The following is a 144,179-nucleotide window of genomic DNA, read 5'->3' as shown; positions in this document are numbered from 1 at the left end:
GTTGTATATAGAGATGCTAAAAATACCCTAGTATGACTGTATCATCAAAGACACTGTTTTGATGCCAATCTGTTCTGGAGCTCTCTTGTAGAAATTCATCAAAAGGATTTTTATCCAAACCATATGAATAAAGATGTTAGCTTGCAATAAAGTGAACGGCCTTAGGGTTGTACTATTTCTTCTTCTACTCTAAGGTTTCTAGGTTAAGGAATAATGAGCTTTATTTCTAAATGTTGCTTTAGGAGAGATAATTTTAGTCCCCCTAAGGGTAAGGGTTGGGGAGAGAAATGTGCAGTTTTTCTTACCAAGCTTTTGTAAGCAGCTGACTGTCGTGTATCCAAATGAACCTGGGCATTTCAACTATGTAAGCTCAAACATTTTCCTGAAATCAGAAGGAAAAAAATCCAATTCTTTCAACAAAGACTTTGTTACTATAGTGAACTATTCTTACAGCACTATCACATTTTACATAAATATCTTTTCAGAATAATGAATAAAAGAGATTAAGTTAGTAAATTAAGTTTTTGTAGTAAATTTTCAATTAAGAGCCTGGCATGAGGATTCATGATTGCAATCTCAGTATGTGGAAGATTGAAGGCAGGAAGATGCCACAATTTTGAGGCCAGCCTAGGCTACACACTGAATTCCAGGCTTGGTTGGGCTACAGAGTAATACTCTGTCTCAAAATATATATGAATAGTTAATTTTCAGTTAAGGTCTCAATACCATAACTCAAGCTGATCTCCAATGCATGACCATCCAGTACTTCAGCTTCTTGAAAGCTTTGATGACAGGTGTACACCAAGTGCTTTGTCACCCTTAGTGGAAGAATTTGATAAATAATGAACTTCATGTATCAGTTGTCTATTGCCTTGAAACTGAAGATTCCTTGCAGCTGGGAGACTAGGCAGGAGTAGTAGGAATGTAGAATTTGGGCAGGATGTGCCTGTAGAACTCTTGAACTCAAATCAGCTGTGATTTTCTGTACAAGATTGGCATAAGATTGGGCCCATTAACAGCCTGTCACAGAGGGGAAAAGAAGGGACCCATGAGGTTCCACCATTCTCTGATGATTTAGATAAGTGGTTGACAGGGGATGGAGAGATATTTTCTTCAGTGGTGTAACAACTGGAAAGGTACACCTGTAAAGACTCCCACTCATGCTGTTACAGAGAACCCTAATGCAACTAAGTCTGTCTCTCTCTCTCTCTCTCTCTCTCTCTCTCTCTCTCTCTCTCTCTCTCTCTCTCTCTCTCTCCCTCTCTCTCTCTCTCTCACACACACACACACACACACACACACACACACACACACACACACACGCATAAATACAATGCGGAAGTAGAAGAAGAGTAGTTGGAAAGAGGAAAATGATTTTCAGGAGGAGGAAGGGGACAAGAAAGACTAATGGGGTGGATATTATTAAAATAGATTATGTACATATATGGAAATGTCATAATCAAACCATTATCATGTATAACTAGTATATGCTAACAAAAACATTAAAAGAACTTAGTGTCATAAGACAAGAAACCTTTTATTGATCACCATTTTATATATCATTGATCTGGTCTGGTTGCTATAGAGACATTTCCAGTGCACTCATTCACTCATGCCTGGGCCTGCAGTCAGATGGCCCACTGACTAGAGTCTAATTGCCCCCTGTTGCCCTCATACATTTGGCAGAGAACTGGAGCGGTGAGCCAGAGGATCTTGATTGCTTCTATGTTTACTATCCAGCAAGATAGCTCAGACATCTTCTGAGTTTCGAAAGGAGGAAAGTAGAAATTGCAATACCTCTTGAATTCTCAGATTGGTATATCCTATACCAAGATTTCTACCACATTGTGTAGTCAAAGCAGATAAGACAAATTTTGATTGAAGGGGAATACACTGTAATATAAGCAGCCATGTGGTAGGTGGCTACATTAATCTTTCAGATTAGGCAGACTATCCAGTCAAACTTCTCAGTAAAAATATGTTTTAATGGACAGCTCATTCTCCATGGTTGTTGTGAGAGTGGTGCCTGACTCTGACATGAACTCTGGTGTCCCCAAATTGATCACTTCCCTATGGGGTGGGAGGAATCCTGGTGGCACACAGAGGAGGGGGTAGCAGGCTACCAAGATGAGACCTGATAGGCTACGGAAAGAGAAACTCGGACACCAACGCAACCACAAAACCCTTAACGCAACCACAAAACCCTTGACCTAAAATCTGTCCTATTTTCAAGATGTAATGGAGCAAATGGGGTACCGCACTTGTGGGAGTGGCCAACTTGAGGCCCATGTCTCACACTGCCTGAATGACTAAGAACCAGAGACTGGGTATCCTAGAGACCCAATGAATCAATGAAATGATTCTAATGATATTCTGCTATACTCATAGGCTTGTGCCTTATCCAATGACCATCAGAGAGGCTTCCTCTGGGTGCAGAGACCACAGCCAAATATTATGCAAAGAGAGAGTCTAAATTAGAGGTCTCTACTGGGACCCTCCACTTGGAGCTTGGAGAATACCACAATAAAGGGTGTGGAATGATTGTAGGAGTCAGAGGGGATGTTGGACAGCAGAACATGCCAATTAAATCTGTGGACTCACAGAAACTGAATCTGCAATCACGAGATCTGCAGGTATCTGCATCAAGTCCTCTGCATCTATCATATATGTTATTGGTATTAACTTGGTATTTTTGTAGGACTCCTAACAGTGATAGGAGATGTGTCTCTTACTTTTGTGGCTCATCTTGAGACTCTTTTCCTCTCATTGTGTTGCTTTGTCCAGCCTCAATATGAAGCCTTTCGCCTTGTCTTATTGTATCTTATTTGATGTGTTTCTTCTTGCCTCTAGGAAGCCTGCTCTTTTTCTGAGGGGAAACATGTGGAAGGTGGATCATGGGGAAAGAGAAGGTGAGGGAGAGCTAGAAGTATTGGAAGGAGGAGAAACTGTGGTCAGGATGTATATGAGAGAAGAATCTATTTTTAATTAAAAAAGAAATATAATAAAGTTTATAAAATGTAAAAAAGAGAGTGTGGATGTATGAGGAAAATAGTGCAGACATTGGTAGCCTGGCTTGTGAAGTTTGTTATATACTTTTTAAATGAATGAATGAATGAGAACTAGCCACTAGGATAATAGTTTTAACAATTGAATTGTCACTCATACCTGCTGGGAGAGAAAACAAATTATTTTTTCCAATGAACCGACACTGGGTATATCAACCGCTCAAGGCCAGATCTCATATTCAGGAGCAGTTGACCAACATATAATTGACTCCACAGTTCATTTATTCATTCATGCGCATGTGTGTGTGTGTGTGTGTGTGTGTGTGTGTGTGTGTGTGTGTTTGTGCTTTTATTTGGTTACATTTTGGTAGTTTTTTTTAGTTTATTTTTGAGCACTGTTTTGTTTTTTCTTGGTTTTATTGTTATATTGGGTTTTGATTTGCTTGGGTTTTTTTTTTTTTTTTTTGAGAAAAAACTTGAAGTTAGGTGAGTAAAGAGAAGGAGAGGATCTGGAAGGATGACTTTGGGGAGAGGAAGAATATGATCAATGTATATTTAAATTTAAAATATTTTAAATGATAAAAATAAAATAAAAATATTTTATATGTGATGTCAACATTAATGTGTAATCTTTGGGATGAACAAAAAAAGGGAAAACAGTTATTTGTCTGTGAAGTTGAGATGGTGTCAACTGTGTTAGATGGTTTTATGTCAACTTGACACTAATCTGAGAGGAGGAACCCTCAATTAAGAAAATACTTCCATACTGTGTGACTGTAGGCAACCCTGCAGGGCATTTTCTTCATTAGTGATTGATGGGGGAAGACCCAGCCCATTGTGGGTGGTACCATCCTTGGGCTGGTGGTCCAGGGTTCTGTAAGAAAGAAGGCTGAGCAGGCTGTGGGGAGAAAGACAGTAAGTATATCCTCTGCATCAGTTCCTGCCTTCAGGTTCCATCCTGTTTGGGTTCCTGTCCCAGCTTCCTTCAATGATGAACAGAGATGTGGAAGTACAATTCAAAAAACACTCTTTCCTCCCCAAGTTGCTTTCGATCATATTGTTTCATCAGACCAGTAGTATGTGTAAACAAGACACATGGATTCCAGGAACTGAACTCATGTCATTAGGTTTGCCGAGGGAAGTGTATTGTTATATTGCACAGGCTGGATTCAAACACCTGTACCTCAGTTTCCTAAATACCTGGCACTACAAATATGTGTTCATGTCTTCTCTCACAATTTGTTGTTGTTGTTCAGTTTTATTCTTTTCTTTGAAGCTAGGCCTCTCTATGTCTCACAGGTCTACTCAGTCTCACAATTCTTACTTCTCTACGTCCCATTTGTGGGTTAGTGCTGCCATGCTTGTTTCCATCTATGTGACTTAAATTAATTCACAGGTGGCACTAAAATATTACTGCAGTGATGTTTCAATTGGATCATTCTCTGATTTTGACCTTTGCTCCTCATATGCACTGAATCAGAATTTGGGGACCTAGGTATGTCTTTGTAATTTAATTTGCCTTCAAAATCATGAACATGTAACCCCTTTGGACCACAACTCAATTAAATGTAACCCAAAAGCAGCACTGGAAGCTCGATTTGGTGACAAAATGGCCAATTGAAGTTCCTTGTCTAGCATTATCTGCAGGTTTCATTTAGCTTGCCTTCATGCCTGTATATATTTTATGAAGCTTCTATTGTCTTAGCTTTCCATACTACCCCTCAAATATCCCTTAAGTTTAGGTCTTTCTCCCTGTATTCTTTCACTTGACCCCCTTTTTCCTCCCCCTCTCCACTTGATCTTCCCCCTCTTCACTCCCTGGTCTCCACTTGATCCTCCCTTTCCTGTTCCCCATATCCATCCATAACTATTTGCTTCCCTCTCCTAATGATATATCTGCCATCCCCTCAGTCACTTACTCTATGCCTAACCTCTGTGGGTCTACAGATTGTAGCTTGATAATCAGTGACAGCTAATATCCACATATAAGCAAATACATATGCTATTTTTTTCTGCGTCTGGGTTACTTTACTCAGCATGATTTTTTTTTTAAGTTCCATCCATCTACTTGAGAATGTTACAGGTTTATTCAGGCTGAGTAATGCTCCACTGTGTAAATGTGCCCCATTTTCTTTATCCATTCTTCTGTTGAGGGACATCTGGGTTGTTACCAATTTCTGGCTGTGGTGAATAGAGCAACAATGAATATGATTGAGCATGTATCTCTGTGGTAGGATGAAGAGTCCTTTGGATACATGCTGGTACAGCTGGGTCCTGAGGTATATCAATTCCCATTTTCCTGGGAAAGCACCAGATTTATTTCCAAAGTGGTTGTTCAACTTTGCACTCCCACCAGCAATGTAGGATTGTCCTTGTTCCACATCCTGGCCAGCATGTGCTGTCACTTGAGGTTTTGATCTTAGCCATTCTGACAGGTGTAAGATGAAATCATAGTCATTTTGATTTGCATTTCCTTAATGGCTAAGGATGTTGAACATTTCTTCAAGTGTTTCTTGGCCATTTGAGGCTTACTCTGTTGAGAATTCTATTTATATCTTAACCTCATTTTTCATTGGATTATTTGGTTTATTGATGTCTAGTTTCTTGAGTTCTTGTATATTTTGGATATGAATCCTGTATAAGATGTGAAGTTAGTGCAAATTTTCTCTCCTTCTGTAGGCTGCTGTTTTGTCCTATTGATATCCTTTATAGTGTAAAAGTTTCTCAACTTTATGAGGTCCTATTTATTGTTGATCTTAGTTCCTGTGCTGTCAGTGTTCTGTTCAGAAAGTCTTTTTCTTTGCCAATGCTTTCAAAGCTATTCTCCACTTTCTCTTCTAGCAGGTTCAGTGTGTCTGGTTTGATAGTGAAGTCTTATTACAGCTGAGTTCTTTGCAGGCTGATAAGTATGTGTCTATTTACGTTCTTCTTTTCTGGCTTCCTTATCAAATAGGCAGCAAGGCAAATTATATTTTATTATATGGAGAACTTTTTCTTAAAAAAAAAAAAGAAATGGGGCAGATTTATTTATAATTTGTCAGTGATTGTGATTTTTTTTTGTTGTTTTTGTTTGTTTTGTTTTGTTTTGGCACCAAGCAAGCACGTCAATATTTTTCTCTCTCTAGGCAATTCAATATCAATTCCTGATATTTCACAGAAAATTTAAGTGATATTTGAGTCAGTTGTTATTTCAAGACACACATGTCTTAAATAAGTTTTCAATGTGGGCCATAGTTAATTCCATTTTCTCTTGTCAGAAATGTTAACTTTTCTATGACACTAGTAACAAGATTAGAATCTATTGGGAGAAGATTATGGAGGAGCAATATGCTGAGATGCTAAAAACCAATTATTGTTCAGAATCATGACCTGAGTTTCCTTTATTTTTTTGATTGCAACATACATATTTCTCTACTATGAACATACTTCAAAATCGGATGATGGAAAGACATTAACTGCAAAATTTCCATAGGAGGCTAGAGACATGGCTCAGAGGTTAAGAGCACTATCTGCTCTTCCAGAGGTCCTGAGTTCAACTCCCAGCAATCATATGGTGGCTCACCACCATCTACAATGAAATTTGGTGTCCTCTTCTGTTGTGCAGATGTACATGCAAGCAGAACATTGTATACATAATAAATAAATAAATAAATAAATCTTAAGGAATATCTTTTTTAAATGTACATGGGGAAAGCCATATTAAACCCAGTCCATTTTTCAATGCAATCATTTAAATATAAACAAGATAATTTCTCAACATCTTTAGTTTACATTTGTTTCCTCCACAGTTCCTAGGAAGGAAACATTAAACATGTTTATGGTATGAAGAATTAACCTGTAAATAGGAGCAAAGAACTTAAAATATAATTATTCATCTTTATTGGGCTTAATGTTACAGCATTTGCATTTTACAGATAAAAGAAAAGGAATATCAGTGAGAAAAAATGACTTAAATGGGGAATTAGTAAGCATTACAGAAACAAAGGCTTGTAAAGTGACTGACCACTTTGTATTGTCCTTTATGCACTTTGAAGACTGGAAACCATATGGTACAGAAATGAGCCTTCACAGTTGAGATACTTGAGATATACTAGCATAAAAGCCATTAGACACATGACTGAGGCTATACAAGACAATTCAGTTTAAATAGCATGTCCAATAATTTCAGAAATTAGATGAGCTAGCCTGGACCAGAACTGCCTACATTGAATTATATAGTCAAGAGAAACAGCATGTGCCTAGTGTTCTAAGCCATTTAATTACACAGCCATCTATTTTTTAAGCTATGCTGTGAGCATGTGTGAATTTGTTCTTTCTTTCTCTGAACCCTTGATATTTCTTGTTAGATGCCATAGAAAGGCTACAGTTCCTGTTATTTTTCAAACTGATAGATGGTATTTCCTGATTCTAATAAATAAGTGCAAATGACTATGCCATATGCATGTGTCATTTATTTCACTTACATATACTTAGTAAAAAGAGAAAAGTTGCATTACCAATTTCTTAAGACGGGAAGAATAAAGCACTGTCATTTGTAGATAAATAGATACAACTGGAGAAATCATATTAGGTTAATTAAGCCAGTCTCAGAACGACAAATATTGTGCATTTTCTCTCATTTGTGATTCCTATGTTTTACATGGTTATATAAAAATTATTCCTGAATATATAAAAGGAAAGTTAAAATAAAATTGGAAGGGAGCTAAGGGAACAAATAGGAAGAAAAGGGGAAGAAAAGAGAGGATAGAAATATTATGAAGTATATGCTTAAAATATAATCCATATATATAATATATACATATACATATATATGTAGAGTTAAACAATAGTCAGCCCATAGAGTAATCATATTGCCAAAATTATGCTGCAGCCCCAGTAAGATGGCTTACTACATAAAGTTGCTTGTGGTCAGGCCTGGCAACCTGAGTTCAATTTCCCGGGACCCAAATAGTGGAAGTAGAGAATTTATTCCTGTAAGTTCTCCTCTGACTTTCATATGTTTTCAATGGTGCGTGCGCGTGCGCGCGCGCACGCACGCACACACACACACACACACACACACACACACACACACACACGTTGTAATGCAAATACCCTTAATGCACTGCATTCCCAAAATTGATAAAGAGGAACGACAGGTATATATCTCTGACTGGGTTTGAAGAAGAAGATAGAAGCTTGCACTGTGACTGAATAGACTTAACCAAATGTGACAAACTGAGAGAGACATTTTATTTCACAAGAATAAAACCATGCCTGATTCTTAGAAAAAATGAAGACAATTGCTCAAAAAGCCAATAGTGAAAGGAAAAAGAGATGACAGATGGTTGCAGCCATTTAGGAAAGAAGCCAAATATGGCTACATTGATGGAAAGCACATACCTGAATCAAAGCCTGTTGCCAAAGCTGAGTTATCAATAATGACTGAATAAATGTAGAGAATCAAAGCTAAAGAAGAAACATGTGGAATAGTGATTTGAAAAATATATGGAAGGATAAATAATGCAGATATTGTGTGACTGCTCTTTGCCAAGAAATTTTAATTGTCTAACCGCATTACTCTATTGTTTTGTTTTGTTTTTAAGACTGGATCTCATGTACCCAAGACTGGCCTGGAGTTCACTATGTAGTTAACAATGACCATAAATTTGTGACCCTCCTGCTACCACCTCCAAGAGCTAGGGTTACAAATGTGTGCGACAATATCCAGTGTATGTGGTACTGGATATCTGAACTCATGGCTAAGCAAATACTGCTAGCAAAGCTACATTTATAGCTCCTTTATTTTGTACAGTAGCCCTAAAGAAGTGTGTGTGTGTGTACATGGGGGCTCTAGACAGTTAGAAAATGTGATAAATCTCAAGGTTAAAGTCTCAGTGAAGCCAGATTTTGAATCCAAGGCTGCGTGACAACTAGTTGGGTTGTCACTCGGTGGTGGTTTCATGAGCAGTTTGGAGGAAGAGTTCATCAGAGCTTGAAAGCTGCATTACAGGCACTGGACAGCATTCAAGTGTGATGTTCTGCAGCCGAAAACCATTAACTATCCATGGCTTTGTTAGAAGGCAGATAAGCCAGTTTAATATTTAATTATGCAACTGAAGATTAGATCTAAGTGAAGGAATCCTTGTTAGTATTTCAGAGAAGTTATCCAATAATTTCATAAGCCAAGTAGGGGATACCTTTATCCCTTTTTGAGCAGAGCAAGTTATTTCTCTCTTTACTAAAAAAAAAAAAAATCATGGGTTGAAACATTTGAAGGGACTATTCAAGGTATTATAACTCATTCAAATTTACTGTAAATTCAATTAACAGGAAGCAAAACTCCAGCAAGTCTAACACAGGTAAGACATATGAGGTAAAGAAAGAAAAAAATGACAGACATATGCTGTATAAATATTTACATTTATTCCTATAAATTGTAGGTTGGCAAATGTTTTCTATACATGGTAAAAGAGTCAATACATTTTATGAGTTTAATCATAACTGTCCAATTGTGTTGCAACTATTCAACTTTGCCATTGTAGAAGGATTGTAGCCATAAAGCTCTCCAAACTGACGGACAAGACAATTTCAATAAAACTCTACTTGTAAGAGCAAAGTACCAGATTTCAATAAAACTCTACTTGTAAGAATAAAGTACAGAGCTGGAATTGACCTTCAGATAATACTCTGTAGACCTTAGACTTATCTAATTATGAAAACTAGAAGCTGTGTTTTCTTTTTGAGTTTTTAATTTGTATGTGAAAAAAATATTAGTAAGTGAACATAATTAAAATTTTAATTAATTATGTTAAACACGTGAACATGGCATAATTTTTAAATCAGGTACATCTGCAAACATTTAATATTCGTTTATGGATTGCTATTATTTGTTGTGTATTTCTTTTGAGATAGGGTCTCACTATGTAGCTCTGGCTGTACTGAAACTGTCTATGTAGGCTAGACTGGCATCAAAATCAGAGGGGATCCACTTGCCTCCACTGGGATTAAAGGCATGCTCTACCATGCCCATCACACTGTGTATTTCTTAATATTATTTATTGACTCTCATTTTCTAGCAGTGCCAGCTGTCTAAATAGTGCAACCATCAGATTTTGATTAATTTTTCTCCCATTTCACAGATTTACACCTAGTTTTCTAAAATACTCCTTCGTCCATTAGCTATATAAAGTAACTTTTCTGTAAATATTTCTTCTCAAGTACTTAAGCAATATAAAGGGTATAAGAATCCTATGAGAGAAGAATAAAAGTTAAACAATAGAACCAAATTATTCAATTCTAAGTAGACAGAAAAATCTAGTTCTTCTTTACCTAATACCAAGTGGTCATATAATTCTGAGTGGAGCAGTTCCATGAACTTTGATTAGTATATAGCTGCCAAATGTTTCTGGTATGCTCTAAGGGAATATTTGCTTTGTATATTGTCATAACAAACTTTTCAAAATAACTTTTTGGGTTTTGAGATTATAATACAATTCCATCATTTCCCTCTTCCCTTTCTTCCTTCCAACCCCTCTCTTTTAAGCTCATGACCTCTTTTCTTTAATTGTTGTTTCGTATATGTATATAATATTAAACACACAAATACAACATGTTCAGTACATATACTGTTACTTGTGTGTTCAGGGCTGACCATTTGGTATTAGATAAAGAAGAACTAGGTTTTCTTTTCTGGGTTGTTTTTGGTTTTGTTTTTGTTTGTTTGTTTGTATTGCCTGTTTAGAGTTGAATAGTTTTGTTCTTTTAAAAAATGTATTCTTCTCTCATATGTTACATTCTGACCTCAGTTTCTCCTCCCCCCTCCCTCCAGTCTCTCCCTCCTACCTCCCTTCTCTCCCAGATCCATCCTTCTCCACCTTCCCTCAGAAAAGAGCAGGCCACTCAGACTAGTTTGCTTCTTATTAAATGCCATCTGTAGTATTTTGTTGACACACACATTTAAAGGAAAGAACACCCTCAGTTTTGAGATATATCTTGACTGTCCTCTTTAGGAACATCCATAAAAATGCCATCTATGGGTGCTTGCTGTATGACTGTATCATAGACTAGTCTTGATAACTTTTAGTCAATGGAAGTGTTCTTTGTGAAGCAGAGTCATACTCTAGTAAGTATGGTTCTTTGTAATTGTGTGTGTATGTTGACTCATTGATCTAAAATGTATGCTGGATAATTATTTTGGCTGATTTAGGTTGGTGCTTGCAGCTGAAGGTATCTGTGGCTCTCCCTAAAGGGGTTAGTCTAACAACTATGAATATAGTTGTCTGCATTCTGTCCTAAAATGATAGGATGTCTAAAGTAGGAAATGAAGAGGAATTTGGCATCTTCAACTTGTATAGGAAGATAGGCAAAGTAGAAGGTTATATATGGTTGTCAGCTAGTCACACAACATAATCTGCCACAATTCAATTCACTGGCTGTTTCTACACTTGGTTGGCAATTTCCTTTTTTGCATAGAAGGCTTGTAATTTCACGATTTCTAATTTGTAAATTTTCCATATTTCTTGAGTGACCAGAGTCCTATTCAAAAGGTCCTTTCATTCCTAGCTTGTTTAACCATTTCCCCAATTTTATTTGAGCCCCTATGAAGGTATTATTCCTCCCAATCCCAAATCAGCCAGAAGAAACCTTAAGAGAGCGACAATGTGCCATTTCCTTTAAGGAGAGTTGGGTAGGTTTTTGGTTGCTTCCTTGGGCTAGACAGGGTTATTTTCAGTGGGAGTTGATTGCAAGTTATTATTGGTATTATTTAGAGAGAAAACAAGGTTGGATTTAGGGATGTCTCTCTTTTCATTCATCTTCTATCTTTAAGATTTGGAGAAAAGAAAGAAGGGGGAATATAGAAATATATAGGGAAGATATAACAAAAAGTAGATTAGTGAATCTACTCCTCAACTTAATGCCTCAATTATCACTCACAAGGTTATTTGTAATTCACTGATATAGAATTTTATATATAGATGCAAAATAAGTTTAATTTTAAATACAATGCTATACAATTCAAATGTAAGATTATTTTTCACACACATTATATATATTTCTACTCTAATATGAGGTATTGTGCCCATATAACTCAATTATAATAAAAGATTTACTTCCAGTATTTTGAAAGTGCTATTGCAGGCTGTTTAGGATAAGTAAGTTATACAAGTTAATTGTTAGTTGATTAAATCATGGTCATATCAATTACTAGTCTATTTTTATCACAAGAATATACATCTTAGGTGCAACATATAGATATAATTCTATAGAAAGTTAAGGTAAAATAATTATATAAGGTCTTCAAAAACCTCAGAGACATGCAGAATATGGCATTTAAATGTGTTTTTGCTATTTTAAAGGTTCACTGACAATGAGATAGGCTAACTCCTAGCAACACCCAGCCTACCTCAAAGAGGATGATGAACATCAAAAAACTTCCTTATGGAGATGGCTTCAAATGTGGCAAACAAGCCACTGGGCAAAATGTCCTCATTTCTACAACAGACAGAATTCTGCCTAAAAAAGGGCAAGCTTGGATGCAGGCAGAGTTGCTGGCCAAACTCTGTGAAGACAGGATAAGCAAGTCCTCAATAGTTCCTGTCTCACAAATATGTCTGTCAGATATATTGGGGCAGAAGGCTGAAGAAGATGCTCCAACATTATAGAGAGTTTTGAGTGACTGTTCAGGTAGTAAACTGTCTCTGTCATCTCATTTGGAAAGCTACTACCCTGCACTCCCTGTATACTCAGGTAATTAAGCTTATTCCTTCTCAAGTCTCTGATGGAGTTGAAGACCTGGCAGCTTAGTTTTACAATGAAGCTTAGTTACTTAGGGGCTAAGATGTTTTTAGGTCTAGAAAGATGTTTCAAGTTGATAATGATGAGATATGATAGATATTGATTTACATTCAGAATTTTAGATGCACCAAGATAGGAAAGATGTTTTCTTCAAGGCTGTCAAATACAAATAGCCAAAACACTAAGAATGTAACATTTATATAATTCCTGCTTGTGTCATGGTTCTTCTTGCTATAGGTAGTTTATTGTATATGTGTGTAATAATATAAATACATATGTAGAAAATAGAAAAAATAAAGAATAAAAATAAAAAATAAATTTTAAAAAAGAAAGAGAGAATGGGAAAAAGGGTCCTTACAAATGCTTATATTTCATTTTTTGTGTACTCTCTCCTTTTTGCCTTTACACTTTCAGAGTTTTGGGTGTATTAAGGTACTTGATCCTTTGAAGTTAATTTTTATGCAGCATAAAAGATAAGAAACCTGTTTTGTTCTTCTACACATAGACATCCAGTTTTCTCAGCACCATTTGTTAAAGCTGCTGTCTTTCCTTAAATGTATCATTTTTGCATCATTGTAAAAAACCAAGTGATATGTGTATCTGGGCCCTTTGTCCAGTTGATCTATGTGTCTGTTTTGTGCCAGTACCATGCTACTTTTATTAGTATGGCTGTAGTATGACTTGAAATCACCTTCTAATTGACTTCTAATACTACTTTTTTTGTTTAGATTGTTTGGGATATCTGGAGTCTTTTGTGCTTATTTTAAGATGTTTTTTCGTATTTATATGAAGAATGACACTGGGGTTTTGATAAGGATCCCCATGAATCTCCATTCTTTGTAATTGTGTGTGTTGACTCAATACTTGACTCGCTATTGGTAAAATGACTCCAGAACTTAATATGTTGAAGCATAGATTTGGCCCCAGTACACCAGGCTCCTAGAGAGTAAATGTGACTATCAAACAACACTTACCACCTTTCCCATCTCCAAATTCCTCACACCTTAAACAGCTAGACAAAGAACGCAGGAGGTATGACCAAGAGCAAAAAGGCTGGGAATAAATGTGGGCTGTGGAGACCAGGGCCCGGAGTCTTATAAAGTCTCCCCATTGTAGCTGTCACTGAAGTCATCAGTAATTCCACTGGGTGAAAACATTTTTTTAAAGCTTGGAAATGTTTTTATTACCTTTAATTCACATTTCTTGTTATAGATATTGATATTGTCTCATCTTGATTTAATTTTGATAAAATGTGTTTAAGTGTTAATTTCTATTATTATTATTACCATCATTATTATATACATTATAGCGCAAGATGTCCTTAAACATAACATGTAAGATGACTTTAAGCTTATGATTCTCTTATTTTAATCTTCCATGTGATAGATAGCATTACAAGTGGATGCCACAACATCTAGATTTTTGTAAATGCTGGGGTGAAACCAAAGGCTTGATGTATGCAAGGAAATCAGTACTAAATGAACTACATCCTCTTGCCATTGAGCTTAAAATTGAACAGAGTATTAATTTTTAACCTTTTATATTTATTGAGAGAAAGAGAGAGATAGAGACAGAGAAACACAGAGAACTGTGGCAGTACCGTGACAGTATATGGAGATCAGAGACAACTTGTGGAAGTCTATCCACTTCTATCATGTGAGTCCTAGAGCTAAAAACTCAGATTGTCAGGCTACATGCTAGACACCTTTAACCCTGATAAGAACTTTTAAAGTATAGGAATAATTTTTCTGAATTTAATTGGAAATTGGTGCATTTATCTCTAATTTTATTAATTCAGATCTTTTCTGTATGTATTTGGTGATTTTGATTAAGGCCTTATCAGCCTTGCCTTGCTTGTTTTTTTTTTAAATGATTTTTTTGTCTTATTAATTCTTTGGGTGTCTTTTGTTTTTGTTTTGTTATCATTTTATTTCATTTCATTAATTTCTCTGCTTATATTTTTTGTCCCCACTTAAAAATTTTAAATGTATTTGTTTACTCACTTTACATCCTGATTTGCATGCCCCTTTCTCCTAGTCCCCCATCCTACATACCCCTCCCCTCAGAATTTCCTCTTCTCCTCAGAAAAGGGGGAGATCCCCCGTGGGTATTAAAATTCCTGGCATATTGTCTCTACTGGACTAGGTGCACCCTCTTCTACTGAGGCTAGATAGAGGAATGGGATCTACAGGGAGTCATCAGAGTCAAAGAGCCTATGCTCCAATTTTTTGGGGATCCACATAGAGACCAAGTTATGCACTTACTACATATGTGCAGGAGGCCTAAGACTAGTCCAGGCATGCTCTTTCGTTGGTGGCTCAGTCTCTGTGAGCCCCCATTGGCCCAGGTTAATTGACTGTGTAGGTCTTCTTGTAGAGTCCTTGACCCCTCTGGCTCCCTCAATCATTTCTCTCATCTCTTCTATACGACTCCCCTAGTCTCATGTTTGACTGTGGGTCTCTGCATCTATTTCCATCAGCTTTTGGGTGAAGCCTCTCAGAGGAGTTATGCTATGTTCCTGTTTATAAGCATAACAGAGAAACATTAGTAGTATCAGGGATTGGTTCTCTCCCATGGGATGGGTCTCAAATAGGGCCAGTTTTTGGTAGTCCATTCCCTCAATCTCTGCTCCATCTTTGTCCCTGTATATCTTGCAGGCAGGACAAATTTGGTGTCAAAGGTTTTGTGAGTGGGTTGGTGTTTTTATCCCTTCACTGGAAGTCTTGCCTAGCTACAGGAGGTGGACACTTCAGGCTTCTAGGAGTTTCAGCTATGGTGACCCCCATAAACTTCCTGGAGCCTCCTCTATACCAGGTCTCTGGAAACTCCCAGAGATGCCCCTCACCTCCTATTTCCATTCTCTCACCTCTCCTTCTCTCTCCTGCGTTCCCTACTCCTAATCTCCATCCTTATTCCCCTCGCCATCCCCTCTCCTACATAGTTACCTTCCTCAATCTACTTCCAATTTGATTTCATTTCCCCTTCTGAGTGAGATTCAAGCATCCTCCCTTGAGCCCTCTTTGTAACTTAACTTATTTGGGTCTGTGGATTGTAGCATGGTTATCCTGTACTGTATGGCCAATATCCACTCTAAAGTGAGTAAATACCATGCATGCCTTTTTGGGTTTGGGTTACCTCACTCAGGAAGATATTTTCACCTTCCATTTGAATTAACCATTTTCTCATATATTATGTCCCAACCATACTTTCCCCTCCTAGTTCCTCCCTCCCCTCTCCTCCCTGCTACTACTACTCTTCTGTTTCACTTCATTAAAGAGCAGGCCTCCCATGGATATCAAACAAACATGACATATCACATTGCAGTAAGACTAGGCACCTGTCCTTGTATTAAGATGGGATGAAACAGCCCAGTAAGATGAAAAGGGTCCCCAAAGCAGACAAATGAGTCAGAGATAGCCTATGCTCTCATTTTAGGAGTGCCATAAGAAGATCAAGCTACACAACTGTAACATGTATGTACAGAGCCAAGGTCAGACCCATGCAGGCTCCCTGGTTGTTGGTTCAGTCTCCCTGAACCCCTATGAGCCCAAGTTAGTTGATTCTGTGGTTTGTGTGTGTTTGTGTGTGGTGTCCTTGACCTCTCCGGTTCATACAAACCTTCGTCCGACCCCTTCCACAGGATTCCCCAAGTTTGGCCCACTATTCTGGCAGAAGATCTCTTTAATTAAATCTATCTCCTGAATTGATTCAGGGTGTGTCTTTTATCTTGGTTTCCAGAACCCTAAGATGCACTGTTAGCTTGTTTATTTGACATTGCTCGGATTCTTTTATCATACTTTTTACTAATTTTATTCTTTAACACTCTCATAAGTGTGTATACTTTATGTCAATTATTCTCACTCTCTACACTTTTTAAACTGCCCTCCTGCACCATTGCTCTTTGATTTAAAAAAAAAAGACATTTGCATCTATGAACTATGCTAATAAGGCTGCTTTCACTTAATTTCCTTCTTGATTTCTTCAAAGCCCCATCCATCAGAGTGTTTGCTGTCCAGTCTCCATGAGTTTGTTTATATTCTGTACTTTCTGTTGCTAATGGTTCATAGCGTTTTTCTCCATTATTGTCAGACAAAACATAAAAAAATTAAATTTCCTGTATTTGTCAGGATTTGATTTGTGTCCTATTATATGATCCATTTTAGAATAGGTTTCATTGGCTGATGAGAAGAATGTATATTATTCAGATGTCTCTTAGGTCCATTTGGTCCATGGTGTCATTTACTTTTAATGCTTCTCTCTTTAAGTTTTGCTAGGGTGGCCATCTGCTGATGAGAGTGGGGTATTGAAGTTACCCACTGATACTAGAATTGGGGTTAATCTGTGGTTTTCCATTTTAGTAGAATTTGTTTTATGAGGTTAGGTGCACCTGTGTTCTATGTGTACAGTTTAGAATTGTAATGTGATTTTAATAGATTATTACCTTTATTCTTTGTTTGAAGTCTTTTTTCATCAAGTATTAGAAAATTAACCCCTACTTTTTCCCCAGCTTCCTTTGCTTGAAAGATATTCCTCCCCTTTTACCCTAAAGTTGCATCTGGATTTTGTGGTGAGATGTAATGAATGAACTCTGTTTTGGTTTTCTGTTTGTTTGTTTATTTTAGTCTGCTACTCTGCATCTTTTGATTTGGGGAAGTGATACCATTACAGTCAAATTACTATTGAAAGGTATAAACTCTTGTCATTTGGTTGATTTTGTAATGTTTGGTGTCTTCCTAGTTTTCATTTGCTTAATTTCTGTTCTAGTATGCCTTATTCTTTCCTATATCCTTATGAATGTGTTAGTATTTCTATTAAACCTGTGTTTTAGTGTGTGGGTAATTCATGCTACTATTTTATAACAGTTTTTGTCAAGAAAATATTTGATTAGGAAAAATATTGAATCCCCATATATACTTTACCAAACTCCCTCTAATGCTAACATCTTCCATAGTCATCATGACATTTTCAAAACATAAAGATGACTCTTGGTGCATCCATTTTGAAGCTATAGATGGCGTTTGAAATTATTATGGCACTATTTTATTAGTTCTTTTTTATTTAAGAAAATTTAGACATTTATTGATATATTTAGAGATAGCAAGTAAAGGCTTCTACTATACAAAAAGGTAACAGTCTTTGAAGAATCTTATCTTTTAATTGTTCCTCACAAAATCCCACCACATACAGTAGACAATCCACTGTTTTTCTCATAAAAAATCAAACCCACTAGCTACAGGCAATCAACAGCTGCTGAGAGATGCTGAGAGAGGAAGAATGTGTCTTCCCCAGGTATGATTCCTATGGTAAGTTATCCAATGATCATCTTTAAATACATATACATTAGATTTAAAATTTTTTATCGATTCTTGAGAATTTCATACTTTTATACAATTATATATTATTTTTATCTATACCTGATTTTCCCTCTCCAGCTTCCTCCATATTCCCCCACAATATATGCTCCTTACAACCCCTTGTGTTTAATTTTTTATAATCCATTAAGACCAGTTAGTGTTGTTCATATATGCATGGGTGTGTAGCTATCCACTGGAGTATGGGAATCCCATCAGTAGCCATAACTATCAACTGCCATCTTTGGGAGGATGAGGAGGGTTGCTGGCTCCCTCTTCTTTTCTATTCATCCCCTTCCTTTTTTAAGGAAAAGGTCTTGACATAAGCCCAAGCTTGCCTGGGTCTCATTATGTAGTCCAGGCTGACCTTTAACTCATAATATCCCTGCTTCAGTCCGTGGAGTGTTGATATTACAGGGTTGTATGACCTTGCCTGCCTGGCTAGCTTTCTTTGCTTTGCTTTACCTCTGCCCCCCCCCACACCAGTCTCACTCATGATGGCCAAATATTATAGAACTTAGATATACTCACAGTCTATCTAATTCCATTGTTTGAAATTAAAAATAAGAAAAACTGATTTAAGTTTTGTTATAAAGAAATAACACATATCATAAAACTGAAGTCTCTGAAATATTTCATAGTTTAATTTGTTCAGTTGCTACATGGATCTGTGGCTTTGTTAGATGTTCTAGCTACATGTTTAGTATTGACATCATTTTTCCTGTCATCAATAGCGAATCAGCACATATTCTATTGTTAGAGAAACCTTTGATTTCTTTTTCCCCCGTTTTTCAAGACAGGGTCACTCTGTGTAGCCTTGACTATTCTGGACTCACTTTGTATACCAGGCTAGCCTTGAACTCACAGAGATCTGCCTGCCTCTGCCTCCCAAGTGCTGGGATTAAAGGCATGCACCACCACACTCAGCTGAGAAGCCTTTGCTTTCCGTGTTGTTTTTACTATGTAATTTAATAGTTGTTTGCACATGGATATTATTTTCACATACATCTTGAATATATTTCTGTGTGTGTGTGTGTGTGTGTGTGTGTGTGTGTGTGTGTGTAAATGTAGAACCAGAGGTCAATATTTAGCACGTCCTCAGTCACTCTCCACCTTACTTTGGAGACAGGGTTTCTCAGTGGATCTGAAACTCACTGACTAGGCTATGTGGCCAGTAAGCTGCAGGGACTCACTGAGCTAAACTTGCCTGGGCTAGGATTCTGAGTGGGCACTACTGGGTTAATTTGTTGTTTAGTTTGCATGTATGTTAGTGCATCTCATGTGTGTATTTTCTAAAGAGGCCAGAAGAAGGTAGCAGATCACCTGGAACTGGAGTTATAGGTGGCTATGAACCATCATGCTCTCATTTGGCACCAGCTCAATTTCTCCATCTCCAATGAGTTGTGTAGGTGCTGTCTTTAGCAACGGGGCCTTAGCTTCAGTTTGTGGAGAGCAACCTATAGTCTTAGTGATAGCCTTTGTTGGTTGTGGGTTCCCCTGACCACTTTGTGATGGAAATTGATTTATATTCAGAATTTTAGACACACCAGGATAGGAAAGATGTTTTCTTTAAGGCTGCCAAATACAAATAGCCAAAACACTACGGATGTAACACTTATATAAGTCCCGATAGTTTCATGGTTCTTCTTGCTGTAGGTAGTTTATTGTATATGTATGTAATAATATAAATGTATAGGTAAGAACAAAAAGACATTTAATAAAAATAAAAAAATAAGCAAAAATAAACTTCACACACAAGAAAAACTATTCAGACACTGCTTCAGGTTTGGTTACAATTCCCAAACTCAGCAGCAGTACAGATGCCCTTGAGGTCAAGCTGTGGTACAGCTAGAAAATGGAATGCTGCTCAATGAGAAGAGCTGACCAATCAAGTCATGAACCCACACAGAGGAAATGTAAGTGCTTATCACTACATGAGGGAAGACACACTGAGGGGCTGGGAAAGCAAAACTCATGGAGACAGGAAGCGGGCCAGTGGATGACAGTGGATTAGACAGGAAGGGATGAACAGAGCATGTAGGGTTACTTTGGGGTATCAAAGGCATTCTTTAGTACAACAATGGTGGACACAGGCCATTGTACATCAGGACATCAGGGGTTGTGACTTCAGCAAGCAGCTGTTCTCATTTGTGAGGACTGCATGAGACTATGCATAGCCAAAAGCCTTTCAAATTCTCTCTCTCTCTCCTTCTCTCTCCCTCCCTCTTTCTCTCTCTCAATGCCCTGGTGTGTATGTTTTAATACATAACCGAAACCTCTTACGAGTTAGCTCTTGGTGTTCATGGTTAGGGATATGTTCCAGTGTTCAAGACATTTAGCTCCAAGCGGAGATGGAGTATAAAAGTCCTGATTCCAGAGTTGTCTGCTCTGCATGCCGCTTACAGTGGGGAAGAAAGACTAACAGCTGCAAAGATACCCATGTACACACCAGTGCATGATATACTCGTCCAACCAACACAGTGTATTAACAACACCTGCTGGTTAAACAGATGGCAAAGTGTACAAGAGTGGCCCCCACACCCTGTCTGTGAAGACCGGGAGCAGCGGCTCCTGAGCAGAAGGCTCTTCTGCTGAGCTCCCATGTTACTGATGCCTGGAGATGGCACTTCCTCTTTCCAGGGCTAACGCTGAGACAAATCTGTGAGATCAACACCATGAGTTCATTGCATGTCACATTTACAATGACACCAAGAGCTAGAGAATAAGTTTATTGGCATCCATTTATATAGTATTTTACACATAGACACCAACATAGAGTCCACAACATTGAATCTCTTCTCAGAATTAACTTCATGAGAGAATGAGTTTCTTTGTCCTCCCCTGTGGAAGACACTTCTGCTACTTATGCTCTCAAAATAATGTATTGGATTACACTACCTTCATAAAAAAAAAAAAAAACAATCCTTAAATCCTCTGCAGACAGTGAAGGTATACTAGCATAGAACCCCCTCCAAAATGTAATACTTCACAATAGAGGTGTAGTACAAGAGATACAGGAAACGGTGACTCCTAGGAGGCTGTGCACATACTGAGGGGAGGATACCAGAGAGCTGAGACCCAAATTAGGTGGCCCTAGCTTCAGAGTGTGGCCAGCCAGGACTGCATGGCCTCCAGGTACTCTTTATCCTCATCCTCCTCTCCCTCTTCTGAGGCAGCTATCGCTCCTGAAGGTTAAGGCTCAGGAAGGGGGTCAGTTACTTTACTGTGTGCTTTGCCCAAGGCTCCTGCTGGAATTTCAAAGAGGATTCTGTCAATCTCCATTTCTGCTGCGTCTTCCATGTCTTGATCATCCATGCTTTCAACTGCAACCTCTAACATCTCCCCTATGGTTCAAGCCTTCATCATCTCTTTGGGCAGCTCCCACATGATGGCTTGGACTTCTGCGATCTTCACATGACTCTGCAAAGCTTCCCTCACATCTGTGCTCTTCTGCAGAAAAGCAGCTACTCTTAAGACCGCCAGCTAGCTCTTCATGCCCATCCACACAGAGTCCACATGTGCTTTGGACTCATAGAACTTGCTCACAGCCTTCCTTGACCTGATCATATCCTTGGCCAGAACCACACAGGCTTCCTTTTGGCCCTTTTTGCCTGCATCATTCACAGCAGGGCTGTGAGGAAGGGAATCCAGACCCCCTGAGAAGTCCCATCTCTTAAATTTTGTTTGTAAGAGAATTGTGACCTATAAATTCTATGCTGAATACTAAAAATTCTGCACATCTATTGATACTTTGCACTTTTTAAGCCTCGGGTCTTTATTTCTTCATTATCTTAGGCCCTAATAATTGCCACTCTAGTGTCAAGGTTTTACTTTTTATTCCATTTGGTGCTGTAAATCCAACCTTGGACCTTGTGCATATTATGTAAACACTCCACATCTAAGCTACAGTGTTGACTCTTTAAGATTCTCTATATAGACGATATCACGCTCTCCATTGTCACACCAGGTAGTCTTTCCTTATTACAGCTGAATAGTATTCCATTGTGTGTGTACGTGTATCACAATATCTGTATTTGTCCATTAATGGAGAATTGATCACATATCTTTGCTACTGACAATAATGATGCAGCAGTCATGCAATTATAGATACTTAGAATTTTATACTATGAAACTAAGGATTTGTCTTTGTTATTGTAATTTAATTTTTTAGTTCTTTGCAAATTTCATATGATGTAATTTGACCTCATTCATCCCCCCTCTCAACTCCTCGCAGATCAACCTCATCCTTCCTTCCTCACCTAACTTTGTGTCCTATTTTTGTTTTTTTAATCCACCAAGTCCAATTTATATCACCAATATTCTTGTATTCGACCTTCTACTGGGGAATGGTTGTTCTACCAAGGGGTACCTTCATAAAGATGACGGACTCTTTCTCTCTCAGCAGCTGTAAATTAACAGTACTTCCTCAGCTAGGGGTAAAACCTAATGCTTACATCCCCTCTCCATGCTGAAATCTTGTCTTGCTTGAGGTTGATCGGGTCTTGTGCATGTTATCAAAACTGTTGTGAGTTCAAACGCTGTCATCCACCACCTCTGGCTCTTACAGCTTTTCTGAAAAATCCCCTTCCATAATGATTCTAATGATGTCTGAGCCTTTGAAGGAAGCAATCTGAAACAGATATCACAGTTAGGGCTGAGCACTGTATCCTCTTATTCTCTGGCCCTTGAGAAGTTGTGGCTCTCTGTGTTACTGCAAATGGAAGCTTCTCTAATGAGGGTTGAGGGATGCATCAGCCTATGGTCTAACTGTAAGTTGTTAGAAGTCACTTGAATATTGTGTCCATTAATCAGGAGACTTGTAGTTCTACATAAATTGTGTGTGTGTGTGTGTGTGTGTGTGTGTGTGTGTGTGTGTGTGTGTGTGTACCAATAATAATAAAGGAAGGGCCATGGATTTGAGAGAGATTAAGGGGGTGTGGTAAAGGGTGGAAGGAAGAGATATGGAAGGGGTTGGGGGAAGGAAAGAAAATGACTTAATTGTATTTTAATAAAAAACGAGCTCCTCTCTCTCCCTCTCCCCCTCCCTCCCTCCCTCCCCCGTCTCTCCTTAAAAGAGCTATTTTGATCTTGCAGATGATTGGTCATCATGTGATCAGCTTCTGGTGCCTTGTTTTGTACATAATTTACACTGAGTTGCTGAAAGTTTGATGCTTATTGGCATGCACCACCATCTGCACCAAGAACAATTCAACATGTATTCCAATCTTTGTACCAGGCTTTGTTTGTATTGGTCCTTCCAAAATTCCAAGCCTTTCACTCATTTTTTCTGAGTAGATAGACATTTCCTTGTCAGCACTAGATGGCACCCTAAGACTAAATTCACCTCATAGCACCAGTCCCTGTCTTGCTGTTTCAGCGCCAGAGGCTGCATCAAGTCTAGATTAGTTCCAAACCTGTAGTTGGTATGTCCTTTAACATAGTCTAGTGTATCTAAAGTGAACAGTTCATCTCCGTAAGGCCTGCACCTACGTCTAAAACAGGCACAGATGCTTCATCCAATAGTCACTGGCCTATGCTTAGACTTCATCTTGCTGGTAACATTCCCAGGCTTCTACATATTGAGTTGGTATACCCTTGTGTAGCTCCAAATGATTGTCCAAGCAATGATGGCAGTGATGCATGCTAAATAAAGAGATCATTCTATTAGAATACATATTCTGCCTGGTGTACATACAGGTCACATGAGCATATGTTTGGGCTTAGCCTGGTGCTGGGTCTCACTACAGAAGATCCATTACTGAGCTGTAAAGCAATTTCCTGAGTTCACGCTTCTGCCTTATTTGACAGAAGATTATTATACCCTATTCTACTGCCTGAGCTGGAGGATGGAGGTGATCATAGCAGACCCTTGACCATCTAAGAACCAGAGCCTCAGGCCAAAGATTCCGGTGGATGGTCTGGTGTAACATTCCTTCATAGATGGCCTGGTATTGGCTTTCCTGTATAAGGTATGGGCTTAATCCCTACCCCTTCTCAAAACATGAGGAATCTCTGTCTATTAGGAAGAGCTTGGAGTTGGTGAACGTGGTAACTGAGGAAAATCTTTGCTTTCTGCTTTCTTCATTGTGGCTTTTCTTATTATAGTATAGAAAAGCAAGTAGTACCTATTTTCTTAGTTCCTGGGGTGACACCTTGGTACATTCAGCTTCTCACGTGCGGTTTTCTGTGGGATGTCAATTGCTGTAGCAACTTACTCTGCCTTCTTAGACCTGATCCAAAGTAGTTTTACTCCTTTTTGCATATAAGTACCTTTTAGTTCATGATTGTCTTAGCTGGCATTTCCTGTGTGAAGATGAATGGCAGTGGTGAAGACAGCCATCTTTGTTCCTAATGCTAGGAAGGGTGGAAAAAAGAAAGCCCTGCACACTGTTGGTAGGAATGAAGAGTCATGATGTAAAACAACATGGCAGTTCCATAAAGAATTAAAATTATAACTACCATATTAGCATGCTATCTCACTATTAAGTATACATCTGAAGAAAATAAATTCAGTTGGGAGAGTGAGTCAGAAGGACTGAGTTTGAAGCCACTCTGGCTACCTAGCATGTGCCAAGCCAGCTCAGGTATTTGTTTCACTTATGAGGAACTCTCCAGATCTCCAGCCTGTGAAGATTCTTTTCCCCCCTCATTTATTTATTTATTTACTTTACAGCCTGAATGCCACCTCTTCTCCCTTCTGTCCCACCTTCACACCCCCATCCCTCCCTCCCCTTCTTCTCAGATAAGGGGATTCTCCCCCCCCCCCACATGGCCACCAACTCACCCTGGCACATCAAGTCACAGCAGGACTAGGTGCTTTATCTCCCACTGAGGCCAGACAAAGCAGCCCAGCTAGGGAAAAGGATACAAAGGCAGGCAACAGAGTCGGGGACAACCCTCCATCCAATTGTTAGGGGATCCCACATGAAGAACAAGCTGGGTATCTGCTACATAGGTGTAGGGGGCCTAGGTCCAGCCCATGCATGCACTTTGGTTGGTGGTTCAGTTGCTGTGAGTCTCTATGGGCCCAGGTTCATTTACACTGTAGGTTCTCTTATGGTATCCTTGATCCTTCCAGCTCCCTCAATCCTTCCTCTCACTCTTCCACATGAATCCCCTAGCTGTGCCTATTTGGCTGTGGGTTTGCCCATCTGTTTCCATCAGTTGATGACTGAAGTCTCACAGAAGAGTTATGCTAGGCTCCTGTCTGCAAGCATAGTGGAATATTATTAATAGTGTCAGGGGTTGGCTCTCTCCCATGGGGTGGGTCTCAAATTGGGCTAATCACTGGTTTATCATTCCCTCAAACTCTGCTCCATCTTTATCCCTGTACATCTCATAGGCAGGGTAAATTTTGGTCAAAGTTTTTATGGGTGTGTTAGTGTTCCCTTCCTCAACTGGAAGTCACACCTAGGGACAGGAGGAGGAAACTTAAGGCTTCATATCCCTGACTGCTAGAAATCTCAGCTAAGCTCACCACCATAGACTCCTGGGAACCTCCCAGATGTCACTGACCACCCCCACTGATTTCTGTTCTCCCAGGTTTATCCACCTCCAAAACCTAATCCCCACCTTTGTTTCCTTCCCAACCCCTCTCCCAGTTACCTTTCCCTCTCTATCTCTTAAGTCTATTTTATTTCTCCTTCTGAGTAAGACTCAAACATCCCGCATCCCATTACTTAGTTTTTTCAGGTCTGTGGATTGTAGTATGGTTATCTTGTACTTTATAGCTAATATCCACTTATAAATGAGTATATACCATGCGTGTCTTTCTGGGTCTGGGTTATCTCACTCAGGATGATCTTTTCTAGTTCCATCAATTTGCCTGTGAAGATTCTTTACTCTGGCCACGTTATACAGTGTTTGCTCAACATACAATTGAGCTGTGCTTTTCCCATTGCCACCTCACAATTTATGAAGAGACATCTTGTGTTTGGATGTATCTCTCACAAGAGACATCACCTTGAGTTCTGAATTATTTATCTTTGCAATTTGGTCTGTTATGCATCTAGAAATAATGCAACATTTACAGTTTCTGAACTAACTCTATGACATGGTATTCTTGTTATGCCGTTTTCTGACAGTAGACATTTCTCTTTGTAGTCTGAGATGTCTTTTTTAAAGAATTCTTTGTGAATTTTCCTGGACAAATGACTTTTTGTTTTATTGAATCAAGTATGCTCAGGAGCTCTATAGGTTTTGCAGTGGTTTTATTTATTTATTTATTTATAGTAATTTTTTTTTACATTTAATGCCTTACAATCAGAAAAATGTGGCTTATATAATTCTGTTTCAGAAATTGAGGTGTTCTTGATTGTTTTTGGTAAACAATGAACATTTAAAAATTGTTTTCCCTCATGTATGTATATATGTATATATAAGCAACACTATACGGACTAAATAGGGTATATACACACATATGTAAAAACAATTAATGAAAAAAAGAAGCCATGAATCTGGAGAACAAGAAGTATATGGAAGAGTTTTGAGGCAGGAAATGAAAGAGAAAATATGGAACTAAAATGTGAAAAAATTTAAAAGTCCTTTAAATTAGTTGCTATGATGTGTAAGGTTCATTACATGAAGATTTGACCAAAAATCCTCCCGTTCCTCCCTCCCTCCCTCTTTCACCCTATTCCTCTCCTCTAGGTCTAACACCAAGGGGGACCTCCTCCCCCACTATATGGTCATAGGTTACCAAGTCTCATCTTGGTAGTCTGCTTATTCTGTGAGTGCAACCAGGCCTCCCCACCAAGGGGAAGTGGTCAAATATAGGGCACCAGAGCTCATGTCAGAGTCAGTCCCTGCTCTCCATGTAACTGTGGAGAATGTCCTGTCCATTGGCTAGATCAGAGTAGGAGTTCGATGATTGCACTGGTATTGTCTTTGGTTAGTGCAATAGTTTGAGCTCTTCATCTTTTTATCCATTTCATCTGGTCCTTACACTGGTTCACTTCTTTTGTACCTGCATTGTACAAGTTATAAAAAAAAAAAAAAAAGACCATCTTTATTTTTATTTGAATGCTATATTTCCTGATCTGATTTTTCCTTTTTGAGAAATACAATATTGATTCAAGGTGTTTGGAATTAAGACCCTAGTTTTAGAAAGTTTGTTCCTTGTTCTCCCCCATATGCTAACAGTTTTCAGAAGTGCTAGGAATGCAGTTCAGTGACAGAGTGGCTAGTGTGAAGTAAGTCCTGGGTTCCATACCCATGACTGCATAAATGACAAGGGATGAACTCCTGTAATTTTCAGCCCTGGGGCATCTAACACAAGAGAATGAGGTGTTCAAGGTCATCTTTGGCTACATAGTAAGTTTGACAGTATTATGTACTACATGAGACACTCATAAAAAGTATTTAAATGCCACATATGTCACACTGGTCAGATTCTTTAATGTTTAACAAAATGAAAATACTTTTACCCTTTGAAAGGTTTCTTTTTCTTGCTTGGAAGTTATTTGATTTTTGGAAAGATTGGGAAGTTCATTGATTTGCTAAGTGCTAGGGTTTCTTTGTTTTTTGCCTTTAAATAAGCAGCAAAAGTATTTTTTTGTAATTTTATTGAGTTAAAACACACTCCCTGGAATACTCAGCTGGCCATACAAGTTTCCTCTATCTGTTCATGGTGGAAGCTTACAATGACCTGGTGCCTTATGCCCCTCAACAAGTTGGGAAACACGTTTTCCTAAGTGCCTCTCTTCTTAGTGAGTGCTGATGCCAAATGAGCCAGAAAGCAAATGCTGCAATCCATTTCTTCTTGTCCAGTTCTCAAATCATTTCATTGGCTTGCTGCTCAGGGTTGAGCTCTTCATGAGCCCTGTTTTGAACTCTCCCAGAACTGCATTGCATGGACTTCACTGATGGGCAGAGCAGGGCTTAGCTGACACTGGCAGCTACTAGCATCAATATGTCCCCATTTGCCTCCTGCCATTTCTGATCCCTTGAGGGTATTTTTCCCTATTTCCAACCCCAAGTGTTTTTATTAATTGTGATAGTGGGATTTGGGAGGAAAAAGTGAAACCATGCGCTTGAAACTACTCTTTTTGCCATGTGTGGCCGCTTAATTCATTGTCATATAGTGAACAGAGAAATATACTATTTCCTCCTCTACCTCAATACCTTGAAATATTTATTTCCTGAATCATGCACCAGACTACTGTACTTACTATTGATTTAAAAGAAAACAGAATTGGGGAACGGGATTTAGAAATGGCTCTAAATGTTAGGAAGGTTTTGGTTCTCAGAGACAAATTCTTGGTGCGCACAGGCTGGCTTTGAAATCTTTGTCCTGCCCCAGTCTCCTGAGTGATGCCATTACAGGTATGATCCTCCATGCTCAGATATATGTGCTATTGCTATCTTAGAGACATGTGTTACCACACCACGCCTGCAAACCAACATACCCAGCCATTTGCCATTTTGTTTGGTTTGATGCAGTGTCTCTCACTCTATAGACCAGGCTGGTTAAAAACTTAGGCTCCTACTGTAGATAACAAGTATGAGCCATCATGCCTATCCATCAGTTCTTTTCTTAAAATATTTTCATTAATTCTGAGAGTCTCATACAATATATTTTGGGCTTTTTTCTACTGGGTTTTTTGCTGTTCATCTTTTTATTTTTGCTTTTGTTTTTTCAGGATATATTCTGATCCTCCCATAATTGAATCCTATGTGAAAAACTAGAGTATCTAAAGTATATCCAGAAGGATAAATTTCTGATTAAAACATTTATGGGAAAAATGGGTTGCATAAACCTATCATGGAGAATATCACTCATATAAATGTTAAAATATAAAACATCTAGCATCATTTATGAATTGTATAGTTTTTTTAAAGCGAAAGGAAATTCATCTAAAAAAAAAAAAAAAAAGGAAATTAATCTAGGTAGAAAGAACCACAACCAGTGTAAAAGGCTTCCTTCACCTATCTAATGTCTTTCAGAGCCCTGTACTTGAAATCTAATTTTTAAAATTGCATTTTTTTCTGATTAAATGACAGCCTCTCCATTCAATTTGTGTTGGCTTCAGACCTATCTATAGTTCAATGGTATGTGTGGACGAACAGGGACAAAAGAGATGGGGGTGGAGGAGAAAAGATGGAGGACAGGGAGAAGAGGGAGAGGGACCAGGAGGGAGGAGAGAACAAGACACATTAGTAGTTCAGACATACATTCATGTGTGGTGCGGTTGAGGGCTAGGAAGGATAGTGAAGCTGCTTTTCAGTATTTTGATGATACTCCCCACTCTTTGTCCTAATTCCTCCCTCATCCATCTCCCCACTCCCTTCCTAACTTCCATTCTACACACACACACACACACAGAGAGAGAGAGAGAGAGAGAGAGAGAGAGAGAGAGGAGAGAGAGAGGAGAGCGAGACGAGAGAGAGAGAGAGAGAGAGAGAGAGACAGAGAGACAGAGAGAGACAGAGAGACAGAGAGAGACAGAGACAGAGACAGAGATGGGTTAGGGAGGGAGGGAGAGAGAGACACTCCAAACAAACTTTAACTTCATTTGTACTGTCCATATACACTTGGGTATGTGGCCATCCATTGGAGGATGGTCAACTTCCCAGAGACCACATACTTAAAAGTGCCTTTCAGACCCCCTAGTAGCCATCAGTAACTCCTCAGCTAGGGTCAGAGGTCTGTGAGCTCCTCCTCCCTCCATGCTGGAATGTCCACTGGCTTTGATCCTGTGCAGGCAACCACAGCTGCTGTGAGTCATGAGTGCAGCGCTCCTGTCCTCTTCAGAGCCAGTTTTTCCTGTCCAGCCAGCAGTTCTTATCAAGGGAATAGAATTACCAGGAAACTGCCTAGCAACCAGAAAGTAAATGCACCAGAAAGTAAAAAGAACAGAATGACTTACAGGAGGCAGGAAGTAGGACTGTTCCCAAATCACAATGCAAGTCTACAAAGCTAAGCAGCGTCACTACTCTTGCAGTATGTATTTGTCAATTTACCAATGTTCAAAAGGCAGGACAAGAGACACAATTGGAGAATCTGAGACATGCAAAACTTAGTTTCAATCATAGGTTGGGAATGTAGCTCAGCAATGGAATACCTTGCTTAACATGTTCAAAGTTTTGGGGTCTTAAATTCATAATTGTCCTATCTCAGCCTCCCTAAATGTGGGCAAGATCCTCCACATCCACCTTATTAGACGTACTACCATCTTTGAAACATCCCTCACAAAACATTACCTGGGCAATGACACATGAATCATCTAGTCTAGTTTTTGTGGGCAGTACAGTCGGGTAACAAACACTGGTCATTCCCCAACACATGTAAACACGACCTCCACTATCTAACCCCTAGCCTTCCATATGGAAATTAAGCTGGCTGGGATTTGATAGTGTGTGTGTGTGTGTGTGTGTGTGTGTGTGTGTGTGTGTGTGTGATGGTGTGGTGTTTGACATCAAACCTATGACTTCACACTAGTGAGCTACACTCTTAGACCCTGGGTCAGTAGTTGAAGACAAATCAGAATATGGGTGATATTGTCCTCAGAAATCTAACTACAAAAGTGAGCACCATAGAAAACCATCAGTGTGGTAAAAATCTTTCTTTAAAGTAACTATTTCAGAATAAGTCATTTAAAAGACAACCTGGGATGTGGAAAACGAGAGGAATAAAAGCATTTTCATACTCTCTTGGGAGTGTGTATCTCAATATTATAGCCCAGGTTGTCTTGAACTCATAATTCACTTATTTCAGCCTCTTCAGGGCTGAGACAACCATGTTTTACCAATGCATTACCTGTAAGAAGTTGCATAGCTGAACTAAATGAACACATTCTGGTCAATAAATGGCTTACAACAGTAAAGGAGAGGCAGAATATGCACATTCGTGTGTGTGTGTGTGTGTGTGTGTGTGTGTGTGTGTGTAAAGATTTAAGAGCTATGCATTTCAAGTGTTTTATTTATATTTTAATTTAGGAGAGCTTACTTTAAAAGTCTTATACCTGTTGAGGGAATTCAACACTGGGTTTCAATATTTAAGACACCACAAGCACAATGTGCTTAGTTTACTGTGTTTACAAATAAATAGAAAGACTGAGAATTCTTTCAAAATAATCCAAGTGCAATGTCAAAAGATGAATACAGAATGCTTACATATAATTTCGGCAGGTGGCCAATGAGTAAGTGGGGTATCATTAGAGAACTGTTTCTTTATGTTTGTAATGTTTATTTATCACACATGTAGAAATTTCTATTTATTTAAAGAAAAGATTATTTATAATCCATCTGTGGTGATTCCTCTGCAGAAAGTGGAAAAGCTCAGAAGACTCCAGGCACATGTATTAGGGCCTCTGATTTTTTTTACCTTTGAAAAACTAGCTATAAATGATACTTTAAAAGAAAAGGAAATCATTCATTCTTTTGTAAATAATGTAGAATGGAATGAAGTATTGGATTTTCTATCATTTTCCAAGCATTCTATAAAACCTATTTACCTATGCTTTGACCATGCTTTCAAGTCAGAGTTAATGGGTACGCAACACGATACTCACTTCAAATCCAACCCTATTATATGCTCTAAAAGATGGGAAATGTGCCAATTAGCTCCTGCAATACAGAACTATGAGTATTTAGAATCAGAAATAGTTCACAGAAAAGATGCAGAATGTAAAGCTTGTTTTTAGTTTATTAATTTATTTTGCAGGTATCTTTGACTTTCTGAGTATGTACTGCTTGGAGGTACGGTGCATGCATAGCCTTTTAATATGCCTTTGTACAATTTCTTCTCAAAATAATGTCCTTCACAGCATACACAGAAATCTAAGAGACATGGTATGTACAAGATTAAATTAATTTCTTGCTGCTTTAATGAAGAAACTGACCAATTCTTTACAGTAGGGAAAGAAACATGGACAATGGATGTTGGTATAAATAACTCAGAACTGTTCAGTCTCAAAGCAACTTTTCATGGCTTTAGAAACTAAAATTGACTCACCATTCTGTTATCTCTGAATGCCCAAGCCATGCACAATTCTACATTTACTAAATATTTGGGGATGCAAATAATACAGAAAAAAACTGGTGAATGTGAAACATTGTCAAAATTAATTTTCACAACAGGGAAATACTGTTATTTCTTTCAAAAAGATACAGTAGTGGTGCAACACAGGCAGTGCCCAGTTCTAAGCTTTTAAAGTAAGATTTCAATTGTCATTTCCCTTTCTCTACAAATATACAGACACATACTGCAACATGGATTCATTCAAGGTCTAACAGTGGTACATTATTAAAATAATTCAATTTGTAATCTTAAAAGGACATCTTCACATTCCAGGATACATTGTTGATATTTCTAAAAGACAGTTCTATGCCACATATTCTTTCTCTTCATACTCTTAGAAATACATAAACAATTACTTTTTTAAAAGACAATATAAAATTGAGTTGCTACAAAGAGTTGGATATGAACCCCTAAATAACTGTGACAAACCAATGACAAAATTTAAGGAAACATTGATTTCTTTTATAATTAGAAAGTACTAAAGTTGAGACCAGCTCCTTAAAAATTAAACTGCATATCACACTTCCCATTTCTTCCTGGGAAATAAACAAATCAGCAATACTTTCCTCCACCATCATTAATCTGTTCTAAAACTACATATTTGTACAAGCATTTCTTGTTTCTTTAACATCCCCTGCCTCTATCTTCTCCCAAACTAGATCAGTATCAATCCAAAACATTTTACAGTGCTTAGAAGTTTGTGGCTCCTCTATTTCCACTTTAAACTTTAACAACTCCAAAATTTCAGGGGACGATTATTTTAAACACAATTGCAAACATGCTTTCTAAAAATCCACCTTAAAAAAACAGTGAAATGTAAAATGTAGAGTCAGGTTTGTGTTACCAGATACATCAAGCTAGTATTTTAAGAAAGCAAGCCTCTTACACGAAGTAAGAGTGCATCAACTGATCCAAAGGGAATGGACACCTCAGCAGCAGGAATCACCCAAGTTCTATCCTACCATTATATGCCACTCACTTATGTACACCAATCTGATCAGGAGATCATTCTGAGAAAAAACAAAACCACCTGGAAGGTTCAGTGAGTTATTTGAGCTGGTCATTGGTAAGGAGCAGTCTATACATGGGACGTCAGTGTCAAGTTGTTTTATTTTTAGGAACTGAATAAAGCCTATGGGGGCATATGAAACTTGTGAACAACTAAAACTTAACATGTTCAGAACTTTCTTAATGTCCCTCTGATATCTCATACCTACCTTCCATACCAAGCCCATCAACTGTTGCCTCTTTTTTTTTCTGGCAGATCAAAGAAATGATTGACTAGTTATATCATCAAAGGACTGAAACCATACACCTACTGTATGGTAACAGCTTATTGACCTTGGTGTATTTTCATGCAATAGTTTTAGTATCATCTAAATGGTTTTAATAAAGCATCAGACTTTTCACAATGCTACTTTCATTTTCAACCGACAAGTACCACACTGTTGGTATTTAAGCATCTTACTTACTCTGAATACTTGTACATCTTTTAGGTAGATACATGAAGTAGTGTGTATGTTCCCCTAACTTGTTTTGTAACAGCAAGTGGAGTGTTCCATTATGAAGGAAGACATCACACAAAGGCAAGGGCACCTTAAAGAACAGTAGGACTGGAAGATTTATCCTCTTTTAACTTGACTCATTGCTATTAATATCAGAATCCATGTCTCAGGAAACCCTCAAATCTTCTAGTGTTCTCCTTGCCAAGCCTCCCTGGGATTGTGACTAAGCTTGGTCTAATCCTTAGCTGACTCTTAACCCAAAAATACACATAAAACGGACTCTTCTTATTCTTATAGTGACAAGAATGGAGGAGCAGAACTTCATGGCATCTTGAATTTCAGCACCCAGCCTGCGGAGTCCTTTGTGTGGGGTTGTAAGATTTATTCACTAGAGGTAGCTGATCCAAATGAGCTATGCTCCCCAATTATTCATGCAATTGAAGCAGGTATTAATCTGGGGAATCTACTAGACAGTTTTCTGCTGACACTATTTCTACATTACGCATATGAGGGTAACCAACAGGCATTTGAAAATAGTGCTGCACGCCGGTACCTGTAAGACAATGGTTTAGTTTTGAAAGTACTGGAGAACAAAGAAAGTAACAATCTTCATGAGTTTTTTCCTATGACTGGTCTAGGACACTGGACAAAACAGGCACTCTTACCAAAGACCAATAATGGCTCTTCTAGGCAAGGCCCTTACGGCATCTGGGTGCCACGGTTCCGTGGGGCTTTCTGGGAACTATAAAAGAAGTGAGGTTTCCTCCAAGCCAGAGGAGTACTGACCAGGTAGTGATCCTGGAGCAGGATCAGAGGCACTGGTGCCTTCCTGGTGCCCATGGAGGCTCTTGGATGTCCAGTGGCCGGATGAGAAATGGGGCGTGATGGGGCTACAGGCCTTGGGGTGGGCAGCCTAGTAAAAAGTGTGTGCAGGCAAAAATTGGATCCTAGCAGTCCTGCGGATGCCCTTGGACTGCCCTTCAATCATCATTCCTGGCCCCTTCTTGAGTGCACCTGAAAATGGACAGTACCCACAGGTCAGGTTCCCTCAAGGACTTGACTATGGTCTTCATGTGTTAAGAGTGGCAATATCTGGGCCCAGTGCAGTGCCTCTTGTACAGGGACATGATACTGGAGAGTTAAGAGTAACCTCATCTCAGTGGGGTTTCATATTAACAAACCAGATGTGATCCTAAAATTGGATCAATGAGAAGAAAGAGCCTTGGATAGTGGGAGAATCACCAAGTTAGAACCACACAGATGATGATGCTATAGAGAAGGACAAGGAAATACAAGAAAAACATCTGAAACAATTTTTTAGTCTTCATTAACAAAATGATGCCAGAAAAAGCCGATCTGTTTGAGAAAACAGTTGCTCATGACATAGATATTGTTTCTTGACCAAAAAAAATGTTCCGTAAATATGATCCAGGTGTAAATGGCTTAAAAACTAATTCAGAACAAACTGTTGCAAAGCAAAGCAAAGCAATGGTAACTGCTGAGCAAAATGGAGTGGGACGCCACCACCCCACACGAAGCCTGACAAAAGTCACTCTAAGAAGAAAATGTACAAATGTAATGAAATTAGGGATGTTAGGAATGAAGGTAAAGATATCACTCAATACCAGAATAACCAGTCTTTAACCCCACTCTCTGAACATAATAAACGTGGGGAGCCTTCTGAGGAGTCAGCCCACTCTACAGAACGAAGGAACATACTGAAAGGAAGATAAATGAATTGAGCGTAGGAAAATGTTTTTTAAGAAGCAGACCCTCATTGTACATCAGAGAATCCATATAGGGGAAAGAGACCCTATGCTTGTACTTACTATAGGAAAATTTTTGTATAAAGGCAAGCCTCACTCGACACCAGCTAATTCATACCGGAGAGAAACCTTACAAATGCAAAGAGTGCGGGAATCCTTCACTGACGTATCTGTCCTCATTGTGCATCAGAGAATCCATGGAGGGGAGAAGTCTTTATGAGTGTATCAAATGTGGGAAGACCTTTGGGAAGTCAGTCCTGGCTGAGCACTTCAGGATACATACAGTAGAGAAGACTTATAAATGCAAGGAGTGTGGGAATGCCTTTGGCAAGAAAGCTTACCTCACTGAGCGCCAAAGAACTCACAGGGGAGAGAAGCAAGTGAATGCAAGGAGTGTGGGGAAACTACTTCTGTCTGTCAGCTCTGACAGCACATCAGAGAATCCACACAGGGGAAAAACCCTATGAGTACAACGAGTGTGAGTAAACTTTCTTTTGTCAGCCAGCCCTCAACATGCATCTGAGAAGTCATACCAGAGAGAAGGACTATAAGTGTCACCGGTGTGGAAAGTTCCTGTGAACTAACTCTGCCCTCATTGCGCACCACGTGAAAGAAGTCTTTGGCATGTAGTGAATGCAGGAAGCTTTTCTACCTTAAGTCAACACTCACAGCACATCAAAGAACTCCCACAGGAGAGAAGCATGCAGTGCTCAGTAAGTGGGGCTCAATGGCCACTGGGAAGGCAAACTGTGGTGAACAGAAAAGAGTAGATGTAAAGGAGAAGCTTTATAAGGCTCACGAACACAAGCGCACAGCCCACAAATCTCATGCTGCTTTGTACACAAGAGAATCATACGGGAGAGGTCTTCCAAATGTTTTGAATGTGGGAGGACCTACTACTGGAAGCCAACCCTCAGGCACCACCAGAAGACACACACTTGAGAGATGCCCTGTAAGTGTAAGGAGTGTGGGAAAACCTGCCAGAAGGTCTGTTTTACTGAACATCAACGAACTCATACTGGGGAAAAACATCATAAATGCAAAGAATATGGGAAATCTTTCTACCATAAGTCAACCTTCACAGTGCATTGAGAGAATTCACACAGGAGAGAAACCTTATGGATGTAATGAATGTGGGAAAAGCTCCTGTTTGTTTTGGACTGACTAAACATCAGAAAATACATGGCGGGGGGAAAAGCCCTAGGAATGCAACATGTGTAAGAAGACATTCCGCCACCAACCAGACTTCCTCCTACATCAGAACACTCACAAGTAAGTTCAAGCAGGTTGACAGATAATTTACATAATGTTCAAGCCCTGAATTACACATTAAAGAATGAGACTGTGTCACACAGGAACAATTGGAAGATTTTTTTTTTCAAAGTCAGCCATCTCTAAGACCAGAGAGCTCATGTAGATAACATATATAGTTTTTTTAAAATGAATGTCATACTTTCAGTCTTAACTGTGAACACATTCAGCATTTCAGACATTACACTGGGTGTGGTTGCCTCCCCCTTCAGATCATGAAGCAAACATTAAGCTCTACTTGTTTAGCCTTCATAGTAGTTAATTCATAGCATGTATGTTGCCTGCTGGATGTGAGGAGCCAGTGCTGACTCCCAGGTCATTTCCAGTTGTTCCTATGACAACTGAGTGTTTTTCATTTATAAGTTTACAGTATTAATAGCTCAGACTACATGACCTGTTCATCTTCTGTCCCATTGTCTAGTGACAGACTCTAATCCCCTTAACTGCAAAGGTGAGGCTGACAAACCATTGTTCACTTGCCCACCTGTAGTGACTCCTACATAGAAGCAAGTGAACATTTGCTAAAGCCAAGTCACTGCATTTTTCTGATGCAGGTAGAGAGGTACAAGGTAGCTTGTAAGAGCCTTCTGGAGCTTCCAGAAAGAGCAAGAAAACCACAGTTGCAGTTACCGTAACAAAAACAAAAAACAAAACAAGTAACAAGCAGATCTGAATAGCAAAGAAGATTGGGGAAGTGTTTGAGTCAGAGCAGTGTCTTTGCTGTTAATGTTCTTAGTGGTTTGATTATCTCAGTGTTTTTTTTTAAGTCTCTATTTTCTAATAAACATGTTCAGAGGGGTATTATTTAGAATTTACCTATCAGCTTCTTAGAAAAGCTCTCTGTGGTGCCAAATAGAATCGCAAAGTGTGGATGAGTGCATCTAGCCAGAATGCCTGCAGTTGATAGGGGCTAATGTCAAGTCCTGGTAGTGGAATTTTCCACAGAGCCAGTCCTGCTCTCTGATGTGCTGTGCATGTCCTAGAACAGTGATGTGAGTTTATTTCATTGACAAAGCCAGAAAGAACCACTGGGTATCTGGCCATGGACCTTGCCTGTAACTAAGCAGGCAAACCAACTCTTTGAGTGACCAAAGTAAGTTGTATTGTCCAACTCGGTGATGAGGGTCTCATGCTGATGTGTGTGCTACCTCTGCTTATGATGTTGGGTTCTTGGTTGAGAAAGCTGCCCTTTGTTTGAGACCCATTAGAAACTCCAATATGAACAAGATGATCTGTTTATTCAGTTCTTATTTTATATCCTTCAGTAAGGCAAACATATTTGTGAATGCACATGTATTTGACATACACTAATGTGTACTGAAACATGAATATATGTGTACATCAATAGTAACCTTTTCTGAAAAATTTAATAATTACTTAAAAGATTTGCTTGCTGTTGTGGATGGAATTTTACCAATCTGTTTTTAAAACAGCTGATAGAGGCCTGACAAGGACCAGCAATCAAAGGTCCCTGATGGTAAAAGCCTGACCACCTGAGTTTGGTCCTTGGGGACCATCTGACAGGAGAGAACTAATTTTCTTACAAGTTACCCTGACTTCTACCAGTGTGATATAGTATGTTCCCACATACAAAATGAGTAAATAAATCAAATGTAAAGTGTGTTAAAGCTCACTGATAGGATTCTTAAGCATTTTTATCAAGTTTTTCAAAATGTATCCCACGTGCTTTTCTTTGTTTGCTTGGTCTTATAAAGTTCACAGCTCCTTATGAAGGAAGTTGGTGGGCGGTCTTGTGTAGGTAGTTTTGCTTTCTGAAGCTCTGTGCCCTAGCCATCTAGTTGTGCCTTCTGCTTGCCATGCAACAAATCACAACCCTGGCATTACTGAATTGTTTACCTTTATTGCTTTGACTTAGTATAGAGAAGGAAGTGCTGTATGCTGGGGGGTTTTTTTCAAGTCTGATGAGCCCCAAACAGAAAAACCAAAAGACACATCAATGTAAGCCTGAAGGTCCAGTGAGAGTGCTCAGCTGGTAAAGGTGCCTGTGCTGCAAGCTGGCACCCCAGGAGACTTGTAAAGGTGGACAGGGAGATGGGTCTCTGCAAGTTTGTGTCCTCTGACCATACATGGATTGTGGTGCACCTGTACACACATACAGTAACAGTGTAGTTTTCAAAGTTGTTTTTTAACTTTAAGACATAAAAATCAAACTAATTAAATATAAAAACAACTTTAAAAACAGCTGAGGGGAACAGCAACATGTAGGGTCTGTGAGCATCCTACAGCTGCTGGAAGAAACTGCCACACTGATTAGAAGAACAGATCTCCTAGGACCTAGGAGACAACAGACACTCCCTTCTGGCTACCAAGGCTGCCTGGGCTTCTCTGGCATGCTCTTCCTGAAGCTTGTGGCAATGTGACTTCAGTTTTTGCATCTGTTCTCACTGTGCACTCTGTCTCCATTTCCATTTTATCAGGACACACCTGAATAGGGTCCCACCTTACTCAATCATGACCTTAACTTACATCCTTAACAGCCTACTTCTATAAGGTCACATTTGGAAGTATTACAGGCTGGGAGGACTTTATCTGTTGGTACCCTAAAAGTTACCCCTATGTTTACCAGATTAAAATTACAGTAGATGCTTAAAAACAAAACAAAGCATTGACCAATAACAACATTGAACAAAGATGCACAGGACAGTTGCTGTCATTTTGCAGCCCTTTTCTCCCTAAATCAGTTGTAGGAGAGAAAGCATGTCAAGACAAGCAAGGTCTTGCACCAAGTTGCCATCCATGCTGAACAAGGGCTGACAAAATACCCAGCAAGTTGGAAGGCCACAGGCTTCACGATTATCATTTTTGAAATAATGTGGGCAAGCATTAAATTTAAGTTTCTACTTATCTACCAGGGTATCAACTTGGAGGCAGGACATGATGCTGATGACATTAGTATTACAAACTCCATTTCTCAGGTATGATTCTCAGGACTGCTGATAGTGAAAACAATGTTAGATCATATCTTGCACCATGAAGGTGACCATATTATGCTCCATCCTTTAGTAAGAACTTTGCAGGTAAGGGCCAAAGTCGACAGTTTCCGCCTCACTTTGAAAGGACTAGCTAGGCATAAAGAATATGCCCCTTTTGCTTGTGTCCTTGTCTAGGGTAAACAATTTGGAGCACGGACTTTTTCCACAGTTGTCAGCTATTGCATTAGGAGTTGTCATGGCTCATGGGGGCACTCTGACTTGAGTCATTGTTGGAGAGCAGCATCAACAATTAATTACAGGAGGCAGCAAGTGAGGCTGAGCACAAGCTCCAAGAACATGCAGAAGAGCAAAGGATCAAGAGCCTCGGTTTGCATCAGGCTGAAATAAAAATCCACAGTGACTTTCACCAGAAAAAGCATGAAATTGGGAGCCAACAAGCTGAAATCATATTGGCAACTAAGCATGAGAAGCTCCAGCAATTGGCCACCGCAATCAGCGGTGCAGCCATGGGTGGGCTTAGTCAGCCTGCAAACCCATCCACCAATTTGCCTCCCCGAATGCCCCCTACTAATTTCTCATACATCTCAGACTACCATAGTGGAAATATTATTGAAACAAATCTTGATCACATTCTAGGAAGTAGTCTTAGGTGTGAAGGGAAAAGCAGCAGTGGCACTCCATAAAAGGCATCAGATGACTCTTATCCAGATTCTTGATTCAGACAGTGAAGAGGGTGAAGGGGAAGAATACCAAAACTCAGTCCAACCCACCACAATTAGTACTTGATCTAGATTGGGAACAGAAAACTCTCTCAATATTTTACCATGTGACCATTCAGCTTCAGAATCTTTCACTTGCTCCCTACATGATCACAATCCAACCCTTTCTCACGAGAGTATCTTTAGTTCTTTAGTTCCTCAAGCTGGCCTGGATCCATGGACAGGCACCCATGTTCAGCCAGGGGCATAACCCTTAACAAATGAGGGACAACTGCTAACAATTCCAGAGTCTCTTCAGGATAATTGGGACCAACTTGTCCTGACAGAACCCCTGCCCCTGCCAACTTATCCATCACAGGCTAAAAACTGTTCAGGTCCTCGTTTACTATTCCTGTATCCCCTAGTGTCCTGGAGCTGTCTCAGAGTGAACAACAGCCTCCCAGTATGAAACAACAGAAGCATCAAGTCTTAGTTCTGAGCAACTTGAGGATGAAGAAGTAAATTATATGAATATTCTAGACCAAGAAGGGGTGCAAGCCACCTTACTCTATTATCACACCACCACTGGACAAGCCTGCAATTTCATCACCCTGTCTGGTACCCTGTTACAGTACCCTACCAGTCTATTAGGAGAAGTTCCCATTATCACCTCTGAAAGTTGCAGCACTGGTAACAAGAAAACTGTCACTATTAATGGCCAAGAACACAATGGGGTGACTTAATAATACAATGTCGTTTTGATTACTGTAATGAAAACCTGTAGTGTTGCCATGTTTGTGAAATAAAGCCTACCCACTAATCTTGACAACTTATCCTTATAACCCAATCCTGGTAAATCCCTTGTTGATTAGCAGTCACTTTCCTTACTGTGTGAGTGTTACTATTTCATGGCTATAGCCAAAGATTAGCACAGTATTAGGCTACTACCTCACTTGATGCCATCTTGACTCTTTAGCTCCTAAGGGCTATACCTCACAATAGGTAGCAATCATTCCTTTGGGTGGCACTCTTACCTCTTCCTCAAGCAGCTACATACTTAGTAAAACATTAAGAAAGGAAAAAAAGAACAGTAGGACTGCTACTGGTACTGGGGATTGGCAAGAGACCTGTGTCACAAAAGCCTTTCACCCCTTCCAAATCCCAGGTTTTGAGCCTGTCTGCTTTTCCACCATTATTATTTTCACAGTTTTGCTACAGTTGTGTGAGAGATACTTACCAGTAATTACATAATCATGCTCTTCATGAGACAAATGGATGTATTTTGGGGCATTCTCCACATATGGAGGCTATATGCAATGTGTAAGATTATGATTCTGATAGAAACCTACACTTGAGTTATGCCTTTGGTTTCAAAATGCTATTGAGTGCAGCCTTTTTTTTCTAGATCTGACAGGGATTACTGCTAAATGAGAATATAGTGACAAAGTGGCTGTGTATTCAGAAGGTAGGGACGGACCTGGTATTCCTACGGTTATGACCTCAGGTAAAATCCTTCAGGACGGGAAAAAACCTACTTTATTGCTGTCTACGTTCACCAAAATGGGGAGAAATTCCAAAATTCAATTTTGAGACAAGAAGGAAATTTAAGGCAAAGAACCTACTTAAATACACTATTATTAATTTTCTCAAGACACATCATAGCAAGTGGCCTGACTTATTTTTTTCTTCAGTGTATCCACACCTGCATTGTGTTTTTAAAGTAGTGCTTTATATTCCCTGAACTGCCAGAATTCAGTATGATCTGTCTGTTGAACTAAAAAAAAATTCAACCCCCCTGTATACAACATTCTTTTGATGGTATTTTTTCTTTTTCTTTTCATACCCAGAGCACCTTGTATATGCTAAGCTACTGCACTTACACTGAGCTGCATTCCCAGCCCAATGTTATTTCTTGAGTAGTCTCTTGCTCTTCCAATAATGCAACTTTATGATGTTAGCCACCTTCAATTTCCCTCTCATTGGCTGGTTAACAATGTGCAAATAAATAGCTCATACTGACTTTTTCAGCTAAATTAGGACTATGGTACAAAGTATTTTCTGTGTTGTAAACATCATGTATTCATCACAAACCAGAAGTGGGAGCCCTATATACTGCAAGCATTTCTTAAGAACCACAGCCGAGCTTAGGATTTCCAATGGGTTTTGGAATGGACTTGCATTTGGCATACATTCACTGTGCTACTGGCAAAGCACGGTTTTATGAGAATGTGATTTTCTAAAACCATACTTCATTACTTTTAAAGTCAATAACCTAAGAAAGCATACAATAATCTATGTGGCATAAGTGGGTCTTAGTTACCAGTGTCAATGCAGCTTGATGAACCATTGTTCAAGCAAAAGAGGTATCACTACCTCTGATTGTACTTCCTCACAAAGGGCATGATATGCCTAATTCCTGACTACTACAAATCACATTTTAAAGTATCCTGTTTGAGTAATGAATGTGTTTGAAATTACCCCTGAAAAAAGCAGCAATTACAAATAAACACATTATTTTGCAAAAAAAGAAAATAAAGCATATCCTGGGTGCTTTTCCTGTCCATCTCTTCACAGGAAGCAGCAGGAAGAGGCACAGGGAGCCTTGGTTTCCAGAGAGCTGTGACCAAGTAAGTCTGCTCTGGAATTCACAGTTTGGCTGCATAAACTGTAACACATCCTACCATAATTCAAAATTCACCTTTAGAAAGTAAGAGCCACTCAGCAGTAACTTTAACAATTGGGATTCCACAGAAGAGCCCTTAACTTCTTTGTATACATTCTTTCAGGAGCAAACCCTTTCCCAGTTTCAAGTATCCCCTTCTACCTCTCACTCTGTAATGAGTAAGAAAGGAAAAAAAGAAAGACCTCCCTATTTTTCCTTTTGTGAGCCCAGTGGCCAGAGTGCCATTCCTCCTCTTCCCTCTGTGCAATCAAGAAATGAAAAGGCTGGGTAGATGAACACAATCCCAAAGTTTCCTTTTCTTTCGGTGACTGCTCAAAGTTTCACTCTAAACCTGGTGCCAATTCTTCTGAACTCAGGTGTACCGTGGCATCTCACACTGCTCACAGCGATTCAGTGCAGGGTGGTTGAGAAAGGTACAGCTGTCACAATTCCATGGAGCTCCTTCATAATCCTCATCTCGGGGATGTGTCCGAGGACTCTGTTTACAGCCACCTAAGTGTTCTGAGGAAAGAGGGGATTCAAGAGAAAGGGAACCTGATCAAGCTCTTTTTCCAAGCACAATCCAAAATGACCAAAACTGAAATGACAACCACCACAAAGACAAAAAGGAAAAACTTCCTATCTTACCCACTGATTAAGCTAATTAGTAACCATACTACTGAAAAACCATAACTGCACTGAAACTAGATACATATTCCACTTTGTTCTAAACACACTGATTTTTGTGCTCTAAGACGAGGATGTGGAGAGAAGTCCAGAATAGATGGCTTTCTAGTTCATTACCCATAAATAGTAGATAATTAAGCTATATTCTAGCCAAATGAAAAAAATAGAGAAATATTAGACAGCATATTCAGCAAATTCTGTCTTCTCTATGACTTTCTTCTAAGTACTGTTCATAGAATAATAAATGACTTGCAAAAATGGGTATCTTCTTCCATGTCTATTAGCTTCGAGAAATATACATGTGGGTTTTATATTAATACTTCATCAATGGCAGATAAAATGTAAAACAAAGTTGTTCCCAGACTAGTGAAAAAAAAAAGGATCTACAGCTATTTATAAAGCTAAGATTCATTCTATATACAAGATTCTTTTGCTCTCAGAATTATTCCTGTTGAACAAAAAAAAAAAAGTTGGTTGGTCATTTATTACTTTTTGAAAAATGCCTATGCCTGGCAATATAAAAAACCAGCAATCTAAGGTTGTTCTTTGGGGTTTTATAAAAACTCAAAACCTATATTTCTGTTAAAGTCTTAATTCTCTCTGGCCTTAGACTCAAAAGGGATGTGATCCTAGAGTTCCTTTGGTGACTCTGCCTATTAAGAGTCACTATTAAGCCGGACTTGGTGGCACACACCTTTAATCCCAGCACTTGGGGATGTAGAGGGAAGCAGATCTCTGTGAGTTTGAGGCCAGCCTGGTCTACAAAACAAGTCCTGGACAGCCAATGCTACACAGAGAAACCCTGTCTTGAAAAAAACAAAACAACAAACAACATACACATAAAAAAAGAACAAAAAAGAGTCCCTATTGAGGAGGGTCACTAAAAGGAAGGCTACAGAGCTAATAGATTAGCCCTAGAAGTTGAACACAATGTAAGGAGGCTCTGAACACCCATTTAGAGAACACTGGAAAGACTTCCTATTAAGTGGCAATAAAATTAAGGTCTGAGGTTAATACTTAATATCCATTTAGAAAGTCCAAAAAAATGAATACTTGGTGAGGCTTCAGCAGTAACTTTGGACTAAGTTTATTTTCCACTGAAAACCTACTAGGTAACTTCCAGTTTACCAAATCTGAAAGACAGACTTGGTGGCACACACCTTTAATCCCAGCACTTGGGGATGTAGAGGGAAGCAGATCTCTGTGAGTTTGAGGCCAGCCTGGTCTACAAAACAAGTCCAGGACAGCCAAGGCTACACAGAACAACCCTGTTTTGAATGGCCCTATTGAAACAATAATAAAATAAAATTCCCAACTTTACTCTTAGGATGTTATATTCTTTTTATGTCAATTACAAATGTAGTCTTGGAAAATAGTATTCAAAATTATGTAAATAAATAAAAAGCCTCTTTGAGCCTTGCAAACTCAAGTCTGGTGACTCTCTAAACTGTTAAATATCATGCTGACTTAACTTGAAGTCATGAATCACTATGAGGTAACTGATCAAAAAAATTATTTGTGGTTCTAAGAAACTATACAACTCATTTCAAAGAGAAGCACTATTTTAGAATGCTTATTTTGATTTGCATGAACAAACTTCTTTATAGTTTACTTAAAAGTAGTTTGTAGACTACCTTGTATAAAATATTTATTAAAAAATAAGAATATTAATATATAAGTAAAAACTAAAGTGAACAATGGTGAGTATGATCAATGGACATGTATGAAACCCATTATTTTCTACAACAAACACTAAAAAGTATATAAAGAAATGAAGTAGGGGCTGAAGAGATGGCTCAGAGGTTAAGAGCACTGACTGTTCTTCCAAAGGTCATGAGTTCAATTCCTAGCAACCACATGGTGGCTCACAACCATCTATAATGAGATCTAGTGCCCTCTTGTAGTATGTAGGTGCACATGCAGGCAGAACATTGTATACATAATAAATAAATCTTTAAAAAAAGAAATGAAGTAGGTTTATACTTATATAATAATCTGTATTTTCATAAAAATGAAAAGCCTCAGAAGTACTTTACTCAGTATTGCTTGTATAGTATTTATAATACAGAAGACAAAATGTTCAAAAGCATGCAATTAAAAATAGTAATAAGAAAAGGTTTCAACAGTAAATGAAAAAGTTACTTTTCCTAACATAGTCTAATGGTAAAGGAAAATAAACAAGGTACTTCCATGTATCTTGTTTCTTCTTACAATGTTACCTTTTCATTTGCAAATTAAGGCTGATTTAACATTGATCATGTGGAATATATAAGCATTCCAACACAAAGATGTATTACTATTTTTACAGACCTGCTTTCAATTGGATGGCAGAATATAAAGCTAAAAATTCATTAGGCATTTGTGTGAGGAGGTTATAAAATCTAGAACTTAACAACTTGTTTGAAAACTATTTTGCCTTGCTTTCTATGTACTATTACTAGAGAGCTGGCCTGTCTAATAAATTATGCATGTGTGGCTACTGAACATGTGAAATGTGGCTACTACAAATCAAGATGTGCATATAAAGCATGCAGAAACTAAGAAAAATATCTTTTGAAACAATCTTTAAAAGTACCAAGGAGATACTGTTAACATTTAACACTATGCTTTGAACTGTAATTTTCAAAGGTAAATCTAAAGTGCATTTTAGTTATGATAACTTGTATATGTTGACACACTCCAGAGACACAGATACAAACCATCTGCAGCTGCTGCCTGGGATTCATGGACATCTGCCTGTACTTTGGAAGTCACACTAATTCTCCGGGCTTTTCTCTCAATTGTACAGGGGTCTGAGGAGTCTGCATAAGAAAAAGCAAAGGTAGTGAGAGGGGATGAACTCATTCTTCAGCAAGAAAAAGGATTGTTCCTGCTACCCACGCAGTTGTGGGAATTTACCTTTTCTATCACTTCATATTACCTTACATTTGGTTCTGAGGTTAAATGCTAAACACAATACTTCTTTACAAATCACACAGAACATTTGCCCCAAATAATAAGACATGATGAAAAATTATATTTAGGGTAAAAACTCAGTGACAACTAAACAGAAATGTGAAAGCAAACTGTACTTTACTGATCTTTTGATTAAACCACTCATTTAAAAAGCACTGCATGAAAATATATTACACATAAAAGATTGTCTGCCTAGGTTATGTGGGAACCTGTCTCAAAGAACCAAAAATAGAAATAAAAAGAAGATGAAGAAGGAAGAAGAAGGAGAAAGAGGAAGGAGGAGAAAGAAGGAGAAGAAAGCAGAGAAGAGGAGGAAGGAGAAAGAAAAGGAAGAGAGGAGGAAGAAAAGGAAGAGAGGAGAAGGAAGAAGGAGGAAGACAACAAAGCCAATAATGACAACAGAAATACATTCTTGTCATCCCACTATTTAGGAGGCAGAGCATGACTGGAATGCATAGAAAATACGATTTCTTGAAAAATGGAAGCAACTCAAAATAATACTATGTAGTAACAAATATGGGCTCCCAACTTATTTCATGCTACAATACTGTCCTATATGTTATAAACTTACAGGATATTCATGAGCAACTCTTGCATTAGATAAAAACAACAACTAGCACATTACATATTTTCTAATCAGTCTTGATCCTATATGTAATCTTTTAGTACAAGCCACCTTTGGAAAGCACTGCTCCAGAATTCTAAGAATGGTGGCCATGCGCTTAGCTGGAATGCTCTTGGAAGAGTAAGAGCAGAGTAAATGTTTCCTTAGGCTGCAAAGGTGGGGGAAATCCCCTTTTCTGAGAAAGGGAGGGGGAAGAGGGAGATGCGACCAACAAGAGAAGAGGGAAGGGGCTGTGATTGAGATGTGGAATCAATAAATAAAGAAAACATAAAAGAAAGATGATGATGAAGCTCTCTCTTAGATTTGGAATGCACCTTAACATCACATGCCTTCACTGAGTCACACAGGTCAATCGGTATTTGAACAGATCACCTCTCTGTGATCTAAATATGGTCAGCTAGGCCACTGCTCAGGTCCTATGACACCTAGGTCATTCATTGTTCTTGCAATGAGGGTATAGAGAGATTTGCTGAGTTACCCAAAGAATTGTATTGTTTAACTGCAGATGCCAGTCTCAAAGGTGTCTGTTACCTCTTTTCTTCGGTCCTCTAATTCTCTAGCACATTCATTATTCAATCTTATAGAGTGTTCTTAGATTTCCAACATATATCTAATTATTAGCAGTTTAATGTTTGGCTTTTAAGTGAATGGTACTGCAAGCCAATTTGCACTACTTTTAGAAGTACTTTAAGAAAAATTATGCCAGGTATGTTGGTGCACATCTGTAAACCTAGTAGCTAGCATATAGTTTATGATAAGATCATTTTAAAAGGGGAAAAGGTGCTTAACAGAAAACAAATCTGACTTCAAACTGAAAGCTGTTCATAAATATGTGAATGTTTAAAATCACTTGGCAAAAAAATAGTACCATTTTATACTCTCACCAATAATCAACAAGACATACTTTAAGCCCATCTCAACTAAATTTTTAGTAGAAATTCATTCATAAGGATAGATAGGAATTTACATGTAGAGTATAAATTCCTTGGGACACGCGTGATAGTAGGATCACATATATATCTATGTAATCAATGTAACAATTGTGTATTTGATAAACATTTAAGAAATTACTTAAAATTGGGCCCATTAGAACTATAAAGATAACCCAACTTCAGGATTAGTAAGTTCCACTTGCAATAAATTTGTCATGAAGCAGAGCATTTTACATGCAACTCTAACCTTTTTTTTTTTGTAGGAATGGGTATATAATATTTTTTTTCGAGACAGGGTTACTCTGTGTAGCCTTGGCTATCCTGGACTCTGTAGACCAGGCTGGCCTTGAACTCACAGAGATCCTCCAGCCTCTGCCTCCCTGAGTGCTGGGATTACAGGTGTGCACCACAGCTCCCATGGGTAAGGTTTTCGAATCAGGCTCTGCTAACTTCATTAAGAAAGATGAATTCCAACAATGAACTCTAAGATAAATTGAGCTTTGGATATAATGGGGTGATAGGTCCATCAATTTTAACAAATACTTTGCTGGGAATGTTGCCTAATACAGAAGGTGGGAGGGATGTCTGGGGTAAGAGTTATCTGGAAGGTCAGGGGAAAAAAATGGAAAGCAGTTTTTCCTTTTTTAAAAAAAAATTATTTACATTTATTTTATATGCAATGGTGATTTGCTTACATGTATGTCTATGTGAAAGTATCAGATCTTGGAGTTAAAGACAGTTGTGAGCTGCTATGTGGAGACTGGGATTTGAACCTGGGTCCTCTGGAAGAGCAGTCAGTGCCCTTAACTGTTGAGCTATCTCTCCAGCCCTAGTCTTTCCTTTAAAAAAAATAAAATTATATTATATTTGATATTGTTTTCTTTCCTTTTTAAATGTTTGAAAGAATCTGCTCACCAGCAAACTGTGGTTCTGAAATTGTGTTTGTGAGACTTTTTAAAGTAATTTTTCAGTTTTATTTAGTATATATACAGAGCTATTAACATTTCTTCTTTCACCTATTTATTTTAAAAAATTGGGCCTTTTATACTTGTTTTTTTTTTTTTTTAAGAAATGTGTTTATATACATTGCAGTTCACTGGTTTGAATATATTGATCACATTTCTTCATTACCATTTTAATGGATAACCCATCTTTTATTTCTATTTGTAATATCTTGCATTTTTTTCCTCTTTGTAGATCAGTTTACCTTGAAATTTCCTGATTTTGTTTTGCTTTTCCCTATTTCATTTTTTATAAAATTCTACCATCAAAAAGAAACATCAAATTTCCTTCAAAATAATTAACAATTGAGGGTCAGAAAGACTCAGTTATGATGATCTTCTTAGTACATCTGAAGCCCTGACCTCATTCCTAGCACCAAGAGAGTAGTTCATTGTCCGTGCACAGGGAAAGGTATGGCTTTGTATCCAGGTTTTAGAGATGACACAATTCAAGAAACTTCAAGATTTTACGTGTGGTGGACCACTTGGATTTTTGGTCATTTCTGATGAGTTTAGTCAATTCTTTTATGACAGCCCTTGAACCATTTAACTATAGTTCATCCACTAGGCTATTTGTAAGATATATCACCTTAGAAGGCACTGAGGCTAAATCAAATTTAAAGATGCATATTTTATGAACCTAAAAGGCTAAAATGATCAATGATATATAATCCAGAGGCTTTCAACTTGAAATTACATACAATGTTGCCACAATGCCAAATCTAGTATGTGGCAATCATCCACTAAAATTCGTTTTGAGGCATTTTTAGAAATCACTACACTATTTCAAATGTAGATTACATGAAACATTCACAGAAGTATAAAACAATAAAGAGACTAGCTCCTAAATTACAATCCATAAACGAACTAGAATTTATGCATTCTTTACTATTCACTATGTCTTCATAACCAAACTGTCTTGAATTGCTTAATACAAACGGGTTAAAATATGAACCTTAAACATTAGTCGTATATTGAGACTTATGAAACAGTATGACCTGTAAGAATAGGGTGGAAAAATGAGTGATCAATCTATCTTCAAAAACTCACTGTAAGATCTTGAAAACAATTTCAGACCTGTTTTGCTCTTGATGAAAAACATTTGTGTCCCTATCATTTAGGCTTACTCTCTGTTAACAAGCAGCAAAAGAATTCTTATGTACAAATTCTACTAAGGATTTTTCAAGATACTCATTATTCTAGAAGAATTTTCTTTCAGGAGTGTAGTTTTATTATGTTAAAGAAATTGCCATTCTATTTTAGAATAATTCTAACATTAATTTTAATGTTTGCAAAAAAAAGAATAAAGTTAGGGACTATTTCATTACTGTCACATTAATATGGATAACTTTTTAAAAATGAGGAACACGTTCTAATGAATAGTTCAAACAGAATTTTTTTCAGAAATTTATTTAACTTCTACAGAATTCATGCTATGACCCCCTACTCACCTTTTTTTGATGGCTTTGGTGGTGCAACTGGGCCAGGCTCTATGTGGTCATAAAAATTACTCATGGCTTTTGGATCAAAGTTTCCTACAAAGAAAAGAAGAAAACCACAGGTATTTAGGAGTTGTTCTTTTGTGATTTTATCTTTTAAAAAGAAAATACATTAATGAAACATATGGGAAGAGAAATTGTTTTCCAGGGTTTCAAATGTCATACTGTCCTATCCTCTTTTCTTTTTGGTTGTGAGCAAACCAAAAAAACCAGTGTGTATCTACAATGTATTACCTAAAGGAGTATTTCTAAGTGTAAAGTTAGCACCCTTGGGCTGGATCCAGTACATGGAACACAAGGAATAGCGGACCTGTTTGGTCTAATGAAAAAACAGTGTAAAAGAAGATTGTGACTCTTCTTTTCATAATTTATCATAAAACCATCTAAGGAAGAAGCAAAATGCATATGTTACATAACCCTGTGGGCTTACCAATGATATTGTGCAAATTTTAGAATAAAAAAAACCCTGGGGAACTGTTACTACAAAAATTTCCCTGAATATGCTCACCTGCTGGCTTAATACTTTATTAGTGATATAGCCCCTCCTGTGATTCCTTCAAGGTCAGACTGCATTAGATGCTGGTTCTGATTCTCACCTTCACTCCTATACTCTGCTGGTTATATCCAAATCCACTTGAACTTGGATACAGAGGATGCTGTACTGTGAGTCTCCTGTTTTTAAGTATTGACTTTTCTTCCCAATGAACAATTCTCTTACTACAAATCAAATATAAGCTGTTTTTCATCAAGTCATGTAATGATTTATTTGCATCTACTTGAAAATGTACTCCCCACCCCATTGCCAAATCATATTTGGACCACTTAAGTATTTCTAAATCTTAAGTACAAAAAGACTACATTTGGTCAAAACTACATCTCCTTCCATAAAAACACCTTAATAGGTCCTATTAACCAATGTTTCATCCACTTGAATAGGCTATTTTAAAGAGAATATTTAGAAAGTTTTATAGCTCACAAAAGCCACAGTGCTACTTGATATATTAACTGCTGCACATGTATTTCTTCGATCACTTATGTTACAGTTGATGTTCTGATATGCAGTTCAGAGAACGCTTACTGTAAACATCCTAATCAAATGTTATTGATTTTCAGTTTGCTTAAAAAAACCACATCAGTTTTAAAAAGTTGATGCAATCAGATAGTAGCAGTGGTTGATACACCCTGCACATTATGCATAGTGATTCTTTCACTGCTTAAATCTAGTAGGCTACATAAGAATATCAAGGCTTTTGAAAATAAGAAGCTGGCTTGATAGCTCAACTTTCATGTTCAAATCGTTCCATACAGTTCAATTGTTTGGCACTGTATTATACATGACTGTTAGGATACTACAGGAGCTCTCTTAGCTGCCATAATTAAGAATATTAAAGTTTGGGAGAAGGCAGATTCAAACAAAGGACTATTATGAAAAATCACACATCATCTTTATTGTAACATAAATACAGCAGTCTTTTCTGTCTTTCTTATGGAATGTTAGGGATTGAAATCGCCAGGAACTGTTTATACTATGCAAACATTCCATCACTGCCCTGTATCCTCAATACAGCAGCATTTTAATGCTTAACAAAGATATTTTATACTGTCTTAAACAAACTGTTCACGATAACCTATAGCCAAGTGTCATCAAACTTTCTGTCAAAGAGAAGATATTAACTTCGATTTTGTAGACTTTCAATACAATCTGTTACAAGTATCCAATTCTGTCCTGAAACACAAAGAAGCCATAGACACTAGGTAAACAATTGAACATGCCTATTTCACTGAAATTTTTATTTATAAAAGCAGGCACAAGGATGTTAGTTTGCTGAACCTTGATTTATAAATTTTGTGCTTTGGTTTCTTCAGAATGCAGTATGTGATATACTAAGGACACTTTCTTACAAATTCCTGTTTTCTACTTGTTTTCATTCAAATCTAATTTATGGTTTCTAGAATTTTATGCTTGGCTCTATATAAAAGCCAAAGACAGGTTTTAAAAGAGAAGAATTCTCATGAGTTCCTGTCAGTTATGAAACATTAATTTTAACTGCAGAAGTATAGCTAACTAGCATATGCAGCACATGTAATCAATGGGAGCAGCAGTATGTGGGAGAGAAAGACCTCTAATCTGATGAAATGGCTAACTGAAAGATAAGAGACCTTTGACTGTAACCTAGAGAATTTCTTTTAAAACAAAGAACTCAGACATTCTACTATAGGTTCTCTTTTGGTCATGGTATTATGGAAGACTATCACATAATATCAACTATGTGATATAAATAATACTCATCAATTTATTAAATATTCACACTGTGACTAAAAGGATAAATACAATGAATGAAACAACACAAAATGAAGAGAATAAATGATGAAACTGCCAAAATATCATTATTTTTGACACCTTGATCCACAAGTATGGGAATCTCTTTAAAGTCATTCCTATAAAGGATAAAATCTTAAACCCTTAAATCTAGGAAACCAAAATTATTGCCAATTAAGCAGTTTAAAATACCACACTATGATTTATGGTTTACCAAATAATCAAGTCTATACCTCTAGATTGAAGGAGATCAACTTCTTTCAGTGTACAGTCAACATTTATCTGGAGTTGTCTGTTCATGCTTCTCAATCTTGTCATTTCCTCAGGCTAGTAAGAAAGCACCCAAAATAGCAATTGTGGGAAAATCATTATCAAGCCCAACATTTAAGAATTGTGTTTCACGTTAATTGATCTGATTGGGTATTACCAAGAATACTTCCTTGTCTATAAGAAAGCATGACGATGTATGTTCTTGAAGTAAAAGGTATACTTTGAACATTGACGTGGTCACATAGTAACAAAAACTGCATGGTGGCCACGTACAAAAGTGAACTATGTTCTATCATAAAATATACTCTCACTATAATGATAGAGCAAATATTTTATTTATGTTTTTGTGGTAAGGTAAAGTGCAACAAACAACCTTTTAAATTAGCAATGTTGATAATTTTAGTCTTGTCTAACCTGGTACAAATTAGTGCTTACTTAGCTTCTAGTACTGGGTTCACCGGAATTCTCTCACTCCTTCTGCTAAAAGGACCTTTAAAGTAGGTAGTATTACATGGATTTACTGATGAGATAATGGCACACAGAGGTTGAATTTTCCAAATGCATAAAGGTAGTAATTGGTAGAGCCAGGACTTAGACAAAAGTTCGATATAAATTCATACAGAAATATTTATTCTTCTAGATCAAAAGAAGTATTTTAACACAGAGAAATATCAGGTACCAATGGCACCTCTGTTTCTTCTACTTTAGCCTGTCCAGCCCATTCCAACTCTTAGGGTCTTTCAGTCACTGAAACATAAACTTCAATTCCCATACAATTCTTAATTTCTTTACAATTTCTGTGTGTGGACTCTAGCGGCATGGATACTGAAGCTTTTTCTTTACAGCCCAGGCATTAGCTCATTTACAATGGTAATTTCAACTACATAAAGTACAATGCTAAACTACCTATTAAGAGAGATAGATAGATAGATAGATAGATAGAGAGATAGATAGATAGATAGATAGACACACACACACACACACACACACACACACACACACACACACACACACACACACACTGACTGACTCTGCTAAAAACACGTATTTTGCCAAAGACTAAAAAGGTTAACAGTGCATTAAAAAAGAACAGAAAGGATACTGTATGTTGCTGGGAGATTGCAATAGAATAAGTGGGGATGGCCCGAAATTAGCAGGAACAAAAAGTTCAACACAGTGATGTGAAGAGGTGTTAGAGGCAATTCTGGATATTGTTTGGACATAACCTACTTATTTAAGAGCATTTGATAACTGTTAACTTTTTTGAAAAAGATTTATTTATTACTTATACAATATTCGGCCTGCATGTGAGCCAGCAGACCAGAAGAGGGAACCAGATCTCATTATAGATGGTTGTGAGCCACCATGTGGTTGCTAGGAATTGAACTCACCACCTTTGGAAGAACAGCCTGTGCTATTAACCTCTGAGCCATCTCTCCAGCCCGATGATGACAGTTAATTTTACATAGGCTTTATGCCCACTTATCTCACACCCTCACAAAAGACTATCCTAATTTCATCTCAAATATTTTGAAGAAAAAATATCAAACTGAATTTTAACAACAAGATCTAAGCTCTCAGAATGCCAGACGAGCAACAACAAGAATCACCTGGAAACAATGAATTGCTCTTTTTCATTTCTATGAGCAAAGTGTGTAACATTAATGTGTAAAATGCTTTGCCAAGTGATATTGTAAAGTTGTAAAACACATGCTTGAACACTAACATAGATGATTTATCCTAGGAACACATAAGCAAACCCCAACTTTGTGAGTTCAGTACCTTGGTGCTTATCATTCCTATATATTTTGCAATAAAAAGAAAGAATTTTTTAGCCATAGTGGCCCCACATAGTGAGTTTTTGTAACTAAGCATGGGAATATTAATAATACATGCTATAGTCAAGAGGTTCCTACTCATTTGCTTTTAACTGAAACCAGTCTCATCAATTCAAGTATAGAAGTACTTGAATTCACTCAACTTATGGTTTACCTATAAGATTCTCTTCTCATAGATTTTGATTTAACAGGGAGATGAATAGCTGTTTCTGAGAATGGTCATTTACCAAAAGTACATAGTGTTTGCACAGAAGATTCAGATCCATCATAATTTATAATTTAGACTTACAAGTAGGCCAACAATGTTTGTAGCTGACATTTCCAAATAATAGATTCTATGTTATTTTGAAAAGGGAGTAGAAATCCCTTAAGTCAACTGTTTTGGAACTTTAAAAACTGGTCTCATATACACCAATATTGAAGATCACTGATGGGTTTTGGTGCTTTGGCCCCAATTATACATGTAGGACACAGAGCAGTGGGGTAGTACCAAAATTCAATTAGAATAGGATGGATCTGGATAAATGACTAACTTGGTGGAGGGAACAATTGTCAGCTCTCTCCATATTAAAATCTTATTTATCTTTCAAGGTAAATGTTAAAACTATCTCCTCTATGAATATTACATTCATACCTCTTTGAGAGATGACATATTATTAAACATTTCATAAAATGTGGTAAGTAGGCAGGTAAAGAAAAATGACACTACCAATACACTTTTTGCTATCATTTCAAACACATTGTTTCACTGCTACTCAAAAATTTTACAACTATACATATAGCTGGTCAGAAATGCAAATTCTAGTCTCATTAAGCAAGCATTTCTGTCCTATTTTCATGGAAAACTTGGCAAGAAATTTTGTTTGAACCTGAAAGCAGCAATTCATACACATTACCAAAAGTGTCAGTTTGATGATCACAGAAACAGCCAGCTACTTGCTGAGTATTTAATGCCACCTAAGGCACACTGTCCCTTATGTGGATAATATCATAACATACTTATAACAACTCCCTTTAATGAGAAGTCAATATTGCCAGCAAGTGCCACAGGTATTCTGATTTCCAACCCCATATGGGTATTCCTTCAAATGATACTCAATTTAAAAACTGGAAATTCTAACTAAATTATGTGTTTCTTCATTTCTTTTCTACCTCGTTATGTGGAAATAAGTTACCTTATTGCTATCTTAAAAGAAAAATGATTTTATAAAATGCTTCAGATTTGTGAATCTATTTCAAGCAAAGATTTTCAGCATTTTTGTTAACAAGCTACTTTATAAAGACTCTTGCTATTTGCTAGACATTGTATAAATTTCTTAACATACTTTATAATTCTAAAGGAAACCCCATGACATAGATATTCTGTTATATATATTTTAGAGATGAGAAATAAGGATAGACGTTACTTATCTGAGGATATGTGACTGATACAAGTAGTGGGAGTAATATGCAAATTTGTACTTGAAAACTCACTCACAGTCATAACCTTCATGTACATGGTATGTCTTACTGTTTTCCAACTCACTCTACGTGTACAGGCTAAACATAAGGCGCTGAAATGAACTGTAATTTCTATAGGTGAGGGATGGCTACACCTTGGTTGATTAAACTATTATGCTTATTTTATTTATTTTTAACTTTTAAATTATAAACCATAATCTACAGTCCAGGGGAGGTCTTCCAACAGTTCCTTTCTAAAACCAAAACCAAAACCAAAAATAAAACCAAAAAACAATGACTTATCAATAAAAACTCCAATTAATGTCACACTAGATAGTTTTCTATTTCCAATTAAAACCAAAGTTTCATTTAGCAGGAGCTATAATATACCACATGTTTCAAAACAAAACTTTGACAGAAAAATAACTACTCTACTTATACCTAAGTGATTAGAAGTTGCCCAACTACGCTTTGCTAGCTTCCCTCAATAGAGGAATCAATGAAGATTTTAAATAGAGAAAATCACAAAAGATATTTGATTTACATTAACATCACTCATTCATTCAGCTTTGTAATTTTTCCAGTGGTTTATGTAATTAAAGCTCTTCCTTCTAACATTGCCTAAACTGAGGAAAATAGTTAATAGTAGAAAAAGTCATTAGCTTATTGAATATGCCTCTTTCTCAAGCATCTTCTTCCTCAAAAAGCCTCTATTTGTTCCTTGACATAGCGGAATAAAGTTCAAGCACCTTGACACAGTGTTCAAGGTCTACACACCACTCTGCCTTTATGTACATTAACCTCTGTAAACTCAGAAATTTCAGGCCTAGGCAAGAAAACTTTAAAAGTAAGACCATCTTGACTTCAAGCCCTAATTACCCTATATTCTTTTTTAAAAATTTTTATTATTAATTTATTCTTGTTACATCTCAATGGTTATCCCATCCCTTGTGTCCTACCATTCTTCCCTCCCTCCCCTTTTCCCCTTATTCCCCTCCCCTATGACTGTTCCTGAGGGGGATTACCTCCCCCTGTATATGCTCATAGGGTATCAAGTCCTTCAAAAATAACTCTCCCTTTCCTTTCTGTCTATAATTCGGGGCAAACTCTCCAAGAAAGTAGCTGCAGCCATCCTGAGGACAAGAAGCCTTACATATATGTTCAAGAGCCAGATCACCCCAGGTTTAGAGAGGGGAAGAAAATGAACACCCTTGAAGACAAACAGGATTTAAACTTGAAGATTTGGAAGGTCATTCCAGAATGATGTAAGAAAGTGGAGATGTGCACCAAGCAGACTCATAAGACAGTTAGTGCATGATTTCTTTCATTACCTGTGAGCAAATACAGCAGTTAACAGTGAAGTCTACTTGTCACTGGCAGATTAAGTACTAAGCTGCCTAACAAAGTACCATATTCATTAAGCACACAGAATACAGATAGTGAATAGTTTGAAGATCAATTAAATCACAGAAAAGGTGACATTACATAGGAGAGAGATTTTGTAATTTTCAAAGTTATGTGACATTATTAAAACTCAACCTTATTAACAGGCTAAAAATATAGAAAACTCTTTCCCAGAGTATTCTCCTTTATGATCATTAATGGTCCACACTGAACACCTCAGTTTCTACAGTTACACACTATAAAACTACCATACATCAAGACATTCTACCACCAATACTTTCTCAAAATTAGTTTTTAGCTCACTTGAAATACTTAGAATAATATACAGCTTATGCTTGGGAGAATAATTTATGAAGCCTTTTGTCATCACTCTTGCAATAAATACTATTCTCTAATTATAACTGTCACTCTTTGAAAATAATCATGGGCCTGTGTAAATGCAAAGGTTAAGAAGCACATAGCTAATCTGACAGTAACTGCTGGGGGCAAATCTTTTGCATTCATTTTTTAAAACTTCAGCCAGGAATAGAATTTAAAGAAAAACAAATGACTTTTGTAGAGAATGTCCATATTTTCCTATCATTATATTGCAACAAATCACTTACCGTGGGGATTGCAGTGGTGCAACTGACCCTTCTGAGCCGTCTCTGCATCAGGTCATGCTCCATACTGTTAACTTCAGCCTTCAATCGCTCCAGCTCCTCTTTTTCAAGTTTCAATTGCTTTGCTAACCTCTCCATTCTTGCTCGCTGATGTAACAGCAAGGCTACAGCATTACAGATAAAATCATTGTAGAAATCAAGCAAATAACATGCACTGTTAATAAACAGAAGACTTGTCTAATCTAGGCATCAGCATTTGCTCTTATGGTATTAGTAATGCTGTGACACATCCATTTCTGCTTTAATTTAGTTCTGAATTGTGTCCAAAATGGCATCATCTGTTCATACCTCTTATTCTGTCACATTTAGTTTTCGTGAGAGCTTCTCTATCTATACTTGTGTGTGTTAAAATGCTTATGGACCAGTGAGATAGCTCAGTAGGTAAACACACTTGCACACAGGCCTGAGTTCCACCTGCAGATTCCACAAGGTGGCAGGAGAGAACTGATTCCTAAGAATGGTCCTTTGGCCTTCATATGTGTCACAGCAGGTCCACATTTGCACTCACACAGACACAGACACACTTAATAAATAAATACAAGGCTTAGCATCAGGCTTTCTGAATCTCAATTATATTCTCAAATATTGAAAGAATGCTAAACTCTCATATATTCTGGTACAATTTGAAAGAATAATGGATTTTTTAAACTTCGATTTCCCTAGACAATACAATTTTTTTCATTAATTCCATTTCCTAGACTATCACTTTTAAATAGCACTTAAGCCTTTCCAATGCGGGAGGCAGAGGCTGGCGGATCGCTGTGAGTTCGAGGCCGGCCTCGTCTACAAACTGAGTCAAGGACAGCCAAGGCTACACAGAGAAACCCTGTCTCGAAAAACAAAACAAAACAAAAAAACTTCATAAATCATATTCCAAGTTGTATGCATCTTTTCCACAATACTCATTATATTTGTCTATATTTTTCTCCAATGAATGATATACCCCAATAAAATCTTATTAGATTACATGGGTACAATGATCAGACTTGTAGTTTCGTATTTAAAATAGCCAATAGACTCTGAAACAGTAATTTTGCTCATGGTAGTGCTATTACTCAACATTTAATATATACTAAGCATTTAACTGAAACTAAATAGCCAATAGTGTTTTATTTTCAATCAATTACCATATATGACTATGAACAGTAAATTAACATCAGTCTAAAATTTACCTTGTGTATAGGCATAGTCATCCGATCCAGAACTAGAACTTCTCTGATACTTGTGGGTCCCCTTTTCTCCCCCGGAGCCTGGTATCACTGAAATGGGCTGAATAGGTTCTGGTGCTGCAGAGCGTTCTTCTTGGTCCACTAAATTTAAAAGATTTTCAGTTGTTGCTCGGCCTACAGTAATTTTAAAAACTGTGGTTGGGTTTGGTATCACCCGAGGAGATGGTGAGGGAGCACATGAAGGTCCAGTTGGCTGTGTATATGTAATATACACAGGATTAACACTAAATGGAGGTTTGGGCTGACTAGATATTCCTCTTGACGGAGAACTTGAAGGTGGCGTGGTGGCTGTATACAGTGAGTGCTGGCTTCTTGGAGATGGTTGATTACTGATGGGTGAAGGACTCCTAGTTATTGCTGTCCCAGGTCGTTGAGAAGGTTCAACTGTAATTTCTATCTTCTTCATGGAACCTTTGGGCAAGCTAGATGCTGGGTAAGGGAGATAGGCAACTGAATGACTTCCTTGTTTCTGATAACTAGGAGGTCCTTGTTGATAAAGGTGAGGTGGAGTTGTTGAAGGACTAGGCGGCATAAACACATGAGAGCTTGGGTGGCCCAGTTGGGGTGGCTGTACTTGATGCTGTGGAGAGCTAAAGGGGGAAGGACACTGAGAAGCAGGTGGTGAATGGTAAGCTGACTGAGGAATTTGCTGTTGTTTGGGAGAATACTGAGAAGGTTGATAGTTCTGTTGATGTGGATAAACAGGTAAAGGACGTTGGTTGTAATGAGGCACAGGGCCTTGTTGTGAGGACTGCCATGGAGCATTCTGAGGAGTCTGCCTTCCTGATGAACTCTGAGATGTCTGTCTAATATAAATAGAACCAGGAGATCCGTAGAGATTGCTTGGAATTTGTGGAAGAATCTGTAAAGCTCTTGGTACAGTCTGTCCAGAAGGGAGGTTTTGGGACACTGTAACAGTAATTGGATTTGTACTATACCGAGGTATGTGCATGTAGGACGGAGGTGGCGGTGGTGAAGGCCCTTGCATAGCAGTTGGATTCATTCCTGTTTGCATGGAAGATGGTTGCTGAGGTGGCTGTGAAGGAGGAGTAGCTGCACTTCTGTTCTGTTCATTCATAAAAAATGGATTATAGTTGGGAGTAGCAGCCACAACAGCTGGAGCTGAGTGTGGTTCCTGAACTAAACATATCAGCTGTTTACCTGCTGTATGCTGAGGATCAATATGTCCATCACTTGAGCTATGTACCAGTGTTCGACCACCATTGAGGTGAGCTCCATCTCCTGGGTGGTAGCTACTAGGAGAATGGATACCCAGATTAATATGCAAAAGGCGATTTCTATTCATTCTATTGTCTTCTGGACTATGGTATTCCATATACAAGTATTTGCTGCTCTCCTGGGAAAGGGCTCGGCAACAGGCTTCTAGGTTGTTGTTATTCTATGGGAGAAAATGGTACAAACAACATTGGCAAAATTAACAAAAGGTTATAAGAGTGGAAGTCAGTTACATAAATACTGTCACAAAGAAGCAGAGAAAAGTATTTTAAGCATAAAAAATTGTCATGGTCATCTGTCCTACAGAAGGAATATTAAACAATTTAAAGTATTAAGGATTTAGCCCACATTACTAGTACTACCACTACTGCTACAGAAATGTAAAGCACCTACTAATGAACATTGTGACTCAACCCCAAGTTTCCTCATTCCAAATCCAGGGCTCATTTTATACTGGATGCAGCTCAACAACTTAAAATGTTGTGCTACTCTTGGATTCACCACAATTGCTGTAACATCCATCATTAATGTTTAACCTGATAAAAATGAAAATAACCATCCTTTAGTTTACAAAAAGCACCAGAAGCACCAAAAAAAAAAAAAAAAAAAAAAAAATACTCCCAAAGATTTTAAACAATAAAATGTAACAGTCTTTACTTTTCTTTTATCCAAATTTCTCCTCATTTACTTTAACCTGTATCATTAGGAAAGACGTAAGCAAAATAAGTAAAATGAGCAACACACAAAATTCTATTCTTTGACCCAAGCCTTCATGACTTTGCCAGAGCTAATGAGAATTTAACAAGCAACCATATACAGATTGCTTTAATGAATTTAATATAACAAGTCTGTACCAGCTCAATAGTGATTTAATATAATTAGAATAGCTTTTTAACTATGCACAGATAGTAATCAAATGCTTAGCTTAAATTTTTAAAAAATATTACATCAGTTTCCATTAAAATACAGAACTCTCAAAAAAAAATACAGAACTCTCAACTATTTTATTAGAGTAAAACATTCACCACTTTTGAAATAAGTAACAAATTTCTTAATGAACAAGGCTTGTCTGTAACTCAAACATATAATGTTATTATACATAAGTGCACTTTACATAAAAACAAGAGAAAACACTTGACTTCTGCAGAGAATCAAATAAAACATTAAGTCTACCAAAGGGCATGCAATGCAGTGCTGCTATGTAGTGTTGAGACAAATTTAGAGCTCATCTACAGTCCCACTCACATTGCCTGACATAGAAAAAGAAGCCTGGGAAGTAGCGTGACTTTGTATGAGGCACTGAACTATTTAACAGTACCAACAATTCTCAGCTCTGGGTCTCAAGTAATTTCAAAGGAAAGGAGTGTGGCTAAAGGACATTACTAAGTTGAAACTTTAGGAATTCAATAAAAAACCAAACCCATAGTCAAGCAAACATTTGTAAAATGAAATCTAAGGAATTTAAAGAATTTGCTTCATAAAAAAAAAAAAAATCAGGTAATTTTATTTTCCTTATACAAAGTATTTGAAAAGTACTATAGAAAAAAGCACTAATTCAAGTTTAGGAATAATTAGACTGCAAAATTAATTTTCTTGTCCTACCTGAAAATCATGCTGAGCAAGGCTGAGAAGCTACATATTAAAACCAGATATGGAGTGACTGGAGAGATGGTTCAGCAGTTAAGAGCACTAGCTGCTCTATCTGAGGACCCAAGTTCAACTCCCAGCACTCACATCATAGCTATCACTCATCTAACTCCAGTCCCAAAGATCCAATGCTGCCTTGTGGCCTCCATAGGCACCAGGTATACACATGGTACAGACACGCATATATGTAAATATTCATAAGCATAAAATAAGGCAAATATAGAGGCAAAGACTTCAGGATGACTGCCAACTAGCATGTGCCAGTGACAGATACTGGAAAAAATATATTTAAAAATATATCAAATTTTTAGCAAATGTATGAGATTAGGGGAGAACATATGTTAGTATTTGGTATTTTTTTTTTTTTGTGAATAACCTTGAAACTTTATGCTTTACATAACAAAGCTGGGAGCCTAATAGTAGCCTTGCAAAAAGGATCTTAATTCAGGCAATAAAAAGGAAGGCTGCCAGCACATTCACAAGCATGCATTTGAGTAACTATAAAGAAAAGTTTAAACCACAAATACAGACTATGGAAATATTATTATAGAACTACTGTAAAAACAACACTAAAGAGTAGACTCAAATGTCATATTGACTTGCTAAATGTTTTAACAAAAAATGAATAAATGTGTCTTACTCTTTGTTGTTTAGTTGGATAAAATGGTCATAATTTTTTAATGAAGAACTAGAGATTGAACCTAGGACTTTACACATGTCCTATCACTAAATATATCCCTAGCCTTCTTTTTTTATTTTTGAAACAGGGTATCAATAAGTTGCCCTGGTTGTCCTCTAACTTACAATCCTTTTGCCTTATTCACCCAGATAGCTGTGATTACATGCCTGGGCCACTGGTTCAGTAACAGGTAAGAATATTTTAAAAGGCTATATCTGGAAAATTGTATGGCTCAGTGGGTAAGTACACAGGCTCTGTAAGCACAAGGACCTGAGTTGGGATCCCAGTACCCACATAAAAAGCTGTTTGTGGCTATGTATGTGCCTGTAATCCCTGTGCTAAAAGAAACAAGACAGGATTACTGAAGCATGCTGACCATCAACTCAGCTTAACATGCTGTCAGCTTAGTTCCAGATTTAAGGAGATACCTTGACTTGAAAGAATAAAGTGAAAGGTGATAGAGTAGGGCAAATGATATCCTTTTGTGGTCTCTGATCATACACCAGCATCCACAAACTTTTAAAGGCATAAATAGTCCAGAGAGGATTTAAGGCCTGTGTTTCAAAAGCAGGCTACTGGGTTTATGTATGTCACTGTATACACAAACACTTTTTGAGTGGTGGAAATTGAGACAAAGTCTTGATACATAGCCCAAGCTAGCCACAAATTTACAACACTCTTTCTGCCTCAGCCTCTTGATCACAGGCATGTACCATCCCTTAGAGCTTTAACATAGGTATTTCCTAGAGGCAGTATATGGTCAATGTCCACACCAGCATTCTGTTAATATCAACGAAAAAGCAAAAGATTTAGGACAGTGTTCACTGAGCTGAATGTCACATTATATTCCTTTATGTTATGTGGCCATGATAATGTAAATAATGAAAGGCCAAATAAGGTACAACCATGTTGGAGCTAGAAGGGGCCCTCAATAGGTAAAGAAAGTCAATACTAGAGAACAGTTTCAAATAGAAGATTCAAGTCTTGTTTGGGTTTACTGCACTGGGAGGTACCTTTTTCTCAACTACAAACATAAATGGGCCTAAAGAGCTAAGATTCAGACTGGGAATATGTTACCCAAAACAACCATCTACAGCACAATAATCTTGGGCCCAAATGCTGAGACCTAGTAATGGATCTGTAAACAGAAATCCCTGGGTTGTCTGTTTTCCACTTGCAATTAGCTTTCCCTACACATAGATTTATGTTATATCCTCAGCTTCTTGCACTGTAGTAAGGGAGTGTCAACATGCTCCCAGTGTCAACCAAATAGGGATGTGTCACAATCTAAAACACTGAGATATAATGAAGGAGATAAGAGACAGCTGAGGAAAAAGTACTATTTTTTTTTTTCTGTTGTCTCTTGAGTAAAAATACAGTCTGTCACTATGAAATAAAAGATTTCAGGGTTGAGAAGAGACAAAGGGATTATTTCTCAACACAAAGAGTAGTCATACATTTAAACTTAGTAAAAGGACTTATGAACTAAAAAACTGAAGAAAGGGAGTAACTTAACGAGTTTTAAGGTAGACCTAAAGTATAGACTACTACAGAAGTTGACAGAAGTTTGGAGTTTAAAATAGAACTCTGGGGACTAGGGGTGTAGTTCTGAGGTAAAGATGCATGAAACTGAGGGCTTGATTTCTAGGAATGAACCAAAAAAACGAACCCTAAGGATTCAGGAATTAATGGTAACCCCTTTGAAAATTCTTTATTCATTGCAAGAGGGGAATATGCATGTGGAGGTCAGAGGAACTTCTGGGATAGGTACTTTTACCAACTGTTTCTTCTTGCTGGAGGATGTTTTAAAGCTACACATGCTTATTTTTTCCCAATATCAGAGGATTTTAAGTGGGTGAGATTGCATCTCTCATGGACTATGTAACAATTTATAAAGTCATTTTCCACTGTCAAAACGATAAAGATGATAGTGCTCCATGGGTAGAACTCAGAGAAGATGAGAGTTTACAAGACAGAGCCCGCCCCTGCAACACAGAATTATCTACCCCACAATATCAAGAGCACCAAGTTTCAGAAATCCTATACAAAATGCACTCCCACAACACAATGTCAGCTCTTCAAGGAAGAATGGAAAATTCTTGTTCTAGCACCATCACTGGCAGGAATGTACCTGTAACATGCATTGAGATACCACGCTCTCTGGAATTTCAGGAAACCGCTGTCGGAGATCATGGAGAACCTGAATGTCAAGCTGTGGACTGCTTTGCGCCATGCCAGAGGAAATGTTGGTCACTTATCTCTTAGGAAATGGATATTAGCAGGCCTCCCAAAAGTAATAATCTTCCAACACCTCTGTCATTTTTTTACTAAAAGAAAAAAAGTTTTGTTAAGTCTAATTCCATATTTTTACTTTACTCAGACACCATCAATTTATTAAAATAACAAAAACTGAAATAATTATACCTAGGCCCAATGTTAGAAAATGGACAAATTCAATTTATTTCTTTTGATATAATATATCCAATGAAATTAGTGTTTAAAAAAACAAAATAGAGAGCCCAAAATCTGCAGTTTTATTTTAATGATGGAAAAAGTAAAGCAATAGATTAAAACCACACTGTATTATATTACTTATATTATTATTGCTATTGTTATTATTATTCAATAAGACTTTTTAGCCTTGTTTTTTATCATCATTATCATCATTATTATTATTCAACAAGGCTTTTTAGCCTTGAGAAATTCTACTTATGTACAGTCACTCACATTTTCCCAAAGTTTATAACATCACTCCACAAAGGCAGAGACATCATTTTGATACTTGGATAAATGAACAGAGAAAAAAGGGCCTAACAATAGTGCCACTGAGAAATTGTACAGTTTGATTTATATTCTCCCTATACTCCGAAGACAAAAGATTTAATAAGTTTGAAATTCATGTCAAGGAAACCCCCTACCTAAATGAAACAAACTTGGAAAATATATTTAAATGTATGAACTTTGCTTTCAAAATGATGCTGGAGACTCATTATTAGCCAGACCTGACTGTCTAGACTTTAACATAGTTGTGATGCCAGTGGAACAATTACTGTAGATGCAGGATGTGTGAGTAGTGTCTGGATAATCAAATGGTCCCTCAATCGTCCCTAGAACTACTCAGACTAAGCACCTAATAAATAAGACAACTACTGAAACAAATGCTTCATAAATCAAATGGAAATGGAAACGAACATTTCTTAATTTATAATTATCATCTTTTTTAAAACTAAAAAGTACATAGCATATACTGTGCAATTTTATATTTCTGCTGTGTTCAGTGACTTATGGTAAAGGAAAAAATGAAAATAAACATCTGCATAGAACATGTGAAGCTTTTTGGCAGTAAAGAACATGCAAGTTACATATGTATATATATATATATATATAGTATTGTATATGTGTAAGTACACCGACACTTTTTTTAAACACCGATGAAACACTCAGTTTCAAGCATTAGAACATTTCAGGCTTCAGATTTTCTAAGTGGGAATATTCAACCAAAACATAAACTCTGTGCAAATACTACAAATCAGAAGAGAAAATTTAGAATCCAGAAAAGTTTTTGGTCCCAAGAATTTTGGCTTAGAGAGATACAATCTGTAAATCTTTTCAGCATATATAACTGACTAGGTACAAAGCCTAGCAGAGACTAGGTGTTCAGTAGATTTTAAGTGAAATTAAGAGGAATGGAACAAATAATAAGAATGATTTTAACCAAATTTGCTTGTATTTACAGAAATGGTAACAACTTTCTTACCATTGAGGGACTGCCATATTAAAAACAATTCACAACTACTTAACTGAAATTTTAATGAAGAACTTCTGAAGCATCCAAAGGCTTAAGATTTCATAGTACCTTTGAAAAAATTGCTTTTTAAAAATTTCCCAACCCTACTTAGAAGTTCTTACAATATATATAAAGCCAGCATAGTTGTCTTATTACGAGAAAGAAGAAAAGATGAGAATTGCTTTCAAGTGCCGTAACACAGGCTCCATCCATATAGTTTAGAGTGCTCTGTCAGCACAAACTTTCCATTCAATTTATCACTATTATTAGCTCTCATTTACTAAACAACTATGCCCTCAAGGGTAACTATAATTAGCTACACTTTGCAAATGAGAAAATGAATTCAGAGATCACACTTAGAGCAAAATTATAACTCAAATCCAAAGCCTGCATTCTCCAGAGTCTGGTTTTATACTATTCCTGGTAGGTATCACTAATAATTCCAGTTTACATACTCAAAGATGATGTCCTTTCTCTCACTGGCAGGGAAGAAAAAGAGAGTGAACTCCCATTAGTTTGTCATCCAAACCAAAGGGAATTCTGTGTACGTCAGAAGGTGGAAGTCTGGGAGCAAAGGAAAGAATTCTTGTACAAACTTGTTAGCTGTTTTTACAGGCTATACAAAATACAGAACTAGAGAAGATGCCTTTTGTAATAGGATTATTCATATATTCTTTATTTCTGCTTTTACTTTTTTTTACTGTTTATATTTTATTCACTTTTTATTTTTCTAATGAAAATAGATTTTTTTATATACTGTATTCTTATCAGTTTCCCTTTCTCCAACTCCTCCTCACTTTGCCACTCACTCAAATCTATAACTCTTTATCATTCTCATTAGAAAACCAACAGGCAACTGAAAGAAAAAAAAAACGTGAAAAAAGAGCCAAAAGTATAGATATGAAACACATACAGATGGACACACACTTGTACATACAGAGATCCAATAAGAACACAAAATCAGAAACCATAATATATAAGCAAGAGACCCACCTGTAAGGTTAAAAGGTATGTGTGTGTGTGTACGTGTGTACACACACACACACACACACACACACACACACACACACACAAAGTATTATGAGGAAATTACTCTCTGTAGACCAGGCTGGCCTCAAACTCAGAGATCTATCTTCCTTTGACTCTGCTAAGATTAAAAGTGTATGTACACTGTTAGAATTCTGCTGCAGTCTGTCTACTTGTGATGTCATTGCCTACCTGCCATGGGGGTGTGGCCCTGCCCAGGGCTATATAAAAGTACAGACCTTCCTCTTGGCTCTCTCTTATTCTTCCTCTCTTTTACCCCCTTACTCCCTTTCCCTCTACCTCTTTCTCTCTTCCTCATCTCTGTCTCTCTGTCTCTTTCTCTCTCTGGGGTACCCCTGCCCCCTTTTCTTCTCTCCCCATGCTCATTTAATAAACGTCATATAATCTAATATCTGGTACCTTATTATCTTATTACCTTATCATATTATTAAACATAAAATTGGTGCTGAAACCTGGGAACACACCACCACCCAAAACAAAACAACAGCAACAACAAAGAAAAACACGCCAAGCATACCACTAAGTTGTTGGCCATCTATAGCTGCACATGCAGCCTGTACTTACATGTGGTTGTAAAAACAGTGAGACTCTGCTAGAGAAAATTAATTTTCCTTTGTGAATGGTTGTCAACTGAAGATAGCTTCTGGGTAAGGATCAGGGCTTGTGTCCTCTTTCCCTCTCAATGCTGGGATCTCACATGGTTTAGAAGTGTGCATGCTCTGTGCATGCTGCCAGTCTCCATGAGTTCATACATGTATCAGTCCTGTTTTGTCTAGAAGGCCCTGTTTCCTTGGTGTCTCTAATCCCCATTGGCTCTTACAATATTTCTGCTTCCAGGGCCTCATGGACACCGCCCCCCCAAATGCAGGCATAAAAATGCCAACATTCAACTTTTTGAAGTCAGAATACTTAGCAACTATTGACAATAACTGGCTGAAGCTGAGATATACTCCACCAATTATTTAGAAAGACCAAATCCACTCCAGTTCTACTTGCCAAAACCCACATATATAGAGCTCTGTCCTTGCTTCACCTATCTGTATGGCTTCTGGATTTGTACTACCTGAAATGTGTTACAAAGACAGAATCAGTTTAGCATGTCTAGTGGTATATTATAATACTGATGCAGCAATGTGAGGAACAGCAATTCATTACATCAAGATTGTCCCATAACAGGCGGACTATTCAGTACACTGGCCCCTTCCATTAGAAATCTCAGTGGCAGCAAATGACCATTAGAGAATATCCTGGCTGACCATCATGACTGGTGAGGCAAGCATTTTCTAGGTTTGAAGGAAAATATACTCTGTTACGAGAGGACTTTTAAGATATTTTTAAATGAATGACTCATTCCTTTTTCTTTCTTCTTCTTCTTCTTCTTTTTTTTAAGGCAGGTTTTTATGTAGCCCAGGCTAGTCTTGAACTCATGATATTGTTGTAAGCTTTGAACTAATACTCCAGCCTCCATCTTCCAAGATATTACAAGTGTGCTACTGTCTTCAGTTAAGATCCACTCATTTTTGGACTGTTGTGGCCAAGTAATAACTACTGTGCAAAAATCAAATATATATATTAGCACAATGCCTTGAAACTTTCATTCATTTTCATGCCTCAGTGGAGGTTTTAATTGAAACAGTAGTTATTAAGTCTTATCTACGTACCAAGCATTGTGCTAAGTCCTTTACCTCCCATGAAGGAGGTAATAATACTCCCCCTTTATACATGCAGAAAATTGAGGTGTAGAGGCGAGTACATAATAGTATTAAGTCACAAAGGATAAAAGTAGAAGTCTATGCTCTTAGCTATTAGTTTCCCATCCTGCTATCTGGTAAGATCCTGATGATTCCTTAACTTCATAAAGGAAAATTTAAAACAAATCTTTCTTAGAAACAGGAGTATTTGTACTAGACTGGACTTTTCCTATTAAATGGCAACAGGAAGTGTCTGATACTGGAGGAATTTTTTAAAAGGCAGATCTTTCAAGAACATAGTTCTACTTTCAGGAATTTTTGCACAAGTATGTAAAAAGAGATAGGAAAATTATCATTGTTGTTTCTCCTAAAAGGTTCCCCAAATAATTTCCAAAATAAACATCCCATGGATTTTCATTATAGTGAAAACTAAATTCAAATAGTCACAGATTTGTGGCACATAACCCAGAGTTTCAAAATAAATGAAACCAAAACAGCATTTGCACTAACATGATCAACTAAACCATGTTCCAGTTAAATATAGCCCTAGAAACAAGTAAAATCATATTCATGCTGAATTTAAATATAAAACATTCCCAAGTGATTGTGTTTGTTATCTGTAATCTATATGTTGGAATATTTACACATTTGCTTCCCTCCCCCCCTCTCTCCGTGTGTGTGTGTGTGTGTGTGTGTGTGTGTGTGTGTGTGTGTGTGTGTGTGTGTGTACACAAAATATATAAAATAGACCATAGAATTCCAGCCAGGAGAATCAAGAACAGTAGTTCTCAAGCTGAGGGTCATGACTCCTTTGGAGGTCTAATGACTCTTTCATAGGAATTGCCTAAGACCACTGGAAAACAGGTATTTTTAATTCATAACATTAGTAAAATTACAGTTATAAAATATTAATGAAAATAATTTTATGGTTGGGAATCAACACAACATGAGGAATTGTATTAAGGGGTCACAGCATTAGAAAGGTTGAGAACCACTGATCTAAAAGGAATTGACAACATCTAGCAACAAGCTAAGTTTCTAGTAGTACTCTCTAACAGAAGGAATCACAACCCTATAGAGGAATAGATGATTCTAGAACTTGGTCAGGGATTATACACAATAAGCTTGAAGCATCTTATAGTGCCAGGAAGTAAAGAAGTACTCAAAAACCATAGTCCCACGATGATAGGGTCAGGTCAAAATAACACAGCAGACAACTGAAAGAACTCTCAGTGACCACAGCTAAAAGAATTGGAATATCAAAATAAAGTAGTATTAGATTATGAACTGGAGTATAAACTAAATACCCATAAGTGTGCACTGATAAAAGGAAATGCTAAAATAATGAGGGTAGGAAGATATATCTCCCATGCCTGAGAATTCTAAATAGTTTATACAGATCACTTCTCTCCTTAAGTATTGTGTAAATACACTGCTTTCTCTCCAAAGATCAAAATATAGAACAAGATGAAGACAAAAGTTCGGTGTTACAGCAGAGAAACATGGCAAACACTTTCCCAGCCAGGTGAATCAAGGTCAATATTAGCCATGATAAGCCATACTGATAGCACACACTCTGGATATGATTTAAAAAGAACATCAAATGGTATTTTATCTTTATAGCCTTTCTCTAAAGTAATCCATAACCTCAGTCTAACCATAAGGAAAATATCTGAGGAATATTGTACAAAGTACCTGATCAATTTCCTCTTAAAACTGTCATGGTCTCAAAAAGAAAAAGGAAGAACCTTTAAAAAGTATCATAACCAAGAGGAACCCAAGGAGACTAAACATCCAAATGTTATATAGTTTCCTGTATGGAAGCTTAAAACAGAAATAAAAATACACATCTAGCTACATACTAAAAAAAGAAAAAGGAAAAGAATAAAGTGTAGACTACAGGTAATAATGATATACGTTCACTGGCTCAAACAAAGGCACCATGCTAATGTATGCTGTTAATAATAGTAGAAACTGAGTAAGGGTTTAAAGTTTACCGCCTGTATTGTCCTTGGCTGGTGCCTTAGTTTGAGTGGGACCCCTGGTCAGAACATTCTCCACAGTTGAGTGGAGAGTGGAATATGACTTTCTCACGTACTCTGGTGCCTCACATTTGACCATGTCCCCTGAAGGGGGAGATTTGGTGGCACTCAGAGGAAGGACAGCAGGTTACCAAGAAGAGACTTGATACCCTATGAGCATATAAAGGGGGAGGAAGTCCCCCTCAGGAACAGTCATAGGGGAGAGGAATAAGGGGAAAATGGGAGGGAAGAATGGGAGGATACAAGGGATGGGATAACCATTGAGATGTAACAAGAATAAATTAATAAAAAAATTTTTAAAAAATAGTAGAAACTGAGTACAGGGTATATGGACACTCTGTACTGTATTCTCAAGTCTTCTGTGAAATAAGTCTGTTCTTAAAATTTAAAGTCAATTTAAAATTAGAGGAAAAAAATACCTCAATAAGGTTTATAAGTCCTAGAACAGTTTTTTATTCACATCTCCAGCTCTGAAATGAGATTCTTTCAGTATTCCAGGAATCTGAGAAAATGTAAAGATAGTTCTCCTTTTGCTAATTTCCCAACTCAAAATGTACCATGGCATCTCTGAGACTTCTTGTGACTTAAAGGGCAGATAAGATGCTACTCTACCTTTTAGGGCATGTGGCTCTTTGCCAAGTATCACAACAAGCTGACTTGTCTTTTTAGATAAATTTTATCTATAGTAATTGAATGCTGCATTGTCTCACAGGAAAAGTTGCAGTTCAAAAGGACAAGAGAATAGTCTACTGCTAGTTTTCTTGAAGCTTTGTGGCACCTGGATGTAAATTACCATTCTGAGCTCTCATTATATCTAGATAAGAAAGGATTAAACCTGGGCCTAGGATTAATACTTAGCCTTTAATAATGAGTGACATATTTAATTTGAGAATGCTATTACATGTGACTGTGCCACAAAGAATGATTTACATAGAGAATAGTAATCTCATTCACTTATTTTGATAGTGAACACTTTCCGTAACATAAAAATTATCTTTAGTCTCAGTAAACTTAGTAATTCAAGGATGATATCATATTAGAGTAAGTATCAAATTATATTAGAGATATCACACATACAAGTTTCTAATTAATCTTCTGAGTATACCTCATTTCATAAACACAGAAATAAAATATCATATCTCATTTATAACATATTTCTAGAACTTTAGTATATATTCTCAAAACTTCTCACTTTATCTTGAATAAAAATGATCTTTATGTATAAGGTATAAGTACTGATCATCCACTTTACTGTTATTTCTACCATATGCAATAACATCTGATATAATACAAAATCCAGCCCACATCGAGAAATACAGTTTCTCCCCTTTTAAATGCCTATAAAAATTACCACCTAGGCGCTGTGGTGCACATCTGTAATCCCAGCACTTCAGGAGGTAGAGGTAGGCAAATCTCTGAGTTCAACACCACCCTGATCTACAAAATGAGTCCAAGACATCAAGAAACCCTGACACAAACAAACAAACAAACAAACATTACAGAGTGTTGGATTATTACTTTCAGAATTTCACATAATTTGTATTCTCTCCTAGGTTTTAGTAATATAAATTTTGAAGAAGACAAACTACTTGGCTATAAAGAAAATTTGCTCAACCATGTTCATAGCAGCCTTATTCATAATAGCCAGAACATGGAAACAGCCTAAGTGTCCCTCAGTAGAAGAGTGGATAAAGAAACTGTGGTACATATACACTATGGAATACAACTCAGCTATTAAAAACAAGGAATTCCCGAAATTTGTGGATAAATGGATTGAGCTAGAAATGATCATAATGAGTGTGTTAACCCAGAAGCAGAAAGACTCAAATGGTATATACTCACTTATATCTGCATACTAGCCCAAGGGGCATGTCCCACGAAAGCCTTCACTTACCAGGAAACTGGGACAGAGGGGAAGGCATCCTATTGGGACTCTAAATGAGAGATGCATGGGAGAACAGCAAAATAAAAGGATCCAGAGGGTCCTAGAAATCTACAAGTAGAACAATATGATAGGCAGATTTGGGCCCAGGGGTCCCGCTCAAACTAAGGCACCAGCCAAGGACAATACAGGAGGTAAACTTTAAACCCCTTCCCAGATCTAGCCAATGGTCAGAATATTCTCCACAGTTGAGTGGAGAGTGTGATATGACTTTCTCACGTACTCTGGTGCCTCACATTTGACCATGTCCCCTGGAGGGGGAGACCGGGTGGCACTCAGAGGAAGGACAGCAGGTAGCCAAGAAGAGACTTGATACCCTATGAGAATATATAGGGGGAGGTCATCCCCCTCAGGAACAGTCATAGGGGAGGGGAATAATGGGAAAATGGGGGGGGGAGGAATGGGAAGATACAAGGGATGGGATAAACATTGAGATGTAACAAGAATAAATTAATTAAAAAAAAGTCTATAGTAAAAAAAAAAAAGAAATGTCAAAATAAAGGATTTCAAAGTAGTTAGAAATTTAATATGCTCAGGTTAAGGTATCCTAATATCTTTGTTGGCTCAATTCCTAAATGACATTATTTCACAAGGAAGACAAGAGAACCTATTAGTAACATACTCTAGTGGCAGATAATCTTGATCTTTTATTACTTGTACTTTTCAAATGCTAGGGTCATGACTTATTTCTATATTAGACAAATTTACTGGGTAAGAAAAAGATAACAGAAAATAACAAAATTCAATTCATATTGACAAATACTAAATAAAAAACTGGTTTCTAGTATGCATATATACATTAGATATAATTAAAATGTGGTTCTTATAGTTGGAGGATTTGGTAACTGACCCAGAATGTGGTTAAGTTAGTCTAGGTTGCTTAGAAGAATATTTACTGGTATCCCTGTTTACTTCTTTTAAATAACTAGAAGCTTTCTACTTGGTTAAAAATCCTCTTTGGACCAGTGAGATGGCTCATTGTTCAAAGGTGCTTGGCTCTAAACCTGATAATCTGAGTTCAATCCCTAGGACCCACATGGTGAAATAAGAGAGCAGACTCTTCCAAGTTGTCCTGTCCTATCCACATGCATGTTGTGGCACATATGCACACACATACCCACAAATAAAAATGTGATTAAGAATGTCTGAATAGGTGCCTCATATTTGACCATGTCCCCTGGAGGGGGAGACCTGGTGGCACTCAGAGGAAGGACAGCAGGATACCAAGAAGAGACTTGATACCCTATGAGCATATACAGGGGGACGTAATCCCCCTCAGTCACAGTCATAGGGGAGGGGAGTAAGGAGAAAATGGGAGGGAGGGAGGAATGGGAGGATACAAGGGATGGGATAACCATTGAGATGTAACAAGAATAAATTGATTAAAAAAAGAAAAAAAGAGAAAAAAGAATGAATAAAAACTGAAACAGCTTGTGCTATTAAATTGTGACTATTAAATAGAGCCCACAACTGTTCCTATAGCTGTTTCACATATACATAGGGGCTCCTATCTTCTAATTCATCTATATATTCTAAATGAGCTATTATATCTAAGTTTATATATAATTACATTATATAAATTATATAAAATTGTATAAATTTTATGTATACATAAATACAAATATATATAATTATAGTAGGAAATATGTTTTAAAAAAGCAGGAAAAATTTCCAAGGTACAAAGACAAGCTATGTAGTAATCAAAACTGATACCATTACACAATCTATTGGTTCAGATCTAATATAATATGTTAGGATCTATGGCTACAATACAATTAAAGATTGACACTCTTGTTTGTTAATGATACTGGCATTATCATTTGTTCAATTTTGTTATGGAACAAGGATGTGAGAATCTAGAACATCTATATATCCATATATATCTAGTTTTGCTTGGGGTAGGTCTTCCATATTCTAATAGTTCCAACCAATATAGATCTGAGCTCTGGGCCAGATTACTATCTACCACTAAATGAATTATCCAGAGAACATATAATTTCTACAGCTAAACAGGCAGTATAACTGCCGAGGGTGTTAGGAAGACCTAAATCTAAATAAATTACATGGCATCCTTTCTTTTTTCAGCCTTGCTCAGCTTGGGTTGGTTTGGTTTTGATATGGTGTTTCATTTCCTGCACTCAAAGGATATACCCAACTCACCATTTCAAGTAGGTAGAACTATAGGCATATACCACCTAGATCAGTTCTTAAATGCATAACAGGGAATGGTTATTTATGAGGAATGGTGTAAATATGAGGCATGTTAAGAGTAATACAGATCCACTGTCCATTTGAGGAGACAGAGACAGGCGGGGATCTCTGTGAGTTTGAGATCAGCCTGGTCTACAAAGCAAGTCCAGGACAGCCAAAACTACACAAAGAAACCCTGTCTCGAAAAACAAAGACAAAATGAACAAACAAACAAAACAGACCCACTGTCAATAAAGATATATAAACGTCTTACCTTCAATTTCTCAATTGTCAAAACTTCAACTAAGACACCTTGTAAAGTTGAACACACTATAACTCACGGTGAATAACTTGAAGAAAATGCTGCCAACACTGTCCTAAAAATGCAAGAATGACCGAAGAGGTAAGGTTAAAATAGCAAAAGGCTTAAAAGGAGCATGAACAAATGATAACCATGTGCGATGAAATGAAAGGTTATAAAAATGTAAACAGTCATTTGACTACATGAAATTTTATTGAATTAAGTTTACGTTACATTTAATCACCATTGAGGAAAAAGTTCCCTTGGCTGCCTGAGATAGGTTGCTCTCATCAGTCACCTTTAGGGCCCAAGGCAAAGGGCCAAATTGCTAAGGCACAGAGCTTTGCTGAGATTCTGGCTTCAGAGAAAGGTAGCAAGAGGAGTAAGCCATCAAGGGGTCCCTGCAGCTTCCCAAGATAAAGTAGTCATTAAAATTTAATGCATTTGATTACAAAACTGTGCTGGGGCCCTTTAAAGGCCACGGGTCTTTAAAATTTAAATGACTTCATAGTGAGCTTGATTTAGTCTCCAGTAAATTAAAGGACTTGGTGCATTCCCACAGCTCAAATGAGCACTATACCCTAACTGCAAGGCAGCAGCATGAAGTAGGTACAAGGTGTTTTCCTTCTGTTTTGGCCATTCAATCTCAGTAAAACAGGATAACTCACTCAGAACTAAGAGACTAGACACTTCTGCATAACCCACAAAAATCAATAATATGCCATTTTTGGAGTGACTGTTAACTTCTTTCAGAAGGAAGAAAATTACTTTACCATAAACTTTAGTGAAACAATACAAAGCATTAAAGATGAAAGCAGTCTTCGGTTACCCAAACTAGTACTTTTAACAACTCATAACTGACAAGAGATGGCCTGTTAAACAGCATGAGTGAAAGAGAATAAGGATCTTCCACAGAGAAAAACATTAGCTAATAATGACAGAAGTGACTAAATTATATATTATGTGCTCTCAGGTATGATGTTAGTGAAATGACAGCAAGTGCCTTTACCACATCTCCAAATATATAACCTGAACCTAATTAAGCAGATAATCACCAGCCCATTTGAAATACAGAAACTAAAATAGCAAACTAACCCTCACCAGAATGTGACTCTATAAAAGAAGTGAGAGCTGATACAGATCATAAGAAAATTATGAAGAGACTTAACTGGGGAAACTTTCAGATGGACTAGGTGTTGCCTTTGCTGCTAGGGTATTACAGGTATGCTGTAATAATAATGCCATTGAAGTTATGTAAGAAAATGTGTTAAGAAGCACATTAACTTTGGAGTACAATTATGCTTATTTATACGTTAAGTTCTTGAAAAAAGAAAAAGCAATGGGGAAAAACAAATATAGTAATATGTTGCCACCTACAGCAATTAGAAGTTTGCTGAACTTTTTATTTGTGTGCATTTGGAAATACTCATTAAGTTAAAAATGAAAGGAAGTAAGAGTCACTATAGATATTAAAGAAAAAATACACTTCAAGTAATATCTGAAAGATGATCATTTTAACTGAGTGTGGTAGCTCATACTTATAATCCAAGTAATTGGGAGGCTAAGGAAGGGTCAATATCATCTTCAAGACCAGCCTGGGCCAAATAGAAAGACCTTGACTCAATGTAACAAAAAAAAATGTAAAAGGAAAACAGATCATTTTAATTACCTCATACAGAGTATAGAAAAAAAAGCTAGAAATAAAAAAAGCAAACCAGTGTATTTAAATATTTGTTAGAACTTCAGTAAGTCACTTGTCTTTTGAGAGTAATCAATAACTGTCTAATTGTACCCAAAACTCATTCAATTGGAAGAAAATCAAGTATGGCACAACCTGTGGTAAGTTCATGGGCCATACTGGGGAGCCTACTATTAGCACGCTACTTAAGCAAAATAGTTTCTAACTGTCTTCTAAATACTTATTCTTACTGCTAGATAGGTACAGTTCTTGTTAATGCCTCTTCAAAGCTTTTTTTTTTTTTTTCAGTAGGGAGAGGCTATGTGGACAGCGGTTCACAATTGACCAGCCAAAAAGAAGCGAATAAGTGATCATGGAGTACCCAGCCCCAAATGGGACACCTATAACACAGCTACACCTATATAGCTCAGGGAACACTGAGGAAGAGGGGGAGAAAAACTAAGAGCCTGGGGAACCAGGATGACTCTGCTGTAAGCTAAATGGTATTAAGATAGGACAGGAATGTGGTAGCACCTATAAACTCCCAGCAATATGGCTGCCTATATAAAATCTGCAAAGACCACACCAGTTAACATACAAAGATGAATAGAGGAAAAATTCATGAGGCCCCATCCACAGATAAAAGTACTATAGGCAGTCAACAGCTGCTGAAGGAAGGAGAATTAGACTTCTTTAAGAATGAGCCCCAAATCCTAAGTGGTCAGCTCCAAACACTTGTGCATTCAAGCACTTACAGGTACATGTGCATATGTTTCTATAACATACAACAATAATTATAAAAGAGGTCATGAATTTAGTGGAGGAGTTGGAGGGGCAGAGGGAGCTGTGGGAATGATGAAGTACAGTGTACTCATGCATGGATTTCTCAAATAAACTTGCAGTAAGTGATGAGTCTCACAAGTATAAACTGATTCTCTTGAGCTGGTGAAGTGTAGCACACTTTGTATGCTACTGAGACAGACGTTTATGGAAGGGAAAAATTGATTCAGTAAGTAAGTTTGCTGAAGGAAAATAACCAAAGTAACCACAGAAAACATGCATGATTAAAGAGTAAAAAAGGCACCATGTAAAAGCACCAAACCAGTATATTCAAAAGGATTTGGTACAAGTTAGAGTGCTTTCAACACTTTTAAACATAAGTGCTTTGCTCTCACAAAACATGGGAACATGTGAGAAAACTAATGAATGCACATCCCTCCCCAACCCCCTGCCAAAGAATCCTTAAACATGGATAAAAAATATTTCATGAAAGAACCAAAATACAGAATTGGAGGAGAAAGCATACTCATATCTTAAAACTGCGGGAACTGAGTGTCATGCTGTTGAATATAAGGCAAATAAGTAAAAGCATCAATGTACACAGGGGTAATCAAGACTACCATAGCATCAAGGCTACCAGAGCACAGGAGGTGAAAATGAGACATGAGGGATACTGACCTCAAAGTGCAAATACCATCACACATACAGAAGTGCTAAGTATTGCTGGAATAGTGGTCAGAAGCAGCTCAGCTTTTGGCTGTTACCATTGAGAAGGATAGAACAAACGGGATTTTGGCTAAGATTCCATTAAGTGTGGCTGAAGAAGCAAACAAGGAAGGCTTACATAAGATATTCATAAAGACAGGAAGGACGTCTGAGTTTAACCATAAAGGTGACAAATGTAATGGAAAGCAGGGAGACAGCATCTTTAGAATTGGACATGGGGAAGGAGTGATGCATGCCAGGAAGAGAAGAAAGAGTAGCACAGCAAGCTTTCAAACAGGGAACAAAGGTTGGTAAACCTCAGAGCCAGTAAAATAATCCTTTAGAAGTAGGGTAGTATGCGGGTCAGTGACAATAAGATAGCAAAGTGTCATTTCTTAACAATATCTAACTTTAGGACATGAGTCATGGGGTCTTGATATTAGGGTTTACAGTGGAAAAAAAACATAAAAAGATAAAACTGAAGTCAATGAGTTCATAGAAATTGAAATAAAATCTGTACTAATAAAAGACAACATATATCTTTTCCCAGGTGTAGGGCCACAGATAAATTACTTGCTTAATACTACACCTAATTAGACACCAACTTCAAATGTACTGTAGAAATTAATATACATACAAGAGATGTGATTGGTAATGTGTCATATTTATTCACTGTGTTGGGTGCTCCTATGGTAGCAAATCTAAGCCTCCCAGAATTTCTTTCTATGTTTTGTTTCTTACAAGTAGATGTATATTATACCCACATAGAGGTGCACCAGCAAATCATGGTAAAAGGATAAGTAGGATAGTATTCTTCTTCTTGCTATTAGGCATCCCCATTTTAAATGCAATCCAGAGGAATTTTACATTCTGATAATCATTCCAGATACTATGTTTAGCTAAAATGCCAATATAATAAAGTTATCTATGCCAAGTACTAGGAACTGCCAGGGTTAAAAGGTAGGAACTGCCATGGTTAAAAGGACTTAAAACTGTTGAAGAACAGTCAGGAAATAATCTGCTAATATTTATACATATATAGAACATGGTAACCTTTGAATAAAATTATGTAATTATACATACGAGTACAGCTATTTAAAACAAAGCTTATATACAACTAGGAAAATAGCCTGAGGTCTTGGAGAAAAGAAAGTCACTGACATTCGTAAGTAAAATCTGCCCATGAAGACTCAATCAAAAGCCTTCTCATCCATAAGATACTGGGTTATTTAAATCAATCTTCATACCAAAGACAACTAATAGAATTAGATAATACATTTAAAAAGCTTTTTCTTAAAGGATCAAAGCCATATTAGTAAAGTACTTTGAGATTTAGCAAAGTAAGGAATTTAAACTTTATCTGACAGCTTGATAGGCCACATCCACAAGAGTGGTGGGCACTCTTTCCCTACCTTCAGCTTAGAACCAACACATTAGAAATAAATGTAAATCAGAAATTAATCACAGAATATAATATGGTCTTGAGTCATCTGACTGACTTGGCATTAGAATGCTTGCTTAGCATGTACTAGGCCTTAGATTCAATCTCTAATACTACCACTACCGCCACCATTAAAAAAGAAAAACAAAAAAACAAACAAAAAAGAAACAACAAAAAAAGAAGTACCTGAAATTTGGTTAAGTAATGTCTGGATTTGCACAAGCAAATTCGCGCACACACGCATACACACACACACACACACACACTTTTCTGAAAGGTATCAACCTTTGGTTTTAAATGGTTTCTAAAATAGTTCTTGAATAAATGTCCATCATAAAATGAAAGAAAACCAAGCATAAAAGATGACCAAAACCATAACAACCACTGCCACCATTACCACCACCACTGCAAAAATAAACAGATCAGAACAGATTCACAGGGGCTGCAGTTATTATAGCAATATTGGGCTACAGGTTTTAAATCATGCTTGCTATTTTCAAGACCAAAAACAAATAAACAAAAATGTCACCAGCAAACCTGAAAACCATAAAAAGTAGCAAAACAAAACAAAACAGCGAAGTATAGCCATTATGTTACAGCTAAAAACAGAGAGAGCTTTTAAGATATGAATCATTGTGTAGATGATGTACATGCAAGGTAACAAGTATATGGCATTATTGTGCAATATAATTTTAAGGGACAGAAACTGTATACATAGTTGGAGCATGCCTGCCACAAATAATAATATGCACTAAATGATTATAGATTTTTTTTAAAGAAAAGCAACTGTTTCTAATAGCCCAAAGCTCACTGAAATCCCAAGAAGGAAAAACTAAAGAAGCATTATGTACATGACTGAAAAGTTTCCAAAACGGATGAAAGATGTCAAACTTCATACTTAATAATTTCAATAAATTACTGGTTGAAAAATTCACAGAGGAAAGAAAATTTAAAAGCATCCTTATGGTTAAGAGGCTGCTTTTGAAGAAACAAATGGCTAGCTGAAGACTTTATTCTTGGGGGAAAAAAACCCTTAAAAACTGTGTATCTAATCCAAGATGAGACTTGACAGCCTATGACCATATAGTGGGGGAGGAGGTCCCCCTCAGTCTTAGACCTAGGGGAGAGGAATAGGGTGAAAGCGGGAGGAAGGGAGGAACGGAGGATACAAGTGATGGGGTAGCAATTGAGTTGTGATCTGAATAAATTAATAAAATTAAAATTAAAAAACAACTGTGTATCTCCAAAGAGCAAACTTACCCATGAAGAATGAAATCTCAGGACTACAACTGCAGTATCCATGTTTCAAATAAAAAATAAATAAAAATAAAAAGAATGAATCTCAGTGGTTATCTATATAGTACCCATGTATGAATTTTTTATTTTTTATTAATTTATTCAGATTACATCTTACTTGTTCTGCCAGCACTCATATCCTTCCGTTCCTCCTACCCACCTAGTCTCACCCTATCACCCTTCCTTAGGTTATGTGGAGAGCAGGGACTAACTCTGACAACATGAGATGTGGTGCCCCATATTTGATGATCTCCCTTTGGTGGGGAGCCCTGGTGGCACTCAAAGAAAGAATAGGCAGACTACCAAGATGAGACTTGTTAGTCTGAGACTATAAAGTGGGGAAGGAGAGGCCCATGTATGAATTTTTAAAAAATGAATTTCAGGGCCCAAGTGAGATGGCTTAACTGAGTAAAAGTGTTTGGAATACAAGACTGACAACCTGAGTTTCGTCTGACTTCTAAAGCCTACCATGAAAGGAAGAACTAAAAGTTGTCAGGGGCAAATACTAAAGCACATGCTCAAGCACACGCATGTGCATGCATACACACAAACATGTATACCCCATATATTAATATATTTTTTAAAAATGAAACTGATACACATTCATAAATAAAAAATGAAAATACAGATAGCCAATCCTAACTAAATAGTAATAAAGCTAAACAAAACTGACCCAAGAAGTCTAACAGATGCAAAGTAAGGAAGCATATGAAAAATCTAAAGAAACAGTGACATCACAAAACAATTAGTACCCACAGAGTTAAAAATGCACATAGAATTACAGGACAACATCTGCATAAATATCAGGAAAAAAATAATAAACAAAACTAAAGTGCTGCAATGTACTTGCTCCAAACAGTTGGGAAGCAAAAGTATCATCAGACACATGCTGGAAATGCTACAGTAATTTCATAAAGAATATACATGAATATATAATATTAAAAGTAATAAAAGAAATATGACATAAAAAGAATCAAAGGAGAGGGAAAAGAAATAGAGCTACAAGAAACAGGGTTGTGATATGTGGCTCTGGCTAACTTGGCATTCATTATGTAGCCAGAATAATCTTGACCTTGACAGTCCTCTTGCTTCCACTTCCTAAGTGATGGATTCCAGGCATGAAGTACCTTCCTCAGTTATGTACTGCTAGTGACAGAGTGGAGGACATCATGCATATTACTCTACCAAGCAAAGTCCCTAATCTCTACCAATACAGTTTTTAAAAATTGAACTTGTGACTGAAGTTTCCCATAAGATAACTCTATATCTAAATAGCTTCACTACTGAATTAGCATGCACTTAAAAAAACACAAAACCAACTGTAAAACTCCTATGAAGAACTTCTTAAAAGTATACTCCTTAATTCATCATATATCACTCAAAATGTGACAGGAATAGGAGAAAAACGAATAATTCAAGGCCATCTTGCTCATGAACAAAGATCTAAAATTCCTAAGTAATGATAAAAAAAATGTTTTGTTGACCCAGCTGGGTTGTAAACTTGATTTACCAATTGGTAATCAATAAATCTCATTTGAGGAACAAATTGATATGGTTATTTTGCCAGGAAGAGCACCTGAGGAGATTCCATCACTCATAATATAAACATTTACTAATATAAGAACAAACCAAAGCTTCCTTGTTCTTAAAAAAAGCTAGGAAAAAATTAAACACAAGAATATTAATGCAAAAATGGGAATTTTTTTCTTTGAGAAGTGGAACAAAGCCAGTACCCACTAATACTACTTCTAGTCAATATCAGAGAACTTGTCAATGCAGTAACACAATAATCTTAAGAAATTCGAGAGGAAGAGTAAAATTTTCTTTATTTACAGATAAGGTGATGGACTACCTAGTAAAAGATTCCAAAGATAAGTACTAAAGGTAATGAAAGTTTAACATAATGGTTATACATAAGGTCAGCATAAATATACAAACACACTAACATGAAAGTATCAAATATCTAAAAATAAAAGTTTCTGGAGAATATTATAAATGCCATAGGGGGGAAAATAGAGTAATGTTCTACGGTCATGAAGTTGAAAACAAAGATATTATTTCTCCACAAAATGATCTTTAGGGTTCACATAATCATAATCAAAGCATTAACACACTGTGTATGCAAATGCACATCAATGAAACATGATACTAAAATTCATATAAATGTACAAAGAGCTGACAACAGCCAAGATGCTCTGAGGACAAGGTGGAAGAACTTGTTCTACTGACTGGTGAGACTTATTATGAAGCTTTAATAAACAAGCCAGTGTAGTGTCAGGACAAGATGATACAAACAGAACAGAGAACACAGAAGCAGAACAATAATACATATGCATACTTTATTATTCTCAATAGTATGGAAAACCGTGTGCTGGGACATCTTGCTATCCATATGGAGAAAAGGAAAGAAAACAATCAGTTTCAGGTAATCACCGGATCTTTGTGTGAACATCAGAGCAGCAGAACTTCCAGATGAGAGACAATATGTTTATAATCATGAGATAGGAAAGAACATTTTAAACTGAAATCTCTAGCTACTTTAAACATTAAAAAAAAATACTAACATTAGAAATAAGAACTTTTATTTCTGAAAAAGACTCGTGAAAAATGAGTGAGCACATCACAAAGTAACAGAATATATTTGTAAGCAGCAAAAGCTCATTTCCAGCACATAATGAAGAATTCCTACAAATGAGCAAGTGACAAGAGACAAGGTATATACGACACTTTCTGAAGAAATTCTACCTTATAGTTATGAAAGCACAAACTTCATTTTTTGTCTAGATTTTGCTTTTTTTACAATTTTAATTTATTATAATTTATTCAGATTACATCCCGAATATTATCCCTTCACTTGTATCTTCCCATTCCCACCCTCCCTCCCTCTTCCACCTTATTCCTTTCCCCTAGACCTCTGACAGAAGGGGACCTCCTCCCCTAGCCCATATCACCCTGCCTACCAGGTCTTATCCAGATAGCCTGTATCCCCTTCCTCTGTGTGCCTACTGGGCCTCCCCAGCAAGGGGGAAGTGATCAAATAGGGTCCATGTCAAAGGTAGCTCCTGCTTGCCCCACGGCCCTTGAGAATGAGCTGTCCATTGGCTAGATCTGAGCAAGGGGTCTAGTTTGTTGCATGCATTGTCCTTGGTTGGTGAAGCAGTTTGTGCAGGGCCCCCTGGGTCCAGATCTGCCAGCCTTGATGGTCTTCTTGTGGAGCTCCTGAACCCTCTGGGTCTTTTCATCCCATTATTCCATACCACTCTCAGTGCTCTGCACAGAGTCTAGCAGTGAGTCCCAGCATCTGTTGCGATCCCCTGCTGGGTGGAGTCTCTCAGGGAACATCTATGTTGGGCTAATATCCACTTACAAGTGGATATATACCAAGCACATCATTCTGGGTCTGAATTAAGCTCACTCAGGATGATTGTTTCTAGTTAACTTGTACATTTACCCAATGGAATACTACTTAGCTATTAAAAACAAGCAAATCTTGAAATTTGAAGGCAAATAAATCGAACTAGAAAGCACAAACTTTTTTTTTTTTTTCCGGGTGAGGTTATTTCTTTATTTTTTTATTTTTATTAATTTATTCTTGCTACATCTCAATGGTTATCTCATCTCTTGTATCCTCCCCTTCTTCCCTCCCTCCCATTTTCCCCCTACTCCCCTCCCCTATGACTGTGCTTGAGGGGGACTTCCTTCCCCTTTATATGCTCATAGGGTATCAAGTCTCTTCTTGGTAGCCTGCTATCCTTCCTCTGAGTGCCATCAGGTCTCCCCCTCCAGGGGACATGGTCAAATATGAGGCACCAGAGTACGTGTGAAACTCAGACCCCACTCTCCTGTCCTGTCCATTGGCTAGATCTGGGTAGGGGTTTGAAGTTTATGGCCTGTATTGTCCTTGCCTGGTGCCATAGTTTCAGCAGGACCCCTGGGCCCAAATCTGCCTATCATAATGTTCTTCTTGTAGGTTTCTAGGACCCTCTGGATCCTTCTACTTTGCTATTCTCCTATGCTTCTCTCATTTAGAGTCCCAATAGGATGTCCTCCCCTCTGTCCCAGTTTCCTGGTAAGTGAAGACTTTCATGGGATATGCCCTTTAGGTTAGTATGCAGATATAAGTGAGTATATACCATTTGAGTCTTTCTGCTTCTGGGTTAACTCTCTCATTATGATCATTTCTAGCTCAATCCATCTGCCCACAAATTTCAGGAATTCCTTGTTTTTAATAGCTGATTAGTATTCCATAGTGTAAATGTACCACAGTTTCTTCATCCATTCTTCTACTGAGGGACACTTAGGCTGTGTCCATGATCTGGCTATTATGAATAGGCTGCTATGAACATGGTTGAGCAAATTTTCTTGTTGTGAAGCACAAACTTCTAACTAGAACATTTAGCTAAAATATTGATACTCTGCCTAAGATTTACATAATAAAAGTTTTTAAAGATTTTTAAAAAGTGTGTTAATATGGGCATGATGGTGCCCACCTATAATCTCACCACTGGGAGACAGAAAGAAGTGGATCTTTGTGAGTTTCAGGACAGTCAGAGCTACATACTAAGACTTTGTCTGAAAAGTAACAAAATGATTAAATGTTCATATTTCAAGAAAACAGCTCTCCTTCCTCCTATAATCTCAGCACTAAGGGAAACAATCGTCAATGAAAAAACTTGTTAAGAAATCTGCCAGCTAGACATGGTGGCACAAGCCTGTAAGGCCAGCACTTGGGGAGGCAGAGGAAGGTGGATCTCTGTAAGTTAGAGGTCAGCCTGGTCTACAAAGTGAGTCTAGAACAGCAAGGCGACACACAGAGAAATCCTGTCTCAAAAATAAGGAGGAGGAGGAAGAGGAGGAAGAGGAGGAGGAGACAAAGAAATCTGCTTACTCCAAGACAACCAAGACTGTCTCAAACACTGGTACTTCAATAATATCCATCAGCAATAAATAGTGATATATTCATACACGGAAGTATAGAGTAGTTTACAATTGCATACTGATTTTTTCCATTCACTATTTTACTGTGAAGAAATCAAACAGAAAATATACAACCTGATTCCATTCTTAAAAAGTACAAACGCTGGCAAAATTGGTCTCTGGTGGTAAAACTCAACAAAATAGCAGGTGGTATGGCATGGTAGGCAAGTCTTCACAGTTGTTTATAATACTCCATTATTTGATCTAGGGGCTATACACAAATGTGTGCTTGGCTGATGGATATTCACTGAGTTGTTCATTATGGATAATGTGTACTTTCTATTAAAGCTGGGTAAAAAGTCTTTGGTTTTTTTTTTAAGTGAAGGAACATAGGTTTCAAAATTGCTTAAGGACTATGACAGTCCCACGAAAGCCTTCACTTACCAGGAAACTGGGACAGAGGGGGAGGACATCCTATTGGGACTTTAAATGAGAGAAGCATGGGAGAATAGCAAAATAGAAGGATCCAGAGGGTCCTAGAAACCTACAAGTAGAACATTATGATAGGCAGATTTGGGCCCAGGGGACCCGCTCAAACTAAGGCACCAGCCAAGGACAATACAGGCGGTAAACTTTAAGCCCCTACCCAGATCTAGCCAATGGTCAGAACATTCTCAACAGTTGAGTGGAGAGTGGGATATGACTTTCTCATGTACTCTGGTGCCTCACATTTGACCATGTCCCCTGGAGGGGGAGACCTGGTGGCACTCAGAGGAAGGACAGCAGGTTACCAAGAAGAGACTTGATACCCTATGAGCATATACAGGGGGAGGTAATCCCCCTCAGGAACAGTCATAGGGGAGGGGAATAATGGGAAAATGGGGGGGAGGGAAGAATGGGAGGATACAAGGGATGGGATAAACATTGAGATGTAACAAGAATAAATTAATAAGAAAATTAAAAATAAAAAATCTTGAGGTCCAGTGCTTCAGATCAAAGCACAAACTTCAAGTAACTATCACTTCAATTACTATGCTAATAACCAAAAATATTCACATAGGTGTCAAAACAAGTGACTGTCAGTGTTAGCTGTAAATTATTTGAATACAATAGGATAATTTGACTTCTGTCTAATTACAGTGACAAGTGCTCCTTCCTAAAGAACTACAATTACTTGTAGTTTCCTGTTAAGAGTATTTCTTAAATCTTGGAAGTTAAGAGATTGACAAAGCTAGTCAAATCCCTTAATTTTACAAGTAAAGAAACTAAGGTTCATTAAAGTTAGATAATCTGTCCAACGTTATGACAAGATCTGAGTAAGCATAAAACAACTGAAACTACTGAATTATGTCCTCCCCTTAATTTGTTTTTCTAAGGAATTTTTACATAGTAAGAGAATTTACTGGAGTGTCTCTCAATATATGCCATATTCTTTTGAAACATTTTCATCCAACCAACCCAAAATTATTTTCTTTGCCATCCACAAGTAATAGCCAAAAGTTATTTCTGTGGCAAAGAAGATAAGACTTTGTAAAGTCTGTGATGTGCAGCCTACTAGATAACGTTCTGTTTACACCATGATGACTTTGACATCAAAATTAAAGCATTTATGAAAATTCATAATAAAGGAATCTCCACATATGGCATTCCTGAATAAAATGTTTTTTTAACCAATTATAGCCACAATTTAAACCAAGGGGTTTCTAAAGGCTCATGTACATAATCAAATATGTTACCTTGCTGACATCAAATTATTATACTACCTTCTTATTAAACTCCTAAAACGTTAAATTCTCCAGTTCATCCCAAGTTATGTTTATGTTCACAAATTAGCATGCTTATGATTTTAAAAGAATGTCCTGTCAATCTGAAGCTAAAATATTCAAACATCAATAATACAAATAGCCCATTTACTCTTCTGGAAATACTTTTAAATTGTAAAAGTGCTTAGTCTCAAGTACAAATCCAGTGAGGTTCATTTCACTGTCACTGAAATTCTCACCTTTTGTCCAAAGATGAATCAGTCTCTGGCTTTGCTAACCATAGAGGAAACACTTGGTCTTTCACAACCTGCATGAAATCTGAGGAAGACAATGGTTTTATGCAATATATTTTTTAAACTAACAAAATGGAAATACCAACGCAAAAAATATAAAATGGGGCCAGTGAAATGGTTCAAGGGATAAAGCACCTCCACCACACCTGACAATCTGAATTAAAAAACCAGGACTCACATATGGAGAGTACAGAGTCCCACATGTTTATTCTCTGAGTTCCACACAAATGTTGTGGTGTGCACACACACAAAAGAAATAAATACGTGTAAAAAGTTACCTATGTAATGACTAAATGAAACATGACATCTTGGAACATAAAAAGGTTAGTAGTGGGGTAAAATGATAAAAATTAAACTTTGCAGTTTGGGTAATACTAATATAGTCCTAGTTTTGACAAATATGACAGGATTTGGTAAAGAGTATATGGGAAATTTATATTATCTCTGCAATTTTAAGTCTAGGGTTGTTCCAAAGCAAAAATAAATAAATAATGGTTTTGCAAAAGGCACTAAAAACTGAGGAATTTATGCCTCAATTGGACACAAACAAGTTTCCACATTCACTCAAGGCCTCAATGAAGTGAAGGTATAAAGCAGACTTTTAAAAGATTTTAAGTTGCTTATTTATTTGTTTGTTTCTTATGGGTGTGTGTGTGTGTGTCTTGAAAACGTCACAAAAGCACTCTGTATAGTTAGTTCTTTCCTTCTACCTTTACATGTGTCCAGAGGACTTAACTCAGATGGTCAGGCTTACATGGCAAGAGCATTCACCCACTGAGCTACCTTGCTAGTTTGGCACCCAGTTTTATGTGGGTTTGAAATTTGAAGTCAGGTCCTCCCTCACATTGGCATAGCAGATGGTTTCACTACTGAGCCATCTCTGTGGTCCATTCTGTGTGTTTTTGATTTTTTAAAAAGAATCTCCCTCTAGTCCAGGCTGGCCTGGGGCTCAAAGACTGTCATTTTTTATGTGTGCAACAGGGAGAGCCATCCCTTTATCTGTGTACCCTAAAGCATTTAAAAGCTTGTCGTGAAATCCCTTGCTATTAGATAAGAAAGGAAAAGGATATATGAAATGCTACTTTGCTATAGACAGGTGCTAAGGTGCATTTGAGGTGATCTGGTCCCTTATAAAGCCAGCTACTGGCAGGGGGTGGGGTGGCAATAAGGTGGAGATTTAATAGCATGCCCCCAGGAAGGAAGGAGTCTTGAAATGCTAGTTATTTTCTTAACATTATACAATCAAACCCAAAAGGCCAAAAGAAACTCATCTCAATTTGGATTGAAACAAAGATGAAAAGTCTAAATCCTTTCCTCTATGGAAAGAGGACAAGAATCTTACTTTTAGGTGGGAGAGAAGAATCCTATTTAAAGTACACCAAAGATAGGCATTAGACGACCAAATAGTGGAGGGTGTTCTAGACCTTCTAAAACAGTAAAGCTTAATGAAGATGAGTATATAACATTTCTTACACAAATCCACCTTCAAGAAAGACATTGATTATATGCATTTCACCCATTACCAACACACGTAATCCTTCCACAGTCTTGTAAGGAGAGTGCTACTTATACTGTATAGATAAGACTTTCTGTCAGTAGTAGAACAGAGATTTGGAGGCAGGCCCTCTGGATGCATAGTCTGTGGTTACAGACACTTACTAGGCCATAGAGTCTTTTGAGAACACAAACCAGAAAAATGACTCTTGTCACTATTTACCCTATCCTCAACCTCTACCAGAAAAGAAAGCTCTTCCTCAAGGAATGCTGTGTCTTGGCTGTTCATTCGGAGAGCGAGCCCACTGCCTTTTCTGCAAGGCTACAATCCATAATCTTTTAGTACCTGATGTTCTGCATGCATATTTTTGCTGATAGACAAAAGTTAGCTTTTACAGTATTATCAATATTCAAATTCAGATATGCTGAACTGGCCTGGGAAGCAGAACACCATATACATCTTTCTCCTGTGGGAAAGTGGTGTGGATTTCAATTTTTAAAAAAAAGTCTTTATAGAAATTGAGGCTGCCTTTCTACAGACTCTAGCTTTATAGATGCCAATATCATTAAATTTTAATAAATAAATTATAGTTACTCAATCCTATTTTGCTCATACATCAAAGGGGCACAGTTATTTATACTTACCTTAATAGAAATGGGGCTACAGAAAAAAAATCTTAATATTCTATGAGTTTCATGAACTCTGACCAATTGTGGGGTAGATATGGTTGTTGTTGTTTTTTTTTAATGTCCACTATCAGTTGTCTTAGCTTTTTATTTATTTATCTACTTTATTTATATGAGTGCTCTATCTGAATGTATATCTGCATGTCAGAAGAGGGCATCAGATCACATTATAGATGTTTATGAGCTAGATGGATGTGGTTGCTAGGAATTGAACTGAGGACCTCTGGACGAGCAGGCAGTATGCTTACCCACTGAGCCATCTCTCTAGTCCCTAGATCTGACAGTTGTTATACATCTAGCCTGGGCCCCTCCATAAACTTTGGCCCTGAGTGTTACTATCAAAGTAGTAAAGACATCTTACAGCCACTCCTACTACAACAGAAAGCCTAGCATCTCAGAGGGATACTCAAATAGTAACAGCAATGACAATGTTAGTAACAAAAGCAGTTCTTCGGTACATTTACCATTGCTAGTCATGCTTTAAATATAATATATCCTCTGGCCCATTTAATCCACATGAGGTAAATACCACATTATCCTCATTTCAAAACTGAGGGAAACAGGTCAGAGATTAAGCAATTTGCCCCAAAACACAGAGGTAGTCTGTGTCAAAAGATCTAGTTGCTTGAGAATTTTTTGCCTCCAGAGATGTTTTTTAACCCTCATACTCTGCATGCAATTAGAGAATTTGGTAAACTTAAAATGAATAGAGGGTGCAAACTGAAATTCAGTTTTCAAACAAGAATAGCCTGGAGCAACCCTTTTTATTTTTTCTTTAGTTCTTTTTAAAAAATATATATTTTATTAATTTATTCATATTACATCTCAATGGTTATCCCATCCCTTGTATCCTCCCATTCTTCCCTCCCTCCCATTTTTCCCTTAATCCCCTCCCCTATGACTGTTCCTGAGGGGGATTACCTCCCCCTGTATAAGCTCATAGGGTATCAAGTCTCTTCTTGGTAGCCTGCTATCCTTCCTCTGAGTACCACCAGGCCTCCCCATCCAGGGGACATGGTCAACTATGGGGCACCAATGTTCGTGAGAAAGTCAGATCCCATTCTCCACTCAATTGTGGAGAATGTCCTGTCCACTGGCTAGATCTGGGTAGGAGTTCGATGTTTACTGCGTGTATTGTCCTTGGCTTGTGCCATAGTTTGAGCAGGACCCCTGGACCCAGATCTGCCCATCATAATGTTCTTCTTGTAGGTTTCTAGGACCCTCTGGATCCTTCTATTTCCCCATTCTCCCATGCTTCTCTCACCTAGAGTCCCAACAGGATGTCCTCCCCTCTGTCCCAGTTCCCTGGTAAGTAAAGACTTTCATGGGACATATCCCTTGGGCTAGTGTGCCTGGAGCAACCCTTAAAGACTTGTCTTGCTTTTTATTGGGACTATTTCCTTCAAGCAAACTAAGGTTAAATACCTTTATGGAGAACAAGTACAAAATAAATTTGGTTTTGCTTTTCTCACTTTGAAATATCTCAAAGAATTGTCTGAATACCACAACAGTTACAGCATGTATCACAACAGACCAGTAAATATTTTAAAGGTTTTAAAACACACTACCCCCATCGACTAGTAAATAACAGCAAGAAAAGCTTTAAAACATCAACAAGAAATAGTGTAAACAAGATATTCCTTTCATGACAAACTGGAACTCTGTTGTTCTAACATGACCATAGGTCTGCTTTAACAACAAACATTAACCTGAGATGAAATAAACAATTCTCTTTATTTCAAAATGTATACCCAAATTCAGAAAACTTTCACTGGCAACCTAAAAGACCCTATTAGGGGCTAGAAAGATGGCTCAGTGGTTAAGAGCATAAGCTGCTCTTTCAGAGGACTCAAGTTCAATCCCCAGTGCTACATGTCATCTGAGAACTTTTTGTAACTTCAGTCCCAGGGGATCTGATGGTCTCATCTGGTCAACCTGGGCAGGTGGTACACAGACATACATGATGGCAAAATGACCATATCTATAGATAAATATTTTTAAAGACTATAGACTTGGGCTGGAGAGATGGCTTAGCAGTTAAGAGCACTGTCTGCTCTTCCAGAGGTCCTGAGTTCAATTCCCAGCAACCACATGGTGGCTCACAATCATCTAACCTGGTATCTGATGCCCTCTTCTGGCCTGCAGGTGTACATGCAGGCAGAGTACTCAAATAAAATAAATAATCTTTAAAAAAAAAAAAAAAAGACTCTAGACTAAAAAAAAAAAACAAAAAACAAAAAACAAAAACCTTTATCACGTTATTTCCCAGAAGAGCCATCTAATCAGCATAACTACATGAAATTTAGATAATCAAAGGTGGGCTACCTATTGTTCTCACAAAAAAACAGGTAACCTCCAAGGACTTCTGGAACAAATAACAACTTTAATATTCTATTAGGGTTTTTTTTTTTTTTGAGATTCTCAAACAATGTATTTTGATCATATTCACTTTCCCTCCACCAACTCTTCCCAGATTCCCTATCCTTCCCAACTTCACGTCCTTTAAAAAAATCCTATCAAAACCAATGTGTGCTGCCTAAATATTTCTGGAGTCTGGTCAGTTTACTAGGGTCTACTGTTAGAGAACACTAACTCTCCCTCTCCAAACAGCTAACAACTGCCAATACCTTTTGTGCCCAATTGGCCCCCTAAGCTGGGATGTGGTCTCTTTTGGGCTTGTACAAGTCTTCTGCATGCTATCACAACCACTTGAGTTCATAAGCACAGATGCCTTGCTGTGTTTTTAAAATCATCTATTTGAACCTCAGGTGTGGGCTTCCCAGGAACAATGAACAACTTGCTACACTTCTACACCAACTCATGAAGGTCTAAACATCCATAAGGTAACAGAGGTACACAAAACATCAAGCTCTGTGGGCAATGGTTCTATGGGAAAACCCATTTAGCATTCCAACTCAGTAACAACCAACAAACACTGCCCTATTAACTTCTGGAAGTAGAAGGAAATCTTCCCTCACCAAGAAAAAAATCAGAACTTCCTTAAGAGCTGATCAAAGCAGAGCAGGAGAAAGGGCATGAAAATGGACAAATGTCAGAGCTGGAGGTAGGGGAGAGATCAGAGGCAGGGAAGGTAGAACCTACTTAGGAGGACAGAAGTTGAGATGACAGCTTAAAGGAGGGAATGCAAATATCAGTGGCAGGTGGTAGTGAAGAGGATGAGGGAATAGTGCCCACTTCTGCAACACACTTGCCTGTTCTACAAACTTAGCTTCTTGACTCTTAAGGAGAAGGGAGATGAGAAATCATAGCAAGAGTCTGCACATTGCCTCCCTCAATCTGTTACTCTCATTCTCTTTTTAAAGACACAATCTGATGGACTATGCGGTCTTAGATGCATTCCTCTTGACCTTCTAGGGCAAACAAATTCACCTGGAAGGAGAATGGGCTTAAAGGCTTTGTAGTCCTCTTCACTTTTCATGCACCTTACAAAAAACTCCAGAGTAAACTGAGAACTAAAGGAAAGATCCAGGTAATGGCAGGAACAGCATCAAGAGAGAATATGGGTTTATACCAAAGGTATGAAAACACATTTCTAGACCCATACAATCTCCTGGTGTACTTTTTTATATAGTGACAACATAAATCAGGCCAGAAAGGCTTTCTGTTTACTGGTAGGTAGGCTTTGTTATTTGTCAATATTTCTCACTCTAACAGGCCAACTACCAGGAAATCACCTTCTCAAGTAAAGTATATTTCACTCTTTCTTGGGAGTACAACTATAATTAAAAACTTGCTCCTTCAGCTCAAAGATTGTCTGTTAAGATTACAAGGTGTTATTTAAACCAACCCCACACTCCATAGAACACATACTCAGACATATACTGCAGAAATCCTTTTTCCGTATCTGTGAGACAATACTGCTCCACAAAGACTTCTATAACACTTTATATCTTTAGATATCCTGAACTGCATAACATTTCTAGAAATTCCAAAGATAATTAACTAGGGTTACCTCTGACCAAATGACCTGCTGTAGGATGAGCACCACCCAGGTGTCATCTTCCTCCCTACCCCACCCCCCAACTCCTCTGGCTGTTTGTCCAGTTGAACTCTACCCAGATGTGGGGCCTGTCTCTGGAACAGAGATAAGAGCTAGGAGGACAAGCACAACAGCACAGCAGAGTTCCAACAGGAGAGGCCAGTGGGAGCCAAAAGTGATGCCTTCAGTGACCTAACAGGTCTGCAAACTGTTCCCGTGATTTCACCAACAGCTCAGCCACTCACTGCTCTGGAATATCTAAAATCTATCCATCCCTTAGCTCATACGAGAATCCTGCTATGTCTTAATATTGGCCCTATTTTCTGCAAAACACAATCTAACTCTAACATTTGGGACTAAATGAAAAGAAGAAAAGCAAAACTGTCTAACAAGTACTGAACTGAGGTCTAAGAAGGTCACTGTATGTGTATGTTACCATAAATCTCCTGTAAAGCAAATTGAGGCCCCTGTAAATAGTTGCTCTGTTACTTTAGTAGAGCAATTTTAAATACTATTCAAGATCAGAGTAAATAAAACATTTACCCTTTAAAGCATCCTGGATATGCTAAAACAGAAGGTAATGTTATTAAAATCATGAATTTCACGTATAGGTCACTACTAGCTACTTAAGAATCTTTACACATCAGCTCAAAGCATACCTCTGTCTAGAAAATGGACACATCTGAAAAGAAAAAGAAATTGGGGATTATTTTTTGTTAAAGACACATGAAAACTTTTGGTAGAATTGAATGATTTCTTTACAATAAAAAAATTTCCATTAAAAAATGTGTATCATCACATAAACAAGAGTATGCAGAAAGACACATGCTCTAAATCAGACACACATGAATCTAAGCTCCAGCTTTGCACTTTACCCACAATAGATCCTCAGCTATGGAAGCTACAGAGAAAATACTGCAGGTGTGTGTTATCTGTATAACAGGGACATTATCTTTAGCAGAGAAACTGTAAGGAATACATTAAAATGCTCACTTCCCACCAAGCCTATACTTGGTACACTGAATATACTCAATGGTAGCTCAGGTTGCTCCAACACAAACTGTACAGCGTGGTCTACAATTGAAGAAAAGAATGTGTCAAACAGAAGAAAATTCAACGTGACTGAACATTCATTATGCCCTGTCAGATGTAACCACGGTAATCAAATATTTACTGTCTACCTTCACTAAAGTTTAGTTTGCCATGACGAAACCAGTTCTAGGCCAAAAGGGAGGGGGGGTTCTAACCTTGTAAAAATTCATATAACACACTAATTTAAAATTATGTACGTGTAGAATTTAAGAAGCACTTGTTCATGATTCTTCTTGTTGCAGGTAGTTTATTGTATATATGTGTAATAATATAAATATACATGTAAAAAATAAAAAAATAAAATTAAAGAAAAAATCCTTTGTATTCTTCCAATAAGAAAAAAAAAGTTACCAACCCAAGAAAGAGCACTAAGCAAGTTCAGTTCATCAAGTTTTACACTACTCATTCTTTTCCTTTCACAAATTCGTAAGTTAATATACCATGTGGTAAAAATCGACAAATGTCACCAAAGAACACAACTGAAGAACCCTGCCTTGCACTACAGACTGGAGATTTTCTAAAAAAAAAAAAAAAAAAAATCTAAATGTTATGATTCAGTACAGACAATGCTTTATATTTCAACACATCTAGAGTATAAACTTTTGGTTCTGTATTGTGCAGCTTACTTCCTAGTTCACCTTGTCTACATCTTACCTTCTCCACCCACCCTATTTAATGCACTTTAGAAGCAGATACATGGTCCTAAACTATAAAACCCCAACTAGGAACAACTCTAATCTGTTGTTGGATCTCAGAGGGCTGTTTAATGTGATCTTTAAAAGAAGGCAATGTCTTAGCTTTACTCAACACACGCCAACAATTATTTGCAAACCTCTTCCACAACAATCATTACTATCACCACTAACCTGGCATGCACATGTCCCAACACCTTCAAGGGAACTAGCCTTAGTTCTGCAAAGCCCTAATCCCCAAACACCTGAGACTTAAAACCTCTCCACAGAGGCTCACTCTACCTGAGATCCAGGAACTCCGAAGAAAGGGCATCATCCCCCTTCACCGGAGGGCTGATAGCTATCAAGCCCCTACCCACCCACCAGCAGCCACTCCCTCTCCCCTTGGCCTCGGGGCATTTGGGTCGTCCGGGCGGGCGCAGCCTCCACGACAGGCCCTGCACAGACCTCCCGCAGCCGGGCACTTAACCGACCCTGCTAACAGCCGGAGGCCGAGCCAAGCCCCATAAACACCCGCAGTCACGCACACGCCCAAAGTCGTGGGCGCGGGGTCACTAGGAAGACCCCAGGGCACCCCTAAAGTCTGGGCTCGGGCAGGTGCCCAGGCCTCCTAGCCAATACTCACCGAGCCCTCGCAGTCGCTCCAAGCTCCACTGCCTGGCCCCCCACACCCTCTGCTGGATCCACGGGGGTCCGCGGGCGCTGCTTCCCCGGCCGACCCCGCTACGGTGCGAGCCGCACCGAGGGCAGATCCGGTGTGAGCCGCCTCTGCCGCCGCCCCCTTACTCCCTCCTCCCTCAGGGGGTCCCTCCCACTGAGGCCCGCCTCGTATTTCCTGGATCCGGTCTCAGGGAGAGGTTGGACCAAGAGCTCTGGGCTTCAGGGCTTCCGTCGGGCGCTGTCGCTCGCCAGACACAAAGATGGCACCGCTGGGGACTGCTTAGGCGATCTCGCGAGGCTTTCCCCCACAGGAGCCAGAGGGCGGGGTCCTCACAGAAAAGGTGATGAACGAGCTTCTGCAAACGCTTGCCTACGTCGGAAATGGGCCGTATGTGGGAAATTTACTGCGCCTGCGCGAGACCGTGGGCCTGACGCTTCCCAGAACTGCCCCTAAAGTGAGATCCTGGCTCCGAGTTTACCTGTTTCTTCTTGAGGTGTGGGGCGGAGTAACTCAGAATGAAACCCAGTAAAGGTCTTGGCACAATTAGGTGCTGAAATGAGATGTATCTCTTATGCCTTGGCATCTCACATAGCCCACAAGCTTAAATAAAACACGCTTAGACGCTCCCAGAAGTCCTCCAGTCCTTTGCTCCTCCCTATCTCTGCGGTGACAGTGTTGTTTATCCTCCCTCATTCTGTTGGTTTACATTACTATGTGCTTCACAGAAAACAACTGCTGTCGGGGATTCCCGCCCCACCCCCCCCCCCCGCCCCCAATCACTCTTTTTCTAGCTTTATTTTTTCTTGCCATTCATTTAGTCAAATAAGTTTTGTTCAGTTTCCAATACACCTACTATTGAAGAAACAATGCTCTACACACACACACACACACACACACGTCTGAGATGGAAGACAGAAAAAAAATTGTGGTATAAATAAGCAGAGTTGGGATTCAAAGAGAGATGTCCTATTTCAAAAAAAGAAAACGAACTAGAAATAGAACTTCCATATGACCTAGAGACTCTAAGCATACCACAGACATAGTTCCACATTCACATTTACTACAGCACTACTCACACCAGCTAAGCTATGGAACCAGCCAAGACGCTCATTGACAGATGAGTGGATAGAAATGTGGCATGTAAAAATGTGGGATTTTATTCTGTTATGAAAAAATTAATATGTAATTTTTAGGAAAATGGATGAAACTGGAGATTATTATGTTAATTGAAATAAGCAGTCCCAAAAGACAATAGTGTGTATTTTCTTTTGTATGTGGACTCTAGATTTTAAATGGTATATGTGTGCATATTGTACATGACATAAAAAGTAGAATAGGAACTATATGAGGAAGAAAGAGAGCGTCTAACTCAAAAGGGAGCAGGAGGTGGAAGATAATTATAAGGAAAAGAAGGATGAATATTACATGTTCTCATATACAGATTTAAGTATATATACTTATGTGTGTATAATATGACATGACAATAAATGAAGGATTGTGTGGGGCAAGAAAGAGGTCTAAAGGAACCATGAGGAAGAAGATAAGTGTAAGGAAAAATAAAAACAAATATTACATGGTCTATATCAAATACAGAACTTAGATTTAAGCATATATACATATATGTATGTGTATGTATGTATATGACATAGAAGCAAAAGGAGAACTATTTGTTTGGAAGAATACCAGCAGAAGCAAAGAGAGGGAACAAGGGAAAGGGGTCAAGGCAGAACTACTCAGAACAATGGTATACATGTATGAAATATCATTAAAATCCCACTATTTATGCTCACTAAAAAATTAATAAAGTTAAAAAGACTATCTCATACAGGAAATTCTTCAGGATCATCCCATAGAATTTAGTCCAGGGAACTAGTTGGAGTAATGTCAAGAAACATATTATCCTGGTTGTTTTTTTAAAAGGTGTAATATAAAAGGTTATTATTAGGCAGCTGAAACGGCAGTGGAACATAGTGTTCCACACAGATAGCATGATGGTTAATCTTCGTTTGTATCTTGGGAAGACTTAAAATTACCTACCTAACAAATCTCTAAGCATATCTGTGAGTCAAACATTCCAGAAAAGTTTGACTAGAGAGGGAAGAGTTACCCTGACTATAGATGACACTATTCTATGAGCTCGGCTCCTGGATAGACTAAAAATCTCAAAACAACTGGTTAAAATGCAGAAATGAACTGACTGTGGCATGCCCATCCCTAATAAACATATTTACATCATAGCTCCTACACTTAAGACCCAGGAAACATCACCATCCAGGAAAAAGGGGTAAAAACTTGTAAGAGCCAGAGGATCAGAACATCCATTGGAAGATAGTCTCTTCAAAAAGAGGGGGAAGTAGTGGAGGAGGGTTCAGTCTGGGAAGAGTGATGAGGATTTGAGGATTATTGAGGATGGTGAGTATGATCGAGAAACATTGTGTGAAAGTCGTCTCAAAGAATTAGTAAAATATATTATGAAAACATTTCAAGTAGAAAGCAAGCTATGCACCAGCATTCATCACTCTCTGCATCCGGTATGTGGATGCATTATGACTAGCTACCTCAGACTCTTACTCCCATGACTAGAATTACTCTCCACACCATGTCTTCCTGATAGTGATAGACTGTGCCCTGAACCTATGAGCTACAACAAACCCTTCATACTTTAATTTGCTTTTGTCAAGTTATTTTCTCAGTTATATGAAAACTATCTAATGTGGGTAGAAACTGCAGGAAGTAGCTACAAAGTGTAGAGCGAATGGGAAGAAAGGGAAAGTGTGATTGTTCAGTTTAGACATTTAGAAGAGAATTTGTGGAAGCAAATTTCAAACTTTTGAAGAGAGGGCAGCTTTTCTTGATCATAGGGTCTGAGGAGAACATCTGACAGTGGGTTTGCATGTGCTGGGAAACTGCAAACTGGATCCAACTGCTGCTAGGGAAAGGGAATGCCACTCTCCTAAAATGTTTCAATTCTTCAGTCTGATGAAAATGAGATGTGAATTATAGCTGAACTTGATCCTTATCTTCCAGTTTTGGAAGCTATAGGTGTTCAGAAAAGAAAGGAGTCACACACTGCTATCACATAATGCACATAGCAAAGAGTACTAAGCTAAATACATTTGTAGAAAACCTGCTCCAAGATTTGAGTTTTATGACAAGTGCAGCCCCAGCCAACTTCCAAATCTTGGAGTGGGAAATAAATGTTTAGGGTGGGATAGTACTAAGACTTTTGATTGTTACATTCAAAAGATGAGCTCATACAGCAGCTCTACTTTAGCATAAATTGAGGTGGGCCTCCCTCTGTCTTCTTCTAATATCCCTAGTGTTATCAAAAGTATTACATTTTAGTCATCAAGAAGTGAAAACTCCTTCTTTCTGTTAAGAGAATGACCCAGAAGTTGTGAACACCGCTTACAATCACAACGCAGAATTTAATCATATTGCTATATCCACCTGCAAGAGCCAGGGTGGGGGTGGGGGTGGGAGGTGGGGAAAGTAAACTCTAATCCTATACCTTGCTAAACTTTTTATGATGTTGGGAAAGGAATATGGTGGCAGGGAAGGGAAAATAGCTGGCAACTTGCTAAAATAATCATCCAAATATCCGAACTTGATTTAAAGTTGTATCTTGGAACTAGAGAAATGGGTCAGTGGTTGAAAGTTGCTCTTGCAGAAGATCCAAGGACAATCTCCAGCATCCACACCAAACATCACAGGATCTAATATCCTCTTCTGGCCTACGTGGACACTGCACACACATAATATATATTTATATACGTGCAAGGGCAAGCATGCACACACTCATGTTGGTACCAAAAAAAGCCAATATATCTTTAAAGTTATATCTTACCTGCTCTCCTATTTCAATCTTGCCACCAATGAGAAGGGAAAACCCTTCTCTTTCTGTGCTTTGTATCTCTACATCATTCCCTACCCCACCCCCAAGCTTGCTAATTTTAGCTGCTTCTTCAGGAGCAAAGAGGGTGAGAATGGAATTGACCAAGTTATGACTTCACCAATACCATCTAAAGATGGTTTTGTCCTCTGGGCATGACAGATGCTTAAAACTGGTCCTTTTTTTTTTTTTTTTTTTTTTTACTGATTTATTTGTTTTCATTTATTCGTAGCCTTTCACTAGGAAGAGTCATTGGGACATCCTAGGACGTAAATGGTGCTTTTTTTTTTTTCTCTGCCAGGGCTCTCTTCTGAGGTCCGTGTTTCCTTGACTTTTCACTGCTGCTGTAAGTGCTCTCCAAACTGGCAGTGTTTTGTGTGTAACTGGAATGCAAGTGTTCACATAGACCAGCATAGCTCTTCAAGACCCTTTTAACTACACAGTTCTTACATATGAATTGACTTGGTCTTCTAATTCTGACTCTGTCCCCATTTTCTCCAGAATACCCACAATTTCTTACTGTCAGAAACCCCTTAGCCATTAATAGGTCCTAAAGCAGGATACAAGCAAATGCCTCAGGCTTCTTTTTTCCTTCTGAAACACTCATCTGATCCATAGGAAATTGATATATCCTCATTATGCTGAACAACAAACAGGTTGCCCTGGTGTTGATCCATTAAGATTCCTACCTTCATGATTCTCATGACGCAAGCAGCTGTGTCTATATTGATTCAGGCCTCTGAATTCCAAAGACATGTGGCAAGGTCTTCCTAAAGCTCATCAGGTATGACCTACAGATATCTATAGTTCAGTAACGAAGCAGCTGGTGGGTGATACATCTTGAAGACAGCTCTAATTCAGCTCAAAGGCCACCTTCTGTGGCCTTCCCTTCCCCACAAAGAAAGAAAATCTGTAACAGTCCTTCAAATGTGATAGTTCACAAATATTTCCCTTGTAGCCTTCTCTTATTTAGGCTAGAGGAAGTGTACGAGTGATAGTCATACAACCGGTTTTGCTACCTCTCCCTGGGTCCTGTGCAAAAGAGTCTAGAATCCCTTTTTAAACTAGGAAAGAATTTATGATGTATTTTCTTTGCCTGTGTCAGACACATCTTATTTTTAGGTATTGCTTGCCCACACCTGTTGTATGGAGAACCTATTCTCATGTAACAAACCACTTCAAAACATAACACTTTAAAATAATAATTTTGTTTGCTGCTTATGCAGTGGGCAGCAACTTGGAGTGGATTCAGCTGAGCATTTATCTTTCTGATCCCAGTTAAGATTTCACATGGTGACTAGAATGAAAGCTGTTCATGAGACTAACAACATCTGGTGTCCCCAACAACTCCGTGGGATATGATACAAAAGCTTAAAAATATAGCCACTACTTTTGAATGGGCCATCTCATTAAGCTGTCTGCTTCTTAATAATAAGGTATGTGATAAGAGCGGTGGTTCTCATTGTCATATGCAATTTTGCAGTCTAATACATCCATTAGTTTTAGGCAATACTATGCAGCATATCATGTCGGTATGTGACCATATTGTAAACTTTTGAACTGTTATGCTGGTAGGGAAACTGTAGATGTGGAAGGACAGCTCTTATTGACACTATGAATCAGTTCTGGAAAGAATGAATTGCTCTCCAATAGACATACACACCCTGTGGAAGGGATCCAAAGTAATTACTCTGACAAACTGGATGGCTGGTCTCCATGAGAATAGTGCTATGTTGTAGACTCAGTATTGGTCAGTGATGCTGGTAAGCACCTAAGTGAGCCTTAGTGAGAGTCCTTTCTGGGTGTGAATAATGACTGGATCCCATTTAAAATATTCCTTAGGCATTTATTCTATGATTTTTTTGTGCAAGCCTAAAAGAAACTCTGTCAGCGGTTACTGTCCTTGTCCTTGTCAGGCTGTTTGATGTTAACCAATTTGACTTTGTGAGGCCAGTTGTTACAAGGTATCCTGTGGGACTTTAGGGTTCATGGAACACTGCAATCCTCTGTAAGCCTCATGGGAAGATGAACTTGGATGTGTTTCCCTTCCTTCTGAGGAAGGCCATATCTCCTATCTACATAGGTTTTGCTTACTAGGCAGCATAAGTTCTCAGGCTCTCATTCAGATAGATCTCTTTATGTTAAAATATCTCTTTATAATGTTAATTTTATATTATGCAGGCACTTTGATAGATCTTTACTCTGTGATTCAGTAATGTTCAGAAGAGAAAGAAGTCCCCCATCATACAAAATTTTATACATATTCTATGAGCAACTTTGTTTCCCACCTGACCTTCACTTTGTACTTCCTAGCAAAAAACATTATGGTATAGACTTATAACCACAGGCTTTGGCAGGCAGATGCAGGAAAATAGTGAAATTAAGGCCAGCCTGCGTTGCATAGACAGAATTGACCTCAATAAAACAAAAGCAACCCCCCTAAACACAAACAAATAAAGAGGGAGGGGAGAGAAAGAGATAGTCACAATGTCTTCTCAGCTTGATAGAAGGATTAAGTGCTGCAAATTCTAATATTTTCTATCACCTTAACTGAAATCATGAAAGTAGAGCTGCCCAAGACACTAAAAGAAGGAATACATTATTAGTAAATAGGAGAAAAGCATAGAGAAGGAAGCAACAGGAGTGTTGTATCACTCCACCCTTTTTACTTGTAGGCCGCAGTAGGATACAAACATTCTATCACATGTTTTTCTCTGACTCTGGGGTTATATAGCCGTTGGTAGGTAGTGGATTAGTGTTCCTCTTGATATATGAAGTCACATTTACTTACAATGGCTCTTTTTGGGATAAATCAAAAAGTTGAGATTGGGTTTCAGGCATTACCGGAACTGGACAGTGATCTCAGCAATTCCAGTTACAAAACATGATAACACCTTTCATATCCCTTTCTTTCCATGCTAATCTATCACTCTTAGCTATATATGTCCCCATTCAGTGGGTAAAGATCAATTTTGCACTGTCTTGTCACTATCAAAGCCATCATATCAGGAATGGGAATCTAGCTCTGAGAAAAGTTTGATTATAGTTCAACTTCTTTTTCTGGTTTACGTTAGTTCACCTTCTTTTTCTTTGTTGAAGTAAAAGTTTAATTAGTATTTGTAGTAAAACCATTTGAGGGGCAGTTCTCTTCAACAGAACAGAGTAATTTCTAATTCCTTTTCTAAATACACATTTCAGTTAGAACACATCTCAATCTCTTAAATTCATTCATTGTGGTGTTGTTTCTCTCCTTAATGCTAGATAAGCTCAGGGATGCTCTATCCTAATCTTCACTCATAGGCCAACAGTTTCCCACTTTCCTTAACTTCTAAGATGGAAGATTAACAAATTTGTTAAGACCGTTTTTATGCTAATGGAACAACAAAGTAGACTTGCTACCGAGTCATGGGTGAATATTGGGGTTATGGAGGGGAAACACTGGTTTTGGCAAGGCAAAAAATCTAATGATTAGGTAGGTGAATTAGAAAGGGTTCCTGTGGACTAACTTAATTCATCTCACTAAATGACATGTGCAGTGTATACTGTGGTACTCTCTAGCATCCTTGCCTCTGGGCAATGCTACTGACCTTAACAACTGGTTCCTGAAAGTTTGCATCTTTGTCTCTAAGAAATGTTTTCACCTTCAAGGAACTGTGTGACAAGGGTTATGCACTGTCACGTTGGTGGCCCATAGCAATGATTGGCTGATATGGAGATAAAAATCATCCAAGAACTTTTGCCTTAATGTGGGATAGCTCTGAAGTGACATCATCTTCAGGCTCCATGTAGTAGAGTCTATAGTCCTTGGTTAAAACCACATCATGGTTTAGTATTTTCCTTTGAGCAGTCCTGTCCTCCCTACCACTTTACAGTTATTTTCCCAAGGGAATGTCTCAATATGCCCTCTGCATTCATATATATCAAAATCTTCTCCCAGAGAATCCAATCTAAAACATCCTTATAGTGAAAGCTGCAGTCTGAATATGCCCTACCCAATTCATGTGGAATTTGAATTATCATTTTAAGAGATGAGACCATGGAAGCTCCACCTTCATGTCATTCACCTGGAAATGGCTCATTTGAAAAGCAATAGCTGAGATGGATCATGCTGGCACATGTCTTTAATCCTAGCACTTGGAGGCAGAAGCAAGAAAGAAGAAAGTCGCCCCAAATTTGAGGACAGCCTTGTTTATATATTGAGTTTACTGCAAGCCTGGACAGACTATTGAGCTTCTGTCTCTAAAAAGGTGGAAAGCTACTTTCTCCCCCTTTTCACCCTGCCCCTTTCCTTTACATGGCAAGAAAGCAAGAAACCCTTCCTATATATTGGCTCTTAAATATTAACATATGTAGCATTCAGAATGATAAAAATGTCTTTTTTTAAGATATTTCTATTACATTTATTTATTTACTAGGGCCCAACTAGCAGGTGTCCTTCCACTGTGTACTTTTCATGGATTAAATTTATCTTGTCAAGATCAGCAGAAAGTTCCTTTACTTTCAGAGCCAACTTTCCAGCTCCAAATTTCTATTTTTTTTTTGAATAACCACTCTCAGATACTTGTTTCAGTAGCACAGAAATTGGCAAAGCCTTAAGAAGGATGGGTTGCAGACTAAGATGATTTAGTGTCTCTTACCTATCAGCCCTTCTAACAGTTGCTCCAGATTTGTATTAGTGAGTTGGAGAAGATTGCTACTATCTTAAAGTTTATGTGCATGTGTGATGAAGTAGTTTGAAACTCAGTCCTGGTCAGTCAGAGCCTCCCAATCCTTCAAGTAAGTTGCTCAGGAGTGAGTCTATGATTTAGACATAGATACATATAAGGGCTTGTTCTTATTGTTCTAAAAAGAAAATTTGTTTGTACTGGCTGGTACAATTTCAGCATCACAATGGGAATATTGTCTAAAGAATTATTCCAACCTAAAGCAAGAGACGTAAAAGGTAAGGATCAAAGGACTGACAAGCCAACTAGGTTTGGAGGATAATATTTGAACTCCTCTGTGATGGGATGCCTATAATCAACCTTATCCCTGTGACACTATGCAGTTACATTTCCTTTTATGTAACAAGAGATAAATTTCTACCACTTGTGAAAAAGACACTAAACTTATAAACCATTAATTAATAAATGTGAAAAATCACTGATTTGAACATTGAAGACCATGAGTGTGAAGAAGGCATTACATTCACAAATTTAAGAAGAAATCTAATTTTTGCCTAGAGCTTAGGGCTCAGCATATAATAGAATAAGCATTCAAGGTGTAAATGCTCAAAAAGCCTCTAATATATTAATTGTAATTCTACAAAAAGAAACAAAATTGGCAAACATAAGAGGATATAGTGAATTTGAACACAGGAAAGATTTAAACCTATCCCCTCAAATATCACATAAACAAATGATTTAAGTATCACTATTGCTTTCAAAATATTGTAGAGAAGAGGTTTCTGTCTGTTTGTCTCTGTCTCTGTCTCTGCCTCTCTCCTCCTCCCCGTCTCCCCCTCTGTCTGTTTCTCCTTGTCTCTGTGTCTGTCTCCGTCCATCTGTCTGTCTGCCTGCCTCTCTCTCTCTCTCTCTCTCTCTCTCTCTCTCTCTCTCTCTCTCTCTCTCTGTGTGTGTGTGTGTGTGTGTGTGTGTGTGTGTGTGCATGTGGGTGTGTTCACCTGTGTGAACATAGAGGCCAATTATTGACTTTAGGTATTGTCCTCGATCACGCTCCACTTTATTTGAGACAGACCCTCTCACTGAAAGTGAAGCTCAAAGGTTTGGCTAGACTGGGTAGCCAGTGAGCCCTGGGATCTGACTGGTTTTTACCTATCCCACAAGCCCAAGGGTTACACACACATGCATACTACTATTGGACCCAGCTTGTACATGAGTGATGGGCATCGAAACTTACAAAGCAAGCATTTTTCCTAGGGAACTATTTCCCCAGCCTCATATTTTTTTAGTTTTGGCAAGTCTATGGCTAAACTTTATAATAGATATAACACTGGTTTGTTTTAGCTGCTTTGTTTTCTAGATGGTCCTTAGGTCTTTGTGGAGCACAGTTTCCTTTTCATAGCAAACATGCAATAGTACAGAGGCACATGACAGATGAAAATTGAAGTTAAGAGAATTGCCTAAGGTAGTAGGTAACTGGTCCAGCATAGAAGGAAATTTGGCACTTTCTTTCCCCAATGTAATGAGCCCTCTGCCAGGAATACCAGAAACAGTGAGAATCATTTACTCATAGCCTTAGGGATTCATTCATTGTTCAACAAACACTCACAGAGCTAGGCTCTGAGGATACAGAGACAAAAAGGACAAAATCCCTGGCTTCACGGTATTTCCAGTCTATTAGAAGAAAATGTCACATAAACAAATAAGCACAAAGAATGTTGAAAATGAAACAATATTTCAAGCATTTGAAGTTGTAGAAACTATGAGTCTAGAGGATGTGTTTGAGAGAATGGAGGTTAGAAAAAGTTATCAGATAGAATTTTCTGAGGAGTTTTCCCAAAGAAAAATATATGTAAACTTGTGATAAAAATGAATAGGAAGGCAGGTTTGAGGCCAGTTGGGCCACACAATGAACCTTGTCTCAAAAGAATTAAAAGAAAAACTTGGAAAGCTGAGGCAGGAAAACCTCAAGGTTTAGGCCAGCCTGGGCTGCAAAGCAAAAACACTGTTCCCCCAAATAAAAACAAAACAAACAAACAAACAAATAGGGGCAGAGGGCATATCTCTCTTTTTTCCTGTTTTTTTTTAATTAATTTATTCTTGTTACATCTCAATGTTTATCCCATCCCTTGTATCCTCCCATTCCTCCCTCCCCCCCCCCCATTTTCCCATTATTCCCCTCCCCTATGACTGTTCCTGAGGGGGATTACCTCCCCCTGTATATGCTCATAGGGTATCAAGTCTCTTCTTGGCAACCTGCTGTCCTTCCTCTGAGTGCCACCAGGTCTCCCCCTCCAGGGGACATGGTCAAATGTGAGGCACCAGAGTATATGAGAAAGTCATATCACACTCTCCACTCAACTGTGGAGAATATTCTGACCACTGGCTAGATCTGGGAAGGGATTTAAAGTTTACCTCCTGTATTGTCCTTGGCTGGTGCCTTAGTTTGAGCGGGACCCCTGGGCCCAAATCTGCCTATCATATTGTTCTACTTGTAGATTTCTAGGACCCTCTGTATCCTTTTATTTTGCTATTCTCCCATGCTTCTCTCATTTAGAGTCCCAATAGGATGCCCTCGCCTCTGGCCCAGTTTCCTGGTAAGTGAAGGCTTTCGTGGGACATGCCCCTTGGGCTAGTATGCAGATATAAGTGAGTATATACCATTTGATTCTTTCTGCTTCTGGGTTAACTCACTCATTATGATCATTTCTAGCTCAATCCATTTATCCACAAATTTCGGGATGGAATACTACTCAGCTATTAAAAACAAGGAATTTTTTTCCCTGTTTTTATGAGGTATAATTCCAGCTTAAGAAAATTATAAAGTTGTTAAAGCAACTTTCAATCCTATAAGAGGGGTTTGAGCAAACACAGTTTATAATACTTAGCATAGTTATTTCTGATGTACACCTGTAATCTTAGGAGACAGAAGCCGAGGCAAAGGCCAGAGAATTGGTGCAAATTTGATGCTAACCTGATTTACAGGCAATTTCCAGTCAACCAGGGCTATGTAATGAGAACTTGTTTCAAAACAAATGAAAAAAAACTGCATAATTGGTTAGAAAATTATGAATAAAACATTTTATAATAAAACTACATTGATAATTATTTAGAATAGTTAATAAAATTATCTATAATTATACCATTGCAGAATATCTGCTTTCCTTCTTTCCTCATTTCTTCAATCAAAAAGTAAATAATGGGACTCAGTGACTGTGAGGTCTTGTGCCAAAAACTAGAATTACAGCAGTGAAGTTACCTGTCTTTGTGTAAATTTGCGATATACAGCCGATTGCAATCTGCTCTGATGATATAGATATAATTACAAAGCAGTCTTGGAAATTAAGTTTAATTTTAAATGGATACATATGAAACTCAAAATTCAGTTAGTATGGAAGAAGCAAGGATATATTTGAAAAGAACTATTGGCCTCTGCACTTCTGCTGTTACGGCCATGCGAACAGCTGTATGTATCCCTTTTCCTACACCTAAAGTATATTGAGTCACAATTGGGGAAAAGCCCAAAGTACAATCCTGTTACTACATATTTCTCAATATAGGACCTCTGGGTAAGGTAAGAGTCCCTGCATGATGGCCACATCTGTTTCCTAGTGATACTGAATTTTATTTTTAAGAAGGCACATGCCTGTGTCCCATCTACAATGTAGTGTTGGTGTAGGAATAAGGTAAAAAGACCAAAAAAAAAAAAAAAAAAAGACGTTGAAAAGAAAGAAGTAGAATGACTCAGAGCCATTGACTTATAATAATTATTAAGGGCTAATTGGCTTGGAAGTACAAAAGCCCCTTGTCTAGTATTGTATTAAGTTCCTTAGTTATATATCTCTCCTGACAGCCCTTTGCTTTGTTTTCTGCCCTCCAGATAGTTCATTTCCATTGATTACTAAGGTCACATCTGTAGTGGGCTTTCCGTGGCGATTGCTCAGCTTTGACAAGTTATTTCCTGCTGAGCAACTGTAGGGGCCTAACACTATTTGCGGAGCTCTAGCCATGACAAAAATTTGTAAGCCAGGCTTTTGGCATCTTTGCCTGTTGGATCCATTCTAACATAATTGGATTCTGGTCTGTTTCCTACTCGTCAGTTACATATAGAAGTAATCCTAGCCCAAGATCTCTTCCAGGCAAATTATCTTGCTCTGTCACCATCTCTGTGCTAACTCATTTTCTCCTTTTCAGCTTAATTGCTGCTTCCTGAAGGTCTTCCTTAATGATTCTGCCTGAGAAGTTAAAATCTCTAATATGACCTTTCCTAACCCTTACTCTCATTTACTGGTCAAGAAGGAAAGTGGCTTGTGGAGACACCATTATCATTTGCTAAGGCCTCCCTTTTGTGCAGGCTTTATAAATTGATTCACTTTGGAGACATTGTAAGTAGTAGCAAGTGGTTGGCTTTTGCAATTGCATGGAGGTCTGACATTGCAGGCCACAGGCAAAAGGATTTATTCCTGACTGAGCTATATCCTTTTTATTTTGGGTTGTCTGGCTAGCTGTAACGAGAGTCCAGCCCCTATAGGGATTGCCAAAGCTAGCAAAATATAACATACATTACCCCAACATTTTTAATCTATTTTACTTCCACCAGGGTTGTGACTTTCAATATTTGTGAGCTTTCTTTTAATATATTGCTGACTTTTTTATGCTATGCAGAATGAAAATTTCCAATTCCTTGTGACAAAGATAAAATAGATATTGGAAGAATATTATCAGTCTCTGCCACAAATCATTTGATTCTTTATTCTACTCCATCCAGTGAGTCAGCAACTTGTACAAGGCATGGGGCCAGTGAAATGGAAAATTGGAATCCTTGGATTGCCATATTGTATGGTATGAAAGAACTCACTGTAAAAAGGAAATACAGACAGCCTCCCCCACATGAAAAAATTATATCTAAATGTTTGCTAGTTTTTCATGACTCATATGAATGCCTAAAGATTATGTTGTAACTAGCAATGGAAATGAATTTATGGGTCCTGTCAAAAAACAAATGAAGAATTTGATTTTGAAAGGCAAGCAAAACACATGCTTACTTTAAAATGTACAAAATGATCAAACAAATGCACCATTATAACTTGTCAGTGTGCCTATCAGATTACTGAAGTTACTTGTGAAATAATTTTCTCTTCTCTCATATTTAATGTACGTTTGGAGCTTATGATGTTCCAAATGCTGCATGATGTTTTTTCTATTATTACATTAGAATAAAATCCTTTAAAGAACATAAAAAATTCATGATTGTCACAGATATTATTTCCTCTCTTCTCAGCATGCTCCTCTTCTTTATTATATGTAATTTCCTTGATGTTCATTTCTTCTGATAAATGTTCTCCAGATGAATTTAACTCAAGTGCTAAAGATACCTTCCTTAGGCTACCCTGTCAAAACACAAACTAAACAGTAATTTGCATTTAAGAAGGGGAACAGTGACCATCCTAAGCAGAAGTTCTGGAACAAAACCAATGGAGTTTAAGACATATATGTTATTATAGTTATGTACAGTATTATGAAATATAGGAAGAGGTTGTTTGTTTTTGTTTTTGCTTTCCTCACTGTTTCATAACTGCCACCTAGAACTCAGATGGTGGAGACTTAATAGATATTTAATTGACGTAATATAATTTATTTTCTTTGGCACTGTTTGTGTTGTGTTTTGTTGTTGTTGGTTAGCTGATGGGTTTTCTTTTTTAAAACAAATTCTCACTGTGTATCCCAAGCTGACCTCAAAAACAAACCCTTGTTGCCTAGGATTACAGCCGTGAGCCATCATGCCTGGGTTTTCTTTGTAATAATCCTTAAATGCACTAAAAAACATTCAGCAAAAGAAGTTAAAAGAAGGTTATATTTTTTCAACAAGAAAGCATAAGAGGATTATATAATTTGGACTTTAAAGTCATAAAGCCTCTAGAGATGATTAAAAGACATTTAACCCCATTTAATATCTCCAATATTCGTACCAGAGGAAACGAGTCAGTGCATAAATTGTGAGAACACAATTATGTCATAGGATGTCTCTGATAGAAGATAGTCAAGGAGACACTGATATAAATGACTGGAAACAGTACCAAAATAAGCATTTTCAAGTGTTCTTCATATACACACTCTTTTAGTTACAAGAAAAGTTGATAAGTGGTTTCTATTTGTTCTAGTATCATTCTGCTCCTGTGATAAAACACTCTGACCAAGAGTAACTTGGGGAGGAAAGTGTTTTGCTTATACTTGTGGGTCACAATCCATTATTGAGGGACATCAGGGCAGGCAGGAACTTAAGAAGAAACTTGACTTGTATCCCATGGAGGAAGGCTGCTTGTTGGCTCACATTCTAACTTGCTTGCACTTAGCTAGCTGTTTTTAGACAGCTTAGGACTACCTGTTGGAGGGGTGGTGCTGGCCACCCTGAGTTGTACCATCCTATAAGAATCAATGATCAAGACAATTCTTTGAGGACATGGCCACAGATGAAACAGTTCTAACAATTCCTCAATTGCGACTTCCTCTCTAGGGCAACTCTAAACTGTCAAGTTGACAACAAAGGTTTGTTATGCCTGAGTTTTGAGAGACTCCCTGAACAGACCACCCAAGAGCCGAGTCCAAATGCAATGGCAAGGAAGTCTTTATTGCAGGTTCGAACCTGGGCCACACCTCCCATGCACTGGCACAGAAGATGCAGGGAAGTGGTCTCCAGTCTCAATTGAGAGGGATTTTTAAAAATAGGTTTAGACAAAAAAAAAAATCGATTTTGCAGTATATGATTGGATGGCATTTGGGCAGAAAAACTGCATGCAGGGAGTTACAAGCCTTGGAGTTTCATGGTTGCGTAATAGGTGTAGGGGCAAATTGGCCTATAGAAAAGATTTGTTGAGGCAGTCATGGGGGCATTAGGAACTTTGGCCTGACTTCTGCTAATTGGTTGTTGCTATGTGCCAGATCACCTGCTGGTGATCTTTCCCAAGGTGAACTGATTGTGTTGCTAGGGAATATTTTTTTGTTTAGACTAGTTTTTGGTTCTTCTGGAATCTGGGTTCGGCCCTTGGCTAGGTTTAACACAAAATGGAGGTTTTTTTTTTCTTTCAAAATGGAGTTTTTCTGATCCTTACAGGCTAACCAGGATGCTGTTGTCATTTTCATTTTACAAATGTAGAAATTGAGATGCAGAGACATAACCTGTCTAAGTCATGCAGCTGTTGGTTTGTAAAGGTAAGATGTGAAAGCATTTAACAATCAGGGCATGTTAGTTTTTAGAAAGTTATGTTCCTGGGTATTGTGTTTACTGTATACAAAGATTTTGTTTTGATCACAAGTACCAGTAAGATAAAAAAAGAAAAAAGAAATGAATGAGTGAAAGAAAGAAAAGTTGCAGTTAGATTTTGCTGAATTGGCCTTAGTAGTGTTGGTACCAAAGTTCAGAAGTCTCTATTAGCAGCATATAACGTTACAGATTTCTAAGAAAGTTATTTAGTAAGAGTACCAAATATTTGTAAGCAACTAGAGTTCATATTTTAAAGCCACAACCTTCATTATGATGGTATTTGGTTATAGGGCTTTGGATGAGTTCATGAAAGTGAGGCCATAATCATGACAGTGTTAAGAGGAGGAAGATCAGAGGAAAGAGGAAGAGAAGGAAGAAAAAAAGGAAAGGGAGCAGAAAGAGAAGAATGAAGAGGAGAAGGAGGATGAAGTGAGGAGGAGATCATTCCTTTCCATCAGCACACTAAATAAAAACCCCATGTTAGAACACAATGAAAAGATGGATATCTAAAATGCAGGAAGTAAACCAGCTGACACATTGATCTACGATGTTCTAGCCTCCAAACTGTGAAGAAACACACTTCTGTCGTTTAAGTCTCTCAATATATGGAATGCTATGATAGCATAAACTGGTAAAGATGTACTCTAAACTGCTTTGACCTTCTCAAAGTAGACATCTCAACCCAATAGAGATAGATGGGGTTCATTGAATACTTTTGCTTGACTGGTCTCAGGACCATCTCTGTGTGACATTTCTCCTAAGCCTGAACCTGGTTTCTGTTCATGTCTCTATAAGGGATTTACCTGGGCATAGGAGCTGACATTCGACTTGAAAGAGAGTGAGGAAATAAAGGTATATGGTCTGTTTTTCATGTCAGTTAGAGAAAGAAGTCAATAGTCAGAATTTGAGCAAGAATCTCCAAGAAGCAAACACAAAGAAGAATCTCTATGTCATTCATAGAGTTAATAATTTTCTAGACTGCCATAGAAGCTAACTAGTGCCATTGATTTGAAATGTCTTTTCTTATATTGTACTGTAGCTTATTTTCTTCTAGGCATGACTTTATTGTTTGTTTTTGTTGTTGTTGTTGTTTTTGGTTTTTGGAGACAGGGTTTCTCTGTGTATTAGCCCTGGCTGTCCTGGACTGTCTTTGTAGCCCAGGCTGTCCTTGAACTCACAGCAATCCTCTGGCCTCTACCTCTTGAGTGAATTTAATTTGCCATATTTTCACTTTAGTGTTCAAAATACTTTCCCGTTTATCCTTTGGAGGGAGACTTGAAGCTCTACTCATAGATGAGCAGTTATTGGCATTTGCTAGCTACTGGGAGAGGGACAGTCTATTTTCTTTAAGAGTGTAATCCCTAGTAGGCAGACTACTCTCTATGGCAGGCCCCACACCCAGGAGTATTTGGGCAACACAAATTGAACTCCATGGGCTTAAGAAAAAAGAAATAATCCAAAGTTGAGTGGGTAGAGAGGTGGAGGTAGACCTGGAATGATTTGGAAGGCAGTGAAGATGATCAAAATACATTGCATGAAATTCTCAAAGAAGTAATGGAATACTATTTTTCCTAAAGTAAACACAAAGCACCATGTTCAGAGAGTTTTTTGGGTTATAAGATTTTCCAAAAGTATATTGGTAGTGCTAGTTGTAAAGATTATGTGTCTATGTGAAATTCCTAAAGATTGTCTCATTCAATATAAGGATTCTTGAACTTATTTTGCAAAATTTCCAAAGCAATCTGAAGCCTGCTATTTGCCAAGGTGTGGACTGAAGGTGAGACTTTCCCTCAGCCCTTATAGGAAAACACTTTTGAATGCATTTCCTTGACATGAGATTGCTTTTCCTGAAGCAATTTTGGAGGGAACATTAAGTGCTATAGAACTGGAATTGGAAAGCTGAGCCCCACAAAGTGTTTTTAATCAGAGCTATGTGGGAGCACATTTAATCATTGTGTAATAGAAGACTTTAAAGAAATAACACTTTAAGAGACATTAACTAAAGTTAATTTAAACTGAGTCCTTGGTCTCCTTTTTGTCTTTTTTGTCTTCGGCTTTCCATTTTGGAAATGTTTTGACCATTAAACATAATATTTCAGTTTGGTAGTCATTCTGAAGTCCACTCACGGCACCCGGCCTCCAGCATCATTACTTTGAACTATACGCTGAAATTCACATGATTTGGGTTTTGTCCTTGCAAGTTATAGTTGTCTCTGACAGTTCTCTTCTCATTTGAAAAAAGGCAGAATGGTGTTATGTATTTTCAGCCAAATTCTCTCTGGTATCAAATGTCACAGCTCAGTTGCATGGAGGTTTATTTGTATTATAACAGCATTTCCTTTAGGGCTCAAGGGAACTCCATCTCTAAAATCACTTGTCTGAAGGAACTTCAGGGAGAATCACTTGACCTTTTTAAAAGTAAACTTTCCAATTCAGCATCTCCTTTGGATTTAGCTTCAGATGATAGCTGCATGTGTGTAGGGGTGTGTGTGTGTGTGTGTGTGTGTGTGCGCGCATATGACTCAAGCTTTTATGCTAATGTGGATTCTAACTCTTCAAAGTGATACTTCCAAGAGCCAGCTTTTGCTGCTTGTGATGAGTAAGCTACAAATAGTTGTTAATATCGAGACCATAGTGCAGATTCTTCCATTCCATTTTTTCCTTCCTCATTTCAGCTTAATCAGTTGTTTTGTATACCTTCCCAGAAGAGACTTAAGAGTTTATTTGTGGAAACAACTAGGGTGACTAACTCCTTTACTCTTTTTTTCTTTTCTTTTTTCCCTTATCATAAACTACCATAGACTGGACAATTTGCAATGAAAAAAAAAAAAAGCCCTTCTTTTTCATAGTTCTGGAGGTTGAACAATCTAGTATCAAGATCTGGCATTTGGTGAGGGTCTTTTTGCTATATCATAACAAAAAGAGATTGTGCCACATGGTTAAAGGGACCGGATAAGTTCAAGTCTCTGTTCTTCTTCCTGTAGTGAGTACACATCTCTGTGTCTTTTCACCCTAATTACTTCCCAATGGCCCATCTGCAAATATCATCAATATATAAAACTGCTGATTAAATTTCTAGCACAAGAATCTCGAGGGGCACATTCAAACCACAGCACCAACTGTTCTACTTTGCTTAGTATTTTAAGTGTGGGGAATAGTACTTAAAGCACAGAACTCTTGGTGATAAAAATCAGAAAATTCCCCGCAAGCCCAGACAAGTTCATCACCTTAGGCAGAAGTCATGCATGATATCTCTCATCCTGAAATGTTTTTCTAAATTCTGAATTCACTGAAAACAAGCATCCTTAAAGGCAAGAGGAGAAAGGTGTGCTGTGATTATGTAAATTTGTTTGGCTGGGTGTAACACATGTACAAAAAGTTAACAAATTAATTTTGTTCAAGTGACCACACAAATGTAAGACATATCCAGATCAAGAAAGAGAATGTTTCCAGAATCATATAAGCATCTTTGCATGTGTTTTGCAGTCACTGTCCTCTTGAATAACCATTATACTCACGTAGAATACTTCAGATTAGTTAGGCTTGTATGAAATTGTGCAATTAATACTCTCATTTCTAGTTTCTTTCATTTAGCATCATGTTTATAAAATTCATCAGTGTTGTTGCTGTTATTTATTGGCTCATTCATGTTGTTATATAATATATCATTGTATAACTATACCACAATTTATTTATCCATTCTATTTTTGATGGACATTTGGATCGCTTCCGTTTGGAGGCTATTGTGAACTGTGCTATTGAATATGCATATGCTATGAATAATTTTTGATGATAAGGAGAGAGTGGGTGGGTAATTGGCAAAGTCTAAAGGACACAGAAAAACTCAAGGGAGTCAGCACAAAGTATATATAGGAAGACTAAACACCAGTTATTAATAGCTTCACCTCTAAATTCTGTGATCAAAGCAGAGGATGAAAGCAAAGAATTGTTGTGTGTCAAAGAAAATTCATATTTTGACAACAGATCAATCAGCCACAAATAACTAAAGGCTAAGGGCTTCACACAGTCAAATAGTGATGCTAAGGACACAGATTTCCGGATTTTCAAATCTCCCCAAAGCTCTAGTGTCAACTACAAGTTCAAAAATTTTCACCAAACCACTCTTGGCTTCCATAATTTACTAATTCAAAAAAAGTCATAGAACTCACTGAGACAGGTCATACTCAGCCTCATTTGTTATAAGAAATGGACATAATATAATCAAGTGAAAAAATCAGTGTGGGAATGTATAAAACACTTTCAAATGTGAAGTTCCCGTAGCTGTTAGCACACATTGATGTCAAACAACAATCATATAGTTTTGCTGATAACATTATGTTCCAATTGTCAAATCATGGCTTTTATCTGAACTTCAGTGACCAAAATTTCTGTTGGGATTTTATTATTTAAGCATGACTTCATAGTGGTGAATGAAATCTCTAGCACCCACACTCCATCACACTGTTGTTCATTTCTCTTTGTTCAGCCCCTATAGAAAGACTATCAAATGTGGTATGCCACATTCTGAACATATCTCCTTAGAACAGATTAAGAGTTGCATCCCATATGACCCTTTATGGGTAACAAACACGCTTCCATCACTCCAAAAATTCCAAGCATTTACTTTACCTCTAGGAATTAGGACAAAGGCAAACTTCTCCTCAGGAAAAGTCTTAACTACATACAACCCTTTCCCCCTGTTCTGATGAGGTGCCTGGATTCTGATGAAGGGATTTATTGCAATAATGATTGATATTATCTCTTCAATGGTTATAGAGACTCAAAACAGAATTAAAAGTGATTTGTGGAACACAATGCTTGAATATATGAGGCAACATATTCAATAGTTTGCAATATAAATTAGTGTGATTTTATTAGTAGTGACTTCTTTTTACTCTACAACATTTTCTTTAATAAAATGGGCAGAAACAATATCCCTAGTCATCAGGGAAATGCAAATCAAAACAACTCTGAGATTCCATCTTACACCTATATGAGGGGCTAAGATAAAAAACTCAAGTGACAGCACATGCTGTCTAGGGTGTAGAGAAAGGGGAATACTCCTTCATTGCTGGTGGGAATGCAAACTTGTACAACCACTTTGGACATCAATTTGGCCATTTCTCAGGAAATTGGGAATAATTCTACCTCAAGACCCAGGCATACCACTCCTAGGAGTATACCCAAAAGATGCTCCTACCATACAACAGGGATATTTGCTCAACTATGTTCATAGCAGCTTTATTTGTCACAATATAGACAGAATCTGGAAACAACTTAGATGTCCCTCAACTAAAGAATGAATAAGGAAACTGTGGCACATTTACACAACGGAATACTATTCAGCTATTTTTTAAAAAAAGAATCTTGAAATTTTCAGGCAAATGGATGGAACTAGAAAATATCATTCTGAGTGAGATAACTCAGACCCAGAAAGACATGCATGGTATATACTCATAAGCGGATATTAGCCACATAACACAGGATAACTACACTACAATACAGGGACTGAAACATCAACCAAGGACCATGTATGATGTGGACTTAGACCTTCTGCTCAGATGTAATAGCACAGTCTCCTTTTGGGTCCCAAAATGTGGAGAGTAGGGACTACTTCGGACATGGACTCTGGCCACCAAACTTTGATCACTTCCCAGCAGGCACAGTGGTCTTCCCAGGCTACAGAGGAAGAGGTTACAGCTAGTACAGATGAGAGTTGATAGGCTGAGGTCAGATGTTGGTGGAGGAGGATTCTCTTTTCTGAGGACTAGGGGAGGGAGGGAAAAGCGATGAAGGAGGGAGGGGGAGATGGGAGGCGATGAGGAAGGGATGTAAAGAGGTCAAATTGCAGAACAAGCAGATAACTGATATTGCTAATCCCACTACATGGAAATAGCTCTGTGACTGGCTGAGGCATGAAAGGCAATGCTTCTTGTTGGTTACAGAATCCCTGTGACTTATTATTAGATGCCATTCTTCATATGGCATGAATGAAGACTTACAGATGTCTTTCTTCTGCTCATACAAAGAGCAGAGAACCAGCCTTAATTGTTCTGTGCTTCACACACACCTCATATATTTATAATTTTAGGACTGTATAATGCTTGTGATAAATTATATGTTTTTAGAACAAAAGAACTGGACACTGATTCTGGATCAGACCTGACAAGATTCACTCCTCTCAGTATGCTGGACACTGACATCCTGCATCCTTCATGTTACAGCACCAAGTGCTTCAGTTGCGGTTCCTCATTGGAAAAGAAGAATTTTGAAGAAAGTTTCCTATCCTATCGGTCCAGCATTTCAGATTGCCCCACGTAGGACTCTGATTAAGCCTGGAATTTCTCAACATTAAGAAACTCGTTTCCTTAAGGGAATTTGGGTAGGTTTTTTTGTTGCTTTCTTGGGCTCTAGATGTTTATTTTCATTGGGAGTTGGTTATAAGTTATTATAGGTCTTATTCAGAGAGAAAACAAGGTTTAACTCAAGGATGTCTCTCTTTTCCTTTATCTTTCTTTCTTAGGTTTGTAGATAGAGGTTGAAAAGAAAAAAGGGGGAATATAGAAATATATAGGGATGATAGGAAAAAAGTAGATTAGTGAATCTACTCCATAACTTAATGCCTCAATTGTCACTCATGTTGTTTTTAATTCACTGATATAGAATTTTGTATATAGATGTAAAATAAGTTTCATTTTATGTACAGTGGTATAGAATTCAAATGTAAGATTATTCTTTACTCACTATATATATATACATATATATATATATACATTTCTACTCTAATATGAGGTATTGTACCCATATAACTCAATTATAATACAAGGTTTACTTCCAGTACCTTGAAAATGCTATTGCAGGCTGTTTAGGATAAATAAGTCATACAAGTTAATTTTTAGTTGACCAGATCATGGCCATGCCAATGACTAGTCTACTTCTATCATAAGAATATACATCTTAGATGCAGCAGATAGATATGATTCTATAGAAAGGTAAGGTAGGATAGTTAGATAAGGTCTTAAAAAACCTCAGAGAAATGCAGAATATGGCATTTAAAATGCTTTTATTATTTTAAAATTCACTGACAATGAGATAGGTTAACTCCTGGCAACACCCAGCCTACCTCAGAGTGGATGGTGAGCATCAAAGAACCTCCTGATGGAGATGGCCTCAAATGTGGCAAATAAGCCACTGGGCAAAATGTCCTCATTTCTACAACAGACAGAATTCTGCCTTAAAAAGGGCAATCTTGCATGCAGGCAGAGTTGGAAGCCAAACTCTGCCAAGACAGGGTAAGCAAGTCCTCAATAGTTCCTGCCTCACACATATGTCTGTCAGATATACTGGGCCAGAAGGTTGAGGAAGATACTACAACATTATAGAGAGTTGGGGGTGACTCTTCAGGCAGCAAATTGTCTTTGCCATTTTTTTTCACTTTGGAAGCTGCTAGCTAACCTGCACTTCCTCTTTACTCAGGTAATTAATTTTATTCTTTCTCAAGTCTCTGATGGGGTTGAAGACCAGGTAGTCTAGTTTTACAATTAAGCTTAGTTGTTTTGTGGTTTAGATGGTTTTAGGTCTAGATCGATGTTTTAATTTGATAAAGATGAGATATGATAGATATTGATTTACTTTTAGAATTTTAGATGCACCAAGATAGGAAAGATGTTATCTTCAAGGCTCCCAAATACAAATAGCCAAAACACTATGAATGTAACATTTCTATAATTCCTGATTGTTTCATGGGTCGTCTTGCTGTAGGTAGCTTATTGTATATATGTGTAATAATATAAATGTATATGTAAAACATAAAAATATTAAAAAAGAAAAATAATAAAATGAGCAGAAATAAAAAAGAGAAACATTTTGTGCTACAAACAGGCTTCAGAAGCCTTTTGCAGAGATGTTTTTATGAGAGAAAATGTTCTCTTTTGGCAGGAGTTGTTCAAGAGCCTTAATGGTTTTAGCCTACATAGAGAAAGATCTAGGAGACTAACAGATCAATCAGTGATGACTAAAGTTATACAAAAGATCCCAAGTACTAGCAAAGTAAAGAGTCAGAAGGGAAAATGAAATATAGAAATGTGTTCCTGAGATGGTTTTCAATTCTCAAAACACACTCTCACTATCCCTGTATGAGCAAAGAGAAGGAAAGGGCAAATGAATAGTTAAGAGTGTTTATATAGTAGAGACTTTCAGTGCCACATCTTTTGACCTTTAAGCCTCATCATTTCAGTGTGTTCTTTCCACTGACCTATACCTTCATCTATAAATCTTAAGGTCCTGTTGCCTCCCTCCTCCACCAATAATTCTGTATGATTCAGAGGTCACAAGTGCCAGGAATCATATCTGAGAGGAGCCTTATAAAAGCTTATTATAATTATACTCCCTATTAGAATGATATGGCTTTATTAAAAACCTATAACCTTATACCTTTTGTGGGATATTCATGAGGTATGTGTTTTATTCTTTTCCTCCAGAAATGTGTCATGGTGTTAAGTTCCAAGTAACCATGTAATGAGTATCTAAATAATCTATCTTGTTTGACTTACTAAAGAGTGGGCAGAATGATATGCAGGCAGTTTGTATAGCCTCAATTCATGATAATTAAACTTGTATCACACTCACCAAACACACATCCTCATGCGAGTGGTTTGTATATCTGTCATAGAAATGCTTTCATCATATGTCAGAGTTTGCTTTTATATCACCTAAATTGAGAGATAACTCTTTCTCTTAAGGATTTTTATATTTTTTTGTGTGTGTTTGTCTATGCTACATATATGTGGGGACTTCCAGAGGATAGAAGAGGTCATCAGGTTTTTTGGAGCTAGAGTTACATGTGTTTGTGGGCCACCTAACATGGTGCTGGGAACTAAACTTGAGCCCTGAAGAAGCTACACGTGCTCTTAACTGCTGAACCATCTCTCTATTGTCAAGGCATAACTCTTCCCAGTAATCTTACTCCAGTCAGAATGGCTTAGATTACAAAAACAAATGGCTGTAAAAGTTAGTGTGAATATAGAGCAAGAGGAACATTTATTCACCATTGGTGGGAGTGCAAGCTGATACAGCTACAATGTAAAATAGTGTAGAAGTTATTTATTAAGCTAGAAATAGATCTAGCACATAATATAGTCATACTATTTTTGGGCATATTCCCGCTAGAGAGATAGGTGCTCAATCCATGTTCATTACTGCTCTATTCACAATAGTCGGGAAATGGAAACAGCCTGATGTCCATCAGCTGATGAATGAATAATGAAAATGTGGTACATATACACAATGGAATATTATTCAGCTGTAAAGAAAAACAAAACTTTCAAATTTGCAGATAAATGGGTAGAGCTGGAAATAATCATTATAAGTAAAGTGACTTGGACCTAGAAAGACAAATCTTCCATATTCTCACTCATATGTGTACACTGTCTTTGAATCTTTAGATATATGTTTAAATGTATGTACCCATAGAAGTAAGGAAACTCGTAAGGGCCCATGGGCAAAGGTTAAAGGGGAGGAGATAAAAATATGTGGTACAAAGGAGAAAAGGAAACAATGGAAGAAGAAAGTTAAAATTGGATGGGAGTAAGAGGGCCATGTAAAATAAGGAGTATGATTAGGGATAATGAACACTAAAAATTATTGAAAATGCCATAGAAGCTTGTTGCAACATTTATATAATCATTTATATAAAAAACCTTTAGAGGAAGTTATTCTATAAAAAATGGGACCATGTCTCTCACAGACACATAGCCTATCAACTAAATATCCCAGGGGCAAGTTACCCCTTTTTGAACAGTCAGTCAGTGGTTGTCCCATGGACCTTCCCAATATTACAGGCTATTTGTATTACTCTTGATTACTCTCCAGAACTTGATGGCAAGACTTTATTGGTGAAGGTACATATTTGAGTCATAGGACATGTAGAAATCAAGCTGGTATTATTCTAGAAACTTCATCACTACTGGTTAATTTTCATAGCATTTAAGTTTCTATGAATGTTAATGGGGAAGAAAAGTAATCAACAGTATTACCCAACTGCACACATTGTAAGTTACAATAACAACTGGCCTGGCAAGATACACCCATGAATGTAAAAATGACATGAGTGTTATGAGAGTAACCAATTGCTTTCTGGTTGGACTTAAAACCTGCTCCACAAGACAGACCTCATATATAATACTTTCAGATGGTACAAAAACCTGTGGAGAATTAGGCCATAGGCCATAAAGAGATCCTATTCTACTAAATGGACATACTAACTAATTACCCTCTAAATTCTTATTTTTATACAGACGTATAAGCATGTAACTCAATCTTTATCAAAAAAACTTATTTTTGTAGTAGATGGTGGTTAATATAGAGAACTACAACTGGTCAACATGTAGAGAATAAGATACTATGAAATGCTCAACCCCAAGTGGGACATTTATATCACACCATGTCTCCTCAAAGTTCAGGGATAATTGTTAAAGATCTGGTGACATGACTGGAAGAGCCAGAGGTGGTAGACATCTGCAGTGAAACTTGTATCTACACATAAGAAAATTGCACAAATTAACTCACAGTCACCGTTACTGCACACATAAGATCTGTACTTTATCAAGCAAGACAAAAACTTCAGCATGTTTTTAATAGCTGAGTAGTATTCCATAGTGTATATGTACCACAGTTTCTTTATCCACTCTTCTACTGAGGGACACTTAGGCTGTTTCCATGTTCTGGAATTCCCGAAATTTGTGGATAAATGGATTGAGCTAGAAATGATCATAATGAGTGAGTTAACCCAGAAGCAGAAAGAATCAAATAGTATAGACTCACTTATATCTGCATACTAGCCCAAGGGGCATGTCCCACGAAAGCCTTCACTTACCAGGAAACTGGGACAGAGGGGAAGGCATCCTATTGGGACTCTAAATGAGAGACGCATGGGAGAACAGCAAAATAAAAGGATCCAGAGGGTCCTAGAAATCTACAAGTAGAACAATATGATAGGCAGATTTGGGCCCAGGGGTCCCGCTCAAACTAAGGCACCAGCCAAGGACAATACAGGAGGTAAACTTTAAACCCCTTCCCAGATCTAGCCAATGGTCAGAATATTCTCCACAGTTGAGTGGAGAGTGTGATACGACTTTCTCACGTACTCTGGTGCCTCACATTTGACCATGTCCCCTGGAGGAGGAGACCTGGTGGCACTCAGAGGAAGGACAGCAAGTAGCCAAGAAGAGACTTGATACCCTATGAGAATATATAGGGGGAGGTGATCCCCCTCAGGAACAGTCATAGGGGAGGGGAATAATGGGAAAATGGGGGGGAGGAATGGGAGGATACAAGGGATGGGATAAACATTGAGATGTAACAAGAATAAATTAATAAAAAAAAAAGAATTAAAAAAAAAAAACTTCAGCATGGATAGGTGAGGGCCTCATGAAGTTCTATCTCCAGCTGAGAAGATATTGCCAACTTATTGATTCTGGTTTATGGAGAGTCAGTTTTCTTCAGGGACATGGTCCCTGAGAAGCTACCCATGTAGATAGTCCTACAGTCATGCAATTATAGATATCACTTAGTGGACTCAGTGAGTTTGACATATGAGAAGATAGAATTGGGAGAAAAGGGTGGTGTCAATGGGGGAGATGTTGGAGGAGAGGAAAGGGGTGATATGTTTGAACAAAACACATCATATGCATGCATACATTTCTCAAACAATAAAAAATAAATAAAACCTAGGTGGAAATATTTCTTAATTAAGCTAAGAAGAAGAAAGGAAAAGGTAAAGAGAAAGGGTAACAATTGTCCCTTATATAGCTGTTTAATTTTACTGTCATTGTTTGCAATGGATACATTCATTGATAGCATTGAACACACAGGGCCCAGAGTGCCCTCATATGCTTCCTTTATTATTCTGCAAACTCATCTTTAGTGAACACCATCTTTCATAAGATTCCTCTGTGTACCCGAGATTAAGCAGATGTTAAAAGTCGATGGTTTTAACATTTGCTTCTGATCTGGCCTTATAAATTTCAGGTTTAAGATCATTTTTTTAGTAAGATCCTCACTAAAGAATGCTCATATTCCAATGTGTTAGAAACAATTTCCAATCCTTATGCAAAGATCAGACCTAGGAGTTTTAGTTTATTATAGGTAGGTAGTTCTATTTGTGGTTCTTTGAAGTAACCTAATTTTGTTCATTCTATTTTTACTTTTGGTAAAGGATAGGGGAGCTTCTTCCTAATGTCTATATTGCTTTAAAGAGACTATTTCCAGTTTTCTGACTTGATTTGATTCTTCATCTTGAATGCCAAGAATGTTCTTTTGCTAGTAGGTCAGCCCTGGAGATTAATAATTGTGTCCAGTAACATAGTTACTTTCTTATTCCATAAATTGGAATTCCCATTTTCAAAGGTAATCTGGAACAGAGAAAGGCCAAGGCAAATATTATATTGGTAAATAATTATTTTCAATTTAAAAATATGACTCTCATAGCAATATAGAACAGACACATATCATATATATTATTCAATCAATGAATGAGAAAATCAATAATATGATAGTTCAATATGAGATGTATCAGTGTAGCAGAATGGTAGTAGTAGGTTCTCCTCTATGGTCTCCAGCCATGCACTCTTGGCTGGGTTTCTGTTACCAGGCACGAATTCCCTCCTACTGAGCAGGTTTTAAGTCCAATCAGACAGCTGTTGCTTATTCCTAAATTATTAGTGCACTGTTTGCATATCATGTCATCCAGCAGTTATTTTGTAGTTAAGATTTTTTTCACACTATAAAAACTAGCTGTCAGCAAGGAGGCTTCCTTAGACCCATAGATGTGTGTATCTCTTCCTCCTCATCAAAGAACTCCGCCCCCAGTAGCAGAGAACCACAACTGGTCAAAACACAGACAATAAGTGATCCTGGAGTTCTTTTTTTAAATATATATTTTATTAATTTATTCATATTACATCTGAATTGTTATCCAATCCCTTGTATCCTCCCATTCTTCCCTCCCTCCCATTTACCCCTTACTGCCCTCCCGTATGACTGTGCCTGAGGGGGACTTCCTCCCCCTGTATATGCTCATAGGGTATCAAGTCTCTTCTTGGTAGCCTGCTATCCTTCCTCTGAGTGCCACCAGGCCTCCCCATCCAGGGGATGGATTCTTGAGTTCTAATTCTCAAATGGAATAGCTACAACACAATTTCTGTGCTCAAGTTTTGGAAAACATTTATGAAGAGGGAGCAGTAAGACTGTAAGAACAAGAGGACAGGAGAAGAGGACTACTCTGAGAGAGTATCTTTTGATATAAAGTGATTTTGTACTCATGAACTCAAAACAATATGGTTGCTTGCACATGATTGTCATGTGATTATATCAATCAGCATTCCAGCATGAATGGCTTAAGGGCTCCCAAGGTCTCAAACCCTAATGGAGAAGTGCTATAGGCACTCAGCAGCTGATGGAGAGAGATTTAATTTCTTCTGGGACAAACTCAGTGAGAGATCACCTATGCCCAGGGAAAAGCTTTATACCCGTGTGCATGTGGGCAACACCAACTGGATTTAGTAGGTTATGTCTATTTATATACATGTATGAAGAAGGGGACATGAATTTGATGTGGGGGCATGGAGTAGTTAGAGCCAATGGTGGATATGATCAAAAGGGCTTATACTCATGCATGAAATTCTTACAAAGTAAAAACGTCAATAGTCAGGAAAAGCTGGCTTAAATTTTGAGCAGTGGTGCATTTTTTAATACCCCAGAAAGGTGCTTTAAAAAAGCTTACAATGTAAGAAACAAAACTGGCTAATGTCCAAAGGCAGTGAAACTTTAAACTACTTTCAGTTATATTTTTTGCTAGACAAAAATTAACATAGAAATGCAGAGTTTGCAAGCTTAGTTAATAGTTTACACTAGAATTGTATACTCTCTACCCTTTTAGGTAATTAAATGATGCTTGGGTGAGCCTGTCATCATTTCAGAGAAGTATTGGAAAACATATAACTCATTCCCCCCTCATTCCTATGTTTTAAATAATGTCTAGTAACCACAGACAATACACCTTAGTATGCCACACACTAGCTTTCCATATTCTGTTTCTTCACTTGTAAATATGGCTCAAAAGTTATTCTTTGACTGATTTGCTATTGTTGTTGTTGTTATTATTATTATTATTATTATTATTTGCTCCTCTACAAATGGAGACAAAGTATAAATAACTCCTAGAGTGGTTGATGATGGAGCTAAGTGTAACTGATACACAAGACTAGTTCTGGACACCTGAGGGTATTGGGAAATGGACTGCATCCTGCTTATTGTACTTATGGGATGGGAAATCTAGAAGGAAAACCAGGTGATAAGATGACAGAAAATCTAAGCAGGAGTCAAAATAAGAAATCCAGTGATAAGTCCAAGAGCATGTTTCAGCCAAAGACTCACACAGAATTGGACCTCAAATGAAGCAATGGGGCAAAGAAGAAAATGAGAGTGAATCCTAACACGAATTCCATAAATTGTGCTACTAATCTTTGCCAGTAGAGTGCGATGGCATATCCTTGAAGATTGGGGTTACCACAAACAATGAATAGCAGAAAGGTAGAGATAATTTACATTGGGCCTTTGTTTTGTAGCTAAAAATAGCATGTACTTAAGAGAGTAGTAATGATTATACTTTTTATCTGGTTTTCTCTCAGTGGTGGTTATAGGTGTGGGAGTTTTCTTTTTTTAAAAAGAACCATGTTGGAATAAAGAATCTATTCCATGTACTATAGAAGGTATTCATATTCCTGATAAAAATGTGATGGACAGATGTTGTTTTGCCTGCTGTGGAAAACATGACAACAATGCCACTTGCATCTTCCGTCTAGAAATAACTTATTTACCAGCTACAGATAACAGTGAGCTGATAACCCCCAACTGAAATGTCCTTAGGATCTGTCTCAGCACATCATTGTGAAGCACTCTTCTTTCAAGGCAATGTCTGTCTAATGTGGGTCTTCATCAGTAGACAGTCTTTGTCCACTGGGTTAGCTGCCTTTGTGAGGTCTGCATTGTAGTCTGAAGGGGCTCTCTGGCAAATTCTACTTCTCCTCCCCATCTTTTGATCCATCATGTGTGTATCACCATTTGAAGGGCATCTCTATTGCTTCTTTCTTCATTTCATTTCTCACAGGTTTTAAACCCCTCAATTAATTTTTTGCAGTACCTATTCTGTCTCAACATTTGCTTTCCATGAGATCTGAACTAATATAATGATCCTGAAAGTGGTCTGAGGAAGTAGGAGGGAAGATGAAGAACTGGGATTATGCCAATTCCCACTTAACTGTCAATGAGGACCCCATCCTTGGTTGTAGAGGGTCCCTTGCCTAATGATTCAGTCTCATGGTCAAAGCTTCCACTGACTGTGATTCAGGAGAACTTTCTGCTGGAGGGGGATGTTCTGACTGATGCAGGGACCTGAAAGGCTTTGGTAGAATAATCACAATGCACAGAAAAAATAGAATTGCTTGGCTGCACTATGTTTCAAAGACACTATAGAAAGATAATGAACACTAATAGGTAATGAACAATTGAAAAGCAAATGTGAAGGCCAGAAGGCCTCTTTGGTAGTTTATAAAAAGGCACTTATCTTCTTTAGTGGGAGAACAGAAAATCTGAGAACAAAATTCATATTTCAATTGTCGTATTCACTGTTCTTCAAAAATGTTTAAAGGCTTGGTTGAGTCACTGTATTCTACCAAGGCCAGAGCTCTGAGAAAATTATGGGCTTTGAAAGATGAGATTGAAACACATGTGATGCTGAAGATTCATTTTCAGAGCTTGTTTGAACAATGTATCTTCATAAGTTGCCTACTTCCCATCATTAAAAGCTTATATAATACTTTGCACAACTGATATTGTTAATAGAAAGAACTTAATGCAATGCCACTCAGATGATGATGTGATGGGTTTATGGCGTGAGGTGTATCCAAAGTGAGCTGTGAGATTTATTAACCCTGACCTTAAAAGAGCCATGAGGTATCAGTAGACTAAAATTTGAGGGTTATTTGGTCAATGAGGCAAACAACTGTGACTGATAAAAGGAACTTGTTGATTCCACATTACTGTACTATCACACCTTGGAAAAGAATTGAGGGAGATGAGGCAAACTCACCGCCTGGTGATTCCTAAATGTACAAAGAAAGGGGTAGCCCAAGTTGAACTAAGCAGAAATAACTAAATTGTTATAACAAATGATAAAGAAAGGAATGAGAAGTGTGAAAAAATGTACAAACAGCAATGCATTTATTATGCAAGGCCAAAGGGGTCACCAGTGGATTATGCCGTATGGAAAAGACACATCATTTGCCAATGATAGCAGTAAACCACTGTTGAGATGACTGTCAGTATTACTAAGGCACTTTGCTCTTGCTCTGGCTGCATGCTGGCCTGGGTTGCAATGGGAAGACTGCTACAAAGACTGGTTTGTTCATAGCAACAGAAATGGTGGGGCTTCAAAATCAGAGAGGTGGTAGTGCTTAATCAGCAAAAGCCATGGGGGAAGCAATTATCATTATGACTAGAAATCACTGGAGTGGCTGACAAGGAGTCTTAACCAGCAGCAAATTGTGATGATGGTTGAAAGATGTAGTTCTCTAGGGGCAAAACCAGTGGGTATCCAATCAGGGTACTGCTTAATCAAAAGGAAACAGAAACATAGGCAAGATATGTATAGAACTTAGTATCACTCTACTAGAAAGTCCAGACTCATGGCCCATTCCTAAATTCAAGGCACATTTTGGAACTAGAACCCACTTTCTGGTCTCCATATCCCTAGAAGAATGCATCCTGAAATACTATGGTAAGTACAGTATCAACTGGGACAGATGTCATAAATGATGTTTAAATTGTAGAAAGGGCAAAATGAAGAGAGTAGAAGGACTAATAGATTAATAGCTGAGTTGCTATTGAACTCCAGAAAACTAGACTATTATCACAGTCTCCTCTTTCAGTATAAATGTATGAGGGCTGAAGTTTAGCTACCGTGTTTATATTTTTTTGGGATCCATCTGATTTGAAAGGATGAAAGAGAAAGAGAGGTGGCCAGTAGGAATCTTATGTGTCACTAGAATAATTAAAGATCCAGAGTTTAGGACATGATGATACATCCTCTGTAAAGTAAAATGTAATTGGTGAATCTAACATACTTCCCATTAAGAATGGAAGACACAACATCCAAGATCTTTTTTAAGACGTTGAAGCAACACTTTACATATTTAGGAGTACCATTCTGGGGATATATTGGGTAGACACATGCAGTACAACAAAGAAATGTGCAGCAGGTCCAGGCTACAGTGCAGTCAATCTTACTGATCCAAAGGACTTAGAGTTGGAGTGTCAAAAATGTGTGGAACTTATGGCAACTCATAGTGGAAGGATTATAATGCATCTATGTCATTTTGAAGTAGAGTGGTAGGCACTGATTAAAATGCAATTGTTGATCATAGGCTACAAAGACACTAGAGACTGACAATAGGAATTAGATCTTGTCAGACTTATAAAGCTATAATCTTAGGTGGACTCAGCAACAATACATTAAAATATGGAAATTATACATCCAGAATCAAGCCCAAATAAGCCCAGTTGGTATGAGTAAGCTACATGAGCAGATAAATCAGACATCAAGTTATCTACTATGATTGTATTAGGACACTTTCCTCAGCTCATATCTATGGCCTTATGTGGATCCTATACAATAAAACCACCTGAAGGAAGAGAAAAATATCTGAGTGTAACTAATTATAGTTCAATTTAATATATAACTGCAAGATAAAAATAGATAGTAGTTACTTATTACCATGTTTGAATGCCATTAAAGACAGCAATGAAGGAAAATGTCAGTAGGTGGAGCTTATACAGAACACCAACTCTGATCTTTGTGTAGAGGGAAAGAAGCACAATATGAAAGTACATTCAGAATTATGGACAGTAGAGAACAAGCTGGCTGGAAGGAAGCTAGAAGGGAGAACAAAATGAAATATTTGAGAGCAAGGAAATCTGGAGTAGTAACATGAGGATTAACCTGTAAAAATGGGCACAGAGATACAAGAGAAATGTGTTAGCAGTTATGAGCACTGATTGCTCTTCCATATGACCAGGATTTGGTTCTCTGTAACTCCAGTTTAAGGAGATCTGATGCATTATTCTGGCCCCCATAAGCACTACACATGTTATATACAGACATCTGTGAAGGCAAAAATCCTTTAAAATAACAAATAAATATGAATCTCAAAAAATCTAGATGGACACACAGATTTAAAACGTTGTATCACAGCTTGCTGTTCACTAGGTAACATATACCATGGAAAAGACACTGAGTAACTAAGGAGACAGATAGCAGGCAATGCACATATAAAACCATCTCCTGTGACTGTGGACTTTGAGGTTTTATATGCTCAATCTAGGCCTATTGTGACAGTTCTTCTTCTGCTGCTTGAGGGTCAATATGTAGAACATGTAGCTTCTTCTCCAGCACCATGTCTGCCTGCTGCCATGCTTCCCAGCATGATAATAATGGACTAAAACTCTGTAAACCAAGCCCAATTAAATATTTTCTTTATAAGAGTTGCCATGGCCATGGTTTCTCTTCATAGCAATAGAAACCATAAGACAACTGCTAATACTGTTGCCATAATATTTTTCCTTTTTCATATAACTCATTATTTTGGCTTGTTTCCCTAGACAGGCTTGCAACTAAATGAGGGTAAAGTAATGTGATGGACTGATTGGACTGAGAAACATCTAGGAAACCAGTAAAGTATACCTCTGGCTGTATCTGCATTCCAATGATGACTAAGGGGGTAATACCTGCCCTCAATGTGGATGGCACCATCCAATAGATTGAGGACTCATATGGAATAAAAGGAAAGAAGGAAGAAGCCTGCCAGTACATGTATACCTTTCTCTGCTTCCTCGTGCCATGAAGTAAGCTTTGCTTCACCATAACCTTCTGTCATAATGTTTGACCTTATCACAGCCCAGAGACAAAGAAAAGAATTAGTTGATTAAGGACTGCAGCCTTGGAAAGTGAGAGGTGAAAAATGACTTTTCTTTTTTAAAGCTTGTTTCTTTTTGGTATTTGGTATTTGTCATACTGATGAAAAAGTCTGACTTACACAGATGACTGATAACTATTATATTAACTGTGGACTTCTATTTCAAGAAGAAGCCATAGAGTTTGGGGCATATGAAGGCAAATGGCTTACACTTTTAGTTTGGAGTGCCTAGGCTATAAAGAAACACAACCAGATGTGATTCCCCTACACAATGATGGGACTGCAAAAACTGAATAACTGAATAGGACTTGAGTTTCTGTCAGACCACAAGTGTGTGTGTGTGTGTGTGTGTGTACATGTGAGGAGGACACACACACACACACACACACACACACACACACACACACACACCTACCTATTTTCTCTCTTCTCTTTACCAAGAGAGCCTACAAATGTTAGTAGGGTGTGTTGATGCCTGAAAGAAACACTGCACTTCTCAGGCTCCTTTGAAGTTGGATGAACATTTTAGCTAAGTTCTAGCCAGTGCATTTAAAATGTGTGATCACAAAAGGCAGAGCAAACATCCTGAATTATTTTTTATTGAATGAAAAGTTAAATAAAGATCAAAGCTCAAGTAACAGTCTTGGGGTACAAGCTATATTTTAATGATGGTCAAAGAAAATGTTAGGCAGGTCGAAGTTCCCTGATCATAATTGTGCCTCTCTATGAACACAAGATTGTTTAGGATTTACTTCTGTTCAAGGGAAATAAACCCAAATTAGGTTAAGCTAATGTTTGTAGTTTCTGTCACTTGTAGCCAATACTTCTCATGATACAGTAGTGGTGAAATTTTAGTACTATCGATCTTAAGATATATTTCTGCAGATAATTACATAACACAACTGTTTATTGATATTGTTGTCAGTTGAAGTCAATACAAAACATAATGATCCTTTTATTTCATACTGGGAATGAAAGTGAGAGATGATTCTTGCTTTCTCAATAGAGCTTTCAAACAGCCAAGATAAAATAGGGCAACAAACAGCCCTGTGTTACACTACTTAAAATCACAGGCTTCTTAAAAATAGCTAGAACCAACTTTCTCAATGGTTCCAAGGGTGGGCACTGAGTGTGAATAATAAAGGGTTCATAATGCAATCATAGAGTTGTTGTTCATATCTGACTATCAATATTTAAGGAACAGTCAATTAAGTAAACACTGCAATTTGACTTACTAGTATTAAATTATCAGAAAAAAATCAGAAACCTGAACATTCTTATGAATAAAATTTGTTATGTAGAAAAAGAGATAGAAATTAAATTCCGTATCCACAGACCTAGTGACTGCAGCTCTGATTGGATAAAGGATTACTCATAAAATAATTTTATAATAATGGGAAGAAGCGTGAGCCAGGAATGCTAATTAAGATGACTCAACAAAATTGCAAAGAATCAAGGGAATTTGCTGGTTGTCAATTGAAATTTGAGCATAATTAATCTGGTTGACCAAATTCAAAGTACAGATGTATAGCATCCACTAATCTACATATTTATAGCATCCTCTAATCTATATGCATTAGTGCTGATAAAGACCTAGCCTGGGACAGTTGCATAATTTCACAAGGGTATAGATTGCCTATACATTGTTTTTACTTAGTATATTTTGTGTTCATGCCCCAGTGATGATGCCTTATCCATGGAAATATAGGCAGCACTAATTAGCCTCAGTGGATTACAACAAAAGGAGAACAAGTTAAGAGGAATTTATGTTGGGGAGGATGGGAGAGGGAAAGGGGACATGGGTAAGCTCAAGAAATGTGGTATAAATGTATAAATTTTTCGAAGAATAGAAATGTATAACATATTCTAAACTCATTATTTTAGTTAGGTATTTCTTAGATAATGAGACATATGTTAATGATAGTTAACATTAATAAATACCTCCAAGAGTACCTACCTTTCCCTTATCTCCTTTCATATGGCCCCTTTGTAGCATGACCGAATTTGCATTTTCTTTTGTAGCATCCCAACAAAACTTGTCAAACCAAGATTGGAACAAAGTCAGAACCAAAAGTTTAATAGGCAATATTCTATTAGAAACAAAAAGGGATGCTCCTATCTATAGGCATTCTGGCAATTTCAAGGAAAATGAGGGAAGACAACATATACTACAGACACAGGACTTGGAGTAATTCAGCTGGGACTGACCTGGTAGCCTCTTCTCTGAGACTAACTGACATAGTATTATAAGGTGCTGTGCCAGCTACCAAGGGGCAAAAGCAATCAGTAATCCTATCCAGCTGTAAAACTGATGAGCCACAACATTGAAAAGCCTAGCAAGATTTACACAAGGGTATAATAGTGGCTTCTATCTTGGGGTTAACAACAGCTCTCAATTTAGATTTAAGGCCCACTCAAAAAAAGGTAATTCGCGAATGATGCTGTAAGTTTGGCCAACTACCAGTGGCTGGTGAGATCATGAAACCTAGAGGAGGCCTACTACTTCACTTTCTAAAGTAAGTATAACTTTTAGCTGCATCCTAAATGCTTATCTTCATAACGCAGATAAGTATAACTATTATCTCTTATCAAAGAAGCTTTGTTTTGTATGAATACTACTACAAGAAATCTATAGCTAGTCAAAATGCAGAGAACAGCATGTGGGGTTCCCAATTCCAATGAATACAGTGCAACCTCCATATCTAAGGCTTGGAGAATGTCATAAAATGGAGAAAGACTACAAGACCCAGAGGATAAGGGCATCTCCTGTAAGATAGTGCCTTCTATATGACTGGGAAATTGCACTCTTGTAATCTTAATAATATGGTCACCTAAACCTGTATAATCACAATACCAATTGACATACCAACATAGATAAGGAAAATCTCACAAGGAGGCCTAGATGAAAAGTTATAGGAAATTAATGGTTGTGGGGGAGGAAGAATCACTGTTCTCCAGTGATGAATTCCCTCATAGGTTATCCAATCCCAAATGGTCAGCTCTGAACAGATATACATATGAGTAATACTAAGTGGAGTCAGCAGGTTGTATTTATATATACATTTAAATATATATGCACCAGTAATAAAAAAGTCATGAGATTGAAAGGGAGTGGAAGGGACACAGAAGGAGCTTGAGGGGTGGAAAGTATGTAAATACAGTACCTATGTATGAAATGCTTAAAAATGAAGCAAACCAATGTTTTCTATTTTAGAGAGAGAAAGTAAGCGAGCATCAAATTGGGAGAGTAGGAAGGTGAAGAGAATCTGTAAGGAGCTGGAGGAAGGAAACATGATTAAAATGTATTTTATGAAACAATTTTTAGATAAAAGCTAAATTAAAAAGTGCTACTCAGCTATTAAAAACAAGGAATTCCTGAAATTTGTGGATAAATGGATTGAGCTAGAAATGATCATAATGAGTGAGTTAACCCAGAAGCAGAAAGAATCAAATGGTATATACTCACTTATATCTGCATACTAGCCCAAGGGGCATGTCCTACGAAAGCCTTCACTTACCAGGAAACTGGGACAGAGGGGAAGGCATCCTATTGGGACTCTAAATGAGAGACGCATGGGAGAATAGCAAAATAAAAGGATACAGAGGGTCTTAGAAATCTACAAGTAGAACAATATGATAGGCAGATTTGGGCCCAGGGGTCCCGCTCAAACTAAGGCACCAGCCAAGAACAATACAGCAGGTAAACTTTAAACCCCTTCCCAGATCTAGCCAATGGTCAGAATATTCTCCACAGTTGAGTGGAGAGTGTGATATGACTTTCTCACGTACTATGGTGCCTCACATTTGACCATGTCCCCTGGAGGGGGAGACCGGGTGGCACTCAGAGGAAGGACAGCAGGTAGCCAAGAAGAGACTTGATACCCTATGAGAATATATAGGGGGAGGTGATCCCCCTCAGGAACAGTCATAGGGGAGGGGAATAATGGGAAAATGGGGGGGGGGAATGGGAGGATACAAGGGATGGGATAAACATTGAGATGTAACAAGAATAAATTAATAGAAAAAAAAAGAGCAAAAAAAAATAAAAAAAGGAAAAAAAAGTGTTCTATATTATCATTCTCAACTTTTTGTTATTGTATTTAGACTAATTGGATTCTAGAACAAGTTACTAGTTGGAGCAAAAATTAATTTCCTAGTTTATACAGGGTTTAAATATCTATAACAAAATGAATTACAATAATTTTAAGGCTATATATACTAATTTTTGAAGATGTATCATATTTCTTGTCACTCATCAACATACAATTTATAAGTAGTTTGTTGACATATTTTTGCTTTTAAGTAGCTACAGTTATCTAAAAATTGTTTATAGAGAACCAGTTCTAGCTGCCTCTGTCAGTTGTGAATTTAGAATTTCAAATATTATAGAAGGTGATAAAGACTGAAACAAAAGCCACAATCTTAGAAATACTTAAAATGTGTAATGGAATAGATTTTCTAGGAAGGGAAACTTGTCAATGTGTTAAAACTGAAAAGTAAAAGTGTGCGTTTTTTTAAATCAAAAGATCTACTTAAATATTTTGTAAGAATATGATTATATAATTGAACAGAGACATTTGTAAAATAATATTTTGAAGATTTGATTATGATAATAAAATACAGAAAATAACATTTTAGAGGATACAATAGAAATTCAATATGTTACAGAATGATGCTAAAAAGTACAATACACTTAAATATTTAAATAAACTGTCTCTATAAACTGGGAGCGGTGGCACATGCCTGTAATCCCAGTACTCAGGGAGGCAGAGGCAGATGGATTTCTCTGACTTTCAGGACAGGCTGGTTTACAAAGCAAGTCCAGTACAGCCAAGGCCACACAAACAAACCCTATCTCCAAAAACCAAACCCAAACCAAATCAACTAAACAAAAACAAACAAACAAACAAACAAAAAACCCAACTCCCCCAACAAAGACACCATCAAACAAACAAATAAAACCAGTTACTATAATAAAAGATACTAATGACATTTTTTTTGTAGCCTGAGAATAGAAACTAGGACCTTGTGTATACTAAGTGTTCTATCAATATCACTGAGCTATATTCCCAAGCAATTTATGATACTATTGAGTGAATATAGAATGTAAAAACATTCGAATCTACAGCTGTGATTGTTTGGATAAGACATGCTCAAGATCAAGGCAGTCAAAATCTCTTCATGGTGTGGGAGGGGCTTTAGATGTCCTCCTCCTAGTGGAGGGTCTATTGGCAATTGATGTCTACTAGGGGAGGGAAGAGTCATTTTTGTTCTGTGATGTGGCCACTGGTAGGTTGCCAATGCTCATGCAGGAATCACTAACTGGACTCAATGGGTTATTCTTAAAAATACATGAAGTTGAGAATGAAACATGTGGATATTAGGCTTGGAGTTGGAGACGGATATGAGCAAGACATATGTGTGTGTGAAATCATTGAAAATAAATTGTGTATCAAAAGTGCTACAAATCCTATAAGTGCAATATTGCTTAAGACATTTTCTAGAATTATCTATTTAATATATTACTCTCTGTATATGTATTTATATAAACGGTACATGTATTATGTGGAATATATGTATATATATTACATATATATAAACATGGCAGTTTTGCATTCTTAAGATGTTATAGAAATGTTAAAAAACGAATAGTCTGGAACTTCTAAGGTTCTGTGATTGTTGAGAAAAAAGATACTCTTATAAACTATCAATAAAAATATAAATTTGTGTAGCCTTCATAGACAATTAGTATGGAAGGTCTTGAAAAAATAAAATTAGATCTTTCATGTAATCCAGTCATCCTACTTCTGGACATATACCCAAAGGAAATAAGGCCAACACATCTAAGATATACTTGCTCACAAATACTTGTAGCACTATTTACAATAGCCAAAAGAATGGAATCAGCCTAGGTTCCCATCAATAACTGAATGGGTTAAAAGAATATGGTGTATTAATCCACAGTAGAGTTCTATTTAGCAACAAAAGAAGGAAATCCTATTATTTACAGAAAAGTGTATGGAAATGGTGGCTATTATGGTAAAGAAAAACCAGCCAGACACAGAAAAAACAAGTACTATATGTTCATTCTATTATATGGAAGTTTAAAAATGTTTACCCAACAGTATTATCATAAGAAAGAATGAGAAGAGGACTGAGTATGGGGATTAGTAATTTGATTTGTTCAGTGCATGCTGCATATATTTACATAAATATCATATGGAAGTCAGTAACATGTAAATAAAATGTGTTGATAAGAGAATTTAAATAAAACATGAAAAAAAGAGTATTTAAATGTTGCATCTAATTTCTCAAAATAGGATTATATCAGCCTAAAATTGTTTAAAATACAAGATACTATACTTATAAATGCTTAGAAATATTCTGATATATAACCACAAATGAGAAAGAAGTATGACAGGATTCCCTGATATACAATTCCTGTGATACCTCTTGGGCATCTTATCTCTGATTTCAAGTTGAAAGTTATACATGTTTGTCATTGTTTCAATTCTAGATCAATGACTGGGCTGCCTGTGATCTGAATATGTTAAAAGTTTGGTCAATGTTTTTGTAGGGGAGTCTTCTAATAATTAATTACAGCAGACATAAGGAAAAATGTACCGTGAAACTAGTTTTGATACCTAGAAGAAAAATCAACTGTTACTGTAGCTAATGAAAACTTTCTGCAAAGGGGAATCATGCCCTACAGAAAAAGGGTATTTTGTTGAAGAATATCAGGAGCAAACAACTTTATTAATGTGCATTTTAAGACCATCAATTATAGAATGCTTTGCTTTCCCACTCCTCAAAAAAATAGTTTGAAGAAGTACAAAATTCAAATTATGAAGGTATAATCTATTATGAAAATCGTAGTCGACATACAACCTTGTGTTGTAAAAGAAGTTTAGAAGTTTTAAGGAACATTTCTATTTCACTCTTTTTATTGTTTCCAAAGTGGAGGAGAACATGAATTTTATTGGTAAACACCAAAGTGGATAAGAATGCCTGATAGTGAAAAAGGAGTTTCTGTACCATACCTTGTGGTGATTCCAGTGGGGTATGGAAAAACTTGAATTTCAAGAAGAGACAAGGAGTTAGAGATTAGTGAATATTCCCAACAGTCCTGAGGCTTCGTTTGCATTCCATGGTGTGCCTTTGAAATGGGAAGGATTGATTCAAACCTTAGATAGGTCTAGGGGTATTTGAAAGCAGATAGAATTGTGCCATACAGTGTAAAATGTAGCCAGCAGACTTAATTCTAGCATAGCAACCTCTCCTATACCAAAGAGAAGACATAGACTGAGAGCAGTAAGTGTCCAAGTAGATATAACTTATGTGAGTTTCACAAAGGTCCATGCATTAGCTTCATGTTAGGAAAACAAGTGAGTGTTTCTAAGGCTTTAAAAGTTTCAGAGAGGGCTAGAGGAACTGAGCGTGCCCAGGGTCAGGATGGAAAAATTTCAGAGTTGTTTTCTAGGGACCAAGGGTCATGCTGGAATTATACTCAGTGACTAAAACCAGATAAGAAGTTAAATTCTAATACATTCTGAGGAAGGATGTGACCTCTGTATCTAGAAACTCTCTGAACCCTGACCTGCATTAAGCCACCCAGCAAGAAACCAGCTTATTTGTGGGGCGATTAAGACATAGGAATCACTCAAGGGAGTCTGAGTTGCAAGGTAGAAATGGCTGTTACCTAGGTGAATACTGCTGAATACCTTGTGACACCCCTCAGGGGGGATCTTAGTAGGTAGATTAAGTATAAAGAGAAAGACAGTTATATGTTTATGGTTCCTTAAAAGAAAGTATTTTTATGTATATGGTTTTAGGGCTGATGACTTGGTACCAAAAATACTAAACATATTATGTTTATACATTTAGACACACACACACTTGTGTTACAAATATAGCCAATTAAAGAAAAAGAGAGCATGTTTTTTGAAAGGGAGTATAGGGAAGAGTTGGTATTCATGGTGCATGGGAGTGATTAGAGGTAGGAAAGGGAAGGTGGAAATCACATAATTATATTCTAATTTTTAAAAACATTAATACAAAAAAATCAAACTGTTTTAAGTAATGTATACTTAAAAGCATACCTACTATAAGAACTGGAAATTCTCAACATCCTTTGAGCTTTTCTAATTTCTAATGAAATACTTTTTACAGTAAATCTTAATGTCATGCATTTGTATACACTCCAATTTTGGAATTGTGAATTTTTGCTCTCTTTGTATAGATATAGATCAATTGCACAAGTCAGTTCCCTATCTCATGGGCAAAGTCTTTCACTCCTGGAGGGACTTAAGATAGGAGATAAAGCCTGAGATGAGGAAAGAGAGGGAGATGGAATGAAAGAGATCAGGAGGGGGTGGGGAAAGAGATTCCAAGGGAACTTCGAAACTAGCACTGCATCTGCCTGGAATAGTAGCTAAGCAATGTTTTTTCTGTTTTTCTTTTCTTTTCTTTCTTTCTTTTTCTTTTTTTTTTTTTTTTTTTTGGTAGAAAGTATCATGAAACACAGACTTGTCCCACGCTTTCTACCTAGGCTATGATGGTCTTAGAGGCCTACCTGCTTCTAGCTCCCAGTGCTGCAGTGACAGGCATGTGGCTTTTTTTCCCCCTATTTAGTTCAGTTGTTCTACTTTCCGTTCAGTGAAACTTAATATTCTGAGCTAAAAACAAAAACCAACTACCACCACCAAAACAAAACAAAACAAAAAACAAAAACAACCTCAAGACAAACAAAAATCCGTAAACAAAACAAAACAAAACAAAAAACCAAAACCTAACAACAAGCATATGTTATATGTTATATTGTGATAAAATAGATGACCTGAGAAAATGAAGAGGACTAGCCATCTGGGATGAATTTCTTATTTTATGTAGCACTAGTAGGAGCAATATGGAACACAGTGAAGACAATGTTAGTTTTTGTTATCTAGAAAGGGAACAATGACCATATAGCAAAAAGCCAATAAATGCTTCATTGAATCTTGAGGTTGTAATGGCAAGATACAGAGTTTAGAAAATACTCATGTCATGGTGGTCATAAGAAGCCAGTACAGGCCACAGGAGAAGAGGATGAACTCAGTCCTGGTATGACTTGATGAGCTGGGGTGGATGGGAAGGAGGGGCTCCTCTTTTCTGAGGAATAAGGTAGGGAGTGTGAGGAAGGAAGGGTGGGGACTGGGAGGAGAGGAAGGAAGGGGCTATGCATGGCTGGAATGTAAAGTGAGTAAGCAAGTAAGTAAGCAAATAAATAAATAAATAAATATGGAAAAAAAGAAGTAAAAGCCAGCCCTGGTGATGGTGTGGTCAGTATCCGTGTACTATTACAGAGCATCTCTCAATCTTTTCTCTTTGAGTGTAACTGCTCCTGGCTCCTCATCCATAAATGTGATGATAGTTATTCCCTTGATTGTGTTGCCTTATGCTAAACAGTTTCAATAACCCAGAAAAGGAGCTTTTCTTCTTTGCCGGAAGAAGTGTGTGACTGTATTTTGAGAACCCACATGGGGAGAAATTGGGCAAACCCTAAGTGAGAGCTGCTCCTAACTAATGGGCTTTAGTATTATAATCACGAGGCACTAAATCTGCCATCGAGTACAAGAGTTTGGAAAAGCACACAGTGAATTGGATAAAACCCCAGCCTTGACTGATTTTTTAAAAAAAACACAGAAACTCATAATATTGTCCATATTTCACTCAAACTGCTGAATCTTTGGCTCAGATGACCTTCCACTCCAGGCTTTGAGTTGCTGGGGCTGTAGAAGGACTTTCCTGAGCCTCCTGGCCTGAGTGATATCTTGACTGAAATTTTGTGAGATCCTAGAAGAAGCCTGTGTTATTCTACGCTTACTCTTTTGATTGAAGACATATAACATAATAAATGTGGGTTATTTAATTTGTTGTACTTGTCTAATTTGTTGCACAGTGTCTTAGTTAGGGTTTGGAAAACACTGACCAAAAGTAACTCCAGAAGCAGTTTATTTTCTCTTACACTTCTCTATCACAGTCCATCATCAAAGGGAATCAGGCCAGGAATTCAGAGGCAGGAGCTGATGCAGAGCCCATGCAGGAGTGTTGCTTACTGGCTTGCTCCTGTTGGCTTGCTTTCTTATGCAACTCAGAAGAGACTACCCAGGGGGTAGCACCAATTACACTGGGCTGAGTCCTCCCATATCAATCATTAATCCAGAAAAAAAAATGCTTCACAAGCTTGCCCACAGGCCAGTCTGGTGGAGACATTTTCTCAGCAGAGGCTCCTCTCCTCCAAAATGGCTTTCTTGTTTCAAGTTGACAAAAACCTAACTAGGACACAAAACCGTAGAAAATTAACATGTTAGTAATATTATCCTTGTGCCAGAAGATGTCCAGAGTTTCAGCTCCACATGCAACTATTGCTCTATCTTGTGGGCTACTGAGGTTAAACCTCTGCAGTATCACACTCTCCAAACACCTCTAACTAGCTTTCTGATAGAATCTGCCAATAGAAAGCAATGCCTGCGAGGTAAAGGTGGAGAATTACCAGTTTTCCCACTTTTAAGATGTCTCTGGTAATATAGCACCAGAGAAATTAGCTGAAGGCAACTATGGAAAGCACTGTGACTTTGTCATCAGTGAGCATGTGAGGTACTGGTTTCCATCTCAGAAGTAGTGTATTTTTAAAAAATATTTATTTATTTATTTTGTATACAATGTTCTGCCTGCATGGGTGCCTGTATGTTTGCCTGCACACCAGAAGATGGCACCAGATCTCATTACAAATGGTTGTGAGCCACCATGTGGTTGCTGGGAATTGAACTCAGGACCTCTGGAAGAACAGTAAGTGCTCTTAACCTCTGAGCCATCTCTGGAGGCCAAAGTAATGTTTTTTTTTTGTTGGTTTGGTTTGGTTTGGTGTGGCAGGGTTTCTCTGTGTAGCATTGGCTATTCTGGACTTCTCTGTAGACCAGGCTAGTCTAGAACTCACAGAGGTCTGCCTGCCTCTGCCTCCCTGAGTACTGGGATTACAGGCATGGGCCACTGAGCCCAGCTAAGTAATGCATTTATTATTTATTTTTTACATATACATTTATATTATTACACATATACACAATAAATTGCCTACAGCAAGAAGAACCACAAAACAATCAGGAATTATATAAATGTTACATTCATACTCTTTTGACTTTTTGTATTTGGCAACCTTGTAGAAAACATCTTTTCTATCCTGGTGCATCTAAAATTCTGAATGTAAATCAATATCTATCATTTCTTATCATTGTCATCTTAAAGTAACTATCTAGACCTAAAAACATCTTAACACCTAAACAACTTCAACCCCATCAGAGACTTGAGAAGGAATAAAACTTAATTACCT

General features: G+C 37.6%; 1 protein-coding gene, 1 long non-coding RNA gene and 2 pseudogenes across 4 annotated transcripts; 1 reads left to right on the top strand and 3 right to left on the bottom strand.

Moving 5' to 3' along the window:
• Nucleotides 1-21,232: 21,232 nt before the first annotated feature.
• On the bottom strand, nucleotides 21,233-21,715 carry LOC127185959 (charged multivesicular body protein 3-like; annotated as a pseudogene).
• Nucleotides 21,716-34,610: 12,895 nt separating this feature from the next.
• LOC127184985 (zinc finger protein 334-like) lies at nucleotides 34,611-36,764 on the top strand (annotated as a pseudogene).
• A 4,699-nt stretch (nucleotides 36,765-41,463) lies between these two features.
• On the bottom strand, nucleotides 41,464-65,945 carry Tab3 (TGF-beta activated kinase 1 (MAP3K7) binding protein 3). Of its 2 annotated transcripts, none has more exons than XM_051141041.1 (7): nucleotides 65,605-65,945; nucleotides 59,855-61,310; nucleotides 58,626-58,786; nucleotides 53,302-53,395; nucleotides 50,701-50,784; nucleotides 46,436-46,537; nucleotides 41,464-43,571 (listed from the first exon to the last, which is right to left on the bottom strand). In XM_051141041.1, the coding sequence occupies exons 1-7, from the start codon at nucleotides 65,704-65,706 to the stop codon at nucleotides 43,423-43,425; spliced, it is 2,148 nt and encodes a 715-aa protein (XP_050996998.1). In that variant the 5' UTR covers nucleotides 65,707-65,945; the 3' UTR covers nucleotides 41,464-43,422. The 2 variants fall into 2 exon arrangements, with proteins under 2 accessions (XP_050996998.1, XP_050996997.1); XM_051141040.1 differs by lacking the exon at nucleotides 65,605-65,945 and adding an exon at nucleotides 61,541-62,049.
• Nucleotides 65,946-76,446: 10,501 nt separating this feature from the next.
• LOC127185046 (uncharacterized) lies at nucleotides 76,447-98,018 on the bottom strand. Of its 2 annotated transcripts, XR_007830178.1 has the most exons (3): nucleotides 97,937-98,003; nucleotides 89,293-89,360; nucleotides 76,447-76,549 (listed from the first exon to the last, which is right to left on the bottom strand). It is a non-coding gene; the product is annotated as an uncharacterized LOC127185046 (long non-coding RNA). The 2 variants fall into 2 exon arrangements; XR_007830177.1 differs by lacking the exon at nucleotides 89,293-89,360 and having other exon boundaries at nucleotides 97,937-98,018.
• Nucleotides 98,019-144,179: the final 46,161 nt, after the last annotated feature.

Source organism: Acomys russatus, chromosome X (genome assembly GCF_903995435.1).
Source record: "Acomys russatus chromosome X, mAcoRus1.1, whole genome shotgun sequence".
In the NCBI taxonomy this organism is placed as follows: Eukaryota; Metazoa; Chordata; class Mammalia; order Rodentia; family Muridae; genus Acomys; species Acomys russatus.
Note: the sequence above shows the minus strand (reverse complement) of the source record. Positions and strands in the feature narration are given on the sequence as shown.

Excerpts from the sequence above, each read along its gene's own strand:
- Tab3 (XM_051141040.1), bottom strand. The coding sequence starts at position 61,672 with ATGATGGATGTTACAGCAATTGTGGTGAATCCAAGAGTAGCACAACAT. Across the intron at positions 53,396-58,625 it reads GCACCACTGCAATCCCCACG|CCTGAGGAAATGACAAGATT; the intron begins GTAAGTGATTTG and ends CTTTCTTACTAG. Across the intron at positions 46,538-50,700 it reads ACCAAAGCCATCAAAAAAAG|ACTCCTCAGACCCCTGTACA; the intron begins GTGAGTAGGGGG and ends TTTCTTATGCAG.